At 41.1% G+C, this 144179-nt stretch overlaps 4 protein-coding genes and 1 pseudogene across 9 annotated transcripts; 4 read left to right on the forward strand and 1 right to left on the reverse strand.

Moving 5' to 3' along the window:
* The first annotated feature begins 761 nt into the window (after nucleotides 1-761).
* LOC101323187 (uncharacterized) lies at nucleotides 762-34179 on the forward strand. Of its 2 annotated transcripts, XR_012331060.1 has the most exons (5): nucleotides 762-916; nucleotides 9583-9709; nucleotides 9914-9974; nucleotides 10365-12740; nucleotides 34060-34179. XR_012331060.1 is itself a non-coding variant. In XM_019930787.3 (4 exons), the coding sequence occupies exons 1-4, from the start codon at nucleotides 914-916 to the stop codon at nucleotides 12337-12339; spliced, it is 2166 nt and encodes a 721-aa protein (XP_019786346.2). In that variant the 5' UTR covers nucleotides 762-913; the 3' UTR covers nucleotides 12340-12977. The 2 variants fall into 2 exon arrangements, 1 of the variants encoding a protein (XP_019786346.2); XM_019930787.3 differs by lacking the exon at nucleotides 34060-34179 and having other exon boundaries at nucleotides 10365-12977.
* On the reverse strand, nucleotides 29809-29902 carry LOC117311999 (U6 spliceosomal RNA; annotated as a pseudogene).
* Nucleotides 32253-38769, forward strand: LOC109549241 (uncharacterized). Its single transcript, XM_033854079.2, is given in 4 exon segments — nucleotides 32253-33697; nucleotides 34060-34186; nucleotides 34402-34462; nucleotides 36304-38769. Coding segments are annotated over 4 exon segments (1794 nt in total). The 5' UTR covers nucleotides 32253-33655; the 3' UTR covers nucleotides 37868-38769.
* Nucleotides 34429-76064, forward strand: LOC101322171 (uncharacterized). 5 transcript variants are annotated; one of them, XM_073803145.1, is made up of 5 exons: nucleotides 39387-39505; nucleotides 41183-41258; nucleotides 68474-68600; nucleotides 68805-68865; nucleotides 69272-76064. In XM_073803145.1, exons 2-5 carry the CDS (start codon nucleotides 41208-41210, stop codon nucleotides 71256-71258), a joined length of 2226 nt encoding a protein of 741 aa, XP_073659246.1. In that variant the 5' UTR covers nucleotides 39387-39505; nucleotides 41183-41207; the 3' UTR covers nucleotides 71259-76064. The 5 variants fall into 5 exon arrangements, with proteins under 5 accessions (XP_073659248.1, XP_073659246.1, XP_073659245.1 ...); XM_073803147.1 differs by lacking the exons at nucleotides 39387-39505; nucleotides 41183-41258 and adding an exon at nucleotides 34429-34462; XM_073803144.1 differs by lacking the exon at nucleotides 39387-39505 and having other exon boundaries at nucleotides 41062-41258.
* A 30402-nt stretch (nucleotides 76065-106466) lies between these two features.
* On the forward strand, nucleotides 106467-121084 carry LOC109547097 (uncharacterized). The gene is given in 5 exon segments (XM_073801966.1): nucleotides 106467-106664; nucleotides 117363-117487; nucleotides 118417-118484; nucleotides 119084-119419; nucleotides 119422-121084. Coding segments are annotated over 5 exon segments (1020 nt in total). The 3' UTR covers nucleotides 119715-121084.
* The last annotated feature ends 23095 nt before the right edge of the window (nucleotides 121085-144179 follow it).

The raw sequence follows: 144179 nt of genomic DNA on the forward strand, positions 1-144179 counted from the left end.
TTTAAGTACAATTTATAGTTTTTCTTCTGTCAGTGGAAATAGGAATACAATTGCCTTATATATATATATTATAGCTGTTGACATTTCAAGGTTTTCTAGGCACACAGGGAACACTGATCTAAAATAAATTTCCTTTCAGTGTAAAATGTACGCCTGAGAAGTTAATGCACACACCTCACAGCCTGTGGTTTGACTGAGATTTGTCCTGGCACCCAGCTGACTGATTCAGACCTCCTACCAGAGCCAAGTGCGCTGGGATTAGGTACCTTAAGTACTTAATGAGTGGGGATGGAAGGTTCAGCGCTGTCAAGGACCAAAGATGAAAATGGAGCCGGCCCTTTACTACAGATAATGAGTTCACATTTAAATGTCTGCGTTTCTTAACAAGAAGCACAGCTCCATGAATGGCCATACAGCCAGCCTTACACCAAGCCCTTGAGCCCTGGAGGACATAAAACCTTGTTCCAGGCAGGGCAGGCCTGAGCCATCCTCTTATCTGTACTAGCTCCGTCTTAAAATTGAGTCAGGAATCCCAGTGCACGAGGAGCTGCGAAAGACAGCAGAGACAATCCCGGGGCAGGAAAAATTTCTGTCACAAACCAAAAGTGCCAGGCCGGGACAGGTCCCATCCCAACCGCGGAAAGTGGTTCCGCTGACTCAGGCTTCCTCTCCCAGGCTGTCACTCAGGCATGAGGGGGTGGGGTACTGGGACCTGTCCAATCAGGAGGCCGGTGAGGCGGGTGGGCGGGGCGACGCGGCGCACCGGCGTGGACGTCGGTTCTTCCCACCGCGTTGGGCTGGCGGCTTACCCTTCAGGGTCTCTGGTAGAGCTTCCGTCTCTTCTGTTCCGCTCTGACCTGCTCTGGTGGTTGGAGTCGAGGGAAGGACGCAGGAAGACCTAGGAAACCTCGCAATGGTGAGTGTGCTGCCCCGGGGAGCGGAGGCGGGGCGGAGGGAGTGGTCGGAAGCGTCCGGAACCGGCATCTTCGCGGTCAACTCCGGAGTCTGCGGACACGAATCCACCGGGAGCGCCGCGCGGACCTCAGTCCCCTCCGATTTGCAACGTGGGGGCTGAGCCGGCAGCCGGGATCCGGTCCATGCGGGTGGCGTCTTCAGCCCGACCCCGGAGCCTCTCTGGGCAACTCTGCACCCGCAGCCCCGTGTCTCTTCCAGATTGTGCGTTGACCACGGGGAGGGTCATTAAGGGACCATTCTGTTTACTATAGTGGAGGGACCAACTATAATGTCCCTTGTCCTTTTAGTTTGAAAGGAGGTTTTCATTTTTTATGGATTACAAGTTTATATCCATTACTGTTTAAAGGATCAGATCTTGCAGTAGTTTCCTTTGTAGAAAACTCCAAAGGGAGGGAAGTATCTCAGGACTCCCTGCCCGCATATCCTCCTACACTCTTACACTGTTAACTCCAGCCACCCTCAGATAACTAGTTTTGATTACTACTTCATCATCCTTTTAGCGTTTCTTTATACACAAACAATCCAGTGCGAATGCCTGTTTTCCTTACAGTTTTTGTTCTTGGAATGATTACTTGGGATCCGCGTATTTGATGTTTCACTACTGAAAGTTAAGCCTCACCCCTCCCTTTTCCCCTAGTGCTTCTTACCTGGACGGGCTGGTAAGAAAGCCTGGAGGCTCCTGCCCTGTGAGCTGCTGTTTGCTGGGGTCTCCTCCTGTGCGCTGTGCTGCCCTGTATTGCATTGTTGACCCCACCAAGCCTGGGTTGTATTCACTTAGAACTCCGAGTTGGCAGTTTCTGTTAATCCCTTGTACCTTGGGAGCAGGAATATGAGAATGGGTCCCTCCTTCCAGTGGTCCTGCGTTGATGTCTGAGCTGGAACCTATCTGTGTTTAGCGTGAAGGTGTGACTGAAGCTGGGTTTGCCCAGACATTAGTGTTGAGGGAAGGACTGGGGGAGTAGGAGGATGATTATACCCTGTGAATGAGGTGAGCCCAAAAGACAGTCACTACTTAGAGAGCAATTACTTCAAAGAAAGTGAAAGAAAAGAGACAGGGAAAAGCAGCTAGTAGGTGGTGAGGTTCCAGAAGGCTCACCAAAACTTTTTAAATAACTTTTAAGAGAATGTTACCCCTTCATCTATTACAACAAGGCTCCTTACCCTCTGGGTTATGATGGACAACACCCACTGTCTCAGTTTGGCACAGCAAAGAGATTAGTTCAAACCCAACATAAGTGAGTTCCTTAAATTCTATAAAGCAATCAGTGTCATGAGGAGGCCTCTAACCTCGCTGTCAGTGATGGGAGGCTCTCTGGAGGAGGGCCTTAAGTTGTCCATAGGCTTCTGATGCAAGGCACTGCCCAGGTCCCATCTTAATATGCCATTAAAGCTGTAATTGTCTCCACGTACTGGGATCTCTTAAAAATAGAGGGCTCCACTGAGGTGCCTGTTATGGCTTTGGTACTGGAAAGAGCATCCCAGTCAGCTCAGACTGACTACTCACACCTACTTGTTATATAATGGAGCTAAACCTTGGCCCTCTGGCTTATGCCTCCTGGTGGAGAGATGACATTTCTTTCTACAGTCCTTTGAAACATGCTGTGGTGGTGGAGGAGCCATTGTCTCCAACACCTTGTTTCCCTGGGTAGTTGCTTGGGATTAACTGAATGCACAGGTCTGGGGAAGTGCATAGACTAAGGATGACAGTACACCCTGAGGTATTGTCAGGGTGTATTGGAACTCGGTGGAGAGTTGCTGCCCTTCATCCCTCAATTGGGACAGCCTTGGTAGATAAGCACACCCATGGTTCACCACACCTAAGGAAAAATCAGAAAGTCCTCAGGGGTGAGCTGTACAGATCTGTCATCGTCTTCTTCTTCTTTTGGTGTAGACTTCAGCGTTTTTAGATCGGTTTTAGGTTTAGAGAAGAATTGAACAGAAATTATAGAGAGTTCTCACATAACCCTTCTCCATCCGTACAGTATTCACTGTTTTTTAAATCTTGTAGGACTGCTACATTTGTTAGAATTGCTGAACCAATACTGATGCATTAAAAGTGCACAGGTTGTATTAGTGTGGACCTTTTGTATTGTGTTATGTAATGTATGGATTTGACAAATACACAATATGTGTCCATCATTTATGCATATGTAGTGTAATTTTACTTACGTAAAAATACTCTGTGCTCAGCCTGTTGATTCATCTCTTTCTCTAATCCTCAATTCCTTTAAAACAAAAGCCAAAAATCTTCACAGCCAAAGATATTTTTATGGTCTCATGCTTTTGTTTTTTCCAGAACCTCGTATACTTGGCACCTACAGTATATAACCTTGTTAGATTGGCTTCTTTCACTTAGCAATATACTTTTAAGCTTCCTCCATGTATTTTCAAAGCTTGATACCTCATTTCTTTTTATCACCAAAGAGTATTTCATTGCACTGATCATTTATTTATTAGACTCTTGAAGTATATCTTGCTTAACTCTAACTCTTGCCAATTATGAATAAAACCTCTACAGATTTTTGTATACAGGTTTTCTGTGAACATAAGATTTCAATTCATTTGGACAAATAGCAAGGAGTGTAATTGCTGAATCTTACTATACATAATAAGAGTATATTTTTTGAAAGAAAGCTCCTGTCTTTCATTGTTAGGGTACCAATTTCCTTCCACCTCAGCAATGACTGAGGATTATCTTCCCATCTTCACCAATATTTGCCGTTCTGAGTATTTTGAATTATAACCATTTATAAGTGTGTCGTGATACCTCGTTGTTGTTTACTCAATTTCCCATTGACATTTGATGTGGAGTATGTTTTCATGTAGCATATTTCTTTTTGGTGTATCTTCTTTGGGGAGCTGTTTGTTCAGATCTTTTGCCCATTTTTAATTAGGTTGTTTTTCTTCTTACTGTTGAGCTTTAAGAGTTCTTTGCATCTGTTGGATACCAGTCATTTATCAGATAAATGTTTTGCAAAGATTTTCTCCTACTCTCTGACTTGTCTTTTCATTTTCTTAACACTTTTCTTTCTCAGAGCAGGAACGTTTTCATTTCAGTGAAGTGAAATTATACCTTTTTCTTTTACAGACCTTGCATTTGGTGTTATATTTCAAAATTCATCACTAAGCCCAGAGTCACCTACATTTCCTTCTGTATTATTTTCTAGGAGTTTATTACTTTTGCATTTCACATTGAGATCTATGATGTGTTTTGAGTTATTTTTTGTGAAATGTGTAAGGCCTGTGTCTACATTCATTGTTGTATGTCTGTGTGTGTGCATGTGTTTTACGTGGATATCCGTTATTTCCAGTGCTATTTGTTTAAAAGATTCCCTTTTCATTTGAATTTCCTTGCCATCTTTCTCCAAGTTCAGTTGAATGCATTTGTGTGGGTCTATAGGAAAGCAACTGATTAACCCTCAATCTCAGTCTCTTATTGATTCCAGGAGCTATCTCTTTCATTGTTTATTCTTTCAGATGTTTCACAGGGATAATCATGTTATACAAACAAATGTTATAGATTTAGCTACAGGATTCATGAAGATGTTCATTCTCAGGAGGTGAAAGTTCCCTCTGTTAGCAGTTTGTTTTCATAAATGGATGTTGGATTTTATCAAATTCTTTTTCATTTTCATTTCACCCTCTGTCCCTTTCTGATATTTGTACTTTTTCTCTTCCCTATTTTCTTAGTTATCTTGACTAGATATTTATTAATGTCATTAATCTTGGTAAAGAACTAGAGTTAGGGACTTCCCTGGTGGTCCAGTGGTTAAGGCTTCTCGCTCCCAATGCACGAGGCCTGGGTTCCATCCCTGGTCAGGGAACTAGATCCCACATGCATGCTGCAGCTAAGAGTCCGTATGCTGCAATGAAGACCCCATGAACCGCAACTAAGACTGGGTGCAGCCAAATAAATAAATAAATATTTTTTTTAAAAAAAGAACAAGAGTAAAAATTTTTTTTCTCCATCGATATCCCACAGTTACCTTTTTTCTAATTTTTATTATTTCTTTTATTCTGTTTACTTTGCGTTTCATATGCTCTTCTTTTTATCGTTTCCTAAGGTACATGCTTTTACGTTATTGTTTACACATCTTGGTGTTTTTCCAGTGTATTTGTTTTATGGCATAAATTTCCCTCTAGGCACTTCTTCTGCTGCATCCCACATCCTTTGACACATTATGTTTTCATTTCATTTAGTTCAAAATAAATTTTATATTTCTTGAGACTTCTTTGATCTTCTGTATTATTTCTAAGGGTGTTGTTGAATCTCCAGGCATTGAGAGGTTCTCCAACTCTTGCTGTTATTGATATCTAGATTAATTGCCTTTGAGGTCTAAGAGCATAGTTTGTATGATTTTTCTTCTTTCAGATTTGTTAAGGTATGTTACATATCCCCGAATGTGTTCTGTCTTAGTGAATGTTCCATGTGAAGTTGAGAAGAATGTGTATTCTGCCCTTGTTGCATAAAGCATTCCATAGGTTACAGTTAAGTTGAGTTGTTTCATGGTGCTTGTTCAGTTCAACTCTGTCCTTCCTGATTTTCTGCCTGCTGAAATTTATAGCTTGTGATAAGGGGGTGTTCATGTACAATTATAATAATGGATTCATGTATTCTTCCCTGCATTCTTCACGTCTTTCCTTAAGTACTTTGCCCTTTTGTTGCTATGTATGTACACATGAAGGATTGTTATACCTTCTTGGAGAATGGACCTTTTTGTCCCTATGTAAAGCCCCTTTTTATCGCTGAGTTTTCCTTGGGCTGAAATCTCCATTATCTGAAATTCATATACCAATGCTAGCCTTTTTTTTAAATTAGTTTTGGCATAGTGCATTTTTCTCCATCCCTTTACCTTTCATCTACCTGTGTCTCCATATTTAAAATGGGTTTTTTGCAGACAACATATAATTACAGTTTTTAAAATCTGATATTACTGTATTTGTCTTTCACTTGTATTGAGACCATTGATGATTGAAATGGTGATTAATACAGTTGGATTAATATCTACCGTACATTCTCCTGTTTCTATTTGTTGCCTTTGTTCTTTCTTTCATTTGCCTTCCCCCTTTTTTCTACCTTCTCTGGCTTTAACTGAGCATTTTACCTGATTGTTCATTTTAATCCTCTCTTAGCCTATCAGTTACACATTTAAAAAAAATATTTTTGGTGGTTGCCCTTGAGTTTTCAGTATATATTTAGAATTAGCCTACATCTTCTGTCAAGTAATACTATCTCTTCATTGGTTGTACAGGTATCTCATACCACACTATTCTCAATTCCCTCCTGTCTTACCTTACTTATCCACAAGGCTTTCATTACCAGTGTCATTGTTGTTAATATTATTTTACACAAAGTCTTATCTGTTATATATGATAATATTAACGATGTTTATTTATTCCCCTCCTAATCCACCTTCATCATTTGTATTCTTTCTTATGAATTTTGAACACTTGTTTCAAAGTAGATGTAGTAATGACAAATTCCCTCAATTTTTGTCTCAGAAAGTCCTCAGTTCTTCCTTGTTTTTTAAGGATAATTATCCTTGATGTAGTATTCTTAGAGTGGTTTTAATTTCAGAACTTTAAGCATTTCAATCCACTCTGTTCTTGCTTGTTTGTTTTCTGAAAAGGTGTCCAGTTTAATTCTAATTTCTCTATACCTGAGGTCTGTTTCCCCCTCTGGCTTCTTAAAATATGTTCTTTTTGCATTTGATTTTTCTCTAGTTAGAGTATATACTTTAGTCTTCTTTTTAGGTGTTTTCATGTTTAGTGTTCACTGAGATTCATGGATCTACAGTTGTTGTCTATCATTAATTTTAGAAAAATCTCAGTGATTGTTACTTACATCTTCTGTTTCTTTCTGTCTCTCTTTTCCTTCAGTTATTTTCATTATATGTGTTTTTAATCTTCTGTTAGAAAAAGTTATGCTAGGATTTATGGATAGTGTGTTCTATCTGTTTTGTTCCTTTTGTCTTTGCATTACACTCTGGTGAAACATTTTTTTTCAGTACAGCGCTTAAGAACAGAATATTTGTGGCATATTTTCAAACGTCTTTATTTTCTCTTTCCCAGTTCCAGAGACACCAGTTTGTCTTTTGAAGGCATTTGTCTCATGGCTCTAGGAAGACTTTCAAATGTTTTCATTCTCTTCTAGTAAGATTGAAAATCACAACTTTTAGGTTCATAAATTCCAGAACGTAAGTTGGCCAGGCAGCAGCTAGCGTGGCTGCTCAGGAAACATTAGGTCCTGCAACTGCAGAATGGAGACCTTATGTTGTTTTGGAGGAAACCACCGATGAAACCTTTACATATTTTATAATCATGGACAAATTCACCATCAACCCATAGGAACTTAAGTGAACTCACTCGCAATCTGTAGCTCTTAACCTTTTCCTCAAGGGAACAGGGTTTGATCAGAAGGAGCTATTCTGGCTATTATCTCCGTATGTATTCTACAGTTTGGCTGGAACAATCCCTGAGGCACATGAGTGGAGGGATTTTGTGGTCTAAGTTGTTATTCCTTTTTCCTCAGGTCTGAGCTCTAAGTTTAGAATAACTTTCTAGCTGCATGAAATTATACATAGAGAGAAGGGAAGAACACAGTCTGTGATCATTATTACACAACTTAAAAGCAGTGCTTCCCCACAAGAAGATTTACATTCAGTCAGGTGCATCTAATTACTTCTAAAGGGCTGGAAGACTTTGGAACAGTGGGGCCAGCTGGGCTTTGGTAAAAGTTTGATTTCTACAGGCCCCCTGGACTCTCATGTTTGGTGATAGGACTAGGAGGAAAAGCTTCCAGTTCTCCTCAGGAGACTCATTCATTGAAAACTCATGCAGATTTGACCCTCTACCTCATGGAGTGCTATAAATGGTGGATAATAAGGGAGAAGATGAGTATGAGATTAGATCACTCCCTAACACCATACACAAAAATAAGCTCAACATGGATTAAAGACCTAAATTTAAGGCCAGAAACTATCAAACTCTTAGAGGAAAACATAGGCAGAACACTCTATGACATAAATCACAGCAAGATCCTTTTTGACCCACCTCCTAGAGAAATGGAAATAAAAACAAAAATAAACAAATGGGACCTAATGAAACTTCAAAGCTTTTGTACAGCAAAGGAAACCATAAACAAGACCAAAAGACAACCCTCAGAATGGGAGAAAATATTTGCAAATGAAGCAACTGACAAAGGATTAATCTCCAAAATTTATAAGCAGCTCATGCAGCTCAATAACAAAAAAACAAACAACCCAATCCAAAAATGGGCAGAAGACCTATATAGACATTTCTCCAAAGAAGATATACAGACTGCCAACAAACACATGAAAGAATGCTCAACATCATTATTCATTAGAGAAATGCAACTCAAAACTACAATGAGATATCATCTCACACCAGTCAGAATGGCCATCATCAAAAAATCTAGAAACAATAAATGCTGGAGAGGGTGTGGAGAAAAGGGAACCCTCTTGCACTGCTGGTGAGAATGTGAATTGGTACAGCCACTATGGAGAGCAGTATGGAGGTTCCTTAAAAAACTACAAATAGAGCTACCATACGACCCAGCAATCCCACTACTGGGCATATACCCTGAGAAAACCATAATTCAAAAAGAGTCATGTACCAAAATGCTCATTGCAGCTCTATTTACAATAGCCTGGAGATGGAAACAACCTAAGTGTCCATCATCAGATGAATGGATAAAGAAGATGTGGCATATATATACAATGGAATATTACTCAGCCATAAAAAGAAACGAAATTGAGCTATTTGTAATGATGTGGATAGACCTAGAGTCTGTCATACAGAGTGAAGTAAGTCAGAAAGAGAAAGACAAATACCGTATGCTAACACATATATATGGAATTTAAGGAAAAAATATGTCATGAAGAACCTAGGGGTAAGACAGGAATAAAGACACAGACCTACTAGAGAAAGGACTTGAGGATATGGGGAGGGGGAAGGGTAAGCTGTGACAAAGCAAGAGAGAGGCATGGACATATATACACTACTAAATGTAAGGTAGATAGCTAGTGGGAAGCAGCCGCATAGCACAGGGAGATCAGCTCGGTGCTTTGTGACTGCCTGGAGGGGTGGGATAAGGAGGGTGGGAGGGAAGGAGACACAAGAGGGAAGAGATATGGGAGCATATATATATATATATAACTGATTTACTTTGTTATAAAGCAGAAACTAACACACCATTGTAAAGCAATTATACTCTAATAAAGATGTAAAAAAAAAATAAGGGAGAAGATGAAAGAATTTTGTCACACGAAATCAATGTCTTTAAAATGATATTTGTTTCACTTGTATAGCATTTCTGTTGTTTCCCAGCAATCTCTGGGCTCTACCATTAATGAGGTATAAGTTATCATGTGATCACAGAAATAATGTGTAAATAATTTCCGTATGTTCATGATGCCATTAAATTTATGAGGAAGCATGGAGAGAATAAGTTTTTCTCATGATCAAGTCATAGAATAACTCTTTGGAAACAACAGGTTCATAAGTAACCTTACTATAAATGGAATATAGATGCCTAGTGCTGTCAGTCTCATGCATCTTACTGTACACATATTTTGGGTGTTTTAGGACTCATTGGCTATTGAGGATGTGGTTGTGAACTTCACCCTGGAGGAGTGGGCTTTGCTGGATCCTTCACAAAAGAAACTCTACAGAGATGTGATGCAGGAAATCTTCTGGAACCTGGCCTCAGTAGGTAAGGATGGTGACGTTCTTTCACCTAGTCAGTTAGAGAACAAATGCTTTGTGCTACTTGACATTGTTCTAAGATGTGGAATTGGGGAAGGGAGGATATTGGGATATCAGCTGGGCTTGGTCACCCTAAACAATGGATATAGAATCAAATAATTCTTATTAATTTCTAATATTTTGGAATAATTTTTCTGGGTCTGCCTTTTAGGAAAAACATGGGAATATCATGACATTGGAGATCAGTACAAAAACCAGGGGGGAAACCTAAGGTAAGTCACACTCGCAATACAAAGCATTGTCTCAAGTGAGAATCCTGGTAAATTATGAAATTTTTAAAACAAGCAAACAAAACAAATAGCCCCTTCTTCAAATTTAGTTCTTCTTAGAAAATTTCTACCAAAAACATTTTCTTAAATGTGACATAAATGTTAGGTGTTTGCAAAATAGATCACTTGCAAATATTATAAATAAACCCTATATTTGAATATCACTTTTAATAGTAGGAAGGGTGAAGTCCCATTGCAGTACATTCAGTATATTCAATTTCTAACAATTCACACAAGGTGGAAAACCTATACTATTCCTATAAATCATAATAAATACAAGAAATATAAGATCAATAAAGAAATCATTAGAAATGTGCTTTTCATTTTTCCCAGAAGTCCTATGGTAGAGAGACTCTTTGAACGTAAAGACAATAGTTCCTGTGGAGAACACTTCAGCCTTATTCCATCTCTCAGTCTGAAGAAGAAAACTACTGGACTAAAACCATGTGAGTGCAGTGCATGTGGAAAAGTCTTCATGGATCGTTCATCCCTTACTAGACACATGAAATGTCACATTGAACGTGAACCGGGAAAGTTTCAAAAATACAGTGACAAGCTATATAAATGTAAGCACTGTGGTAAAGCCTTTAATCATTTCACTTCCTTCCTAATGCACAAAAGAAGTCACACTGGAGAGAAACTGTATGAATGTAAAATATGTTCTAAAGCATTGAGTACTCTCAGTTGTCTTCGAAAACATGAAAGAACTCATACTGGAGAAAAACCCTGTAAGTGTAAGGCATGTGGGAAAGCCTTCACATGGCTCATAACCTTTCAAAAACACATGATAACACACAGTGGAGATGGACCTTATAAATGTAAAGAATGTGAGAAGGTATTTGTTAATCCCAGTTCTCTTAAAATACATGAAAGGAGTCACACTGGGGAGAAACCCTATCAATGTAAACAATGTGGCAAAGCCTTCAGTTATTACTGTTCCTTACGAGTACATGGAAGAACTCACACTGGAGAGAAACCCTATGAATGTAAACAGTGTGGAAAAGCCTTTAGTTGTCATGAAAGCATTCAAACACATGAAAGAATTCACACAGGAGAGAAACCGTATCAATGTAAACACTGTGAGAAAGCCTACAGATACCACAGTTCTCTTCGAACCCATGAAAGGAGTCACACTGGAGAGAAACCTTACCAGTGTAAACAGTGTGGAAAAGCCTTTCGATGTAAACAAACCTTTCGAGCACATGAAAGGAGTCACGGAGGAGAGAAACCCTATGAATGTAAGCAGTGTGGTAAAGGCTTCAGTTATTTCAGTTCCTTCCGAATACACAAATGGCATCACACTGGAGAGAAACCGTATGTGTGTAAAACATGTTCTAAAGCATTGAGTAGTGCCACTTCTCTTCGAAATCATGCAAGAACCCACACTGATGAAAAGCCCTATGGGTGTAAGGAATGTGGGAAAGCCTACACCTGGCACAAAACCTTCCAATATCACATGATAACACATACTAGAGATGGACCTTATAAATGTGAAGAGTGTGAGAAAGTATTCCTTAATCCTAGTTCTCTAAAAATACATGAGAAGAGTCACACTGGGGAGAAACCCTATCAATGTAAACAATGTGGTAAAAGTTTTAGTTCTCAAAAAGGTTTCCAAATGCATGAAAGAACCCATACTGGAGAAAAACCCTATGAGTGTAAAATATGTGGGAAAACCTATACATGGTACAAAACCTTCCAATATCACATGATAACACACACTAGAGATGGACCTTATAAATGTAAAGAATGTGAGAAAGTGTTCATTAATCCCAGTTCTCTTAAAATCCATGAATGGAGTCACACTGGAGAGAAACCCTATCAATGTAAACAATGTGGTTTAAGTTTTAGTTCTCAAAAAGGTTTACAAAATCATGGAAGAAATCACACTGGAGAAAAACCCTATGAATGTAAGGAATATGGGAAAGCATTGTTTGTTACCAGTTCTTCTCAAAGACATGAAAAGACTCACACTAGAGAGAAACGGTATGTGTGTAAAACATGTTCTAAAGCATTTAGTACTCACAGTTCTCTTCAAAATCATGCAAGAACCCACATTGGAGAAAACCCTTATGAATGTAAAATATGTGGGAAAACGTTCAGTTCCACCTATGTTCAAGTGCATGAAAGAACTCACACTGGAGAGAAACCCTATCAATGTCAGGAATGTGGGAAAGCCTACATTTCTCTGTCAAGCATTCGACGGCACATGAGACTGCACACTGGAGAGAAACCATATAAATGTGAAGAATGTGGGAAAGCCTTCCTTTATCACAGTAATTTACGAAGGCATGAAAAGGTTCACTAGATAAAACATCTTGTTTGTAAACAGCTTGGGAAACACTTCAGTTGGCCCACATCCTTAGACGTGAAAACTCCTATGAAGAGGTATAAATGTAACATGAGATAACTTGATGGAAAGTAATCCATGCCTAATGTTCCAGAAAACCTTCAGTATGAAAGAGTTGTTTTAAAAGTTTTTAAATATGCTGTGTTTAGCAAGGATCTTTCTTAAAGTGTATCCTTGGACATAGGATCTCTACGAATTTCAAAAATAAATATTAATGTGAGTTCTGTAAGTTGTCTTTCAACAGTAGTACATAAGGTTCAAAGGTAGTGATTTTGAGTTTAATCAGATGGTTTTTTTCTCTTTCTGTTTTGAAGTCTGTTGGATCCATGGATGAATTAAAATGTATTTCTAATATGCAGGTAGGCTTAAATTTTTATAATATTCTGTTCATTCTCTGTTAAAGGGTCATTGAAAATGGCAGTTTGGTATTTGTTGGGATTTTTCTACTGGCCTTGGGTCGCAGTTCCTGTATACCCCTAATCTATTATATATATTGCACCTTTTTTACTGAGAAAGATCCTTTTTGGGGGGTGGTGGGTATAGGAGCCTTTTTCAGTTTCCCATTCTATTAAAGGCTTGGAATAAATTTTTATGTATGGGAAGGTTGTCAAAGAGTATACTTTTACGTAAATTATGATTTTCCTCTTTGCTTTTCGTCTTTCCTTCTGACTGGTAGTTGGTGAATAGAATTTGAATTAAGAAGAGAGACTTATGGGACTTCCCTGGTGGTCCAGTGGTTAAGACTCTGTGCTCCCAATGAAGAGGGCCCAGGTTCAATCCCTGGTCAGGGAACTAGGTCCCGTGTGCTGCAACTAAGACCCAGCACAGCCAAATGAATAAATAAATACTGAAGATAAGGGGAGGGGGCTTCCCTAGTGGCACAGTGGTTGAGAATCCGCCTGCCAATGCAGGGGACATGGGTTCAATCCCTGGTCCGGGAAGATCCCATATGCTGTGTAGCAACTAAGCCTGTGTGCTACTAAGCCTGCATGCTAGAGCCCATGAGTCACAACTACTGGGCCCATGTGCTGCAACTACTGAAGCCCGCACACCTAGAGCCCATGCTCTGCAACAAGAGAAGCCACCACAATGAGAAGCCCGCGCACCACAACGAAGAGTAGCCCCTGCTTGCTGCAACTAGAGAAAGCCTGTGCGCAGCAACGAAGACCCAACCAAGCCAAAAATAAACAAAACTAAAATTAAATTTAAAAAAAAGAAGAGAGACTTGTGATAGGACAAAAAATCTATAGAGTTGGAGCTAACATTGCCTGTGAGTAATGTTAGGAGCTAGATTTACCAGAATTCATCTCCTTTGTGACTCTGTGTTAGAAGTCCTCAGTTGCATTACCTGAGTTGGATTGAAAGGCAGATGCAAAGAGGGTATTATTCAGATTTTGGAGCCACCACACTGGGAAAGAGACAGATGAATAGGAGGTTTGAGGACAATGTCTTGCAGCTTATTTCCCAGATTCTGTGTCCCTGTAGTTAAGAGTATCTCCAACACCACCAACAAATATTTGATTTCCATTTTATTAGACGTCTAGTTTTCCCCTGATGTCTTGACTAGTTCCACATCAAAATCCATCAGAGTTTGAATTTTTCTGTAAGGCCTCATGTCCACTTGGAAAGTAATTCATGTTTCATCATTGGGAGTATTGTCTGATTACCACCTTCTGTAGCTTATATCTTTATAATGTCTAATTTGTATAGGAAACACCTTATGCCATTAATAGTGTCAGTGAGTATGTTTTCCTGATTCACCATGACATTCAGAAGGGTGCAGCCAAAGAGGTCAACATGGGGGTTTGTTTCTCTGCTGCACTGGGTAGTGTCTGCCTTGACCCATTGTTTCCATGTGAGAATAAGCTCCTTCCTCATATCAGGAATACTGTGGTTCTGAAACCTAATGGTGTATCCCAAGTGGGATCTACCTGGAGACATCCTCGTTTGTATAAATCACATCATTTCCTCCCATCACCATCTGTAGACTATTTCCAGCTCTCAAGCCTACTCTGTGCCTGCTTATGTGGAAACATCTTTAGAAATCCATGTATATCCCACTCTGGAAAATTTCCTGAGGCAACGCCAGTGACTGTGAGTTGAGAGGGTAATAGAAACAGTTGGCAGAACCTATGTTATGGGCACATTCCATCGGCCACAGTAATCCTGGCTGTCTCATATTTGTAAAATATGTTTGCTTGCTTGTTCACACAGTACTTCAGTTTTTACTGAGTTTGAATGGGGAATCATACACTCTGGAATTTGTCTACGTAACGGTTACTCCATTATTGTCTCCCTCCCCACACCCATTTACCATAAAGGCTTTAGCAGCCTCTGTTTATGCATCCAGGTGTCTCTAAACCACCCATGGTGGACACAAGTTATCCAAGGCATTCTTGTACCAGAAACTATTCTCAGCTGTTAACTGCACACAATTAGAACAGCTCTGCTGGCAGCTGACAGAGTTGTTCTGTAAATGGAGGCCCTCCCATGGCCAGAGTTGAGCCTCCACAGCCAATTTCCCATTTTGCCTTGGGTCATGAATGTAGGACCCCTCAGTTTTGCAAACCAGAGTCTTCCTCGTTAAAAAGACATTGGTACTTGCAGCATAAAGCAAAAATTGGCCCCTCTGTCACATCCCACTTGCTGAAGGAACTGTGTTCCCCCCCAGTTAATGTCTTTTGTTCTAGAGTAGGTCCCTTCTTTCTGGACACATGGCCACTGAGGAGTCACTTGGGATCCCAGGAGAGACCAGGGAGTCCACATACTTTATATACAGTGTGCTGCCACCACACCTGATGGGGTCCACTGGGGAGATGCTGTGTTCTGTCCCTAAATCAAACAGGCCATCTGAGATGAGAGATTGGACCCAAGCATTAGATGGATTAGTCAAATTCCAGGCAATCGTGCTAGCAATAGAGAATTCCCCAGCCAAGAATGGAACTCATCTGTACATTGTTACAGATCCTTTGGCCACTGCCAATGATCTAGGTGCCTCAAGCACCAATCACAGCTCCTTATCCAAAGTTACCCCCTTTGGCATTAAGAAGTCTGAGAGTAACGCCTCACAATATCCAAGTCCAAATCAATGACAGTCCTTACTCTGTGCATATATTAAACCTCAGTCTGCAGAGGCTGTGTTCAGAGTGATAAATTGACTTCTGGGCACACTCTCACCTGGGATCTGTTGGTATTAACCTTGGTCCTGTGAGTCCCCACAATCTGTAACCACTTAGAGGCCTCTAACCTCAATGTTAGGCAATATTCATGGGACATCCCTTCTCTGCCATGGCTGCCTTAGTGACTGACCAAGGCATCTGATGTGAACAAACACACCATTGGTAGTAAACTCAATAGACATAGTTTCCTGACCAAGGAAGGGGTCCCTACAGCTGATGGCAAACAGACTTTGTAGGGCCCTTCACCCCCTCTACTGGCTACTTGCTATGCTCTAAACTTGGTAGATACTTATATACAAAAATTACTTATCCTATCACACATAACCCTTCTGAAACCAAAATGCAATCACTCACCAACACACAGTAGAAATTATTGATATCCACTCAATTCTGAAAAACCAGGCTGTTGAAAAAGGCGTTCACTGGCAGTCTCAGGACCCCAGTCTACAACCCTCATAGGATGTTCTAATGGCTTACTTAAAGCTTGCTTTCTTCTATACATACGTCTTCCTGCTGTTCAGGGCATTATTCAGATTTAATCCACAGTCTTTGAGGCCAGTTACTTTGTTCTGGTCATCAGGCTTACTGTTATCTTACGAGTAGAGCCTTTCTATACTGGACATTCTGTCAGTGACATTTCTGGTCACTCCTACAGGTCTTTGGTTTATTGTCATAGTAGATCCTGGCCACCACATGTATATCCCACTCCCAGTTCTTCCTCCTAACATCATCCATAGACTGGGTAACCTACATGTCAGTATTTCATTTGGGACACCCTCCTTCAAACCCCTCTGGCCCATCCAACACAAATGTGCTCTTTTCCTACAGTTTACAATCACAGACTCATCGTCGTTAGAGCCCCTGGCACTGACCTGGGCACACATAACGTCATTCAACAAACATATCATTAATGCCAATCAAGAAATGTCAAAAACTTTCAAAATACATATAGTAGTCAGCTAATGCCTCAGGTGTTTTCCATGAAGAACAACTCTCTAGTGGACATGGTAGCTGATGACCACCTGGCTTTGCACTATTTATGAGCCAGGGAGGGAGAGTTCTGTTCCCCTAGGAGGGCTGCTTGCTGCATGTGGGTGGAATACACTGGCAAAGTGCCACCAGTAACACAAATGAGACAGCAAATTAAAATAAACAACAACAACGTTATTGAAATATTTGAACAGAATTCCAGAACCATACTGACACACTTTCCTGGATCCCTCAAAATACCCGGGGATGACAGGATTCCAATGTTGTTTCGAAGCTTCATCATCTTAATTATGTCGCTTGTGTCACATGGCTTTTCAATTAATATTCAAATTCATTTCAATGAGATGTGGCAGCATTCAGTCTGTAAACTTAAGGAGTGAAAGAACTGACCTCATTTTTGATATCTGACTCTTAAGGCTTCGGGTATCTGCTCACCTGTCTGGCCTACAGAGCATAACTAAGTTAGGAAGGGTGACACCTGCTCCTTTTCTTTTTGTGTCAGCAGGTGGGAGGGTCAAAACTTGAAAACCTGCAGCCTCCACTTATACACACATTAAATAGCCAAGCCATTCTTTACACAAGGCACCTCAAGTAGCTTACCCTTGCCCGACTCTCCTTAGAAAGTACCTTTGAGTAATAAGCATCTTTCTATTTTTTTAAATAAATTTATTTATTTTTGGCTGCATTGGGTCTTCATTGCGGCGCACAGGCTTTCTCTAGTTGCAGCAAACGGGGCTAGTCTTCTTTGAGGTGAGCGGGCTGCTCCTTGCAGTGGCTTCTCTTGTTGCGGAGCACGGGCTCTAGGTGTGCGGGCTTCAGTAGTTGTGGCATGCAGGCTCAGTAGTTGTGGCTCATAGGCTCTAGAGCGCAGTCTCAGCTGTTGTAGCACATGGGCTTAGTTGCTCCGTGACATGTGGGATCTTCCTGGACCAGGGCTTGAACCCATGTCCCCTGCATTGGCAGGCGGATTCTTAACCACTGCGCCACCAGGGAAGTCCAACATCTTTCTTTTGATGCACTTGAGAACATCAGTGTTCACATCTGATCCCATTTTGGGTAAGGTGTTAATTCTGTCCCCAAAGGGCAATGATAAAACAGAAGGTAACGCATGGAAAATGTCTTTAGGGTGACAAACATGTATTCAGGGTAAGCTATTTTAGAACATAAGGAAAGATATTCAAATACAGAGATCCAAATATGATCACAGAAGGAAAACTTTGAAACCACCTACATGGTCACTAGCAGAGGAATGAATAAGTGAAATGATAAACAGTCTTATAAAGGAAAAATACAGAACAGCACAACTGAATGGATGGTTTCTGCTCGGATATGTAAAGAGTTCTGAGAGATCATTGTTATCTTCACAACAAGAAAGAAAAACTAAACAACCTGAAAGGCAACACCTGTTCTTAGATTCATGAAAGATTTGAGTACATGGCAATCAATGCTCCCCAAATCAGAGACAGATAAATAGAACTGTCAGTTACCTGGAGGTGAAGCAACTGGAGCTAGTAACCTCTAGGAACATTTAAACTGGTAACTTGAATTTGCTGGAGACACAGATTGGACTACCTTGAGATTTAAAACATTTAGGGAGTCCAGTCTGAGGGAACCCCCCAAATTTATGAATTTTTCCTACAGGAGCCCAACCAGTTCTCCTCATGAGTGATGGAAAAACACTGCCTCATGCTTCATGCACGAATCAGGAAAACAATTTTGATAAGCATACAAAGCATTCTGTTCCCTGTAACTCAGGCTCTCAAAGAAAATTAACTTGCCAAAACCTTATCTGAAATGGGGCAGAGCAGTCAGACAGCTCCCTGACCCTTCAGGTTTTCTCTGTGTCAAAAGGGAAGGAATGAATACTAAGAACCTGTTCCGAGGCTCATAGTCCAGGGATTCTGTCCTGCCAAAACATTACAGGTTCAATCATAAGAGAACATTTTCCCACACCAGTACCTTCCTACCATATCAACAGGGCTCAGTATAAAAGGAGTGGATTAAAACAGAGTTTTAAGACACAGACTATTTAACATTGAGTTTCTAGGGATACCCAAACACAGCAGGGGAGATGAATACAAGGAGACTTTTATGCAGCATAAGTTATAGTAAAAGGGAAACTTATAAACACCTATATTAAGAAAGAAAGCTATCAAATTAACAACGTAAATTTACACCTCAAAAACTAGAAAAAGAACAAGCTAAACCTAAAGTATAGAATGAGTACTTTTCAAACTACAAAACATGATGAAAAGAAATTAAGACAAGTGTAAATAGGAAACATTCCAATTTCATGGTTCAGAAGAGTTAACACTGCTGAACTGGCACTACTTCACAAAATGATCTGCAGATTCCATGTAATACCTATTATAATGCCAGCTATAATCTTTGTAAGAAAGATTGGCAAGTTGTTTCATAATTTTATATGAGTGGGGAAGACGCAGGGATGGATGGAAGGCTCAATCCTGTCAAAGGACAAATATTAAAATGGAGCCAGACTATTACAGATGGCGGGGTCACCTTAAGTGTCTTTGTTTCTAAACAAGGGTCACAATTTAGAATGGTCTGACAGACTTAAGCCAAGACCCTGACCCATATAGGACGTAAGACCCTATTGTTTCAGTGTCGCCTGATATGGGCCATCTTCCAGTGCTGTACTTACTTTATTCGTTTGGGAATTTAATCAGCATTTCCCTGTACCCCCGCGTTCATAAAGAACTGGGCGAAAACAACACAGGCCGCCCGAAGCCGGAAAGAAGTTCCGTTTAAATGCAAACATCCTTTGCCGGATCAGGTCGCCGCCCACCCGCAGAGTCTGGTTCCGCAGACATGCATCTTCCTGCCCCGCTGTCACTCAAGCGTGGGGGGCGAGGCCTCTCAAACTGTCCAATCAAGAACCCCGCTGGGGAAAGTGGGTGGGGACATGCACTGCATTGGCGCAGACATCCCTAACTCGCCCCTAATCGTCTCTGTGGCTTTGCCGCAGTGTCCCTCACGCTGTGCTTTGCAGCGGTCGTGGGAGTCATAGGAGGGACTCAGGGAAACCTAGAAATGGTAAGTGCGCTGCCCAGCGATGTGGAGATGCGGTGCAGGGTCTGGTCGGAACCGGCCCTGGCAGGACCCGGGTCTGACCGCGGTCAACTCTGGGGTATGCGGACCCGAGCCGCGTGTGTCTCCGCTCGGACCTCAGTCCCCTCGGTCTGGCAGCGTGGGGGCGGGGCCGGCAGCCGGAACCCCGGGCGTCCTGTCCCGTCACTGCGCGCGGCGACTTGGGCCCTGACCCCGGAGCCTCTCTGGGCAGCTCTGCGCCCGCAGTTTGTCGTCTCCCCGAGACTGTGCGGTGACCACAGGGAGGGTCATCAGGGAACAGTTGTGATTGGGTCTCCGGGGATCGTGCGTGGGAGGAGCTGTGCTCTATGGAGTCCACAGTCTCTCCTTTCACGTCAGCGGGACTCGTTTTCTTCTGAGTTTTACGAGTGTTGTGGTTTTTAGAGCAGGGTTTCAAATTCACAGCTCTTGTTTCCCCAGCCTAGCTCTGGCAATAAATACCTCCTCCCATTCCCAAAGCCAGCTTCGCTTTTCCGATTCACAGCATCACTATCAACTATTTGTCCTCTGTGGTGCATTTCAAAGCGACCGAATATTTTAACTGTTTATCCTTTTCCCACAGAGCCATGGATGGCCCTTAAAGATTTATTTTTTTTATCTGTGGATGTTTTACATGTGAAGAAAGACGAATAACCACACGGAACCATGTTCATTGTATGAAAACCTTGTGCCTCTCCCCCAGAATCCTTACAGGACACATACATCCTATGGGAAGGCTTTTGGGTGGAGTTTATTTTTGTGGAAACTGTCAGCACTGCCTCTCCCTGGGTTTGTAACTTTAAAGAGATTTACTCACTTAGTCTGCATTTTTCAATAAAGGAAAAACGTATTTAATCAATAGAGCTATAAGGACAGTATAAAATAGTTCCAAACAGGCAAGAAAGAGGTGACTCTGAGAGAAGATAAAATATTCTTGTATTACATTACATTTGTTAAGAGTTTTGGTTCCACTCTTTCTTTCCCTGAACGTGTGTAGTAAGTTTCTGAGGTCTGTGTTTACTTTTGGATATTTTCAAATGAAATTGCAGGGCTTAGACCAAAAGTGTTCAAGTATAGTTAATTACTTACAAATGAATTTCTTGCCATGGAAATAATAATTAACTGACATCTTTTATTCTGGATGGAATAGATATTTGGGGTTTTCTGCTTGAACTACTAAAGTGCCTTAGCATTTTCTTTCCTCCTTCCCACATAAACACTGGATTTAAATTATTCTGCTGTATTGTTCAAAAACTGGCTTTGTGTCATTTAAAATCTCAGGGATCCAAAGCAAGTCCAGGGAGAGTAGAGGCCTGTGGTCAGTGAGCCTCACTAAGGCCCCCTTGAGGTTGGAAAGGGAAGTACTGCGAAATCTAGTTGGTTCTTCCTGGGAAGCCTTACCCTTTCAGGTGTCCTCCCTGTTCACATCCACCACAGAAGGAAACTTTATAGTGAGAGAAGATGCAGAGCTTTGGAAAGCTGGCGGTGCACCTGCACGTGGGGGTGGGGATGATGCCTTTTTTAGGTTGTAGTTGTAGTTCCGTAGGCCTAGCCACTTTTAGACAGAGAGTTTGAGTTTTGCATCCACAGTGTACGTGCAGTTAGTGTAATTTGTACACACTGAGAGTCTGTGAAGATCAGGTGTTCTGTCTCATGGACAGAAGGTTTATGAATTGGGGAGTTCCTTTGGGTCAGAGCCTTAAACTGAATCAGCCTGAGAGTTTCCTGACTTGTGACAAGAGAAGCCTGGAGGAGGGAGTGCTTCCATGCTTACAGGAGAGGGGAGGACATGTAGAGCTCCCAGAGATGATTCGTGTGGCTGCTAACCTGTCCCTACCCTCCTTCACCAGGGACTGACCCACTCTAGGGGTTCCATCTCAACCTGGAGTGTTTAGACACCAAGTCTGGAATATGTTCAACTTTATGAAAATGGGGTTTTCTTCTGAATTTGAGGGAAGCAGCCTGCTTATCTGTTTTGATTTCAGTATTTGGATTCTTTTATCCAAAATACTGCAGCCCTTTAACTCTAGTTTGCACCAGCACTTGGGATTTTAAAATGTAAGTTGATCGAGAGATACGATGTAAGGCAAGAAAATTGTGGAGCCAAATAGGATTTTTATTCCATTTAGGCAAGAGAACCTCAAGATGTGAGATGGGCATATTTAAGTTCTCAGGTGCTTTTTTCATTTTTAGATCAGTGTATGTGCCTGTCCCTAGAGAAATTTGACATTTAAAAGCTATTATACTATTCCTAAGGTAAATGAGTTCCTATTTTAATGAATGTGAGGAAAAAAACAATTGAATTTCTATTTTCATCGATATGAGGAAAATCCTCAAAGCCTCTGTAAATATTTGAAATTCTTAGTTTACTTCAGCTCTTACTTTGCAAGTCCTAGTGTATTAGAGTATGCCATTCGTTCCTGAAAACATCACCAGTGTGAAATATAGTGGAAGGACAAACTGTAAGGCCCCTAGTCCTTTTTGTTAGAAAGGGATTTGTAAATTATTTACAGTCTGCAGTCTTATACACCTTACTGTTTAAAGGATTAAGTCTTGGTGTGGTTTCCTATGTAGAAAAGTTAAAATTAAATTAATTTTTAAATGTAAAAGTTAATATAAAATAATTATTAAGCATAGCAAAATATGGCGTATAAAATTTTTTCTCCTTCTTTTAAATAAATAATTCATGGGAAGGTTAAAAAAATCCCTAAGATAGGAAACTAACTTAAGGCAACTCCCTGCCCACACATCCCACTCCACTTCTGTGCAAAGAACCAGTTTTGATTACTTCCATCGTCCTGCTATTGTTTCTTTATATAAAACCAAGTCATGTGAATGCACATTTTTCTTCTGTTTGTTCTTGGGTGGGGTGGTGGGGATCCACATATTTGATGTTTGACTACTGAAAACTTAAGCCTCACCCCTCCCTTTTCCCCTAGCGCTTCTTACCTGGGCAGGCTGATAAGAAAGCCTGGAAGCTCCTGCTCCATGAGCTGCTATTTGTTGGGGTCTCCTCCTGTGCGCTCTCCTGCCCCGTGTGGCACTGTTGATCCCAGCAACGCTGGGTTCTATATACAGAGGATTCTGAATTGGCAGTTTCTGTAATTCTTTGTCCTTTGGGAGCAGGAGTATGGGAATGGGGCCCTCCTTAGAGTGTTTCTGGGTGGATGTCTTGGGTGTAACCCATCTATGTGTTTGGAGTGAAGATGTGTCTGAGGCTGGTGTCTCCCCAACTTTAGGAGGGGTTTAGTGTTACCAAGTTCAAGCTCATACTGCTCACTGTGTCACCCAAAAACTGGGTTCACCTCTTGGTGGGTGTTGAGCCAATAGACACAACCAAGCCAAAGATCGGGAGAAGGAAGGATTTATTATTACTTGCAGCAAGTAAGGAGAACACTGGGGATATTTCCCAAAGCATTGTCACCCTGAACAACAAAATTGGGGAAGTTTAAAGCTAAGGGTACATGCATATTCATGAAGGGGATTTAGCAGAGGAGAATTCAGCATAAAATTGGGGCAAAGGTCGACAGAGTCCAAGCTTTGGTTTGTGAAGTCAGGAGGGTCAACATCATCATTCTGTCCTCCACCCGGGTGGGGGCCTTCGTTCCTGCAGAACTCAAAGATATATTATTTTGTATATATATCTATATCCCTTGAGGAGGAACTAGGACTCTGCTGTATCACTGCACTATTGTTTGACTACTTTTTCTCTGTTCTTTCATTCCTTTGTTCCTTAAGCTCATTGATTACTGAGACCTGTTCAAGGGCAAGCATTGTGGCCAGGCTTAGATCACAAAATGGCTTAGGCCAGAAATGGCTTCTCTTATGTCAAGAAAGCCAGGGTTCTTTTTTCCTGAGGTTCCCCTAACTTACCTGCTTACAGCTGCATGACAGGCCAATAAAATGAGACATGAGGTGTTGGGGCAAGAAGTAGTGACTTTATTCTGAAAGTCAGCAAACCGAGAAGGTGGACTAACTTCCTAAAGAACCATCTTAATTCAGAAAAGAATTTAGGTTTCTTTTATGCTAGGAGGAGAAGTGAGAGGGCAGTTTTTCATCTTCTTGTGGCATTTTCCCAGGAGGCAGGAGGTCCCAGCTCCTAAGTCACCCTTATCTGTAGATACCATCTAGCCCTGGAAAACAGCTAGTCAAAAGTGCTGTTATTCTTAGGAATTAGGGTTTGGTTAATGATTATCATGCTATAGGGGATGAAGTTTAGGAGGACAAAGTAAAATACTTTAGTGCATTCTGTGAAGTTAGTACAGCTTAATCAGGTCAGTTAATAAAATATAGAAGGCCTGAGAATTCTCTGGTGGTCCAGTGGTTAGGACTTGGTGCTTTCACTGCTGTGGCCCAGGTTCAGCCCCTGGTCGGGAAGCTAAGATACCGCAAGCTGACTGGCTTGGCAAAGGGTGGGGGGGAATATATATATATATATATATATATATACACACACACACATACACACGCACACATACACACGTGTGTGTGTGTGTGTGTGTGTGTAAAAGGACTTTTGTAACAAGGCAAGAGAGCAAATAGCCCCTGTTACATTAGGGTGTTATGAATACTATTATACCCCGTGAATGAGGTGAGCCTAGGGATTACTTCTTAAAGAGCAGTTATTTCAAAGAGAAAGAAAGAGAAGAGAAGGAAGGGAGCCAGTAGTTGGTGGACTGAGTATACTCTCCAAATACCAGAGGGCTCATCGGCAGCACCTCTGCTGCAGCTGCTTCTCCCTCTACTGCAACAAAGATCCTGACCCTCTGAGTTATTAGGGACGACACCATAACCTCACTGTGACACAGCAAAGGAATTAGCTTTAACTGATTTAAGCTTGGGTTACTTAAACTATATGTCATGGAGGAAGAGACATGATACATCTTCACCTGGTTATCCTCAGGGAACCTCAGCATCCTTGCCATTTCACAGTCTCTGCAGGTAGGATCTGCACTGCGTGCACTTTGCTCCAGGAACACAGGTATGACATCACACTAATGACGTCCTCCTCTGAGGATATTCGTTTCACACTCATTCAGAACTAGTATTGGAATGGGAGCTCATACGAGATGGATGGGCCATTGACCCATGCATAAGATAAGACCCTCATGCCTTGGTCAAGTTCCTGAAAATTCTTTGATAATCAGATGGCTGCTCCCTCTCTGACACTGTGAAGAAATGGTTACATAGTCTTTTTCAGTACCCACAAGATCTGCTGGGTCCTTTTGGTGTTGGGAGGCAACGTTTTCCTTGTTTACTAATTTTACTTGAGCCCATATTTGCTATTGCTTGGAAATTTGCCCACCTTGAGGTCACCCCTACCACAGAAGGCTCTAGACTGTGTTTAAATTGCCGTACAACAGCCATACATAACACTAACTTGTGTTAGAGTCCTCTTAGCCTCCTTCACTGTAGAGTTTTCAGTGACTTTTCATACCTCCTAGAGTTACCCACGATGGCCTTAAATTGTCCATAGGCTTCTGATGCAAGAAACTGCCCTGTGCCTCACACTGTTTGCCATTAGAGCTGCAGTGACTGTCACACACTAAGCTCTCTTGAAAATAAAGGGTCTCGGGGCTTCCCTGGTGGCGCAGTGGTTAAGAATCTGCCTGCCAATGCAAGGGACACAGGTTCAAGCCCTGGCCTGGGAAGATCCCACATGCCGCAGAGTAACTAAGCCCGTGTGCCACAACTACTGAGCGTGCGCTCTAGAGCCCGCGAGCCACAACTACTGAAGCCCGTGCGCCTAGAGCCCGTGCTCCCAACAAGAGAAGCCAGCGCGATGAGAAGCCCGTGCACCACAACGAAGAGTAGCCCCCGCTCGCTGCAACCAGAGAAAGCCTGCGCACAGCAATGAAGACCCAACGCAGCCAAAAAGAAAAAAAAGAAAAGAAAAGAAAGGGTCTCATAAGCACTGAGCTTGTGACCCTCTGCTGAGCTGCCCATTGTGCCTTTGACCCTAGAACTAGCACCCCATCGGGTTGGCATGCCTACCAGCACCACTGTGTGCAATGATGGAGCAAAACCTGTCCTGGTTTATGCCTCCTGCAGGAGGGTGGCCTGTTCTCTCTTCAGTCCATTAAAGGATGCTGTGGTCTTGGAAGAGGTCACTACTCCCCCAGATGGAGACTTCCCTCGGGAGTTTCTTGGGATTAACTGAATGCATAGCTCTGGGGTGTGCATAGACATTAAGGATGACAATATGCATTTGTGCATGATGAGCTCAGTGGAGAGTTGCTGCTCTTCATCCCTTGTGATATCCCTGATAAATGACCAAACCACACAACTAACCAAACATCAGAGAGTCATCTTGATACTGGCCAAAAATTGGCCCCATCTGCATGTATTCACAGCCTTTTGGACGATGTCCAAGAATTGCCCCTTTGTATTAAAAGAAATGTTGGGATCTCTTGATTTAGAGATACCCAAAATAGAAAATCTGTACATATACTAGGTCCACAATATAGGGACTCACCAGGACATTCTTATCCATGTTGGAGTCCCAGACATGACTGGTAGTAACCGTGGCACTTCTCAGAAAATACAGTGCTGCTCTCCAACATGACATTCAGTTGAAGTTTCACTTCCGTTAACAGGTCTCAGGCTCATGGAGCACCATACTGGCTTATTGAAATAAGTTCAAATCAGTTGTATGAAAGGTGTCCCGTTTTGGTCATCAGTCATCAGGGGTGAATTGCAATGAGTCTGTCTTCGACTTTTTTTTTTTTTCTAATTCACTTCAGTTTTCTTTTGGAGCAATTTTAGGCTTACAGAAAAAGAAAAATAGAGAGTACAGAGAGTTCCCACATAACCACTCTGCATCCACACAGTTTACACTATTTTTAAATCTTGTGTGTGGAACATTTAAAATTGTTCAGTGAATGTTGATACATTAAAGTATACAGTTTACAGTAGCATTGACTCCTTGTGTTAAAAGATCTATAGATCCTGGCAAATGTTTAATGACATATATCCTTCATTTCATTTCTGTATCCTATAGCGTAGTTTCATTTCCCTAAAAATCCTATATGGCCAACCTATTCATTCATTCTTCCCTTGAACCCTCAAATCCTTCACAATCAGAGATTTTTTTCTTGGCTCATAGTTTTGTCTTTTCCAGATTGTCACATACTTGGAATCATACAGTGTGTATCTTTGTGAGATTAGCTTCTTTCACTTAGCAGTATACTTTTTTTTTTTTTTAATTCGGCTGCACGGCATGGGGAATCATACTTCCCCGACCAGGGATCGAACCCATGCCCCCTGCATTGGGAGCATGGAGTCTTAACCACTGGACCACCAGGGAAGTCCCTTTTGGGTTCCTCCATGTGTTTTCATGGCTTGATACCTTATTTCCTTTGGTATCCTTCAACCTTGCTCTGCTCTTATTAATTTCAAGAGTAATCTCTGTTGTAGATTCTTTCAGATCTTTTACATAGACAATCATGTCATATAGAACAGACAGTTTTATTTCTTGCTTCCCAATCTGTATATCTTTTATTTCCTTTTCTTTTCTTACTGCATTGACTAGGGCTTCTAGTACAATATGTTTTATTTTTTTCTTTGTGTGTGTGTGTGTGTGTGTGTTGTTTGTAGTACAGTGTTGAATAGGAGTGGTGAGAGGGATCTTCTTGCTCTGTTCCATTCCTGTCTTACCAGTAAAGCATCTAGTTTCCCACCACTAAGTATGATGTTAGCTCCAGGTGTCATGTAAATGTTCTTTCTCAAAAAGAGAGAGTTCCCCTCTATTATTAGTTTGTCATCATAAATGGATATTGGATGGTGTCAAGTCCTTTTTCATGTTCATTTCCCCCTTCTTTCATTTCTGTTATGAGTAATTTCTGTCTTCCCTCCTTTCTCTGTTATGTTGACTAGATACTTATCACTTTTATTAAATTGATCTCATCAAAGGACGGCTTTTGGTGTTGAAAAGAGAAGAGTGTTTTTTTCCAATATATTTTAAATAATTTCAGATTTTTTGCTCCTTTAAATATTTCCACATTCTTTGATCTTCCAATCAAGCTTATCCTCAAAAGCACCACCAACTGTTTAATTTCTGTTTCCTGAGAGGTTTAGTTTTCCACTAATGGCTTCACAAGATCCACATCAAAACTCCACCAGCTTTCCATTTTCCATTACCACCAGTTCTTCATCTTTGCCATTATTTGGTGTTCTGAAGGCTTGTAATTTTAGCCATTGTAGGAAGTGTCGGGTGATATCTCATTCTTTTATTTTCAGTTTCCTGGTAATATATTAAGAATTTTTTCATGTGCTCATTTACCATCTGTATGTCGTCAATAAAATGTGTGTTCAGATCTTTTGCTCATTTTTAAGGTTGTTTTCTTTTTGTTCAGTTTTAAGAGTCCTTTGGATGTTTTGGATACCAGCGCTTTATCATATAGATGATTTCCAAGGATTTTCTGCCGGTCTGTGGCTTGTGTTTTCATTCTCTTAGCACTGTGTTTCACTGAGCAGGAGTTTCTTGTTTTAATGAAGTCAAAGTTATTTTTATCTTTTGGATCTTGCATTTGCTTTTGTATCTAAAAATTAATCACCAAAACCAAGGTCACCTAGATTTTCTCATATGTTATCTTTTTGGAATGTTGTAGCTTTACATTTTATACTAACTACTCTGACCCATTTTGGATTAATTTTTATGAAAGGTTTGTGTTGTTTTTTTTTTATTATTTATTATTATTATTATTTTTTTTTATTTATTTGCGGTACGCGGGTCTCTCACTGTTGTGGCCTCTCCCATTGCGGAGCACAGGCTCCGGACGCGCAGGCTCAGCGGCCATGGCTCATGGTCCCAGCCACTCCGCGGCATGTGGGATCTTCCCGGACCGGGGCACGAACCCGTGTCCCCTGCATCGGCAGGCGGACTCTCAACCACTGCGCCACCAGGGAAGCCCAATTTTTATGAAAGGTTTTAAATCTCTGTCTAGATTCATTTCTTCATTCTGCATGTGGATATCCAATTTTTCCAGCATTATTTGTTGAAAAGACTAAATTTTTTCTAAATTAAATATTGCCTTTGGTCCTTCGTCAAAGTTGAGTTCAGTATTATGTGTGGATCTGTAGGAAAGCACTTGACTTGTGCATGTTAACGTTTTAATCTTCAACCTTCCTCTACTCTCTTAGTAGTTCAAGGTCTTTTTTTTTTTTTTTTTTTTTTTGCTCTTGGAATTCTTTGAGGTTTTCTCCAAAGACAGTCTTGTCATATGCCAGCCAAGGCAGTTTTATTTCTTCTCATTTTTTATCCTTTTTATTTACTTTTCCTGTCTGATTGCATTAGCTAAAAATTCCAGTATAAGATTGATAAAGGAATGGTGAGAGGGGACATCCTTGCCTTCTTCTTGATGTTACCGGAAAGCATCTAGGTCTTTCTGTATAGTCCATTTATATTAAACAAGAGGCCAGTTGATGTAGAAGTAGATGTGGGCAGAGGGGAAGCATTCTCTAGGACACTGATTTGATCTCAATCTTTTAGTGATCCTGTATCTCTGGGTTTGACTTTCTGTGATACAATGAGAAAGACGTTTGGTCTTTGTCCCGCATTCCTAGCAAAAACTTTTGAAGTCCTTGGAATGACTTGAGTAATAAGGGTGATAGAGTGTCTTTTGTTTTAAGTAAATTATGAAACCTGATGGTGTGTCAAGGAAATCTATGATTTGTAGACGGCTGGGTAGAAACGTTGGTAACCAAAGCACGCCATTTGTGTCTGGCATCTGAAGTAGAGGCATTGTCTAGTACTGAGCGCTTAAATCTATAGAGTGTAACATATGTGATTTAGTGTTAGAATTGAACTGTTGGACATCTATTTGGTGACAGAGAGTTGGAGAAGTGGCATTGGGACACCACATATTTGTTGTTAGGAAGGGAAAAAAACACTTTTATCCTCAGAGGTGCCCCCACCTTTGAGAGCAGAAAATGCTAAAAGAGACTCACGTTGGCTATTTCCCTACAGCCACAGGTCAGTTAGGCTCTAGCAAAATCCCAGTTAGTTGCGCGCTTGTGAAATAGATTGTTTTCAGGACAGGCTTGTTAAAAAGAAGAAACTATTCTGGGTATATTTTTATTTATTTATTTATTTTTATTTGTTTATTTTTACAGTTGATTTACAGTATTATATTAGTTTCAGGTGTACAGCACAGTGATTCAGTATTTTTATAAAAATATGGAACACTTCATTAATTTGCATGTCATCCTGCTGATCTTCTCTGTATTGTTCCAGTTTTATTTAAAAATTTTTATTGGAGTACAGTTGATTTACAATGTTGTTTTAGTTTCAGGTGTCTGGGTATACTTTTTTGTTTCTATTTCTAATTTGGAGACAGCAGTTTACCCTGTGACCTCAGTTCTCTGGTGGAAGAGTTGTTGCTTTTAAGTTTCTTGGCTTTTTTTCTTCTGAGGACTAGAAGGTACCAGAAGCTGACTTCCAAGCTCCTTAGATACCAGACCATAGATAAGAAGTCTCTGACTCCTTTTTTTGATGTTTGACTGCTAACAGCTTTAAACCTTACTTCCTCTTTCTTTCATCTACTTGTGCCCACATCTGTACATGGTGATAAGAAAGCCTCAGTCTCCCTTCCTTTGATTCTGGCAAGTGATTGAATCCACAGAAGGCCTTGCTCGTGTACTTGAATTCTCACCCTATACCATCCCCTAAGCTCAATAAAAAACCCAGGCCAGGCTCCTTTCCTTCTTTCCTTGATGTCTCAAGGCATTTTTCACCTTCTTCAGAGGCTTCCTTTCCTTTTCTCAAACACTTCCATTATAGAAGTAAGAAACCCTTTTCATGCTCTTTACGTGTGTATGTGTTATCATCAGTGCAGACATCTGAACTAAATCTCGGGCGAGGCTTCATCTGTCTTTGCAGGAGACCATAACAGTTACAGAATAGGTAACATGCTGCACTTTTTGCAGTACTCTTTGTTTTACTGTTTTATTGATAAAACCTTCAGATCTGTTGATATTAGTGTATGCCACCCTTGTATATTTCTCCAAGTGCAACTATGCAATAAATTCTGTGGACATTGTTGGGAATTGCTGGGCTGTAAATAGTGATCAAGTTCATATTCACAGGAAATAGCAATGGAGTATATCACTTGGCCATTCCATTCCTCCATTTGTGCATAATTTAATGATTTTTTCCCCCAATGGTCTTCAACACTTGGGATTTTCTTTTTCTTCTTCTTTTTTTTTTTTCTTGGCTGCTTTGGGTCTTCGTTGCTGCGCGCGGGCTTTCTGTAGTTGTGGCAAGTGGGGGCTACTCTTCGTTGCAGTGCGCAGGCTTCTCATTGCAGTGGCTTCTCTTGTGGAGCATGGGCTCTAGGGCACGCAGGCTTCAGTAGTTGTGGCATGCAGGCTCAGTAGTTGTGGAGCACAGGCTTAGTTGCTCCGTGGCATGTGGGATCTTCCCAGACCAGGGATTGAACCTGTTCCCCTGCACTGGCAGGCAGATTCTTAACCACTGCACCACCAGGGAAGTCCCAACACTTGAGATTATTAAATTGACTAAGTTTTGTTCTAATCACTGTGAAATGGGATTTACTGGACATATTAGTGTCCTATTACCCAGTTGCCAAGGTGATAGACATTTTTTCATATATTATCCTTTTCATATCTGTTAAATATGTTTTGCTTCTTTTTCCATTTTAAAATTGTCTCTGTTCATTTTAACTCTACAAAGTAGCCCTTTTCTATTTTTATATCTGTGTGCATTGCAGATATTTTCCTTTTTATGTAATTTTTTTTTTTTTTTTTTTTTTTTTTTTTTTTTGGGTACACGGGCCTCTCACTGTTGTGGCCTCTCCCGTTGTGGAGCACAGGCTCCGGATGCACAGGCTCAGCGGCCATGGCTCACGGGCCCAGCCGCTCCACGCCATGTGGGATATTTCTGGACCAGGGCACGAACCCGTGTCCCCTGCATCAGCAGGCGGACTCTCAACCACTGCGCCACCAGGGAAGCCCTATGTATCTTTTAACTACCTTAATTTTAATACATTTGAATTTGTCTTTGTCTTTATAGATCATTCTTTTGCTTATATGAGATACTCTTTCTATTCTTCTATCAATAAAACATTTACCTGTGACTTTTAAAAGTGGCCTAGTTTTATCTTTCACATTTAAATCTACAATGAGGAGGCCATTGTCTATGGAATGAAGGGAAATATGCTGCATTTTTCCAACTGGATAATAGTTTGTCCCTTATGTAGTCAAGTGTTCATGATATTTGCCACTACTCTCCTATTCTGTCCTTGAACAACTTTCCATATTAAATGCTGGTCTATGGAAGACACTTTTCCTTTCCTTTGTTCTGTTTGTTTTTCTTTCTGCTAATACCTGTATCCTCTGAATTACCATAGAGGTGTGTTAGGTAGACTGCCATGTTTTTCCATAGAAGACTTTGTCCATTTTTGGACATTCCTTCTTTGTATTAGGTTTGGAGGAGTAGCTTTTATCGAGTCCTAAAAACTGTTTTAGGTATTTGCAAAACTTAATAAATGTATCATTTGGGAGAGATGACATCTGGGCGACGCTGAATTCTTTCTAAGAACACATGCCATCATTTTACTTACTTCAGTCTACTTTAACATTACCCAATAATTTAAAAAAATTTTTTTACATGAGGATCATTAAATATTTTGTATTAGTCTTGTTTAGTATTGAATTAAATTTGGTGTGGAGGAAACCAGAAGGAAGCTCTCAAATGTTGTCTCTTGGTGTTACCACGTAGGATGGGCTCAGTTCTCCAAGTAACAGATTAGAGACTCAGTGACCATAGTTGTTTAGGGAGGTGGGTGCTGATCAGGTAGGCACCTTCTGCTGAACATGACACAAAATTACCACTCTCCAAAGGAAAACAGGAGTTTACCATATACACTTTAGGCTCACTGAGGCACTTTTATCTGTAAGGTTGGTCAGCTTACTCCCAAAAATCACAGATCCCAGATACTAGTGAAAGATGAAATTTGTGGGCAAGCATTTCTAAGGCTAAGCATTCTTGGGCCTGCTAATGTTCACTGTCTTTTGCACACTAGGTAGTTGGATTTTGTTATGAGCAAGTGCTGTTGTTCCAGTGAAGAAAGAGTAATTAGGGCTGCCCTAGGCTGCTCCTCTTACTCCCTGGACCCACAACAAGAGAGATGTTCCTTCATTGATGTTGCTCTACCAAACAAGCTAATTCTAGCATCAGAATTGATGGATGGGAGCCTTTTTTCTGTTCCCTTCACATGGACGTCAACGGGTAATTGGTCTCTTTCAGGGACCAGCATTTAGGAAATTATGCCACTGGGGAATTCCTATACCTAGGATGGGCTGTCATGCTGCTGTGCCCCACCTGGGAGCTCAGAAATGAGAGAAAGTGGGAGGACAGCCTCTAGAGTGGCTGGTCAGGTATCACTCGCTGATATAAGAGAAAAGGGTTTTGTGTTTTTTTTTGAGAAAGCACTGTTGAACTCTTTATGTATTTTTATAATTTGTGCAAATTCACCATGAAACCACTGAAGCTTTAATGAAGCCCTTGCAAACTTTGTCTTAACCTGTTCCCCAAGGTCATCAAGGCCCAGATTATAGTTGTATGATTCTGCCAAAATGAGGTCTTCTGTGATCTTATCATCTCAGTATGGGTGTTCTAAAAATTGTTCAGAAGCCATCCCAAGGCACATGAATGTAGGGATTTTGTGGAGGTGTGAGTTGTCCTGTTTTCCTCCTCATGTCTCGGCTCTGACTCTGAATAACTTCCTAGCCCCATGAAATGAGACAGAGAAAGGAAAGCAAAACTGAGTATGTGATAAATATTATATAAATTTTAATTTATACTCCTCCACAAGAATATTTTCATTCACCCGCCTGGATCTGACTACTTCTGTTAGCCTGGAGTACTTCAGGACAATATGACTAGCTGGATCTTGTTACAGGTTGGATTTCCACAGGACTTTTGGCCTCGTGTCTGATGATGAGAATAGAAAGAAAACCTTCCAGTTCTTCACTGTGTTGTTATTTGTTAAAACCTCATGCAGATGGGAACCTGTGCTCGTATAGTGCTGCACGATATGGTGGGTACTAAAGAGGGAATGAGAAAGTTTTTATCAGAATGAACCAGTGTGCTTAAAATGGATTATTTCTTTCATCTGTATAGCAAGTTTCTCTTATTTCTCCAAGGTGCTCTATGTCTTGACAGAGAGGAATAAAGACTTGAAGTGATCACAGTACAAATGTAGCAGTAAATTCCTTGTGTTCATGATGCTCTTGAATTCATGAGGGAGTGTCACCATAGAGTAAGAGTTCTAATGACAAAGTTATAGAATAAATGTTTGGAGACCGCAGAGTCATATGTGAACTTCCTATGAATTGAGTATAGATTGCTGGTGCTCTTCATTCTGTCCATTCTCTCACATACGTATTTGGGATGTTTTAGGATTCAGTGACCTTTGAGGATGTGAGTGTGAAGTTCACCACAGAGGAGTGGGCTCTGCTGGATCTATCCCAGAAGAAACTCTACAGAGATGTGATGCAGGAAACCTTTAAGAACTTGACCTCAATAGGTAAGGATGATGACATTCTTACTTAATTACTTAGTCAATTAGAGAACCAGTGTTGCTTGCTTTTCAACATTTTCAAGAGGTGAAACGTGGAAAGGGACTACATTAGTAAATAAACCAGGCATGGTCATAGTTCATCATGGACCTGTCATGTAACAACTTTTCTCTGATATTTTATAACTTATAATGATTTTTGTTGTTGTTGGTCTGCATTTTAGGAGAAAAATGGGAAGACCCTGATACTGAAGATCAGTATGAACATCATGGGACAAATCTAAGGTGAGTTATACTCACACGAGAAAGCAATGTCCCATGACAGAATGTTAGTATGCCATGATATTTTTTGTTTTATTCAAGTACAGTTGATTTACAATGTTGTGTTAGTTTCAGGTGTACAGCAAAGTGATTCAGTTATACGTATATATATATCCATTCTCTTTCCAATTCTTTTCCATTATAGGGTATTCCAAGATATTGAATATAGTTCCCTGTGCTATACAGCAAGTCTTTGTTGTTTATCTGTTTTATATAGAGTAGTGTGTATCTGTTAATCTCAAATTCCCAATTTATCCCTCCCCCACCCTTTCCCCTTTGGTAACCATAGTTTGTTTTCTATGTCTGTGAGTCTATTTCTGTTTTATAAATAAGTTCATTTGTATCATTTTTTTGGATTCCACGTGTAAGTGATACCACATTTTCTTTATCCATTCATCCGTGATGGACATTTAGGTTACTTCCATGTCTTGGGTGTTGTAAATAGTGCTGCTATGAATACTGGGTGCATGTTTCTTTTCGAATTAGAGTTTTTGTCTTTTCCAGATATATGCCCAGGAGTGGGATTGCTGGATCATATGGTAATTCTATTCTTACTTTTTTATGGAACCTCCATACTGTTCTCCAGAGTGGCTGCACCAATTAACATTCCTACCAGCAGTGTAGGAGGGTTCCCTTTTCTCCACACCCCCTCCAGCATTTGTAGACTTTTTAATATGGCCATTCTGGCCGGTGTGAGGTGATACCTCGTAGTTTTGATTTGCATTTCTCTGATAATTAGTGGTGTGGAGCATCTTCTCATGTGCCTGTTGGCCATCTGTGTGTCTTCTTTGGAGAAATGTCTGTTTCAGTCTTCTGCCCATTTTTTGATTGGGTCCTTTGGTGTTTTGATATTGAGCTGTATGAGCTATTTGTATATTTTGGAAATTAATCCCTTGTCAGTTGCATCGTTTGCAGATACTCTCTCCTATTCAGTAGGTTGTCTTTTCATTTTGTTTATGGTTTCCTTTGCTGTGCAAAAGCTTTTAAATTTCATTAGATTCCATTTGTTTATTTTTGCTTTTGTTTCCATTACTCTAGGAGACAGATCCAAAAAAAATATTGCTGCGATTTATGTCAAAGAGTGTTCTGCCTATGTTTTTCTCTAGGAGTTTTATAGTATCCAGTCTTACATTTAGGTCTTTAATCCATTTTGAGTTTATTTTTGTATATGGTGTTAGAGAATGTTCTAGTTTCATTCTTTTACATGTGGCTGTCCAGTTTTCCCAGCACCACATGTTGAAGACACTGTCTTTTCTCTATTGTATATTCTTGCCTTTTTTGTCATAGATTAATTGACCATAAGTGCATGAGTTTATTTCTGGGCTTTCTATCCTTTTCCATTGATCTATGGTCTGCTTTTGTGCTAGCACCATACTGTTTTGATTACTGTGGCTTTGTAGTATAGTCTGAAGTCAGGGAGCCTGATTCCTCTAGCTTCTTTCTTCTCTCTCAAGATTGTTTATGCCATGACATTGTAAAACAAAGAAATAAAATAAATCATTCCAGCCTTAAAATTAATGAATCTTAGAATTTTTGCATCAAACCTTTTTTCTCAAATGTGTCCTAAATGTTGAGTGTTTGAAAAATAGTACACTTGGAATCAGTATTCAGAATCACCATTTATGAATATTACTGTTTTGATAATTGCTATGATTATCTTGCAGAACTTTAGTAAATTCACTTTCAATCAGAATGTGCAGAAAATGTGCACTTTCCTTTAAAATGGTAAAATTTTCATTGTCATAACTATTACTAAATATAATTAATAAACAATTCATTAATAATATCCTTCTTATTTTTTACAGCAGTCATATGGTAGAGAGACTCTGTAAAAATAATGAAGGTAGTCAGTATGGGGAAACATTTAGCCAAATTTCAAATCATAATCAGAAAAAGAAAACTGGAATAAAACTATGTGAATTCAGTGTATGTGGACGAATCTTCATGCGTCATTCATCCTTTAATAGGCACATGACATCTCGCACTACACCCAAACCACGTGAGTATCAGGAATATGAGGAGAAGCCATATAAATGCAAGGAATGTGGGAAAGCCTTCAAGCATCGTCAGTCCAGACATACCCATGAGAAGATTCACACTGGGGAGAAACCCTATGATTGTAAGAAATGTGGGAAGGCCTTCAAGCTTCGCCAGTCTATTCAAAGGCATGAAAGGATTCACACTGGAGAGAAACCCTATGAGTGTAAAAGATGTGGAAAAGCCTTCAGATATCACCACAACTTTCAAAAACATGAACGAACTCATACTGGAGAGAAACCCTATAGATGTAAGCACTGTGGTAAAGCTCTCAGTTCTCTCAGATACTGTCGAATTCATGAAATAACGCACACTGGAGAGAAACCTTATAAATGTAAGCAATGTGGTAAAGCTTTCAATTGTCCCAGTTACTTTATAAAACATGAGAGAACTCATAGTGGATTGAAACCATATGAATGCAAGCAGTGTGGTAAAACCTTCAGTTGTGCCAGTTACATTCGAAGACATGAAAGGACACATACTGGAGAAAAGCCCTACGAATGTAAAAAATGTGGTAAAACCTTTAGTTGTTCAAGTTCCTTTCGAAAACATGAGAGAACTCATACTGGAGAGAAACCCTATGAATGTAAGCAATGTGGTAAAGCCTTCAGTTATTCCAGATCCTTTCGAAGTCATGAAAGGAGACACAGTGGAGAAAAGCCCTATACGTGTAAAAATTGTGGTAAAGCTTTCAGTTGTCCAAATTCCTGTTGAAAACATGAGAGGACTCATTCTGGACAGAAACCCTATGTATGTAAGGAATGTGGGAAAACCTTCAGTTATCTTGCCAAATTTCAAAGACACATGATGAAGCATACTGGAGATGGACCTTATAAATGTAAAGACTGTGGGAAAGTCTTTGATTGTCCCAATTACTTTCGTTGTCATGAAAGGACTCACAGTGGAGAAAAGCCATATAAGTGTAAGGAATGTGGTAAGGCCTTCAGTTTTCTATGTTGTCGTCAAATACATGAAAAAAGTCATACTGGGGAGAGGCCCTATGAATGTAAGCAATGTGGTAAAGCCTTCACTTATCTCAGTTCCATTCGAAAACACGAAAGAACTCATACTGGAGAGAAACCCTATGAATGTAAGGAATGTGGAAAGGCCTTTATTTATCCCTCAAATGTTCAAAGACACATGATAATGCATACTGGTGATGGACCTTGCAAATGTAAGGATTGTGGGAAAGCCTTTGATTGTCCCAGTTCTTTACAAGCACATAAAAACACTCACACTGGAGAGAAACCCTATCAATGTAAAACTTGTAGTAAAGCCTTCAGTTGTCCCAGTTCTTTTCAAAGCCATGAAAAAACTCATAATGGAGAATAGCACTATGAATGTAAGGAATGTGTGAAAGCCTTTATTTTTCCCAGTTCATTCCAAATACATAAAAGAGCTCACACTGGAGAGAAACCGTATTTTTGCAAACAGTATGGCAAAGCTTTCAGCACTCTCTGTTATATTCAGATACATGAAAGAACTCGTACTAGACAGAAACTGAATGTAAGGAATGTGGGGAAGCCTTCATGTATCACACGTTTCCAAGGACACATGAGAGTGCACACTGGAGAGAAACAGTATATATGTAAGGAATGTGGGAAAGCCTTCAGTCCCATTTCCTTGGAAAGCCACGAAAGAACTTGCACTGGAGAGAATTGTATTGAATGTAAACTATGTAGGAAAACCTTCACTTGCCCCACATCCTTACAAAACTATGTGAAAATGTACATGCGGGGCTTCCCTGGTGGCGCAGTGGTTGAGAGTCCGCCTGCCTATGCAGGGGACACAGGTTCATGCCCCGGTGCGGGAAGATCCCACATGCCGCGGAGCAGCTGGGCCTGTGAGCCATGGCCACTGAGCCTGCGCATCTGGAGCCTGTGCTCCTCAACGGGAGAGGCCACAACAGTGAGAGGCCCGCGTACCACCAAAAAAAAAAAAAATGTACACGCGTTAGAAACTTTGTAACTGAAAAATTAGGGAAACTTTTCAATTTTAACAAATATTTTCAAAGTCATATGAAAACTGCACTGAAGAGAAATTATCTCCATGTAAGTACTATGGGTACGCTGTCTGAAAATTCACAACATGAAAGAAATGTTATAAATTTTATTTGTAATTGACTCATTCTTAAAGTGATTCTCTCTAGTATGGATTTCTAATTAGTTTTCAAAGTACACATTGAAGTGAGATAATTTTGTAGATACTCATTAAGCAAGAGTTCCTTAAAAATTAATAGGTAGTCTTTTCTTTTAGTTATTTAGTAATTTTTTGTGTGTCTATTTTGAAGTCTATTGGAACCATGAATTGAAGTTTATTTCTAGTATGCAAGTAGGTTTAATTTTTACCTAATTTTGTAAGTTATATGTAAGGAAAAGAACATTGAAAAATGCCGGTTTGGTTTTTTTTTCCTGCTGGCTTCCTGTGGCAAGTACTGGATATGCCTTATTCATTTTATATATATATATATGTATATATATATATATTCCACCTTATTTAGCAGAAAACTAACTTTTTATTGCTTAAAGATCCTTATTCTATTTTCCATGGAATATATAATTGCTATATACTTGTAAGTATGCAAAGTTTATCATAGTGCAGTCTCTTGTGAATTATCTTCATCTTTTGTCCTTTACACTTTGTCATTTCTTTTGGTTGGGATTTGGACTATGGAATTTACATTAAGAAGAGAGACGGGGCTTCCCTGGTGGCACAGTGGTTGAGAGTCCACCTGCCGATGCAGGGGACACGGGTTCGTGCCCCGGTCTGGGAGGATCTCACATGCCGCGGAGCGGCTAGGCCCGTGAGCCATGGCCGCTGAGCCTGCGCGTCCGGAGTCTGTGCTCCACAACGGGAGAGGCCACAACAATGAGAGGCCCGCATACTGAAAAAAAAAAAAAAAAGAAGAGAGACGTGTGAAAGGACAAAAAAATTTAGATTTGGCAATGTCCCTGATCCTGTTACATTAATGTGAGTAACATGAACTACATTTTCTAGAATGTGTTGCCTTATGATCCCATGTGAGAAGTCACCAAAGCCTAACTTACATGAAACTTGGAATGCAGAGATGAAGTATGATTTAGTCAGGTTTTGAAGTCACCTGTATGGAAGGAGACAGAAGCATAGGGCCTTTGTAGACACTTGCTTCCAGCCCGTTTTCCACATTATTTTCCCTATCAGTCAAGTATATCCTCAAAACCACCGTAGACTGCTTGACTTCCACTTGATCTGAGCTGTAGGCTTCTACAGTTGTCCCCAAATTCAACATTAAAGATCCAATACAGTTTGGATTTTCCTGCAAGCTCTCATGTGTCCACCTTGTAAGAAATTTAGACTGTCATGGTTAAGAATATTCTCTGAAGCACTGAGTGCCCTGTTCTCTAGATCTTATTTGTATAAGGTCTAATTTGTAAGCACCTTGTTCTGTTTATACTGCTCCTGACTATGTGCTCCCCATTCCACTATGACAGTTACAGTGGTACAGTCCAAAAGAACTACATGAGAGTTTGTTCCTCTACTGCACTGTGCAGTGACTGCTCTGATGCAGTCCTTCTGTGTAGCATCAGCACCTTCCTCATATCCGGCAGGTTCTGTGTGTTTCCTGTTATTCATAGCTGAGTGTAATCCCTAATATGTCTTCAGTCATGTTTTATTGTATTTAATTTAAAGTGTGGGGCTTCCCTGGTGGCACAGTGGTTGGGAGTCTGCCTGCTGATGTGGGGGACGCGGGTTCGTGCCCTGGTCCATGGGGATCCCATGTACCACGGGGTGGCTGGGCCCGTGGGCCATGGCTGCTGGGCCTGCGCATCTGGAGCCTGTGTTCTGCGGCGGGAGAGGCCACAACAGTGAGAGGCCTGCATACTGAAAAAAAAAAAAAAAAAAAAAAGTGTACATTTTCATGTCAGGACTCAGCCCACCCACCAGCAGTGTTGCCAGTCATCTCCACAATTTAAAATCTCATGGGTGCAAATTAGACACTGATGTCAAGGAGAAAGGGTTCAGTTAAGAAGGTGGAACCACCATGGGAGGAATCAATGAGGTCTAGGGGAGTATGATTCCACAACTGGAGAAATTATAAAAATATCTAGCAAAATCGATTTTATTTTTTATTTATTTATTTAATTTATTTACTTTTGGCTGTGTTGGGTCTTGGTTGCTGCACACGGGCTTTCCCTAGTTGCGGCAAGTGGGGCTACTCTTGGTTGAGGTGCACAGGCTTCTCATTGTGGTGGCTTCTCTTGTGGAGCACGGGCTCTAGGCGCACGGGCTTCAGTAGTTGTGGCACGCAGGTTCAGTAGTTATGGCTCACGGGCTCTAGAGCGCAGGCTCAGTAGTTGTGGTGCACAGGCTTAGTTGCTCCGCAGCATGTGGGATCTTCTCAGACCAGGGCTTGAACCCATGTCCCCTGCATTGGCAGGGGATTCGTAACCACTGCCCCACCAGGGAAGCCCCCAAAATAGACTTTAAAGCAAAAAATATATAATTAGAGATAATGAGGAAAATTATATCATGCCTAAGGAGTCAAAGTTTATAGTTTGCATCTAAAATAGTACATAGAAATGTTTCTATTTGCCATTAATGCCTATGTTAACAAGAGATCGCAAATCAATAACCTAACCTTTTACCTTCTTGACCTGAAACAAATAGACTACAAGATACTACTCTAGCCAAGATGAGTTTATTCAGGATCAGCGGAGCACTGCAACTCGTGGTCTGCAACATGGTGAGTCACATTGCAGGTTCCTGCACAGCAAGGGAAGGTGAACGCTTGTGTAGAGCAGAAAAGAAAGTTGGAAGGGCTGTAATAAACAGAGCATCAGTGACTTTTCATTGGCTGAGTCCTTGCCAGGAAAGAAGAGGTATCTTTCTTCTTTCCTGTTGGGGTCTACTGTCATTGCAGGATGTGAGAGCTCCCCCTTGTGGTCTTCCCACTCTATTTGAGGTTTCTGTGTATTCATTTTTTCCATTTTCCCCTTTTGATGAAAATCTTTCTCTGAAAGCATCGTTGATCAAGAGTCAGGTTTTCTATATAGTTTCAGCAGCTTTTTTCCCTCAATGTCAGGGTTTCCTGGGTTTAGTATCTCATGTCAAAGGGAAAGTGACCAGATACTAAGATCACATTTGAGTAACAAGAAAGGGTAAGAGAGAGAACCTTCAGGCACTTTTTATCTAGTCCATATGTTATTAAGATAATAAGCATTGGCTATCATCTGAAGAGTTATGTCATCATCAAGGGTTTGGCAACAAACTTCCAGCAGACTTGGTCCTGATATCTTGGGAAAGCTGTCTCATCAAATCTTGTCTGCTTCAATTCTGGGAGATCTTTACTTGCAGGTCACCAGATGATGTGCAGCTCCAGTCAGGGTTTGATGTTTTCTTTAGGTGTGTCATAGATGTGTCACATGAATCCAAGAGTCCATTCCTTGGAATCTGATGGCACAAGGGTTGGTCAGCAGTACTTGATAGGGGTATTTCCAATGAGCTTGAAGAGAGTTCTTCTGGAGGTGTATTTTTGAATAAATGAAATCTCCAGGTTGCAAGATGTGATACTTAAAGGTCTTTGTTTCCCAAGGGTACACTGTGAAAAGACTCTTCTACCAAAACATGATTACTTTTCATAGAAAAAATTAGGCCTTTGCAATGTTGGAGCATCTCCCCTTTTATGAGTTGTGGGTCAAAAGAAGCAGTAGGTCAAGTGCGTTGGGTGTTCTGTGACTGTCTCAAAGGGTGAGAGTTTATGAGTTCCAAAAGGGGTGGGTCTGAGATTTAGAAGAACTAACGGCAGTGCGTTTGGTCAAGGTATTTGTAGGACCTCAACAAATTCTGCCAATTGAGTCTTAATACCATTAGTGTGTTTGACTAAACCAGACGATTGAAGGTGGTAAGCACAGTGACAGTGTTGCCTGTCAAACAGCAGAGACTTGTCAAAGCACCTAACCAGTAAAGTGGGTTCTTCAATCACTGTGAAATTTGAGGAGTTCCCCTGGTAAGGATAATCTTTTCCAAAAGGATTTTAGCCACAGTAGAGGCAGTAGCATGTCTGTAAGGGAAGGCTTCAGTCCAGTATGAAAACATAACAGACCATGTCTTAAACATATTTATATCCATTAGACAGGAAGTTGCATGAAATCTATTTGCTGGCCTCAAATGGTTCATTAGGCAGTTTTATTTATTTTTATTTTTTAATAAATTTATTTATTTATTTATTTTTGGCTGCATTGGGTCTTCGTTGCTGCACGTGGGCTTTCTCTAGTTGTGGTGAGCCGGGGCTACTATTCATTGCAGTGCACGGGCTTCTCATTGCAGTGGCTTCTCTTGTTGCGGAGCACGGGCTCTAGGCACGTGGGCTTCAGTAGTTGTGGCACTCGGGCTCAGTACTTGTGGCTCGTGGGCTCTAGAGCACAGGCTCAGTAGTTGTGGCAAATGGGCTTAGTTGCTCCGCAGCATGTGGAATCTTCCCGGACCAGGGCTTGAACCCGTGTCCCCTGCATTGGCAGGTGAATTCTTAACCACTACGCCACCAGGGAAATCCCTATTATGCAATTTTAAATGTTTATTGGCGAAACAGACAGGCTTCACTGGGCTATGCTTTGGACAAGTGGGACAAGTGAGGTAGGCACTTTTTGTGGACTTGTTAATGCTTCCCCACCAATGTTGAGTGATGAAGGATATCATTTGGTCAGTTGACCAATGGTTTAATGCATGGATAGTGGTAAGGAGTGGGAATTTTAGAATCTCTGGTAGGAATGGATTGGTATTTGGTCCAAACAAGAGCTTTCTCTTTTTATCAAACCAAAAGTTGTTGAATTTCCAATCTTGTTTTTCCTTTTCTGAGACCAATTGTTGGGCTTGTCTAGCCAGTTTTTCTAAATTATTTGGGCAAATATCCCTTTGGTCTATGACAGACATTTGGCTGCTCTAGATCCCTTTAAGGGCAGCATTCCTTGCAGAAATATCAGCAAGGTGATTTTCCCTAGCTTCAGAGAGTCAAATTTAAAATGCCTTTGGGGAATTCCCTGGCGTGTTTAGGACTCCACGCTTCCACTGCTGGGGGGCATGGGTTCAATCTCTGTTCAGGGAACTAAGATCCTACAAGCCGTGCATCACAGCCAAGAAAAAAAAAAAAACCCTCAGAATCTTAATAGCTAATGTGGAAGGGGAATTATTGCATTCAGTAATTCCTGAACATAGAGGCCATTTTTAACTTTATTTCCATCGGAAGTAAGGAAGACACGTTGCTTCCACAGCATTGCAAAATCACAAGCTACTGTGAAAGTGTATCTATTATCAGTACCAACACTGGCAGTTTTGTCCTTGGCTAATGTACAAGCCTGTGTAAGAGCACGTAATTCATTCAGCCTGTTGGGTCAAAGCAGCCATAGGTAAAGATGCTGCCTCAACAACATCAAAAGGAGTTGTAATAGCATACCCAGCACAGTATTTGTCATTGTCACCTTTTCAATAAGAACCATCAGTGAAGGCTTCCCTGGTGGCGCAGTGGTTGAGAGTCCGCCTGCCGATGCAGGGGAAACGGGTTCATGCCCTGGTCCGGGAAGATCCCACATGCCGCGGAGCGGCTGGGCCGGTGAGCCTTGGCCACTGGGCCTGCACGTCCAGAGCCTGTGCTCCGCAACAGGAGAGGCCACAACAGTGAGAGGCCCGCTTACCGCAAAAAAAAAAAAAAAAAAAACCATCAGTGAACCATGAGAAGTCAACATTACCCAATGGAATTTCCTGCACATCATTACAAGTCAGGAGGTGGTCCGTCAGTGTTAAAACAGTTGTGAGTACTTCATCAGTGATGGAAGGGAGAAGAGTAGCAGAGTTAAAAGTTATTACAGTGTAAAAGAGTTATGTGAGGGGCAGTTAACAAGGGACTTCAGAGGAAGTGAGGCGGCTGCCTGAGAAATGTTGAGTGTGATGAAAATTTAGGAGAGCTTCAAATGCATGAGGTACAAAAATGGCTAAAGGGGATCCCACAATGATTTTATGCATGGCCATAACCAAAAGGGCAGTGGCCATAATGGCTCTAAGCTGAGGCAGGGGTGTGTCCCCATGCCACAGGGTCCAGTTGGCTGGCTATAAAACCCTATGCTATGGGTGGATGGTGGTACATGTTTTGGGGTGAGTTCCCCAAGGGCATTCCATTCCTTTTCATATACCAAAAGGATGAAGGGAATCTGATAATTGGAATGCCAAGGGTAGGTGGGTTCATTAAACACCTCTTTTCTTTGCAATTCTTTTCTTTTTTGTTCTTTTTAGCTGCGCCACATGGCATGTGGGATCTTAGTTTCCCAACCAGGGATTGAACCTCTGCCCCCTGCATTGGAAGCACAGAGTCTTAACCACTGGACCGCCAGGGAAGTCCCCATCAAACCCTTCTTTAAGGCCTTGAAAGCTTTGTTGTCCGGTTCTTCCCATAAAATTGGGTCAGGGTTGTTACTGTTGAGTAAAACATACAGAGATTTAGCCATAAGAGAGAAATTTGGAATCCAGTTTTGGCAGTGACCCACTAGCCTGAGAAAACCTCACCATTGGTGCTTACTTTGGGAACCATGAAACTTAGGAAACTATGAAGTCTATCTGGATCTATGTGTCACCCATGTTCTGATATCAGATGCCCTAAATATTGAACCTGGGTTCGGGCAAACTGCAATTTTTCTTTGGCGACCTTATGTTCCTTTAAGGCTAAAAGCTTTAGGAGGTGGCTGCTATCTTCCTGTGAGGAGGCCTGAGAAGGAGAGCAAAGAGGCAAGTCATTCACATACTGCCTCTAGTGAAGGATTCTCTAAGGGCACTAACTGGAGTGCCACTTGTAATTGAAGAGAGTCTTTAGCCTTTTGTGGCAGGGTACCCATACAAGGTGGCAAACTTGCAAATAACAAAAAAAATGAGCTCAAGTAAAATTTATAAACACGGAATATGTTGCCTCCAGAACATCAAAAGAACCATGTAGATGTTGTAGGTGCTGTGGGGAACGATAGCCGTTTCTTCATGGTGTCAGGGAGGGAGCTGGCCTCAGCTTATCAAATAATTTCCAGAAATTTAACAGAGTTATCAGGGACTCACATTATATGCATGGCCTTGTCCCATCTGCTTTTTGTGAGCTTCTTTTTTCAATATTTGTGTGTCCTTAATGTCCTTAGAGGAGACGTCATTAATATAATGTTCTGCCTGTGTTCTTGGAGAAACCAGCATGCTGTTCAGATCTTGGCTGCAATGATTGTGTGGGAGGGCAAAGCTGTTAATGATCCATGAGGATAACCCAGTGAAGGTGTATCACACATCCCTTCAGCAGTGAAGGCCAAGTGCAGCTGAGAGGCTGTTGAACTAGGCACTGAACACAACAGACTTGGCCAAATCTGTGATATCAGAATATTTATCAATTGCTTATTAGATGGAGTCGGTAATTTCTATAATGTTGGAGACTAGGAATAGCGTTCTGTTTGGTACGACCACAGCCTTGAGGTTGCCTTAATTCACTGTAAGGTGTCATTCTTTCCTGGTTTAATGGGATAAACTGGGCTGTTAGAAGGAGGATGGAGAATAATTAACCCTTCACTAACTAGGTTTTATATACAGTTTTCAGTCCATCAAGGCCCTGTGTAATTTATGTTGGGCCATATTAACTAACTTATTTGGGGAGTAAGGTCTGTGAGGTCCAATTTTTCTTCTTTTTTTGTTTTGGCCGTGCCACGCAGCATGCAGAACTTCCCCACCTAGGGATCCAACCCATGCACTGGAAGTGCAGAGTCTTAACCACTGGAGCACCAGGGAAATCCAAGGCAATTTTTAAGTGGCAAAAACTTTAATTTTAATCTATGAATCATTGGTTCAGAGCTTCCCAGCTCGTTATGGGATATTTTAGGACAATGGGTGTTGTGACCATGGAGAATTTAGGCACAACCGTGGTTCTGATGGTTAAGGAGAAACATTGTCCTATTTGTCCTCTATATTCATTAGTGCTCCTAAGATTATCAGAGGTATCTTGCTTAAATTTAGTGAGAACTCAGGTAGATCTGTACTTTGAGACCTAGTATTTATTAACTGCTTGAAGGTATCTGAATTAGTACTTTATATCAGAGAGCAAAATTAATTCTGAACCTATGTTGTAGAGGCCCAAAAGCTAAGCAATGTACTTTCATCTGTTTTGTTGTATAAATTATTTTAGTATATTTTGGATTTCCAGTTGCATCAAATTGTGGACCTTTGTTTTAGTATTGTATCTATTATTTCCTTCCTCCTGATCTACTCTGTTTCGTGTCCTTCTTCACTGGATATACTTTGGGGAAGGGGTGTCTCTCTACCCTTGTATTTATAATATTTTTTCCTCTCAAGAGCCTCAAAACAGTGCCATCAAGGTTAGGAGTCTTCCCCATGACAACTGGTTGCATTATAGGGTTTAAGGAACCCAGGCTTAAGTCAGTTTTGAATTAATCCCTTGGCTGTGCCACAAGGATGCCATGGGTGTGCAGCAACAGAAGTCTTTAAGGGTCCTGGTGAGCCTTCTGGTATTAGGAATGTGAGCTCAGCCTGCAACCTAGTGGCTGCCTTTCCCCCTCTCCTCTTTTCTTTTCTTTCTTTTTTTTATTTTTATTTTTGGCTGCGTTGGGTCTTCGTTGCTGTGCGTGGGCTTTCTCCAGTTGCGGTGAGAGGGGGCTGCTCTTCCTTGCAGTGCACGGGCTTCTCATTGCAGTGGCTTCTCTTGTTGTGGAGCATGGGCTCTAGGTGCGTGGGCTTCAGTACTTGTGGCACACAGGCTCAGTAGTTGTGGCTCACGGGCTCTAGGAAGCAGGCTCAATAGTTTTGTTGCACGGGCTTAGTTGCTCCGTCGCACGTGAGATCTTCCCGGACCAAGGCTCGAACCCATGTCCCCTGTGTTGGCAGGTGGATTCTTAACCACTGTGCCACCAGGGAAGCCCTCCTTTTCTTCTTAAGTGACTGCTTTTTCAGGACTACCCCCTCACACAATGAGGCTACCTCTTTCACAGGGTGTAGTCCCTTTCTCCCAACCCCATCCCCATGGCATTTTGGGGTCAACCCAGCCTCTGTCACAGTTTCTCTATAACACACAGATAAATCCTGGCACAGACATCAACCCAGGACTACTTTAAGGAGAGCCCCAATCCCACACCCCTGCTCCCAAAGGCTTAGAAATTCTTGAAACTTTCAATTCTGGTCAGCCAACCATAGAACAGAGGCCTGGTGGGGTCAACAGTGCAAGGGCAGCACAGCTCACGGCACAAGCTCCCCAGCGCCCAGCAGCCCACAGCGCTGGCAACCATCAGGCAGCAGAGCAGGTGAGCAAGAGAAGACAGACCCACAGGTGGCGGTCATGTGTGGATATGCTGCTCACGATGACAGTTATTATTGTCACCTGCAGAGATGTGGTTTCCTTGTTGAGGCTGATGCCAAAGTGCCCCCCCCCACACACACACCAAGAAGGTAGGAAAAAGCTTCTGACTCAGGTCTTGGGGGAGGAGGGAGGGCTCCTCTCAAGCAGCTCTGAAATGGCTTCAGAAAGCAAGGTGAGGAGCCTGGCCTGGGTGTTCATTGTGGTTGGGCATGGGGCTAGGGCGAGAGTCCCTGCGCACTGGCAGGGCTTATCGTTGGAATCTCTTGCCTGCTCTAGAGGAGAGACCACCCAGGCTTCCTCTTCAGCTTGTCCAAGTAGGGGCACAAGGGGAAGAGGGTGGGGTAAGCCTTAAGGGGTGAGCAGTCAAACATCTAAAAATGTGGAGTCTTGACTGCTCACTGCACGGACAAACCTGGGTAAGATAAATATGCATTCGCAATTGCTTGGTTTAAAAGAAACACAGGATGCTCAAGAAATTTTCAAAACTGTATTTTGCGGTGACAGGAGGAAGAGCACTGGAGGGGACCAGGATATGTGGGTTAAGGTCTTAAGTTAGACTTTACTATCTTACAGATTTAATTAAACTCTGTATGTAAAACAGAAATTTATATAGACTATATTTTACTATTTACTAATCTTTTTCTTTTAAAGGTTTTTTTTTTTGTTTTTTTAATTTGGCTTCATTGGGTCTTTGTTGCTGCGCATGGGCTTTCTCTAGTTGTGGCGAGCAGGGGCTACTCTTCGTTGCGTTGCGCGGGCTTCTCATTGCGGTGGCTTTTCTTGTTGCGGAGCATGGGCTCTAGGTGCATGGGCTTCAGTAGTTGTGGCACGTGGGCTCAGTAGTTGTGGCTCGCGGGCTCTAGAGTGCAGGCTCAGTAGTTGTGGCGCACAGGCTTAGTTGCTCCGTGGCATATGGGATCTTCCCGGACCAGGGCTGGAACCCATGTCCCCTGCATTGGCGGGCGGACTCTTAACCACTGCGCCACCAGGGAAGCCCCCGTGACTTTCTTAACGTATACAAGTTACACTCTGAGTGCAGCTACACTGGATGCAAAACTCCAACCTTTTTCTACAAGAAGGCCCAAGGGAACTACAGCTAAAACCTCAGAAGGGGCACCTCCTGCCTTTCCATTCCTCTCTCACCCCCTAGCCCCCATCCCCGCAAGTGCATGTGCATCCCCAGTTTCCAGGGCTCTGTAGCTTCTCTCAGCCTAAAGGCTCCTTCCAGGGTGGGTGTGAGCAGGTAGGACACCTGCAGGGCGAGGCTCCCTGGGAGGAACCAACTAGGCCTTCAAGCAGTTCCCTTCGCATGCTCAAGGGGGCCTTAGCTTGAAGTCACTGGCCTCAGGGCCTCTACTCCCACTGGAGTTGCTAGGACCACCACTGCTATTTTAAATACACAAACCAAGTGAACAATCCAGCAAATTCACTCAAACCCAGTGTTTATGTGGAAAAGAGAAAAGAAAATTATAGGAATTTTGCTAGCTCAACAGGAAAACCCACAAGTATCTGTTGAATATTACATTCCATAAAAAGAAAAAAGTTAATTATTATTTCCATGGCAAAAAAAATTGTTTTGAATATAATCATACTTGAACACTTCTGGAGTGCAAGTCTAAGCCCTGGAAATCGATTTGAACTCACCTGAAATAAAAGAACACACCTGGGCTTCCCTGGTGGTGCGGTGGTTGAGAGTCCACCTGCCAATGCAGGGGACACAGGTTCATGCCCCAGTCTGGGAAGATCCCACATGCCACGGAGCGGCTGGGCCCGTGAGCCATGGCTGCTGAGCCTGTGCGTCCGGAGTCTGTGCTCCACAATGGGAGAGGCCACAACAGTGAGAGGCCCGCGTACGGCAAAAAAAAAAAAAAAAAAAAAAAAAAGAACACACCTCATGACTATTACTGCACACGATCTGGAAATGAAAAACAATTTTTAATACATAGAGTATTATATTGGAATATTTTTATTTCTTTCTGATATTTATCTCTTTATTGTATCTTAGATATAATTTCATACTGTGCTTCAAGTTTTATTGATTAAATAAAATGTATTAATTGAACACAGACTAACATCAAGTGAATACATCTTTTAAAGGTATTCCTTTGGGTTTGAGTAAAGGTCATCTGCACAACTGTATCTCATCATGCACTTTCCTATGAGTAGAGTGATATCTGTGCAAGTCCAATATGATTTCCTGGTTGAAACACCAAAAATAACTATGGATGTTTAGAGGGCAATTATCCAAGGAATAATTGAGGTGAGCTGCAGACAGAGGGTATCATTTTGAGTAATATCTGAATGTGGTGGCAAAGGAGGTATATTTCCTCAGAGCAGGAAATATTCTATGCCTTCTTTTTTTTTTTTTTAACTTTATTCTATAAATTTATTTATTTATTTATGGCTGTGTTGGGTCTTCGTTGCTGTGCGCAGGCTTTCTCTAGTTGTGGCGAGGCGGGGGCTACTCTTTGTTGTGGTGTGCGAGCTTCTCACTGCAGTGGCTTCTCTTGTTGCGGAGCACAGGCTCTAGACGCACGGTCTTCAGTATTTGTGGCTCACAGGCTCTAGAGCGCAGGCTCGGTAGTTGTGGCACACGGGCTTAGTTGCTCTGCGGCATGTAGGATCTTCCTGGACCAGAGCTTAAACCCATGTCCCCTGCATTGGCAGGCGGATTCTTAACCACTGCTCCATCAGGGAAGTCCCTATGCCTTCTTACAAGAGGAGCAGCTAGGAGGTTTATGCACAAAGCCCTGAAAGCTCATTTTTTCTGTTTTCAGGGATCATTTCCACGTTTACACTTTCAGCAGATGTTAGGGAAGATGGGGTAAAAGGTGACAGTTTGGGTTTCATTAAACAGCAAAATAAGTCCAAACTTGCTCCCCTCTTTTTTTTCAGTACTAATTTATGCTTTCTTAGCAGTGTTGACATGTGACTTTACAATTATTAGTATCTCGTTTGATCTCCTGTCCCCATCATTCCTGCCACATACAAATGAAGAAAGTTAAGCATTGGGTCTTACCTCAATTCCCATAGCTGATAACAGTGGAATCTCTCAGTTTTGAAGGCATAATGTGTGCCACTCTTCTGGGCAATGTCAAAAATTGCAAACTCAGAAGGACACTATAAGGTTTGTATAATTACGTACTTTTACAAATGCAGAATCAGAGTTTCCAGCAGGGAACATAAGACAACATGGTGTTACATATATATGACATTGTGGAAGAGACAAAGGTATAAGAAGCTAAAACAGATCAGTGATTAAGGGTAGGGAGTGTTCACTACAACCAGGCACCACTAGAGTGTTCCTTTGAGATGATGAAGTATACTCTATCTTGATGGTAGTATAACTATACATTTGTAAAATTTCACAACTACACTCCAAATAGTATGTGTATATACTAAAAAGTAATAGAAAGCAACAAAGTTGCTTTCACATGCTAGGAGAATGTTAAACTTTCCCAAACCTTGATTTTTACACGTGTAACCCTTCTTTCCACCTTTTGTGATCCTTCATAAGAAGAAATGGAAGGACTAGAATGGAGGAATGTCATGGGTCACAACAGGACTTTCTTGGTACCAAGTCTGACTTAGGAAAGAGGTACCTTCTAGGGCTACACCTGCTCTCGTTGCCATTCACATAACTGGTGAGAAAGTGATAGGGCTCTTGGAGTCCACTTTTGTGTTGACTCCAAGTTTTTTGGGTCATATCTTGGCAATGCTGTGGTCTGACACAAAGGTGCATGTCACAGACCTCCCCAATGGGATACAGCTGGGTGTATCCTAATCTAATCCTTGCACATCAACATCACGTGTTCCCAGAGAAGGTCTTGAGACCATTTCCAACTTATAAATTTCCCATCTCTAGTGTACTCTGTGACCGCTTGTTAGGAAACATGTTTAAATCAAACACTATCCCACTCTGGAAATTTTCTGTTGTGACCTCAGGTAACTGTGAGATGAAGCAGTGATGGAACCCAGAACCCATGTCATGAGTGCGAGGCTCAGGCCCCTCAGACATTTATTACCCGCTGTCTCATAAAGGTCAGCTGTGTACCAACAAGCACAGTTTCACAATACTTTCAAAACCACCAATAATGTCGAAAAGAGACACCCTGCCTTGTCCTAGCTATAGAGTCCCTCTGACAGACCCCACTGTTACCAAATCATCCTCCTTTTGTTCTAAAACCCTGCACGCTATGATTTCGGTGGCACATGTGCCTACCACCGGGAGGTCCCTCACCTCGGCAACCGCTTCCAGAGTTTGGCGCTCCCCTAACGAGGCTGGTGACAACTCTTTCCTGGTGCTGGAAAATCTCTGCAGATCTCCTGCCCCGTGGCCTGTGGGAAATGGTGATCTCAGCCAGACCCTCCGCCTCTGGGGCCCCTTTGCTTCCCAAAACTCTAGAATGCAACGCGCGACACCGTCTCCAAATAAGACGCGCGAAACGCCCGGGGTCCCTGAAGTGCGCAGGCGCAGGAGGTGGTGTCTCCTCCTTAATCGGAGGACAAGCTCCAGGTTTCTCAAGAGGCAGAAATGGGCGGAACCATGTCCCCACCTGCTCTTGCAACAGCTTTCAGTGCTTTCCAGGGTCCCAGAAAGTACTCTTTCTGTGGCTGGGAAACCTGGGGTCCGAGGTCTGGAGGCCGCCTCTCTCCCCGTCAGTGGAAGTCCAAGTAGGGGACAGCGATCAAGGGCTCGGTGTGGACAGCCTGTGAGGCGGACTGGAGCGACCTCAGTGCGCAGGTGAGACCTGGGGGGTGATGGATACCATACGGAGGAGACCTCCCAGAGGACATGGAGGCCAAGTGAGGACACAGAAACCTTTGTCGCCCTCACTGAGCTTCCAATGGGAAAATAAAGTGAGGAAGGGTCACATCGTGAGGGGTGCTTTTCTGAAAGTGATTATAGCAGCGTGAGTGGTTGGAACAGGATAACTCCTGGCATTGCAGACCCTGACCCTCACCTCTTCACGCTCCTGAGAATTTTTTCTTATATAAAATGGCGTAGGACTTCCCTGGTGGCACAGTGGTTAAGAATCCACCTGCCAACGCAGGGGACACGGGTTCCAGCCCTGGTCTGTGAAGATCCCACATGCCACAGAGCAAGTAAGCCCCTGCCCCACAACTACTGAGCCTGCGCTCTAGAGCCTGCGAGCCACAACTACTGAAGCCCGTGCGCCTAGAGTCCGTGATCCGCAACAAGAGAAGCCACTGCAGTGAGAAACCCGCGCACTGCAACAAAGAGTAACCCCTGCTCGCCACAACTAGAGAAAGCCCGCGAGCAGCAATGAAGACCCAACGCAGCCAAAATTAAATAAATAAAAATTTAAAAAAATTTTAAAAAGCTAAAAAAAGTAAAGTGTAGTATATTACACTTTGTAATGTAGTATATTACCTGTAAAATGTAGTGTATTACCTGTACATAGCATAGGTAGTATGTAGCATAGCATTATATGTAATTAGCTTATACTATATGAAAATAGAATATATTATATATAATTAGCATATACATAATTACTTTACAGTGTATAGTATTGTACTTTTACAGAATAGTACAGTTGACCCTCGCAAAACATGAGTTTGAACTGCGAGGGTCCACTTACATGCGGATTTTTTCAACATATATAGAGTCGGTCCTCTCTAGTCCCGTGTTTAGCGTTGGAGAATTTAGCCAAACTCATACTGAAATTTCCATTGGACGTTGGATGAATCTGTGGATGCAGAACCTGGGCATATAGAGGGCCTACTATGGGACTTGAGCAACGGTGGATTGTGGTATAGTCAGTGTCTCCTGGAACCAATCCCCCCTGGTTACCTAGGGGTGACTGTATTACAGTCTTATCAGTCTGTAGTATAGTATAATTTCCATGTCTGTCCACAAAAGCAATCAAATAAGTCACTCACATCCTCCCGTGAGAACACAGGGCACCTCACCCTCTTGACAGTGCAAAGTCTGCCTCCCTCACCCAGGTTGTTCTCTGGGTTCCTGAGTGCAACTGAGGTGTCAGTATGTGTTTCAGAAATTTGAACTAATTTACCAGCCTGAGGATTGCAATGAAGCACTGAAGTTTGATTTTTAGTAAGTGCAGAGATACGTGACCTTTGTGTTTGTGTGATTATGAGGCAAGATCATCCCAGAGTGCTTTATCCCGAAGAGATGCCCTTGGATAAGGAGTTGTTGTTGATGACAAATTGAAATTATAATGGAGTAATCACAATTCAGGCATACTAAAACGGAGTCAGATGGCCACTGCGGATTTAATCTCAGACATCTCTTTACCACTGAGAACTTGAACTTTCTTTGAACTGAACCAGACCCAGGGACCACCAGCCATATCCAGAACAACACCTGCCAGCTACAACCTTATTGTCTCAAGGTCTCCCCTGGTAACTATGCAACCATTTCACATCCCAAACCAATCCTTGCATAACAAGTACCCTCACTTTCTGTCAGCTCCAATTATAATTCTTGACAAACAATTTATATAACTGACCGTAGCTTTGCAGCTTTTTACCTTTATAAACCACCCCTATTCTGTAGTCTGGCAAAACACAATTCAAGTGCTTCTTGAATCCGTGTCTCCGGGGCTGCAGTCCTAACAAACCCCAAATAAATAGTTTTTAATTTCAATCAGATCTCCACTTAGAAAAATTTGGTTAACATTGTTCTTGGTACCAAGCACCTACACCATGATAATAGCCTAAAAGTCTGTAAAAATGTGCTGATGAGGTCAACTGTTGCCCAGGGCATCCTCTAGCATGATTGCCTGGAGATTAACTAATCCTGCTGCCCATTGGGTGCCATTGCAGACTAGGAGTGGCCTGGTTAGGGATTGTAGCAGCAACTCTCCAGTGTTCTTGCTCACATGTGCTGGTAGCACACCACCATTGATAGGAAAACATGTACAGGATTTATTTTATTTATCTATTTATTTATTTAGGATTTTTTTTCTCTATCTATCTATTTATTTATTTCTTGCTTGCTTGCTTGCTTGTGGAGCTGCTTGGCTTGAGGGATCTTAGTTCCCTGACCAGAGATTGAACCCAGGCCCTTGACAGTGAAAGCACAGAGTCCTAACCACTGGACCACCAGGGAGCTTCCAGGATTTATTTTAAATGAACAAGAAAGCAAGCATATTTCAAAATGTAAACCACATTGCCTTTGCATTTCAAGAGGAAGAAACAAAAATATATATAATTTAAATAATTTAAAAGAAACAATTTAAGCTTCTTTTTACGTAAGTGCTGAAAAGACTTATAAGCAACAACTCACATCATTATCTACAGGAGCATGGGGAATTTAGTCGCCAATGGTAGAAGACATGCCAGGAGTGAGTCTTCAGGCATACTTCTATGTCTCAGGCTGAGGTTTTGAAAGTTGATATACAAAATAAACAACTCATGCTAAACAAAAAAAAGTACCCATATTTTATTTTTAATACTTTATAGTCAAATGACTAATTTATTATTTTATTTTTATTTTTGGTAGTCATGAATTACCTGCTTAATTAAACATTTAAAAATTAAATGTAGGGACTTCCCTGGTGGCGCAGTGGCTAAGAATCTGCCTGCCAATGCAGGGGACACAGATTCAATCCCTGGTCTGGGTAGATCCCACATGCCTCGGAGCAACTAAGCCCACGGCTGCAACTACTGAAGCCTGCGCACCTAGAGCCCATGCTCCGCAACAAGAGAAGCCACCGCAATGAGAAACCCGCGCACTGCAACGAAGAGTAGCCCCCGCTCGCCGCAACTAGAGAGAAAGCCCACGTGCAGCAACAAAGACCCAATACAGCCAAAAGATGAATAAATTAAAAAATTAAAATTAAAAAAATAATAATTAAGTGTAAAAAGTCATACATAATAAACATTTCAAAGTGTGGAGAAAGTTAACCATTCTTCAGTACCCTCAGTCCTACTCAGTAGAGGTAACCATGATGGAAACATATATATATATATAACTGCAAATTGGAAATTTTCTTTTCCCTGACCAGTGATGGAACGCAGGACCTTGGCAGTGAAAACATGGAGTCCTAAACACTGGACCGCCAGGAATTCCCAGCAAATTGGAAATTTTTAACATAGCTACATCATTCTGCAGCACATATAGATCAGTGCTTATAGATTTACCCCATGCTTTCATTTTTCTTTTTCAGATTCTCTTCCATTCTGGCTTATTACAAGATATTGAATATAGTTCCCTGTGCTATACAGTGGGACCTTCTTGTTTATCTATTTTATATATAGTAAAAAAAAAAAAAAGTAAATTTTATAATATGTGTATATTACCACAATTAAATATAAAGTTTTTAAGCCAAGAGAGTGAAAGCACAGCCCACAGTATGGAAGAAAACTTTGCATATCATATATCTGATAGGGGACTTATATAGAAAAATATAAAGATTATTACTTAATAATAAAAGTCAAATAACTCAGTTTAAAAATGGCAAAGGATCTGCATACATATTTGTCCAAAAAAGATATACAAATGACCAGGAGCTATGAAAAAATGCTGCATATCATTAGTCATCAAAGAAATGCAAATCAAAACACTAATGAGGGACTTCCCTGGCGGTCCAGCAGTTAAGACTCTGCACTTCCACTGCAGGGAGCATGTTTAATCCCTGGTTGGGGAACTAAGATCCCACATGCTGCGTGGTATGGCCAAAAAAAAAAAAAAAAAAAAAAGGAAAAAAAAACCACTAATGAAATATCACTACATAGCCACTAGGATGGCTTGAATCAAAAAGCTAGAATCATAACAACTGTTGTTGAGGATATATGGAGAAACTGGAACCCTCATAACTGAGTGGTGCAAATAAAAATTGGTGCAGTCACTTTGGAAAACATTCTGGCTGTTCCTCAAATATTAAACCTAGAATTACCATATAATCCATCAATTTCTCTCTACCTATATGCCCAAGTGAAATAACAACACATGTTCAAACAAAAACTTGTACATGAATTTTTTTAACATGTTTATTGGAGTATAATTGCTTTACAATGTTGTGTTATTTTCTGCTGTATAACAAAGTGAATCAGCTATACGTATACATATATCCACATATCCCCTCCTTCTTGCGTCTCCCATGAATTTTATTTATTTTTTTAAAAATAAATTTATTTATTTATTTTTGGCTGTGTTGGGTCTTCATTGCTGTGCACGGACTTTCTCCAGTTGTGGTGAGCGGGGGGCTACTCTTCTTTGCGGTGTGCAGGCTTCTCATTGCAGTGGCTTCTCTTGTGTAGCATGGGCTGTAGGCACACAGGCTTCAGTAGTTGTGGCTCATGGGCTCTAGAGTGCAGACTCAGTAGTTGTGGCGCACGGGCTTAGTTGCTCTGTGGCATGTGGGATCTTCCTGGACCAGGGCTGGAACCCGTGTCCCCTGCATTGGCAGGCGGATTCTTAACCACTGCACCACCAGGGAAGTCCCTGTACATGAATTGTATAGCAGCATTATTCATAGTAGCCAAAGATAGAAAAATTCCAAATGTACATTAATGGATGAATAGATAAATGCAATGTGTTTTATTCATCCAGTGGAATATTTTTTGGCCGTAAACACAAATGAAGTGTTGATACATGCTACAACGTGGGAGTACCTTGAAAAAATCATGCTAAGTGAGTGAGGTCAATCACAAAGACCATATATTATATAATTCCATTCATTTGAAAGCCTTGAGTAGGGAAATCTATATAGATACAAAGAGTAGTGGTTGTCTAGGCATGGGGACTGGAGGAAGAAATTGGGAGTGAAAGCTAAAGAGCAGAGGAGTTTTTTTAAAAATCTTTTTAGTATCTTGTTTTTAATAACAAGGTGTTGGAGCTACAAGATTATATTTTGTCAACATAGGAATATTTTGTGCATCATTGAGAGTAAAGCATTCAACTCTCTGTGTAAAGTCTGTGGGCACCACAGATGTTAGCAGGTGAATTTTTAATGGTTTTTTGTTTTGTTTTGTTTGTTTGCTGAACAACTCCACACAAAAAATGAGTGCCTCATTAACATTTATTGTTTCTGCAAGGTCAAAAGGAGAGCAGTCAACTCTAATTATAGCTATTGTGGACTAGAAGTAATGTGTTACCAAGAACTAGTGTTCTCAATTATATTTTCATAGTTTTATTGAAAATTTAAAAAATACACATATCTCCAAAAGTATCAGATTTATAAAAATTTGAATGCAACCTTTAAAGAAAGATTCATTCATTTTAAAGAAAAGGTTTCATTCATTTTTTTAAAAAATGAGAATAGTTTTGTTTGTCATCAAAATGATTTTACTGTGATTATTGTTCATGTTACTATTGAATTAGATTAAAATATTTTGTAGTAGATTTCAGGGAATTCATTCTTTCTCATGAGAGTTTTTTGTGTGTCAGGAACTGGAAATCCACTTTTTAAATGTTTGGGAAATATGTGGTTTAGTGTAGTTACGTATAGGGGTCTCTTAGAGAATTCCTTAGAGATCCAAGAAGATAAACAACCAATGATTATAAGGACAAGAACTAAAAGATCTCTAGAGATGAGTTAATCCTATACTCTTCTTTACTCTTTCCTCTCCTTTTCCTCATTCCCATCAATTCCTTTTTCCTTTTCTTTCATATTGTCTTATCTCTTTTCTTGTCTTCCTCCCGCCTCTCCTTCTTCACAGAGGTTTTTTTTTTAATTAATTTATTTATTTTTGGCTGTGTTGGGTCTTCATTGCTGTACACGGACTTTCTCTAGTTGTGGTGAGTGGGGGCTACTCTTCGTTGCAGTGCGCAGGCTTCTCATTGCGGTGGCTTCTCTTGTTGGGAAGCACAGGCTGTAGGCGCGTTGGCTTCAGTAGTTGTGGCTCGTGGGCTCTAGAGCGTAGGTTCAGTAGTTGTGGCGCACAGGCTTAGTTGCTCCGCAGCATGTGGGATCTTCCTGGACCAGGGCTCGAACCTGTGTCCCCTGCATTGGCAGATGGATTCTTAACCACTGCGCCACCAGGGAAACCCTCTCTCTCCTTCTTAACTTCTATAATTCATACAAATGCAATCTCTTAACCCCAATCTGAATTCCCATAGCTTCATTTTGCACATGACACATAGTAGCTCCAGTCTGCATTCAGTTAACGCTTTGTTGCACACTTGTCACTATTCAAGGGTTTAGTATAAATCAATGAAGCAAGAATAGATTCCTTTATTCATGCATCTTATATTCCAATGAAGAGAGACAGGCAATAAACAATAAACAATGAAGAATAAATTACACACTACATAAGGAAATCGTGAGCATTATGAAAAATACTAGAGAAGACTAGGGTGAATCAGAAATGGGTTTGGCAGTGAGTTGCAATTTTAAGTCAAGTGATCAGGGAAATTATATCTGATTGTCAACTTTTTTTGTGTGTCCCTTGAGCCCAGTTTCCAGAGTGAAAATGTGATTGATTTAACTCAGGTTACTATAAATTTCCATTTTACACTCAGTTGAGTAGTTTATGTGGCATTTTCTAAGTAGTCATGCTCTTCTATAAATCTGTGATTATGATTTATTTACCATAAAAATACTAAACCAGAAATGTCCTAATAAAAGTATTCTTTTGGTGAGGACTCTTCTCTATCAAAGGTTATTAGTCTATTTACCAAGAGCTCAGTTTTCAGTATATTTACAAGGAGATTACACTTGGTCACCTGCATTCTTTTTTCCCCAGAGACCCTTCCTGTATATAAATCACTGGATAGATAGCTGTTTAATTTGTTCCCACTAGGGAATAGGAGAAGAGGAGTTTCTTTTTAAGGTGAGGAAAATGTTCAGAAATTGGCTGTAGTGGTGATTATTGAATCTACCTGTGAATATACTGATGCTATGAACAAGGGCTCATGTGCCCACAGCACAGAAAGCTCTGACAGTGGGTGTTTGCAGCAAAGTAAGGGTTTATTTGCAGGGTTCCAAGCAAGGGAGTGGGAGGCAAGTCTCAGATCCACTCCAGCTTGATCTTTGAGTTAAGGGTTTTTTTAAGGGGAAGAATAAAGAGGCTGGGATTAATCATCATCTCGTGACACTTCTGTGACATTTCTTAATGATAGCTTCAGGAGTCAGGATGTCTCTCCTTTATGATTCCCAGCCCAGGTGGTCCATGGCTTGGAGGTCTGTTAGCTTATCTTGCCCTGGAGAAACAACCTCTGTTTGTACGTTAATGATGATATCTGTAATAACAATTTTAGTACATTAACGATGTTATCTACAACAGCAATTTGACTGTAGTTGATTAGGTCAGAGGGGACAAGAAAGGGAATAAAGTTTTGGATAAAGAGATTAATCATAAACTCAGTAAGGGAACTTTGTTTTAGGGGAATTCGGTTTCACTGAAAACCAGTGAGTTTTAGACATTAAAGGGTCCATTGTATAGTATGTGTGTTGTATCTCAATAAAGCGTTCAAATAAGTGGATAAATGCGTTAAGGTTTTGCAATGCAAGCAATTCAGGCTCTTAGACATCTAAGAGTTTCCAGGTTATTTAACACATCCATCACCTCAAATTGTTATCGTGTGTGTGTGTGTGTGTGTGTGTGTGTGTGTGTGTTGAGAACTCTTAAGATCCACTCTCTTAGCAAATTTCATTTATACAATACAGTATAAGTATCTCAAATCATCGTATTGTCATCCTCAAATTAGACCATTTTATTAGTCAGTTATACCTCAAAGTAGAGCTTGGAGGGGTAAAAAGACTTTCCAGGTGCATCTCACATTTACATTACGGTTTGTTATTGTTGTTTTTGTTATTTTAGTGAAAATAGGAATTCAGTTGCCTTAGGGATGTTACAGCTTTTTACATTTCAAAATTCTCTAGGGACACAAGCTAACATTGATCTAAAATAAATTTCCTTCTAGTGTAAAATATGAATTTAATGAAAGCTGGTAGTTTAATGACACATCTCACACCGTCTGCTTAGAGAAGAGGCCCTTCCCCCAGCTAGGACTGTGGGGTTCAAACTCCCCACTAGAGCCAAACGCTCTGGGATTCTTCTCAAATGAGTGGGGGGTGGGGAAGAGATGGGTAGAAGTCTCAAGGCTGTCAAATTTCAAAGATTAAAACGGAGCCTGAGGGCTTCGCTCGTGGCGCAGTGGTTGACAGTCCACCTGCCGGTGCAGAGGACACGGTTTCGTGCCCCGGTCCGGGAGAATCCCACATGCCGCGGAGCGGCTGGGCCCGTGAGCCATGGCCGAGCCTGCGCGTCCGGAGCCTGTGCGCTGCAACGGGAGAGGCCATAACAGTGAGAAGCCCGCGTACCGCAAAAAAAAAAAAAAAAAAAAAAAAACGGAGGCTGACTCTTTATTACAGATAGTGATGTCACACTGAAGTGGCTACGTTTCTAAACAAAGGTCACAGTTCCAATTACACCAAGCCTTCTTGTTGCAGTTTGTCCTGGTCTGGGCGCCCTCTTGTCTATACTTGCTTCATCTTCAAACTGAATGAGGAATTCCCTGTGCACACCTGTGACCTCGCGTTCCGACCAAGCTGCGGGAAGACTACAGAGTCAGCCTTACGACAGGAATAAGCTCTGTTTAAATTCAAATATTCCCGCGGGAACAGGTCACCCACCATCGGCTGAAGCCTGTTCGCCTGATCCAAGCGTCCTCCCGCCCCGCTATCACTCAGGCACGAGGGGGCGAGGCCTTGGGAACTGCCCAATCAGGGAGGTCCCTGGGGCCTGTGGGTGGGGTGACGCCCCTCAACGGAAGGGCTGTAGCTAATCGCTCTGGCTTTGCTCCGGATGCTTATCTTCCCCTAGTGGTCTTCTTCCTCTGCCGCAGGTTGTGTTGTGCTGTGATCTATACGGGTCGTGGGAGTCGTAGGAAGGATTCGGGGAGACCCAGGAAACCTAGAAATGGTGAGTGTGCTTCCCTGGATGTGGAGACGGAGAGGAGGGGCTGGTGGGAACCGGCCGGAAGCGGCCGTGGCGGGACCCGGGCCTCCCCGCGGTCAACTTCGGAGTCCGCTGGCCCGAGTCCACCCGGGGCGCCGCTCGGACCTCAGTCCGCTCCGGCTCGCAGCGTGGGGGCGGGGCGGGGCCGGCAGCCGGGACCCCGGGCGTCCTGTCCCGTCCCTTGGTGCGCGGCGACGTCGGCCCTGACCCCGGAGCCTCTCTGCGCAGCTCTGCGCCCGCAGCCCCGCGTCTCCCCCAGGTTGTGCGGTGACCGCGGGAGGGTCGTTAGACTCGGGGTCAGGGCTATATGCGTGGGAGGAGCTGTGGTGTGTGAGGTCCCCATTCCCTCCTTTCTCCCCAGCGCGACACGTTTTCTCTTGAGTTTTTCAAATTTGATGGGAGCGGGGTCTCAAATCCACAGCCCTGTTTTACCAGCGTAGCTCTTCCTAGGGTTGGCGATAGATCCCTAAATTTACAAATCCCTTTCATATTCCCAAACGCCAGTTTCCTCTCTCTGATTCACAACATATTCTACTGTTTGTCCGCCGTGCTACATTTCAAATAGCCTCAATATTTTAATTGTTTATCCTTCTTAAGTAGAGCCACGGATGGGCTGATTTTGAAAGCTTTATTTTTTTGTGTGTATTTTACATGAAAGGAAAGCCGAGAATGACCGCCTGGAACTATGTTGTATGAAATCCTTGTGCCTCTCGTCACAGGATCTTTCCTGGGCCCAGACATCCTACGGAAAATCCTTTGGTTGGAGGTTCCTTTTTGAAACTTTCCTGGGTGATCTGTTCTGTCAGCCTTGCCCCTCCCTGCTTTTGTTGACCTGAGAAGATTTATTGCTTTATTTAAGTGTTCGTTTTCAGTAGGGGTAAATACATTTTTATTTAATCAATAGGCTCGAAAGATAGCATAAAACATTTCCAAAGAGGCAAAAAAAAGTGGTGAATTTCAGGGGTGAAAAGAAAGGTTCCAGTATTGCATTTCTCTTAAGATACTGGTTTCACTCCCTCTTACCCTGACTGTAGTTGTTTCAGAGGGCTGTTCATTACTTTTGGATGATTTCAAATGAAATTCCAGGGTTTAGACTTGCAAACCAGAAGTGTTCAAGTATGATTAATTAATTACAAGTCTTGCCATGAAATAATAATTAACTGACATCTTCTTTGCTGAAAGGAATATATATTTGGGATTTTCTGGTTGAACTAGTAAAGTACGTTCCAGTTTTCTTTCCTCCTTTCCACATAAACACTGAGTCTGAGTGAATTTGCTGGATTGGTCAGTGTGTTTGTGTCATTAAAATGTAATAGTGGTGCCAAGTAACTCCAGTGTTGAATATGGCCTGTGGTGGGTGAGCCAAACCAAGGCCCTCTCTGAGCGTGCACAGAGAGGTAGAAGCGAAGGCCAATTGGTTCTTCCTGGGGAACCTCTCCTTGTAGGTTTTCTCACCTGCTCACACCCACTACAGAAGGAGCCTTTATGCTGAGAGAAGGTGCAGAGCCCTGGAAAGATGGGGGTTCAAGTGCACCTGGGTAGGTGGAGGAGACACGGTGATTTCTTTCTGCAGTTGTAATAGTGGTTTCTTCAGGTGCAGATGTATGCCTAAGTGTTGCATCCATAATGTTGGCGCATTCAGTGTAATTTGTGCACAGGAAAGTCTATGGAGGTTGGTGTTCTGTCTCCTTGACAAAGGGTTTATGAATTTGGGAGTTCATTTGGGTGGGAACCTGCTGAGAAATTCCTCACTTGTGAGAATGGAAGCCTGGGAGAGGAAGGGCTCGCACGTGGCCAGGCAAGAGAAGAGTATGTGCAGCTGCCAGAGTTTATTTTGGGTCCCTACCCTTCTTCACCAGGGACTGACTCACTTCTAGGGGTTCTATCTCAGTTGGGAGTGTCTGCACCACAATTTTAAGAATGTATTTAACTTTCTGAATGTGGATTTTCGTTTTGAACGGTAGGGAAGCAGTGTGCTTATCTCAGCTGATTCAAATATTTGCTTTTCTTTCCTTTGGATTCCTTTATCTCTTGAATATTGTGGTCCTGTAATTCTTTTCCTTAGTAGTTCCCACATAACCCCTCTGCATCCACACAGTTTGCACTGTTTTATACATCTTGTATTACCACAGTACATTTATAACAATTACTGAACCAATAGTGATGCACTAAAGTCCACAGTTTTTATTATCAATGACTCTTTGTGTTATAGGATCTATGGGTTTTGGTAAATGTTTATTGAAACGTATCCATCATTTCTCTGTCCTGTAGAGTAGTATCAGTTCCTTCAAAGTCCCTTATGCTTCATCTATTCATTCATCTCTCCCTTCAACCCCCAAATCCTTCAGAACCAAAGATCTTTTTCTGGCTCATAATAATGTCTTTTCCGGAATGTCCAATACTTGGAATCTTGTGTTGCCTTGTCAGATTGGCTTCTTTCACTTAGCAATGTACTTTTAAGATTCCTTCATGTGTTTTCATGGCTTGATACCTCATTTCATTTTTTCACTGAACAATATTTCATCTTATTACAGTGGGAATGACACTGATTGTTTAGCCATTCGACTCTTGAAGGACATCATGCTTAACTCTAACTCTTGCCCATTATGAATAAAACACCTAGAAACATTCATGTGTAGGCTTGGTAGAGTCTAATTTAGGTCTCTACCAAGGAATGTGATTGCTGGATCTTACTATACGTATAAGAGTATATTAAGTATCGATGGAAAATTCTTATCTTCCAATGTAGGCATACCAAATTTCATTCCCACCACCAAGGAATGAGGATTACCAGCAGCTTCACATCTTCACTAATATCTGGTGTTCTGAGTGTTTTGAATTTAGCCATTTGATAAGTGTGTAGTGACATATCATTGTTGTTTTTTTTATAATTTCCCAAAGACATTTGTTGAGCATGTTTTCATATTGCTTATTTCCCATCTGTATATCTTGTTTGGTGTGGTGTCTATTCAGATCTTTTTCCCACTTTTAATTGAGTTGTTTGTCTTCTTACTGTTGAGTTTTAAGAATTATATATATATATATATATATATATATATATATATATATATTTTGTTTGGGGTTTTTTAAAAAATTATTTATTTATTTGGTTGCACTGGGTCTTAGTTGCAGCTCATGGGCTCCTTAGTTGTGGCACATGGGCTTCTTAGTTGTGGCTCCAGGACTTCTTAGTTGTGGCTCCAGGGCTCCTTAGTTGCGGTACACGGGCTCCTTAGTTGTGGCATGTGAACTCTTAATTATGGCATGCATTTGGAATCTAGTGCCCTGACCAGGGATCAAACTCGGGCCCCCTGCATTGGGAGCACAGAGTCTTATCCACTGCACCACTAGGGAAGTCCCCAAGAATTCTATGTATATTCTGGATACCAGTCATTTATCAGATATGTGTGTTACAAAGACATTCTCCTAGTCTGTGACTTGTCTTTTCATTCTCTTAACACTTTCCCAGCACAGGAATTTTCCTTTTAATAAAGTGAGACTTATCATTTTTTCCCTTCATGGTTTGTTTGTTTGTTTTTGGTGTTGTATCTAAGTATGATGTTAGCTGCAGGTGTCCTGTAGATATTTTTCTCAAGGACAGAGAGTTCCCTTCTATTATTAGTTTGTTACCATAAATGGATGTTGAATTGTATCAAATCTTTTTATGTTCATTTCCCCCTTCTTTCATTTCTGATATTATTTCTGTTTTGCCTTCTCTTCTCCGTTATCTTGACTAGACGTCAGTCAATTTTATTATAATTAATATTTTCTGCGGACCAGCTTTTGGTTTTGAAAAGTAGAAGAGTAGTTTTTTCTTTCAAAAATTTAAATATTTCACTCTGCTCTCTTCCTGCTTGCATGGTTTCTGAAAAGAAGTCTGATTTAATTCTAATCGTTTTTCTCTATAAGTAAGGTGGGTTTCCCCTCTGGCTTTTTTTCACTATATTCTCTTTCTCTTTGATTTTTCTCTAGTTAGAATATGATATACTTGGTATGCATTTTTTTTTTTTTTTTTTTTTTTTTTTTTGCGGTACACGGGCCTCTCACTGTTGTGGCCTCTCCCCTTGCGGAGCACAGGCTCTGGACGCGCAGACTCCGGACGTGCAGGCTCAGAGGCCATGGCTCACAGGCCTAGCCGCTCCACAGCATGTGGGATCTTCCTGGACCGGGGCACGAACCCGTGTCCACTGCATCGGCAGGCGGACTCTCAACCACTGCACCACTAGGGAAGCCTTGGTATGCATTTTTGACGTTTAGTGTTCTTTAAGCTTTTTGGATCTACAGCATGCCATTTATGATTAATTTTAGGAAAATCTCAATAATTATTACTTCATTTTTTCTGTTCCTTTCTGTGTATCTTTTTTTTTCCAGATATTCCCATTTTGTGTATTTTAAACCTGTCATTGTACAGTTCATGGATATTGTGTTCTATTTTGTTTGTTTTGTTTTTGTTTTTTTGGCTTTGTGTTAGCCTCTGGTGAAATATATTGTTTTCAGTACAGGCCTTGTTAAGAACAGAGTATTTGGTATTTTTTATTATTATTACTTTTTTTGATGTGGACATTTTTTAAAGTCTTTATTGAATTTTGTTATGATATTATTTCTATTTTTATGTTTAGGTTTTTTGGCTGCGAGGCACATGGGATCTTAGCTCCCCAACCAGGGATCAAACCTGCACCCCCTACATTGGAAGGTGAAGTCTTAACCACTGGACCACCAGGGAAGTCCCTGGTGCTTATTTTTACATGCCATCTTTATTTCTTCTTTCCCAGTTTTAGAGAGAGTGTTTTGCCTGTGACCTCAATGCTCTGATGGGTCTAAGAAGACTTGTTCAAGTTTTTTTCATTTTTTTTCTTTGAGGCCAGGAATGATGACTTCTAAGTTTCTTAAATGCCAGATTAGAACCTGTAAGTCTCTGTCTTCAATTTTTGGTGATTGCTGACTGCTTTAAAACCTCATTCATCCTCTTTACACTTTTACCCACATCTATACAAAGTGATCAGAAAGCCTTAGTCCTTCTTCCATTGGCAGTGGCAAGAGATTCAATCCTCTTAAGATCCTGCTCTTGTGTGTGAACCCTCATCCTAACCCAGCCCCTAACTTCAGTTTTTAAAAAGTCCAATTACCTTTCCTTGCTTGTGAAGCCATTTCTTGAAAGCTCTGGAGAGGCCTGCCTTACTTTCCTCAGATACCTCAATTATTTAGGTAATAAAACCTTTCATACACTATTGGCAATGTGTGCTGTCATCAGCAAAGGGATTCCTATCCCCAGGGGTCAAGCTGTCATGTTCCTGTAAACCTTGTGGGAGCTTGGAAATTAGAGAAGTTGGCAGGGCAGCCTCTAGAGTGGCTGGTCAGGAAATAACTTCCTCCTGCAATTTGAAAATGGAGATTTTATGTTCTTTAGGAGGAAAGCACTGTTGAATCCTTTGTGTATTTCATACTTTTGGGCAGATTCACCATCAAACCCTTGTGATTTTCAGTGAATGCACTTGCCATCTACAACTCTTAATCTGTTCCTCAAGGTTAGAAAGGCACAGGGCACTGTGTTTTAGATCTGCCATAAAGAGCTATTCTGGCATATTGTCTCACTCTGTGTGCCTATGTATGCCTCTTAAGCAGCCCTGAGGCACATGACTATAGGAATTTTGTGGTCTGTGTTTTCATGCTGTCTTCCTACTGTCTGCGCCAATTAACTGTAGGCGCCAATTAACTTTCTAGTGCATCAGATCAAACAAAGAGAAAGGAAAAACTGAATCTGTGGTAAATATTGCACAAGTTAACAGCACTATTTCCCCACAAGAATATTTTTTTTTCTGTCATCTACATCTGACTACTTATAAAGGCCTGGATTACTTTACGGACAAATTGGCCAGCTGGATCCTATTAAAAGTTTTACAGTTTTCTTGGACTCTTGTTTGGTGATGGGAATAGAAGAAAAAGCTTCCAGTTCAGCACTATGTTCTTATTCATAAAAGTTTGTGCAGATTTGGCCCTCTGCCTCATAAGTGCTATAAATGGTATGTAAAAAGGAAGGAGATGAAAGAGTTTTTCCTCACAAGGCATTGATGGTCTTAAAATGGTAACATTCGTTTCATTTGTATATCATGTCTGTCATTTCCCAACATGTTCTGGACCCTGCTGTTAGTGAGAAATGAGATGTAATGTGATCAGAGTAAATATTTCCATGTTCATTATGCTGCTAAATTTGTGAGGAAGTAGAGACAGAGTAAGTTCCTGATGATCAAGTCATAGAATAAATGTTTGGATATGACAGGATCATACATAACCTTCATATAAATAGTGTATATGGCTTCCCTTGTGGCACAGCAGTTAAGAAACTGCCTGCCAATTCAGGGGACACGGGTTCGATCCCTGGCCCAGGAAGATCCCACGTGCCATGGAGCAACTAAGCCTGTGCGGCACAACTACTGAGCCTGCACTCTAGAGCCCGCGTGCCACGACTACTGAAGCCCACGCGCCTAGAGCCTGTGCTCTGCAACAAGAGAAGCCACCACAATGGGAAGCCTGCACGCTGCAATGAAGAGTAGCCCCTGCTTGCTGCAACTAGAGGAAGACCCAAAGCAGCCAAAAATAAACACAAAACAAAACAAAACAAAAATGGTGTATAGATTTCTAGTCCTGTCAGTGTCATTCATCCTACTATACACATATTTGGGATATTTTAGGACTCGGTAGCCTTTGAAGATGTGGCTGTGAATTTCACCCTGGAGGAGTGGGCTTTACTGAATCCTTCACAGAAGAAACTCTACAGAGATGTGATGCGGGAAACCTTCAGAAACCTGGCCTCAGTAGGTAAGGGTGACAGCTTTCCTTTACTTTGTCAATTAGGGAACAAATGTTTCTTGCTCATTGATGGTCTTCTAAGATGTCCTATGTGGAAGGGAGGATGTTGGTATATAAACTAGGCCTGGTCGCAACCAACAATGAATATAGAATCTAATGATTGTTCTATAATTTCTAATATTTTGAAATCGTTTTTCTGCATCTGCAATTTAGGGAAAAAATGGGAGGATCATGACATTGAAGATCAGTACAAAAACCAGGGGAGAAAACTAAGGTAAGTCACACTCACAACAGAAAGTAGTGCCTTATATGAGGGTCCTGGTACGTGATGAAATTTTAAAAGAAGGGACCTAAACACATAATGCCTGCTTGACATTTATTTATTCTCAGAAAAACTTTCCCCCAAATACTTTCTAATATGTGACATAGATATTTAGTGTTTGGAAAATAGTTCTCTTGGAAACAGTATTAACAAGCCCTGTATGTGAATATCAGTGTTTTGATAATTCCAAGAGTGAAGTCTTCTTGCAGGGCATTTCTTATATTCAATCAAAAACAATTCAGACAAGGGAGATAACCTACAGTTTTGCTATAGATCATAAAAATGTAGTTCAAATATCCTACTAATATTAAATTGTTGGTAAAGAAATCATTACTAACGTGATTCTCATTTTTTACAGAAGTCATGTTGTAGAGAGACTCTGTGAAAGTAAAGAGGGTAGTCAATGTGCAGGAAACTTCAGCCTTATTCCAAAACTCAGTCTGAAGAAGAAAACTACTGGAGTGAAACTACATGAATGCAGTGCATGTGGAAAAGTCTTTATGCATCATTCATCCCTTAATAGGCATATCAACCGTCATAGTGGGCACAAACTGTATGAGTATCAGAAATATGAAGAGAAGCCATATAAATGTAAGGAATGTGGTAAAGCCTTCAGTTATCTTCAGTGTTTTGAAAAACATGAAAGAAAACACAGTGGACAGGAGAACTATAAATGTAAGGAATGTGGGAAAGCTTTTCGTTTTCGCACATCCTTTCAAACACATAAAAGGATTCATACAGGAGAAAAGCCCTATGAATGTAAAGAATGTGGGAAATCCTTTATGTGGCTTACAACCTTTCAAAGACACATGATAACGCACACTGGAGATACTCCTTATAAATGTAAGGAATGTGGGAAACCCTTTAAGTGGCTCACAACCTTTCGGAGACACATGATAACACACACTGGAGATGCTCCTTATAAATGTAAGGAATGTGGGAAAGTCTTTACTTTTTTAAGTGCACTACAAATACATGAAAAAACCCACATGGGAGAGAAACCCTATCAATGTAAACAATGTGGAAAAGCCTTTAGATATCGTCGAACTTTTCAAACACATGAAAGGACTCACACAGGAGAGAAACCCTATGAATGTAAGCAATGTGGTAAAGCTTTTATTTCCCGTGTAGGATTACAAAACCATGAAAGAAATCACAATGGAAAGAAATTCTATGAATGTAAAAGATGTAGTAAAGCATTCAGTTATTCCAGTTCTCTTCGAAAACATGAAAGAAATCATACTGGAGAGAAACCCTATGAATGTAAGGATTGTGGAAAAGGTTTTATTTTTCTCTCAAGCCTTCGAGCACACATGATAAGTCACTCTGGAGATGGACCTTATAAATGTAAGGAATGTAAGAAAGCATTCATTACTCCCAGTTCATTTCAAATACATGTAAGGACTCACACAGGAGAGAAGCCTTATAAATGTAAACAATGTGGGAAAACTTTCAATTGGCCCACTTCCATTCGCAGACATGAAAAAAGTCATAGTGGAGAGAAACCCTATGAGTGTAGGCAATGTGGTAAAGCCTTCAGTTGTCCCAGATCCTTTCAAAGCCATGAAAGGAGACACAGTGGAGAAAAGCCTTATGAATGTAAAAAATGTGGTAAAGCCTTCAGTTGTCAAAATTCCTGTCAAAAACATGAAAGAAGTCATGGTGGAGAGAAACCTTATGAATGTAAAGAATGTGAGAAAGCCTTCAGTTCTCTCATCAAATTTCAAAGACACGTGATGAAGCACACTGGAGATGGACCTTATAAATGTAAGGAGTATGGGAAAGTCTTTGATTGTCCCAATTACTTTCAAAGTCATGAAAGGATTCACAGTGTAGAAAAGCCCTATGAATGTAAGGGATGTTGTAAAACCTTCAGTACTCCTAGGTCCCTTCGAAGACATGAAAGAACTCATACTGGAGAGAAACCTCATGCATGTAAGGAATGTGGTAAAGCCTTCAGTTATCCCAGTTTCCTTCAAAAACATGAAAGAAGTCATACTGGGGAGAAACCCTATCAATGTAAACAATGTGGTAAAGCCGTCAGTTATCTCAGTTCCCTTCGAAGTCATGAAAGGACTCATAGTGGAGAGAAACCTTATGAATGTAAGGAATGTGGGAAAGCATTCATTTTTCTCTCAAAATTTCATTTACACATGATAAAGCACACTGGAGTTGGATCTTATACATGTAAGAAATGTGGGAAACCCTTCGATTGTCCCAGTTCATTACAAAACCATGAAAGAACTCACACTGGAGAGAAACCGTATGAATGTAAGAATTGTAGTAAAGCCTTCAGTCATCTCCGTTCTTTACGAAACCATGAAAGAACTCATATTGGAGAGTAGCGCTTGGGAAAGCCTTCAGTTCTGTCACTAAAATTCCAAGACATGTGGTGAAGCACACTGGAGATGGACCTAATAGTGTAAGGAATGTGGGAAGGCCTTCGATTTTTTTCAGTTCATTATGAAATCATGAAAGAACACACTGGAGCGAAACCACACGAATGTGAAAATTATACGAAAGCCTTCGATTGTCCCAGTTCTGTTCAAAACCATGAAAATCCTCATAATGGAAAGTAGGCCTATGAATGTCAGGAATGTAGGAGAACCTTCAGTAGTCCCAGTTCATTTTGAATACAAAAAAAGAATTCACACTGGAGAGAAACCCTGTGAATGCAAAATGTATGGTAAAGCCCTCAACAATTCCTATTATGTTCAAATATGTGAAAGAACTCTTACCAGAAACTGAACGTAAGGAATATTGGAAAGCCTTTATCACACAACATTTTAAGGACACAAGACGGTGCACACCATGTAAGCATGAGGAATTGGGGAAGTTTTCAGTCCCATTTTCTTGGGAGAGAACTCACTCTAGAGAGAATTCTGTTAAATATAAACAATATATGAAAACCTTCATTTGCCCTACATCCTTACAAAACCATGTGAGAATGTACACTGGATAGATACCAAGTAACTGAAAAGTAAGACAAACTATTCAGTTGAAACACATATTTTTGTAGTCATGTGAAAACTGCACTGGAAAAAACTCATGTTAATGTAAGTAATATGGGTAAGCCTGGTACAAATTAATTCATGTAGAATACTCAAAGTTACAGTATGGAAGAAGTGTTATAAACTTTAAACATACATTGTTCTTATCAGTGGCACATTCTTAAAATTATTATCTGTAGTATGGAGTAGTACTTACTTCTGCAAGTAAATATTGAGGTAAGATAATTCTGTAGGTACTCTTTAGGCAATTGTTCCTAAGTTTAATAGGTAATTTTATCCTTTACTCAGTAAAATTTTTGTTTTTATTTTGAAGACTCTTTGATCCATGGGTGAATTGAAGTGCACTTCTAATATGTAAGTGGGGTTAATTTTTATATAATACTCTTCTGCAAATAAGAGAACACTGAAAAATGACACTTTGGTACTTGTTTGTTTATTGTACTGGCCTCCTGCGGCAAGTACTCAACATCCCTTATACATTATATACATATTCCACCTTTACTTCTTAAGAGAAAACTAACTTTTCATTGGCCTGAAGAGCTTTATTCCATTTCTTTGCTAACAATGAGTTGGCATATATTTGTAAGTATGCAAAGTTCATCATATACTCTCATGTGAATTATTGTTTTCATCTTTTGTCCTTTGTTACTTGTCATTCCTTCTGGCTGGGATTTGGGCTATGGAATTTGCATTAAGAGAGACCTGTGAGGGCTTCCCTGGTGGCGCAGTGGTTGAGGGTCCACCTGCCAATGCAGGGGACACAGGTTCGTGCCCCCGTCCAGGAGGGTCCCACATGCCACGGAGCGGCTGGGCCCATGAGCAATGGCCACTGGGCCTGCATGTTCGGGGCCTGTGCTCCGTGACGGGAGAGGCCACGGCAGTGAGAGGCCCACGTACTGAAAAAAAAAAAGAGAGAGAGACCTGTGAGAGGACAATAAAATTTAGAGTTGGAGATGACCCTTTTTGACTCTGTTACGTCAATGTGAGTAATGTTGTGAATTACATTTTCTAGACTCTGTTGCTTTTATGGCCCCATGTTAGAATTCACCAAAGCCTAATTTACAGGTAACTTGAAATGCAGATGTGAAATAGGATTAGGTAGATTTTGGAGCCACTTGTATGGAAAGAGACACACAAGAAGCATAGGGCCTTTGCAGACACTTGCTTCCAGCTCATTTTCCTCATTTTTTGCTCTGCCAGTCAGGAATATTCTCAAAACTGAAGAGAGTCCAAGACAGTGGAGTAGGAAGACACTGAGCTCACCTCCTCCCATGGGCACATCAAAATTACAACTGTTTCCCAAGCAACTATTGATGAGAAAGACCTGAACACTAGCAGAAAAGATCTTCTACAAGTAAAGATAGGAGGAAGGACCCACAATGAAACCAGTAGGAAGTGTGGAGAAATGTTACAGTCAAGACCCATTACCCACAAACAGGAGGATAATTACAATTGCAGAAGTTGTCCCAAGGAGCGAGGGTGTCCAAACCCCACATCTTGCTCCCCAGCCTAAGGGCCCTGCACTGGAAAGACAAGCCCCCAGAACATTTGGCTTTGAAGACCAGCAGGGCTTACTTTCAGGATAGTCAGAGGGCTGTAGGAAATAGAGACTCCACTCTTCAGGGATGCACATAACATCTCATGTGCTCCAAAATCCAGGGCAAAAGCAGTAATTTGAAAGGAGCCTAGGTTTGACCCACCTGCTGATCTTGGAGAGACTCCTAGAAAAGCAGGAGGCAACTGGTGTTTACTCTTGGGACATAGACACTGTGACAGCCCTTTTGGGGCTGTCCACAAGGATACTGGTTCTGACAAGTGTGGTTTTGGAATTGTCCTTCTAGCTTATTAGCACAAGAGACCTGCGCTACCCACCAGCCTGTTGGCACCAGTATTGGGATACCTCAGGCCAAGCAGCTAGCCAGGTGGGGATGCAGCTGGCCCACTCACCATATGGCCAGCTGCCTTAAGATACATTGAGACCCCAGTTGCCCTGGCACTGCCTCTGGGACCCCTGAGGCCCCACAGCCAGCTGTTGGGGCCCAACCCAATATACCAGTGGGCCTACACCAGGATCCAGCCCCATTCACCAGTGGGCCAGTACCAGCTTTGGGACACCCCAGACCTTGTAGCCGTCTGTGACAGAAATAAGCCCTGCTCACCAGTGGGCTGACACCAACTCTGAGACCCCCAGCTTACTGTAGCCAAAGACCTCAGGATCTGGCTCCACCCACCAGTGAGCTGGCATTAACCCCAGGACCCCCTGGGCCTCAGCCCCACCTACCAACTCTAAGACACCTTGGACCCTTCAGCCAGCCACCCTGGGATTTGGCCCCAGTCACCACCAGGCTGACAGTAGATTTGGGGGTCCCGAGCCCATGACCTCCCACCCTGGAAACTAGCTCCACCCACCAGTGGGCCAGCACTGGCCCTCAGACCCCCTGGGGCTCTATAGCCAGCCACCTCATGTCCTGACCCTACCTACCAACAGTCAGCAACCTCCCCACAAGGCAGGACCTGGCAACCAAGTGGACCAAGGGGCAGCCACACCTAGTCAGCCCACTGCACGAGAAGGACCCACGTAGGGGGCACACCTAGAGCATATACCTCTGGTGTCCAGAGGAGAGAGCACTGCTGGCACACATAGGACGTCTCCTACAAAAGGCCACTTCTGCAACGTCTGGAAACAAGCAATGTGCCAAATACATAGAAATTTAAAAAGCAAATTAGGCAAAGTGAGGTGACAGGAATATGTTCCAAACAAGGAACAAGATAAAACCCCAGAAGTAGAACTAAGGAAGCAGAAATAAGCAATCTGCTTGTTCAAGGTAATGATCATAAAGATGCTCAAAGAACTTGGGAGAAGAATGGGTGAACAGAGTGAGAAATTTGTCATTTTTAACAAAAATTTAAAAAATACAAAGAACCAAACAGTTGAAGAATACAATAAGTGATACTTTTAAATACACTAGAAAGAATCAGTAGTAGATTAGATGATACAGAGGAATGAATCAGCAACTGGAAGACAGAGTAGTGGAAATCACTCAATCTGAACAGAAAATAAGGAAAAAGAAGTTTTTTTAAATGACAGTTTGAGACTTCTGAGACAACAAGAAGCATACTAACATTCTCATTATAGGAGTCCCAGAAAGAAAGGAGAGAAAATGGACGGGAGACATATTTGAAGACATAATAGCCAAGAACTTCCGTAACCTGGTAAGGAAACAGACATCCAGGTTCAGGAATTACAGTCCCAAAAGGACCAATCTAATCCATATTAATTGTATATATTTATATTATAATATATCATGGAATATTACTCAACCATAAAAGAGAATGAAATTTTGCCATTTGCAACATTGTGCATGGGCCTAGAAGGTATTATCCTAAGTGAAATAAGTCTGACAGAGAAAGACAAATACTGTATAATTTCACTTACTTTTGGAATCTAAAAAACAAAACAAACGAACAAACATAGCAAAACAGAAACAGAGTTACAGATACTGTGTCAAACAGGTAGTTGGCAAAGGGAGAAGAGGTAGGGGAGGAAAGAAATAGGTGAGGGAGACGAAGAGGTGCAAACTTAGAGTTGCAAAATGAGTCACAGGTATGAAGTGTAAGGTGTGGGAAATATAGTCAATAATTATATCTTTGTATGGTGAGAGATTGTAACTAAACTTATATTAGTGATCATATTGAAATGTATAGGAATATCGAAACACCATGTTGTGTAACAGGAACTAATAGTGTTGTAGGTCATTTATATTTCAAAAACAAACTCATAAAGAGATCAGATTTCTGATTACCAGAGGCAGGGTGTGGGGGGAAGGGGAAATTGAAGGAAGACAGTCAAAAGGTACACACTTTGTTATAAAATAATTAGTACTAGGGATGTAATGTACAACATGAGAAAGTTGTTAAAGAGAGTAAATCCTAAGAGTTCTCATCAAAAGGAAAATAATTTTTTCTATTTCTTTAAAATTTTGTATCTATATGAAGTGAAGGATGTTCACTAACCTTATTGTGATAATCCTTTCACGATGTATATAAGTTAAATCATACTGTACACTTTAAATTTATACACTGCTGTATGTCAATTATTTCTCAATAAAACTGGAAAAAAAGAGAATATCCTCAAAACCACCACAGACAGTTTGACTTCCATTTGATCAGAGCTGTAGGCTTCCACAGCGTTTTCCAAAGTTCAACATGGAAGATTCAGCACAGTTTGGATTTTCCTGCAAGCCCACTGTGTCCGTCTGGCAGGAAATTTAGACTGTCGTGGTTGAGAATATCCTCTGAACACTGTTCTCTAGACTGTATTCATATAAGCTCTAATTTGTAATAACACCTTGGTCTGTTAATAACTGCTGTTGACTTTGTGCTCCTGATTCCCCTTTGTGTTGCAGTCCAAAAGAACTGCCTGTGAGTTTGTTCCTGTTCTTCACTGTGCAGTGACTGCTCAGACCCAGTCCTTCCATGTAGAATCAGCACCTTCCTCATATCAGGCAGATTCTCAGTGTTTCCTTTTACTCACATCTGAGTGTAATCCCTGAATATGTTTTCAGTTCTCTTTGATTGTATATGATTCAAAGCATGTGCATTAATTTCTGTAATGAGTGCTTTTGTAGCTTTTTCTTAGAAATATTTATTAGAAACAAGCACTCATCTGCTAGGAAATAACTGTGTTTTTCATTTCCTGAGAGGGTATATTAAATATCCCGTTGTAATTATGGAATTTCAGATCAACTTGTAATTTTCTCCACCTAATCATTATACATTGAGTCAATATTATTGTGCATACAAGGGCAGGTATTTTTACCTCAGGCACTTTTTATTTTTTATTCTTTTATACTTATAATTTCTGTCATGAGACTAGTTTCTTATTCATTCATAACACCAAGCACTTAAATCATGGTGTTTTCTGTCCCGTTTTGCCAAGACCACCATGATCACGTCTGTTGTCAAGGAGAAGGAGGGGTGTAATGAGTTCTCATACTAGGAATGACCACAAAATGGGGGGTGTAACAGTAACTGTGCACTTGAGGACTTCCTATTGGATTTTGACTTGTGTCAGATGATTTGATTGCTATTCAAGGAAGCAAGGCATTATTCTACATTGGATGCTGTGAGGAAGTGAGCCAAATTCTGTCATTGGTAATCATAATAGTTATTATCTAACAAGGCAGAAAGAATGGCGTGATGCTGAAGTTAATTTTTTTTTTTTTCTTTTTTGCGGTACGCGGGCCTCTCACTGTTGTGGCCTCTCCCGTTGCGGAGCACAGGCTCTGGACGCACAGGCTCAGCGGCCATGGCTCACGGGCCCAGCCGCTCTGCAGCATGTGGTATCTTCCCGGAACAGGGCACGAACCCGTGTCCCCTGCATCGGCAGGCAGACTCTCAACCACTGTGCCACCAGGGAAGCCCTGAAGTTAATTTTTAAGAAGTACCCATCATTAGTGAGAAGAGGGGAATTTGGGTCATTTAAAATCTTTAGGGAATTCCCTGGCAGTCCAGTGGTTATGACTCCGCACTTTCACTGCAGAAGGCCCCGGTTCAGTCCCTGGTTGGGGAACTAAGATCCTGCAAGCTGCAACTAAGATTCTGTTTTTCTGGTGTGGCCAGAAAAAGCAAAAAACAAAACAAAAACTTTAGAATCTGTTCTCTTTTATTATTTATAGAGATACGGTTTTCATTTTGATCCATCATGGTCACAGAGTAGCTTTGTCTGATGATGGATGTGTGTCACATTTTTCTCTTCAACAGGATATATCTAGGCCTTGTGGGGAGTGTGAGGCCAGCTCCCAGTCATCTGAAACAGGTTTTGCCTTTCTTGTCTAAATACTGAAATATTTCCTGCAGTGTACTGGATGATTTTAAAAGAAGTACACACTTAAAATATATATTTGTAATGACAAACTCCTTAGCAAATTAGATTTTCTTTTGTTATTTCCGTTATGAGTCAAGTGAAGCTTACAAATTTTCAGAGAACACAAACCAAGCAAAGGAAAAAGTCAGGATACCTGGTCCAGTGAAACCTTCTTGCTCAGAGACTAATCTCTTGATGCTAATTTTTCAACATCCTCCTATGCCAGGCAGTGTAGACTGAAAACATATCCAGTTTAGCAAAAATTTTCCAGGCACTCTAGGCTCTGGATATGGAAGTATAAAAGAAGTTCTTGAACTTCTGGGTGCTTATATTTTTGTGGGAAAAGAGAGATGGTTAAATAAGAAACCTTTGCTTTTATAAAAGAATATAAGTGTGTGAAAGGAAAGGAAAGGATGACAGGTGAGATGATAGGGAAGGGAGGGTATGTTGTATATCTTTTTTATGGAGGGTAGTGGCCTCAGTGAGTGAGGATGTCACCACTGATCATTTTTCCACCATCTAACATCTTAAAATACTGAGGAACTGCTTGGATGTGGATGTAAACAATACTTCAGTCCTGCGTTCTTGGGATTAGCAGCAATGGGTGGTATAGACATGGTTCATCTTCATTTTAGCCATGGTTAAAAGTTTTAGTGCATGTGCTGTTTGATCATGGGTTTGGACATGGGTATCTGGGATGTGAGTTTCCCCTTTGCTTTTGGCTATCAGTTTTCATAGTATTTATGCTTCTGATTAGCATTTGAAGGGAATTGAAATTGCCTTTTGATTTGGCATTATCATTTTGCTGCTATTTAGACCGACGGACACAATTTGTACCCCATGAAACTTTCGAGTTCCTTTGGGTTTGAGTAAAGGTCATCTGCACAGCTGTAGCTCATCATTAGTTTTCCTATGAGTAGAGTGATATCTGTGCAAGTCCAATATGATTTCCTCCTTGAAACACCAAAAATAGCTATGGCTGTTTAGAGGGCAATTATCCAAGGAGTAAATGAGGTAAGCTGCAATCAGAGGTATCATTTTGAGTAATATCTGAATGGAGTGGGAAAAGAGGTATATTTGACGTCCTCAAACTAGGATATTTTCTATGCCTTCTTATAAGAGGAGTAGCTGGGAGGTTTATGCACAAAGCCCTCAAAGCTCATTTTTTTTTTCTGTTTTCAGGGATCATATCCGTGTTTACATTTTCACATGTTATGGAAGGTAGGGTAAAAGGTGACAGTTTGGTTTCATTAGACAGCGGTGGAAGTTCAAACTTGCTCCCCTTATTTTTCAGTACTAATTTATGCTTTCTTAGCAGTGTTGACATGTGACTTTACAATTATTAGTATCTCATTTGATCTGTCCCCATCATTCCTCCCACATACAAATGAAGAAAGTTAAGCATGGGGTCTTAACTTAATTCATATAGCTGATAACAATGAAATCTCTCAGTTTTGAAAGCATAATGTGTGCCACTCTTCTGGGCAATGCCAAAAATCGCAAACTCAGAAGAACACAGTTTGTATCAATATGCAGTTTTACAGATAACAGAGTCAAATTTTCCATTAAGACTCAAGGCAATATGCTGGTCAATTTGTATGACATTCTGGAAGAGGCAAAGGTATAGGAAGCTAAAACAGATCAGTGGTTAAGGGTGGGAAGGTTCAGTACAAACAGGAGAGTTCTTTTGGGGTGACAGTGTCCTCCATCTTGATGGTGGTATAACTATACATTTGTGAAAACTAACAACTACGCTTAACATAGTATATATATTGTTAGGAGGGGGAAATTTCTCCCTCTACCTGTGTTGAGTTCTTGTGGCTAAACTAATAATAAAATTGATAGCAGACAGATTAACATGAGAAAAGAAAACATTTTAATTCACACGCATGGAAGTCCCATAGAAATGGGACCTAAGAAGTAGCCAAAGCAGGCAGCTTTTATACTTTTTAGACAAAGAAATAATAAACTTGTGTGGAATTGACAGGACAAAGAAACTTAGGTTTTGGGTGCCCAATTAGTGAAGAATCTAAACAGAGTTTGGGCTTGGGGTAGGGAATTAAAGAAGTAACAGGGTTCATTTCTATAGGCTTCTTCACCAGAATTCTCTATCTTGGGTCATAAGGGTATCCTGCTACCTCCATATGCAAGCAGTAGACCCTTCACGTAAGAGATTTCTTTCCTGCTTTCAGGAAGAGTCAGAGTATCCCTCTTGCGTTATCCATTTCTTTTTTCTTTTTTTTAATTAATTTATTTTTTATTTCTGGCTGCGTTGGGTTTTCGTTGCTGTGGGGGGGGCTGGTTGTGCGCAAGCGGGGGCTACTCTTCGTTGTGGTGCGCAGGCTTCTCATTGTGGTGGCTTCTCGTTGCGGAGCACGGGCTCTAGGCCCGCAAGCTTCAGTAGTCGTGGCACGTGAGCTCAGTAGTTGTGGCTTGCGGGCTCTAGAGCGCAGGCTCAGTAGTTGTGGCACATGGGCTTAGTTGCTCCGCGGCATGCAGGATCTTCCCAGACCAGGGCTCTGAACCCGTGTCCCCAGCATTGGCGGGCAGATTCTTAACCACTGTGCCACCCGGGAGGCCCCTATCCATTTCTTAAGTAACTTTAATTCAAATTAGGACTTCCCTGGTGGTCCAGTGGTTAAGACTCCCTGCTCCCAATGCAGGGGGCACAGCTTCGATCCCTGGCTGGGGAAGATCTGCATGCTGCATGGTGTGGCCAAAAAAAAAAAAAAATCCAAATTAGTCAATATAAAATTGAGGCACATTTTGGCCCCAACAGTGTATACTACTTAATAACTAATAGAAAGCAACAAAAACGCTTTCACGTGCTAGGAGAATGTTAAACTCTCCGAAACCATGATTTTTACATGTTCCACAATTTCTTCTACCCTCTGGGATCGTTCTTCAGAAGAATGGAAGGACTAGGAAAGGAATGGGCCACAACAGGACTTTTCTTGGTACCAAATCTGATTTAGGAAAATCGCTCCAGGGCTACGTCTGCTCTCGCTGTCATTCACATAACTGGTGAGAAAGTAATAGAGCTCTCGGAGTCCACCTCTGAGTTGACTCCAGGTTTCTCGAGTCATATCTTGGCAATGCTGTGGCCTGACAGAAAGGTGCATGTAACAGACCTCCCCAAGTGGAATATGGCTGGGTGTGTCCTAATCTAATCCTTGGACATCAACATCACGTGTTCCCAGAGCTGGTCTTGAGACCATTTCCAGCTTATATTTCCCATCTCTAGCATACTCTGCACCTTCTTACCAGTAAACACGTTTAAATGCAACACTGTCTCACTCTGGCAGTTTTCTTTGTTGTAACTCCAGGTGACTGTGAGGTGAAGCAGTGACAAAACCCAGAACCCATGTCATGAAGCTCAGCGCCCTCAGACACAATATTCCCCGTTGTCACATAAACAACAGCGTTGCACCAACAAGCATGGTTCCACAATAGTCTCAAAACAATAATGTCATAAAGGGACACCCTGCCTTGTCCTAAGTCTAGTAATCACTCAGGCAGACCCCACTGTCAGCAAACCACCCTCCCTTTGTTCTCTGGCACATACTACCCCGTGCTTTCGGCAGCGTATGCACCGACCACGCGCGGCTTCCTCACCTCAGTGTCTGCCTCCACAGAGAGTTGGCTCTCTGCTGCTGAGGCTGGTGTCTACCCTTTCCTGGTGCAGGAAAATCTCTGCAGAACTCCTGACCCGTGGCCTGTGGGAAATGGTGATCTCAGCCAGACCCTCCGCCTCTGGGGCCCCTTTGCTTCCCAGAACTCTAGAATGCAACGCGACACTGTCTCCAAATAAGATGCGCGAAACGCCCGGGATCCCTGAAGTGCACAGGCGCAGGAGGTGGTGCCTCCTCCTTAATCGGAGGACAAGCTCCAGGTTTCTCAAGAGGCAGAAATGGGCGGAGCCATGTCCCCACCTGCTCTTGCAACAGCTTTCAGTGCTTTCCAGGGTCCCAGAAAGTGCTCTCTGTGTGGCTGGGAAACCTGGGGTCCGAGGTCTGGAGGCCGCCTCTCTCCCCATCAGTGGAAGTTCAAGTAGGGGACAGCGATCAAGGGCTCGGTGGGGACGGCCTGTGAGGCGGACCGGAGCGACCTCAGTGGGCAGGTGAGACCTGGGGGGTGATGGATACCGTATGGAGGAGACCTCTCAGAGGACAAGGACATGGAGGCCGAGTGAGAACACAGAAACCTTTGTCGCCCTCATGAGCTTCCAATGGGAAAATAAAGTGAGGAACGGTCACATTGTGACCGGTGCTTTTCTGGAAGTGATTATAGAAGCGTGGGTGCCCTACTAGTAGGTGGTGTGATGAACAAAGCCAAAGAAATATCCCTGTGTGCTTAAAAGCTGACATTCTAATAGAGAAGAAAGAAGATATCTAAGTAAAATTATAGCATATCTGATTGTAATTAGTCCTAAACAGAGAAAGAAAACTGGGGAGGAGTGCAGAGGGCTTGAGATCCATGTGTCTATGGGAGCATCTGTGTGTCTGAGCCATTGACTCTGAGGATTTTGGGTCTGTGTCTGCGTGTGTCCTCCTGTATGTGCCTTGACAACATCCGTATGATTTTGTGTGTCTGCCTGTGGAGTTATGTGTATATATCCTATGAAATCTGGAATGCTTTTATTTCATATTCTTGCCTAATTTCCCTGGTAGCACTTCCCTTACAATGTTAAATAGAACTGGTTAGAGCAGACATCTTTGTCTTGCTTCTGATCTTACGGAGAAGGTGTTCAGGCTCACTGTGAAGTATGTTGTTACCTCTGAGCTTTTTAATGATGCCTTTTTTCAGGTCGAGGAAATTCTCTTCTAGTCATAGTTTATTGCATTTTCCTCGTCAAGGGGTACTGAACTTTGTCAATAGCTTTTTGCATCTAATGAGATGATCATTTAGATTTTAACGTTTATTCTATTAATAGTTTATTAATTTTAGTAAATTTTAGGATTATTTGTTCTAGTTCTGTGAAAAATGTCATGGGTATTTTGATAGGGGTTGCATTAAATTTGTAGATTGCTTGCCATAATAGGAACATTTTAACTATATTAATTCTTCCAATCCTTGAACATGTGGTATCTTTCCATTTATTTGTATTGTCTTCAATTTCCTTCATCACTGTCTTATCATTTTCAGACTCTAGGTCTTTAACCTCCTTGGTTAAATTTATTCTCAAGTATTTTGTTCTTTTTGATGCAATTGTAAATGGTATTGTTTTCTTAAATTCTCTTTCTGATATTTCATTATTAGTGTATGGAAATGCAACAAATTTCTGTATATTAATCTTGAATCCTGCAACTTTACAAATTTATTTCTTAGTTTTAATAGATTTTGGTGGAGACTTTAGTGTATTCTAAGTAAAGTATCATTATCAGCAAATAGTAGCAGTTTTACTTCTTCCCTTTCAGTGTGGATGCCTTTTATTTCTTTTTCTTTTCTGACTTTCGTGGCAAGGACTTCCAGTACTATGTTGAATAAAAGTAGTGAGAGTGAGCATCCTTGTCTTGTTCCTGATCTTAGAGGAAAAGGTTTCAGCTTTTCACCACGGAGTTTGATATTAGCTGTGAGTTTGTCATAAATGGCCTTTATTATGTTGAGATATTTCCTTCTATACCAACTCTGGTAAAGTTTTTATCATGAATGGATGTTGAATTTTATTAAATGCTTTTTATGCTTCCATTGAGATGATCACATGATTTTTATCCTTCCTTTTGTTAATGTGGTGTATCAGACTGATTGATTTGCAGATATTGAACCATCCTTGCATCCCTGGAATAAATTGCATTTAATCATGGTGTTTGATCCTTTTTATACATTGTTAAATTCAGTTGCTAATATTATGTTGAGGATTTTTGTGTCTATATTCCTCAGTGATATTGACCTGTAAATTTTTTTGTAATGTCTTTTTCTGATTTTGGTGTCAGGATAATGGTGCCCTCACAGAATGAATTTGGGAGTGTTCCCACCTTTTCAATTTTTTGGAATAGTTTGAGAAGGATAGTTATTAGCTTTTCTTCATATGTTTGGTAGAATTTCCCTTTAAAGCTGCACAGTCCTGGACTTTGGTTTAGGAGAGTTTTTTAAATTACTAATTCAATTTCACAATTAGTGATCAGTCTGTTCAGATTGTCTGTTTCTTCCTGATTCAGTCTTGGAAGATTGTAAGTTTCTAGAAATTTATCCATTTCTTCTGTGTTGTCCAATTTTTTGACATATAACTGTTTGTAGTGTTCTCTTATGATATTTTTGTGTCTCTGTGATATCAGTTGTAATTTCTCTTCTTTTATTACTTAATTTTTAAAATAAATTTATTTATTTTTGGCTGTGTTGAGTCTTCGTTGCTGTGCATGACTTTCTCTAGTTGCGACGAGCGGGGGCTACTCTTCATTGTGGTGTGTGGGCTTCTCATTGTGGTAACTTCTATTGTTACAGTGCACAGGCTCTAGCCATGTGGGCTTCAGTAGTTGTGACACGTGGGCTCAGTAGTTGTGGCTCATGGGTTCTAGAATGCAGGCTCAGTAGTTGTAGTGCATGGGCTTAGTTGCTCAACGGCATGTGGGATCTTGCCAGACCAGGGATTGAACCTGTGTCCCCTGCATTGGCAGGCAGATTCTCTACCACTTCACCACCAGGAAAGCCCTATTACTTATTTTATTTGGGTCACCTTTCTTTTCTTCTTGATGAGCCTGGCTAAAGGCTTATCAATTTTGTTTATATTTTCAAAAAATCAACTCTTGCTTGATTTTTCTTTCTCTTGTTTTTTCTCTCTGTTTTATGTATTTCCTCTTTGATCTTTATCATTTCTCTCCTCCTGCTGACTTTGGGTTTTTTTTTTTCCTAATTCCTTTAGATGGTAGGTTAGGTTTTTTATTTGAGATTTTTCTTGTTTCTTGAGGTAAGCCTATATCACTATAAATTTCCCTCTTAAAACTCTTTTTGCTGCTCCCATAGATTTTGGAAAGTTGTCTTTTTTTTCTTTTCTTTTTTTTTTTTTTGTGCCACACCACATGGCTTGTGGGATCTTAATTCCCCAACCAGGGATAAAACCCGTGCCCCCTGCAGTGAAAGCGTGGAGTCCTAACCACTGGACCACCAGGGAATTCCCAAGTTGTCTTTTTATTTTCATTTGTCTTGAGGTATTTTCTGACTTCCTCTTTGATTTCTTCATTGATTCATTGTTTTTTTTAGTAGCATGTTGTTTAGTCTCCGTGTGTTTGTGTTTTTCCCATTTTTCTTCCTGTAATTTCTAGTTTCATACCATGTGGTCAGGAAAAAATGCTTGATATAATTTCTGTTCTCTTAAATTTGTTGAGATCTGTTTTGTGGCCTAGCATGTGATCTATCCTGGAGTACATTCCATGTGCACTTAAAAGAATGTGTATTCTGCTATTTTGAGATGTAGTGTCCTGTAGATATCTATTAAGTTCAATTGGTCTAATGTGTCATTTAAGACCACTGTTTCCATATTAATTTCCTCTCTGGAAGATCTGTCCATTGATGTAACTGGGATGTTAAAGTCCCCTACTATTATTGTATGACTGTAAATTTTTCCTTTTATGACTGTTGAGATTTGCTATATTTATTTAAGTGCTCCTATATTAGGTGCATATATGGTAACCAGTGTTATATCCTCTTCTTGTATCGAACCCTTTATCATTATATAATGCCTTCCTTTGTCTTTTGTTATAGACTTTGTTTTCAGGTATATTTTGTCTGATATGAGTATTGCTACCCCAGCTCTCTTGTTGTCTCCATTTGCATGAAATATCTTTCTGTCCCTTCACTTTCAGTCCTGTGTGTCTTTTGATCTTAAGTGAGTCTCTTGTAAGCATCATATAGATGGGTCTTGTTTTTTTATCCAATCAGATAACATGTCTTCTGACTGAAGCCTTAGTCCATTGACGTTTAAATCATTATTTTATTAAAATGATTATTGATTAGTATGTACTTATTGCCATTTGTTCCTTGTTTTCTGGTTGTTTTTGTAGTTCTTCTCTGTTCTTTTCTTTTTCTTTTGGTTTGATGATTTTCTTTAGTGGTATACTTGTGTTCCTTTCTCCTTAGCTTTTGTGTTTTGTAGATTTTGGGTTTGTGGTTACCATGGAGTTTATATATGTTGACTGCTAACTAGATCTACTTGTTTTAAACTGATAGTCATTTAAGTTCTTTTAATCTTCATACTAGCTTATTTAAGTGGTTGATCCACAGCCTTTACTGTATATTTGTTTTTACTGCAGAGATTTTTCCTTTTCTATGAATTCTTACTTCTTATATCGGCCTTCTCTTTTCCACTTAGAGGAGATCTTTTAACATTTCTTTTAGAATCAGTCTAATATTGATGAATCTTTTAGTTTTTTCTTGTCTGAGTTCTTTATCTCTCCTTTCATTTTGAATGATAATCTTGCTGGGTAGAGTATTCTAGGTTGTAGGTTTTTTCCTTTCAGTACTTTAAATGTATCTTGCTACTCCCTTCTAGCCTGCAAAGTTACTGAAGAAAAATCAGCTGATAGCATTGCAGGGGCTTCCTTTTATGTGACTCTTTGTTTCTCTCTCTCTCTCTCTCTCTCTCTCTCTCTCTCTCTGGCCATGCTGTGTGGCATGTAGGATCCTAGTTCCCTGACCAGGGTTTGCACCCACACCCCTTGCAGTGGAAGCATGGAGTCTTAACCACTGGACTTCCAGGGAAGTCCCCTCTTTGTTTTTCTCTTGCTGCCTTTAGAATTCTCTCTTTATCTTTAAATTTTGCCATTTTAATTATGATATGTCTTTGTGCGGGTCTGTTTGGGTTCAACTGATTTGAGACTCTTTGTGCTTCCTGTACCTAGGTATCTGTTTCCTTCTTCAGGTTCAGGATATTTTCAACCATAATTTTATCAAATACATATTTGGCCATTTTCTCCCTCTTTTCTCCTTCTGGGACTCTTATAATGCAAATTTTAGTATGCTTTTTTGTTGTCTCAGAGGTCCCTTTTACTGTTCTTATTTTTTTAATTTGTTTTTCTTTTTGCTGTTCTGGATTATTTCCATTATTCTATCTTCCAGATCCCTTATCCATTCTTCTGTATCACCTGGTCTGCTGTTAATTCCTTCTAGTGTATTTTTCATTTTGGTTATTGTATTCTTTGGCTCTGACTGCTTCTTTTTTATATTTTCTAGCTCCTTATTAAAATTGTCACTGTGTCCATCTGTCCATCTATTCTTTTTCCTTGTTCAGTTAGCATTCTTTTTTTTTTTTTTTTTTTGGTTGTGCTGGTTCTTATTTGTGGCAAGTGGGCTCCTTAGTTGTGGCTTACAGGCTCCTTAGTTGTGACGTGAGAACTCTTAGATGTGGCATGCATGTGGGGTCTAGTTCCCTGACCAGGGATTGAACCTGGGCCCCCTGCATTGGGAGCATGGGGTCTTATCCACTGTGCCACCAGGGAGGTCCCCAGTTAGCATTCTTATTACTAATGCTTTGAACTCTTTAACTGGTAAATTATTCATCTCTGTTTCATTAGTTGTTTTTTCAGGGGTTTCTTTTTTGTTGTTGTTCTTTTGTTTGAAACATATTTCTCTGTCTTTTCATTTTGCTTAACTTTCTCTGTCTCTATGATATTGGGTGAAACAGTTACTTATCCCAAGGTTAAATGTGTGTCTTGTGTGGGAAAGTCCCTATACATTCTTGTGTGCCCAGTGGCTTTGGTTTGAGAGCTGGACCTGAAGTGACCACTAGTTTTATCTCATCACGTCACCTCAGGGTGTGTTGGCAGCTATCACCTTGGTGGTCAATGGGGCTAGAGGCAGAGGGGCTGAAGCCAGAGCTGGGTGTGAGCCAGGGCTTCTCATATGCTGAGTAGACAATACTGCCCTATCAGGGTGGGATCACGTCCAAAGGTACTGGAGCAGAAACCCTCAGGGTCCAGTTCAAGTTGGTTCCATTCCCTCTAAGTGTGTGCTCTCCCCCCTCTCAGTATTGGCACTTTTGCCCCAAAGGGGAGCAGTGCTGGAGCAAAAATGGGGGAAAAAATAGGTAGTTTGGACTTCATCAAATCAATGACTTTTGGGGTTTGGCAAAGATGGCAGAGTAGGAAGACCCTGAATTCACCTCCTCCCATGGGCACACCAAAATTACAAGTATTTACAGAGAAACTATTGATGAGAACAACCTGAAGACTAGCAAAAAAGATCTTCTACAAACTAAAGATACAAAGAAGAAACCACAACACGTTGGGTAGGAAGAGCAGAGATGCAGTATAGTCAAGACCCATGCCCATAGATAGATGACTCACAAACATGAAGATAATTACAATTTCAGAGGTTCTTCCCAAGGAGCAAGGGTCCAATCCTCACATTGGGCTCCCCAGCCCGGGGATACTGCACCAGGTTGAAGAACCCCCAGAACATTTGTCTTTGAAAGTCATGGGGGCTTACTTTGGGGAGAGCTAGAGGGTTGTGGGAAAGAGAGACCAGTCTTAAAGGGCTTATACAAAATCTTACATGCTCCAAGACCCAGGGTAGACACAGTAATTTGAAAGGAACCTGGGTCAGACCCACTTACTGACATTGGAGAGTCTCCCAGAGAGGCAGGAGGCAATTGGGACTCATGCTGGGGACAAGGCGCTGGCAGCAGCCATTTTGGTGGGCTCATATTAGCATGACGACACTGGTGTTGGCGAACACCATTTTGGAATCCTCCCTCTAGCTTATTAGTGCCAGGACCTGGCCCCACATACCAGCTGGTTGGCACCAGTCCTAGCACACCCCAGGCCAAGCAGCTAGCCAAGCAGGGACACAGCCCCACTAACCAGCAGGCCAGGTGCTCTAAGACCCCCTGAACCTCCAGCTGCCCTGAGACCTGACCCTACCCACCAGAGGGTCCAAGACCCAATCTCATGCACCGGTGAACTGGAAATAGTACCAGGATTCCTACAGGCTCACAGCCAGAGATTTCTGGACCTGGCTCCACCCACCAATGGGCTGATACTAGCCCCAGGACCTGACTTCACACACTAGAGGGTGGGCACCAGCACTGAGAAACCCTGAGCCCTAGCCACACCCACCAATTGGCAGATACAAACCCCAGGACCACTGCAGCCAGCTGTGTGAAGACCTGGCCTACAATCAGCAGGCTAGTACCACTCTGGGTTTCCCTGGGCCATGGCCCCACTCACTGGAAGGCCAAGACCTTCTCTGGGACTCCCTGGACCACACAGCCAGCTGTTTCAGGAACCAGCACCAACCACTAGCAGGCTGACACCAGCCCCAGGACCCCTTCTCTGTGCCATAGTCCCATCCACCTTCAGGCTGACACTAGCTCCAAGAACACTGGCCCCGCAGCCAGGCACCCCAGGACATGACTCCACAAACCAGTGGGCCAGCACTAGCCCCCAGAACCCATGGGCTCCACAGCCAGTCTTGTCATGACCTGACCCTGCCCACCAATGGGCCAGGACCAAGACTCCCCTGGATGTGCCATGACCTGGCCTCAACCGTCAGCAGCTATCAACCTCTCTGCACAAGGCTTTCCTGGCAACCAACTAGACCATGGGCCAGCCATACCTACCAACACGCCCATAGTAGTCATCCAACTAAAACAGAAAGACCCACACAGCCCACATGGATAGCACCCCTAGAGCCTATAGCTCTAGTGACCAGAAGGGAGTGTGCTGCTGGGCAACACAGGATGTCTTCTACATAAGGCCACTTCTCCAAGATTGGGAAACATAAGCAACCTACCAAATTCATTGATATAAAAACAGTGAATTAAGCAAAATGCAGCAATGGAGGAAAATTTTCCAAATGAAGGAGCAAAATAAAACCCCAGAAGTAGAACTAAGTGAAGTTCATATAAGCAATCTACCTGATAAAAAGTTCAAGGTAATAATCATAATGGTGCTCAAAGAACTCCAGAGAAGAATGGGTGAACACAGTGAGAAGTTAGAATTTTCTAACAAAGGCAAAAAAATATAAAGAATCAAAAAGAGCTGAAAATACAATAACTGGAATAAAAAATACACTGGAAGGAAGGCACAGTAGTTTAGTTGATACAGAGGAACAGGTTAGCAAACTGGAAGAGAGAGCTGAACAGAAAAACAACAAAAAAATCTTTTAAAATAAGGACAGTATAAGATACAACATACAGCCTACTAATGTTCACATTATAGGGGTCCCAGAAGGAAAAGAGAGTGAAAGGGGGCAGAAATGTATTTAAAGACATAGTAGCTGAAAACATCCATAAACTGGGACAGGAAACAGACATACAGGTTCAAGAAGCACAGAGAGTCCCAAACAGGATTAACCTAAAAAGGATCACAAGACATATTGTAATTAAAATGGAAAAACTTAAAGAGAATATTAAAAACAGTAAGGGCAAAGCTCTAAATTGCATACAAGGCTATCAGCTGACTTTTCAGCAGAATCTCTGCAGGACAGAAGGGAGTGCCACAATATATTTAAGGTGCTGAAGAGAAAAATCTACAACCAAGAATACTCTACCTGGTAAGGCTTTCATTTAAATTTCATGAAGAGATCGAAAGTTTTGTAGAGAAGAAAAATCTAAAAGGGTTTAGCACCATGTTTTGCTGAAAGTTTTACTTTCATTTCAGGTTAATAGGATTCACTGGCAAATAACCACTCCACACTAAGTTAAGCAAAAATTTAAAGAGTTTATTGGATTAACACAAGAATACAGTATATCAATTAAGAAAAGAGTATTATAACTAATTAAGAAAGAATAATAGACGTTTATACATCACCAAATTGGTGAAGCACCTACATCCAGATCCAAGCAGCACTGGGAAGTCCCTGGAAGAGCAATCTGGAGTCCCATGTGGGAAAAAGCCCTAAGCAGTGTGTCTACCCCACAGGTGAGACTTCAGTTTGTTACTCAAAGGAGTCCCACTTCTGGCACCAGGCCCAGAGTGATAACAATCGGCCTACATGCAAATTTGCAGCTCTGGTTATTGTTATAAATGCCTTGGTCTTAACTCATAAAGTCTTGGAGTGTTCTCTGATCCCCTGGGGCTGGCCAGGCCCTCAGCGTTCAAGAAGCCTCCAGACTTACTCCCTATCTTATCTAATGATTTACAAGGTGTGCTGGCACCACCCCTGCTGGCCTGCATGTAGCTTGACACATAACCAGTTTTTAGGCTTGTTGCCCGGTCAGAGAGAGGTGTAGTGCCACCTCTGAAGCCTGAATAAGACTACTTTACTAGCTTCCCCAACACACCACCAAATCAACTTTACAAGAAATGTTAAAGGGACTTCTCTAGTGGAAAAGAAAACACCACAATTAGAAATATGAAAGTTACAAGAGGAAAAATCTCATTGGCAAAGGCAAATATACAGTAAAGATAATAGATGAACTACTTATAAAGCCAGTAGGAAGTGTAAAAGACAAAAGTAGTAAAATCATCTATATTCACAGTAAGTAGTTGAGGGATACACAAAACAAAAGATATAAAGTATGATGTCAAAAACAGTAAACATTGATGGGGGCAGTAAAAATGCAGGGTTGTTAAAATGCATTTGAACTTAAGAGATCAGCAACTTAAAATAGTCTTATATGGCTACATATAAACCACATGGCAACCACAAACCAAAAATCTATAATAGATACACACACAAAAAGGATAAAGGAATTCAAACATAACACTAAAGATAGTCATCAAAGCACAAGAGGAGAGAGCAAAGGAAGAAGCAAGGGACAAAAAAGAACTACAAAAAAATCCAAAAATAAATAACAAAATGGCAATAGGTACATACCTATCAATTACTTTAAATGTAAATGGACTAAATTCTCCAATAAAAAGACATAGAACGGGTGAATGGATACAAAAACAAGACCCATATATATGCTGCCTCGAAGGGACTCACGTCAGATCTAAATACACACATGAACTGAAAGTGAGGGGATGGAAAAGTATTACATGCAAATGGAAACAAACAAACAAAAAAGGGTAGCAATACTTAGACAAAATAGACGTGAAAACAAAGACTGGACAAAAGACAAAGAAAGACATTACATAACAATCAAGGGATCAATTCAAGAAGATATAACAATTGTAAATATATATGCACCTGACATAGAAGAACCTAAATATATTTTTTAAATATATTAACAGACATAAAAGGAGAAAGTGACAGAAACACAAACATAGTAGGAAACTTTAACACCCCACTTACATCAATGAACAGATCATCCAAAAAGAAAATCAAGGGACTTCCCTGGTGGTCCAGTGAGTAAGACTCCACATTCCCAATGCAGGGAGCCCAGGTTCGATCCCTGGGTGGGGAACTAGATCCCACATGCATGCCACAACTAAGACTTTGCACGTCACAACTAAGAAGACCGCATGCCACAACTAAGAAGTCCACATGCCGCAACTAAGAAGTCCTTGTGCCACAACTAAGAAGCCTTCATGCCACAACTAAAAAAAAAAATCCCACATGCTGTAACTAAAGATCCCGCATGCTGCAACAAAGATCCCATGTGCTGCAACTAAGACCCAGCACAGCCAAAATAAATATTTTTAAAAGAAAAAAAGAAAATCAATAAGGAAACATTGACCTTTAATGACACATTGGAGCAGGTGAACTTAATAGCTATATCTAGAACGTTCTATCCAAAAGCCACAGAATACACATTCCTTTCAAGTGCACATGGAACATTCTCCAGGACATATGACAGGCTAGGCCACAAAACAAGTCTCAGTAAATTTAACAAGACTGAGATCATAGCAAGCATCTTTTCCAACCACAAAGCTATGAGACTAGAGGGCTTCCCTGGTGGCACAGTGGTTGAGAGTCCGCCTGCCGATGGAGGGGACACGGGTTCGTGCCCCAGTCCGGGAAGATCCCACATGCCGCAGAGCGCTGGGCCCGTGAGCCATGGTCACTGAAGCTGCACGTCTAGAGCCTGTGCTCTGCAACGGGAGAGGCCACAACAGTGAGGGGCCCGTGTACCACAAAAAAAAAAAAAAAAAAAAAAAAAAAAAAAAAAAGCTATGAGACTAGAAATCAACTACAATTAAAATAATGCAAACAACACAAACATGTGGAGGCTAAAAAACATGTGGGTCACTGAATAAATCAAAGAGGGAAACAAAAAATACCTGTAGAGAAGTAAAAATGAAAACACAGAGATCCAAAATCTATGGGGTGCAGCAAAAGAAGTTCTGAGAGGGAAGTTTATAGTGATAGAGGCCTACCTCAGGAAACAAGAAAAATCTCAACTAAGCAACCTAACCTTACACCTAAAGGAACTAGAAAAAGAAGAACAAACAGAACCCAAAGTTAGTAAAAGGAAAAGAATCATAAAGACCAGAGCAGAAATAAATGAAATAGAGACTAAAATAGCAATAGAAAAGATCAATGAAACTAAGAGCTGGTTTCTTGAAAAGATAAAAAGTTAATAAACCTTTAGGAAGACTCATAAAGAAAAAAAGAGTGGGACTTCCCTCGTGGCACAGTGGTTAAGAATCCACCTGCCAATGCAGGGGACACGGGTTCAATCCCTGGTCCAGGAAGATCCCACATGCCATGGAGCAACTAAGCCCATGCACCACAACTACTGAGCCTGCTCTCTAGATCCCCTGAGCCACAACTGCTGAACCCACATGCCACAACTACTGAGCCCATGTGCCACAGCTATTGAAGTCTGAATGCCCTAGAGCCTGTGCACCACAACTACTGAGCTCATGTGCCACAACTACTGAGACTGAGTGCCACAACTACTGAAGCCTGCATGCCTAGAGTCCATACTCTGCAACAAGAAAAGCCACTACAATGAGAAGCCTGTGCACCACAACGAAGAGTAGCACCCAATTGCCACAACTAGAGAAAGCACGTGTGCAACAATGAAGACCCAACACAGCCAAAAATAAATTTAAAAAAAGAAAGAAAAGAAAAAGAGAGGGCTCAAATCAATAAAATCAGAAATGAAAAAGAAGTTATAACCAACACCACAGAAAAAAAAGGAAGTATCCTAAGAGATTACTATGAACAATTATAAGCTAATTTTTATAAGAAATGGACAAATTCCTAGAAATGTACATTCTCCCAAGACTGAATCAAGAATGTATGAACGGACCCATTACCAGTAAAAAAATTGAATCAGTGATTTTTAAAAATCCCAACAAACAAAAATCCAGGACCAGGGCTTCCCTGGTGGTGCAGTGGTTAAGAATCTGCCTGCCAATGCAGGGGACACGGGTTCAAGCCCTGGTCCGGAAGATCCCACATGCCACAAAGCAGCTAGGCCCGTGAGCCACAACTACTGAGCCTGCACATCTGGAGCCTGTGCTCTGCAATGGGAGAGGCCACGACAGTGATTGGCCCACGCATCACGATGAAGAGTGGCCCCCACTTGCCGCAACTGGAGAAAGCCCTCGCACAGAAACAAAGACCCAACACAGCCAAAAATAAATAAATTAGTTAATTAATTTAAAAAAATCCAGGACCAGACAGCTTCACAGGTGAAGAGTTAATACCTAACCTTCTTAAACTATTTCTAAAAATTTCAGAAGAATGAATGCTTCCAAACTCATTCTATGGGACCAGCACCACCCTGATACCAAAACCAGATCAAAGATATCACAAAAAAGAAAATTACATGCCAATATCATTGAGGAACACAGATGCAAAAATCCTCAATAAAATATTAGCAAACAGTATTCAACAATACATTAAAAAGATAATATACCATGATCAAGTGAGATTTATCCCAGGGATTCAAGGATGGTTCAATATCATAAATCAATCAATGTGATGCACCACATTAACAAATTGAAGAATAAAAACCATATGATCATCTCATCAAATGCAGAAAAGGCTTTTGACAAAATTCAACATCCATTTATGATAGAAACTCTCTGCAAAGGAGGTATAGATGGAACATACCTCAACATAATAGAGGCCATATATGACAAGCCCAGAGCTAATATTAAATACTTAACAGTGAAAAGCTGAAAGTTTCCTCTAAGATCAAGAACAGAAAGATGCCCACTCTCACCACTTTTATTCAACATAGTATTGGAAGTTCTGGCCACATCAGACAGGAAAAAGAAACAAAAGGAATCCAAACTGGAAAGGAAGAAATAAAACTGTCCCTGTTTGCAGATGACATAATACTACACATAGGAAACCCTAGTGATACCACCAAAAAACTACTAGAACTCATCAATAAATGCATACATTTGCAGGCTACAAAATTAATATACAGAAATCTGTTGCACTTCTATGCACTAACAACAAAGTATCCAAAAGAGAATTTAAGAAAACAATCCCGGAACTTCCGGGAAGATGGCAGAAGAGTAAGACGCGGAGATCACCTTCCTCTCCACAGATACACCAGAAATACATCTACGCGTGGAGCAACTCCTACAAAACACCTACTGAACGCTGGCAGAGGACCTCAGACCTCCCAAAAGGCAAGGAACCCCCCACGTACCTGGTTAGGGCAAAAGAAAAAACTAAACAGAGACAAAAGGATAGGGACGGGTCCTGCACCAGCGGGAGAGAGCTGTGAAGGAGGAAAAGTGTCCACACACTAGGAAGCCCCTTCGCGGGTGGAGACTTCGGGAGGCGGAGTGGGGGAGCTTGGGAGCCGCGGAGGAGAGCACAGCAACAGGGGTGCGGAGGGCAAAGCGGACAGATTCCAGCGCAGAGGATCGGGCCGACCGGCACTCACCAGCCGAGAAGCTTGTCTGCTCGCCCGCCGGGGCGGCCGGGACTGGGAGCTGAGGCTCCGGCTTTTGTCGGAGCGCCGGGAGAGGACTGAGGTTGGCGGCGTGAACACAGCCTGCAGGGCGTTGGTGCGCCGCGGCTGGCCGGGAGAGAGTCCGGGGAGGGGTCTGGACCTGCCGAAGAGGCAAGAGACTTTTACGTCCCTCTTTGTTTCCTGGTGCACGAGGAGAGGGGATTAAGAACGCTGCTTGAGAGAGCTCCAGGGACGGGCGCGAGCCGCGGCTAAGAGTGCGGAGCCCAGAGACGGACATGGGACGCTAAGGCCGCTGCTGCCGCCGCCAGGAGGCCTGTGTGCGAACACAGGTCACTAGCCACACGCCCTTCCGGGGAGCCGGTGCAGCCCGCCACTGCCAGGGTCCCGGGATCCAGGGACGGCTCCCCGAGAGAGCGCACGGCGCGCCTCAGGCTGCAGCATCACGCCGGCCTCTGCCGCGGCAGGCCCGCCCCGCACTCCGTGACCCTCCCTACCCCCCGGCCTGGGTGAGCCAGAGCCTCCGAAGCAGCGGCTCCTTTAACCTCGTCCTGTCTGAGCAAATAACAGACGCCCTCCGGCGACCTACACGCACAGGCGGGGCCAAATCCAAAGCTGAGCCCCTGGGAACTGTCAGAACAAAGAAGAGAAAGGGAAATCTCTCCCAGCAGCCTCAGAAGCAGCGGATTAAAGCTCCACAATCAACTTGATATACCCTGCATCTGTGGAATACCTGAATAGACAACGAATCATCCCAAATTAAGGAGCCCTGTGGATGAAAGGCTCTTGGTGCTGCAGCCAGGACTCAGTGCTGTGCCTCTGAGGTGGGAGAGCCAACTTCAGGACACTGGTCCACAAGAGGCCTCCCAGCTGCACATAATATCAAACAAAAATCTCCGAGAGATCTCCATCTCAACGCCAGCACCCAGCTTCACTCAACGACCAGCAAGCTACAGTGCTGGACATCCTATGCCAAACAACTAGCAAGACAGGAACACAACCCCGCCCATTAGCAGAGAGGCTGCCCAAAATCATAGTAAGTCTACAGACACCCCAAAACACACCACCAGACGTGGACCTGCCCACCAGAAAGACAAGATCCAGCCTCATCCACCAGAACACAGGCACTAGTACCCTCCACCAGGAAGCCTACACAACCCACTGAACCAACCTTAGCCACTGGGGACAGACACAAAAAACAACAGGAACTACGAACCTTCAGCCTGCAAAAAAGGAGACCCCAAACACAGTAAGATAAGCAAAATGAGAAGACAGAAAAACACAGAGCAGATGAAGGAGCAAGATAAAAACCCACCAGACCTAACAAATGAAGAGGAAATAGGCAGTCTACCTGAAAAAGAATTCAGAATAATGATAGTAAGGTTGATCCGAAATCTTGGAGATAGAATGGACAATAGAATGGACAAATTGCAAGAATCAGTTAACAAGGACCTAGAAGAACTAAAGATGAAGCAAGCAACGATGAACAACACAATAAATGAAATTAAAAGTACTCTAGATGGGATCAATAGCAGAATAACTGAGGCAGAAGAACGGATAAGTGACCTGGAAGATAAAATAGTGGAAATAACTACTGCAGAGCAGAATAAAGAAAAAAGAATGAAAAGAACTGAGGACAGCCTCAGAGACCTCTGGGACAACATTAAACGCACCAACATTCGAATTATAGGGGTTCCAGAAGAAGAAGAGAAAAAGAAAGGGACTGAGAAAATATTTGAAGAGATTATAGTTGAAAACTTCCCTAATATGGGAAAAGAAATCGTTAATCAAGTCCAGGAAGCACAGAGAGTCCCATACAGGATAAATCCAAGGAGAAATACGCCAAGACACATATTAATCAAATTGTCAAAAATTAAATACAAAGAAAACATATTAAAAGCAGCAAGGGAAAAACAACAAATAACACACAAGGGACTCCCCATAAGGTTAACAGCTGATCTTTCAGCAGAAACTCTGCAAGCCAGAAGGGAGTGGCAGGACATATTGAAAGTGTTGAAGGAGAAAAACCTGCAACCAAGATTACTCTACCCAGCAAGGATCTCATTCAGATTTGATGGAGAAATTAAAACCTTTACAGACAAGCAAAAGCTGAGAGAGTTCAGCACCACCAAACCAGCTCTACAACAACTGCTAAAGGAACTTCTCTAGGCAAGAAACACAAAAGAAGGAAAGGACCTACAATAACGAACCCAAAACAATTAAGAAAATGGGAATAGGAACACACATATCAATAATTACCTTAAATGTAAATGGACTAAATGCTCCCACCAAAAGACACAGATTGGCTGAATGGATACAAAAACAAGACCCATATATTTGCTGTCTACAAGAGACCCACTTCAGACCTAGAGACACATACAGACTGAAAGTAAGGGGATGGAAAAAGGTATTTCATGCAAATGGAAACCAAAAGAAAGCTGGAGTAGCAATTCTCATATCAGACAAAATAGACTTTAAAACAAAGACTATTAGAAGAGACAAAGAAGGACACTACATAATGATCAAGGGATCGATCCAAGAAGAAGATATAACAATTGTAAATATTTATGCACCCAACATAGGTGCACCTCAATACATAAGGCAAATACTGACAACCATAAAAGGGGAAATCGACAGTAACACATTCATAGTAGGGGACTTTAACACCCCACTTTCACCAATGGACAGATCATCCAAAATGAAAATAAATAAGGAAACACAAGCTTTAAATGATACATTAAACGAGATGGAGTTAATTGATATTTATAGGACATTCCATCCAAAAACAACAGAATACACATTTTTCTCAAGTGCTCATGGAACATTCTCCAGGATAGATCATATCTTGGGTCACAAATCAAGCCTTGGTAAGTTTAAGAAAATTGAAATTGTATCAAGTATCTTTTCTGACCACAACGCCATGAGACTAGATATCAATTACAGGAAAAGATCTGTAAAAAATACAAACACATGGAGGCTAAACAATACACTACTTAATAATGAAGTGATCACTGAAGAAATCAAAGAGGAAATCAAAAAATACCTAGAAACAAATGACAATGGAGACACAACGACCCAAAACCTGTGGGATGCAGCAAAAGCAGTTCTAAGGGGGAAGTTTATAGCAATACAAGCCCACCTTAAGAAGCAGGAAACATCTCGAATAAACAACCTAACCTTGCACCTCAAGCAATTAGAGAAAGAAGAACAAAAAAACCCCAAAGCTAGCAGAAGGAAAGAAATCATAAAAATCAGATCAGAAATAAATGAAAAAGAAATGAAGGAAACAATAGCAAAGATCAATAAAACTAAAAGCTGGTTCTTTGAGAAGATAAACAAAATAGATAAACCACTAGCCAGACTCATTAAGAAAAAAAGGGAGAAGACTCAAATCAATAGAATTAGAAATGAAAAAGGAGAGGTAACAACTGACACTGCAGAAATAAAAGAGATCATGAGAGATTACTACAAGCAACTCTATGCCAATAAAATGGACAATCTGGAAGAAATGGACAAATTCTTAGAAATGCACAACCTGCCAAGACTGAATCAGGAAGAAATAGAAAATATGAACAGACCAATCACAAGCACTGAAATTGAAACTGTGATTAAAAATCTTCCAACAAAGAAAAGCCCAGGACCAGATGGCTTCACAGGCGAATTCTATCAAACATTTAGAGAAGAGCTAACACCTATCCTTCTCAAACTCTTCCAAAATATAGCAGAGGGAGGAACACTCCCAAACTCCTTCTACGAGGCCACCATCACCTTGATACCAAAACCAGACAAGGATGTCACAAAGAAAGAAAACTACAGGCCAATATCACTGATGAACATAGATGCAAAAATCCTCAACAAAATACTAGCAAACAGAATCCAACAGCACATTAAAAGGATCATACACCATGATCAAGTGGGGTTTATTCCAGGAATGCAAGGATTCTTCAATATACGCAAATCTATCAATGTGATAAACCATATTAACAAACTGAAGGAGAAAAACCATATGATCATCTCAATAGATGCAGAGAAAGCTTTTGACAAAATTCAACACCCATTTATGATAAAAACCCTGCAGAAAGTAGGCATAGAGGGAACTTTCCTCAACATAATAAAGGCCATATATGACAAGCCCACAGCAAACATCATCCTCAATGGTGAAAAACTGAAAGCATTTCCACTAAGATCAGGAACAAGGCAAGGTTGCCCACTCTCACCACTCTTATTCAACATAGTTTTGGAAGTTTTAGCCACAGCAATCAGAGAAGAAAAGGAAATAAAAGGAATCCAAATCGGAAAAGAAGAAGTAAAGCTGTCACTGTTTGCAGATGACATGATCCTATACATAGAGAACCCTAAAGATGCTACCAGAAAACTACTAGAGCTAATCAATGAATTTGGTAAAGTGGCAGGATACAAAATTAATGCACAGAAATCTCTGGCATTCCTATATACTAATGACGAAAAAGCTGAAAGTGAAATCAAGAAAACACTCCCATTTACCATTGCAACAAAAAGAATAAAATATCTAGGAATAAACCTACCTAAGGAGACAAAAGATCTGTATGCAGAAAATTATAAGACACTGATGAAAGAAATTAAAGATGATACAAATAGATGGAGACATATACCATGTTCTTGGATTGGAAGAATCAACATTGTGAAAATGACTCTACTACCGAAAGCAATCTATAGATTCAATGCAATCCCTATCAAACTACCACTGGCATTTTTCACAGAACTAGAACAAAAAATTTTGCAATTTGTATGGAAACACAAAAGACCCCGAATAGCCAAAGCAATCTTGAGAACGAAAGAAGGAACTGGAGGAATCAGGCTCCCAGACTTCAGACTATACTACAAAGCTACAGTTATCAAAACGGTATGGTACTGGCACAAAAACAGAAAGATAGATCAATGGAACAGGATAGAAAGCCCAGAGATAAACCCACGCACATATGGTCAACTTATCTTTGACAAAGGAGGCAGAAATGTACCGTGGAGAAAGGACAGCCTATTCAATAAGTGGTGCTGGGAAAACTGGACAGCTACATGTAAAAGTATGAAGTTAGATCACTCCCTAACACCATACACAAAAATAAGCTCAAAATGGATTAAAGACCTAAATGTAAGGCCAGAAACTATCAAACTCTTAGAGGAAAACATAGGCAGAACACTCTATGACATAAATCACAGCAAGATTCTTTCTGACCCACCTCCTAGAGTAATGGAAATAAAAACAAGAGTAAACAAATGGGACCTAATGAAACTTAAAAGCTTTTGCGCAGCAAAGGAAACCATGAAGAAGACCAAAAGACAACCCTCAGAATGGGAGAAAATATTTGCAAATGAAGCAACTGACAAAGGATTGATCTCCAAAATTTATAAGCAGCTCATGCAGCTTAATAACAAAAAAACAAACAACCCAATCCAAAAATGGGCAGAAGACCTAAATAGACATTTCTCCAAAGAAGATATACAGAGTGCCAACAAACACATGAAAGAATGCTCAACATCACTAATCATGAGAGAAATGCAAATCAAAACTACAATGAGATATCATCTCACACCAGTCAGAATGGCCATCATCAAAAAATCTAGAAACAATAAATGCTGGAGAGGGTGTGGAGAAAAGGGAACCCTCTTACACTGTTGGTGGGAATGTAAATTGATACAGCCACTGTGGAGAACAGTATGGAGGTTCCTTAAAAAGCTACAAATAGAACTACCATATGACCCAGCAATCCCACTACTGGGCATATACCCTGAGAAAACCATAATTCAAAAAGAGTCATGTACCAAAATGTTCATTGCAGCTCTATTTACAATAGCCCAGAGATGGAAACAACCTAAGTGTCCATCATCGGATGAATGGATAAAGAAGATGTGGCACATATATACAATGGAATATTACTCAGCCATAAAAAGAGACGAAATTGAGCTATTTGTAATGAGGTGGATAGACCTAGAGTCTGTCATACAGAGTGAAGTAAGTCAGAAAGAGAGAGACAAATACCGTATGCTAACACATATATATGGAATTTAAAAAAAAAAAAATGTCATGAAAAACCTAGGGGTGAAACAGGAATAAAGACACAGACTTACTAGAGAATGGACTTGAGGCTATGGGGAGGGGGAAGTGTAAACGGTGACAAAGCGATAAAGAGGCATGGACATATATACACTACCAAACGTAAGGTAGATAGCTAGTGGGAAGCAGCCGCATAGCACAGGGAGATCAGCTCGGTGCTTTGTGACCGCCTGGAGGGGTGGGATAGGGAGGGTGGGAGGGAGGGAGACGCAAGCGGGAAGAGATATGGGAACATATGTGTATATATAACTGATTCATTTTGTTGTGAAGCTGAAACTAACATACCATTGTAAAGCAATTATACTCCAATAAAGATGTTAAAAAAAAAATAAAATAAAATAAAAAAATAAAATAGGATGGTAAAAAAAAAAAAAAGAATAACTCTTTCACCTGCTTTTGACCAGATCCCTCATTTTATCTACAGACATGTCAACTTAAATACCCATGACCTCAGCAGGTAAAGATGTAAGGGTTGCTCACTAAAACAGATGATATTTTAGAGTCAAGTTCATATTACTGTCCTCTAGTTGCAGGTTCCTAGATCAGACTTCTCTATCTCTTGGAATTCAAATTTTACTATCTTGATCACAACTGTCAGTCTAACTTTCACCTCTTTACTTATCTACCTGGATTTTTGCCATCCCAATTCTTCCTGAACTTGGTAATTAAATAATCCTCAAGTCTTATTTTCCCTGTCTAGGATCTGTTCTCCTAAAAGTATTCCAGTATACCATCTAGTCCTGGCTTCCATGTCATGAAGACTGCCTCATTGCACCCATATAACTATTGCTTAGTAATTCAAACAAGTATTTACTGAGTACCTACTATGTGCCATACATTGTTGTGGAGCTGAAACATGGCAATGAATAACAGATCAACTTCTAGCTCTCAAAGAACTTAAATTATCGTGGGATGGCTGGTCAGGTCAAATGCCCTGTTTAAACATGTATATACCATTTAACACTGGAGAAAGCAACTAAAAAACAATTTGCAAGACTTGAAATGCAAGCCTTCTGGATAAAGTATGGAAAATAGTCATTAATTTTCAGATTATTCCAAAATAACCTCTGCGAAAAAAAAAAAAAAAAAAAAAAAAATAAAACAATCCCACTTACAACTGAATCAAAAAGAATAAAATACCTCGGAATAAATCTAACTAAGGAGGAAAAGCCCTGACTCAGATCTATAAGACACTGATGAAAGAAACTGAAGATATACTGTGCTCATGGAATGGAAAAATTAACAGTGTTTAAATGACCATACCACTGAAGGCATTCTACAGATTCAATGTAATTCCGATCAAAATACCAATGACATTTTTTCACAGAACTAGAACAAATGATTCTAAAATTTGTATAGAAACACAAAAGATCCTGAAGAGCCAAAACAATCTTAAAAAAAAAGAACAAAGCTGGAGGTATTATGCTTCTTGATTTCAACTTATACTATAAAGCTACAGTAATCAAAACAGTATGGTACTGCCAGAAAAACGGAAACATAGATCAATGGGTCAGAATAGATAGCCCAGAGGTGGACCTATGCTTACATAGGCAAATAAGCTATGACAAAGGAGGAAAGAATATATAATAGGGGAATAAAATGGTGTTGGGGAAACTGGACAGCTACATGCAAAAAGAATCATAGTGGACTACTTTCTCATACCATATACAAAGATAAACTCAGAATGGATTAGAGACTTAAATGTAAGACCTGAAATGATGAAACTTCTAGAAGAAAATATAGTCATTCTGACCTTTTACATTGGTCTCAGCAATATTTTTTTTGGATACATCTCCTCTGGCAAGGAAAACAAAAGCAAAAATAATCATATAGGACCACATCAAACTAAAAAGCTTTTGCACAGTGAAGGAAACTATCCACTAAACATAAAGGCCGCCTACAGAATGAGAGAGGATATTCGCACATGATATGTTCAATAAGGGATTGATATCCAGAATATAAAAATAAATCAATCAACTCAACATAAAAAAAAGTTAAAAAGTGGGCAGACGATCTGAATAGACATTTTTCCAAAGAAGACATACACATGGCCGACAGGCACATGAAAAGATGCTCCACATCACTAATCATCATGGAAATGCAAATCAAAACCACAATGAGATATCACCACACACCTTTCAGAATGACCATTTTCAAAACGACAAATAACAAGTGTTGGTGATGACATGGAGAAAACGGAACTGTTGTGTGCTGTTGGTGGGAGTGTAAATTGGTGTAGCTGCTATGGAAAACAGTATGAAGATTCCTCAAAAAATTAAAAATAGAATTACCATACAATGCAGCAATTCCATTCCTGGGTATTTATCCAAAGAAAGTGAAAATACTAATTCAAAAAGATATTTGCACCCATATGTTCATTGCAGCATTATTTACAATAGCCAATATATGAAAGCAACCTAAGTACTTATCAATAGATTAATGGATAAAGAAGACTGTATATATATGTAAAATGAAATAATACTCAGCCAAAAAGGGAATTAAATCTTGTCATTTGAGACAACATGGATGGACCTAGAGGGTATTATGCTAAGTGAAATTAGTCAGACACAGAAAGACAAATACTGATTTCACTTATATGTGAAATCTAAAAAACAAATGAACAAACATAACTAAACAAAAACAGAGTCATAGATACAGGTACTAACAGGTGATTGCCAGAGGGGAGGGAAGTGAGGGGAGGAGAGAAATAGGTGAGGGAGATTAAGAGGTACAAACTTTAAGTTACAAAATAAATATCACTGGTATAGGGACTTCCCTGGCGGTCCAGTGGTTGGGACTTCACCTTCCAATGCAGGGGGTGCAGTTTCGATCCCTGATCAGGGAGCTAGGATCCCACATACCTTTCAGCCAAGAAAACAAAACATAAAACAGAAGCAGTATTGTAACAAATTCAATAAAGACTTTAAAAAAAAAAAATGGTCCACATCACAAAAGAAAAATCTTTAAAAAAAGAGAGAGGGGAGATAATTTAAAAAATAGTAATAATAAATGTCACTGGTATGAAATGTACAGCCAATAATTATGTAAAATCTTTGCATGGCGACAGTTGATAATTAGACTTACAGTGATCCTTTTGAAGTGTATAGAAATATCTATCAGTATGTTGCATAACAGGAACTAACATAGTGTTGTAGGTAAATTATACTTCAAAAACAAACAAACACAGAAAAACAGATCAGATTTGTGGTTACCATAGGTGGGGGATGCAGGGGTGTAGGGATGGGGGAGGCATCATTGGACGAAGGTAGTCAAAAGGTACAAACTTCCAGTTATAAGTAATTACTAGGAATGTAATATACAATAGATAAATATATGATATATATGATGAAAGTTGTTAAGAGGGTAAATCCAAGAGTTCTCATCACAAAGAAAAAAATTTATTTCTTTAATTTTGTATCTACATGTAATGATTGATGTTTACCTAACTTATTGTGATAATCGATTCAAGATGAATGTAAGTCAAATCATGCTGTACACCTTAAACTTACACAGTGGTGTATATCAATTATATCTCAATGAAACTGGAAGAAAAAAATTAATGACTTTTGTGCTTCAAAGATAACCATCCAGAAAGTGAAAACACCCTTCAGAACCCTTGTGCACTGTTATTGGGAATATAAAATCTTGTTGATGGTATGAAAAACAAGGCGATTCCTCAAAAAATTTCAACTGAGTTACCATCTGGCAAATTTACTTCAGGGAATTGAAATAGAATTGAAAGCAGTGACTCGAATTGAAAGATACATATCCAATTGTGTTCATGTCAGCATTATGCCCAATAACCAAAAGGTGGAGGTAACTCAAGCATCCATCAATGGTTGAATGGATCAAAGAAATGAGGCACATACACACATCAGAGTGTTGTTAGGCTTTTAAAAGAAAGCAAATCTGACACCTGCTGCAACATGGATGAACCTTGAGGACATTATGCTAATTGTAATCAGCCTGTCAAAAAAGTTGAAACAGTATGATTCCACTTGTATGAGTTACCTGGCATAGTCAAATTCATAAAGACATAAAGTAGAATGGCTTTTGGCCAGGGGCTGGGTGACAGGGAGAATGAGGAGTTGTTGTCTAGTGGGTATGGAGTTGTGGTTTTGGAAGACGAAAATAGTTCCGGAGGTTGGTTTCACAATGTTAATGTATTTCACAATGTTTACCCATATACTTTAAAAATAATGACAATGTAAATTTTTATTGCATGTATATTACCACAATCAAAAGTAGCCCAGACCAGATAAAAGTTCGGTTTAAAATCAAATGTACCCGCACTTCCCTGGTGGTCCAATGGTTAAGAATCCACCTTCCAATGCAGAGGACGCGGGTTCCATCCCTGGTCCGGGAACTAAGATCCCACATGCCGCGTGGCAACTGAGCCTGCATGCCATAGCTAGAGAGCCCGTGCTTCAACTACAGAGCCCAGACGCTCTGGAGCCCCCGCACCACAACTAGAGAGAAGCCCGCACGCTGCAACACAGAGCCCACGCAGCTGCAATGAAAGAGCCCACATGCCACAACGGAAGATCCCGCATGCGGCAATTAAGACCCCAGGCAGCCAAATAAATAAATTAAAAAAAAAATCAAATGTGCCAGATGGAGACAGGCTCTCCCCACAGGCCACAGAGAATTCTGCAGAGCAAAGCTTTCTCCAAGGGGTGCAGCATACGTCTATCCAATCATGGGCGCCGGTGGGCCAGGTGAGTGGTGCTACACAGCTTCCCGACTTGGTTTTATCCACTCGCTTTGGCCCACCCCAGGGTCGACTCTTCTGTGCCCTTTACCGTTGCTAGTTCCTTTGCCACAGTCTCTGTCGCGCTGTGATCTGCACTGGTCGTTAGGAGGGACCCAGGAAACCTAGAAATGGTGAGTGTGCTGCCCCTTGGCGTGCGGAGACGGAGAGGAGAGGCTGGTTGGAACCGGCCGTGGCAGGACCCGGGCCTCCCCGCGGTCAACTCCCGAGTCTGCGGATCGAGTCCACCCCTGCGGCGCCGCTCAGACCTCATTCCCTCCGGCTCGCAGCGTGGGGGCGGGGCCGGTAGCGGGGCCTCCGCGCATCCTGTGGGTTCCCAGCCTCTCCTTTTTGACACAGGGGGACCACTTTCCTCCTGAGTTTTCCAACTGTTTGGGAAGCAAGATTTCAAATCCACGATGCTGTCCCCCCAGAGTAGCTGGCAACAAATGCCTAAATTTCCAGATCGCTCCCCGCATTCCCAAAACACTCTTCCCCACACTGACTCACAACAGCATTACCAACTGTCCATTTTCGGGGTTCATTTCAAAGAGGTCCAGTATTTTAACTGTATATCCTTTAACACTGAGCCATGGTTGGCTTTTTTTTTTTTTTTTTTTTTTTTTTTTTTTGTCTGTGGGTATTTTACGTGAGAGGAAAGCAGAGAATAACCACCTGGAATTTGTTGTATGAAATCTTTTCTCCAAATTTATTTTCTAGGGACAAACATCCTATGGGAAATACTTTGATGAGGTTCTTCTTTGGAACTTTCCTGGGCGAACTGTCCTGTAAGAACTACCCCCTCTGAGTTTGTCACCTTGAAAAGATTTATTCACTTATTTAAGTCTCTCTTTCAATAGAGGTGAAATGTATCTAATTTATAGAGCTTGAAAGACAATGTAAGAGATTTTCGAAGAGGCAAGAAAGAGGTGAATTTAAGCCAAAAGAAAATATCCCAGGATTACATTCCATTTGTTAAGAATTGTGGTTTCACTAAAGTGGGAAGGGGGAGAGTCTTTGCCTCCACTGCCCCACCTTTACCCTCCCCTTAAACCCTCTGCCTTTTGAAAGCAGATCATTTTCACTGAGATGTTGGACACTACAGGTGTCTGTCCCTGGGCCAGCAGGGACCTCTGAAGCCTTCTTCATGGCCTGGCTTTTTTTTTTTCATCCTGTAGTTTTTCTAATGGATATTCAGGATTTTTGTAATCTCATAGCTATCCAAGCTCCACTTGTAAATTTTAAGAACTTTAATTGAAAGTTAAATTGAAGTTGCTGTTTGTAGACACTTAACACCCATGAAACCCCAGACATCATGACAAATCCTTGAGTGTTGTCTTAGGAAAATGATGTTGGTCATCACAGCTTCAGCATCTCTTGTTTTTTGATGCTCATCTCCCCCTGCTGATCTCAGAGTTTCCTGGCTTTGCCTTCCCCCCCCCCCTCACCCCTTTGCTGTCCGGTGTAGCGATTTGGTGAGAGAAATTTCTGCCTACTCCTCCACCCCTATCCCCACCCCCTACACTACATATGAGTTTCAGGTTTTAATATTGCAATAAAAGCGCTTTATGCTTTCTTTTCTCAAAAAAGGAAAGGATTGTGGTTTCACTTTTTTCTTCCCCTGAGAATGGGTAGTAAGTTTCTGAGGTGCGTACTTTATTTTTGGATGATTTCAATAGGAACTCCAGGACTTAGACTTGAAAATCAGAAGTGTTCAAGTGTGGTTAATTATTTACAAAACAGTGTATTACCATGAAAATGATAATTAACTGACATCTTCTTTTACAAATAAATAGATATTTGGAGTTTTCTGGTTGAACTAGTAAACGTGCCTTATGATTTTCTTCCTTCCTTTCTGCAAAAATACTGGGTTTGAATGATTTTGCTGAATTGTTCAAACACTGGGTTTGTGTCGTTTAAAATGTAAAAGTAGGTCCCAAACAACTCCAGTGGGGTGTAGAGGACTGTGGTCAGCGACCCAAGTTAATGCCTCCTTAAGTCTGCAAAGGGAAGTACTTGAAGGTCCAGTTGGTTCTTCTTGGGGAGCCTACCTCCTACCTGGTCGCACCCACCATGGAAGGAGTGAAACTACAGAGCCCTGGAAATCTGGGAAAGCAAGTGCACATGGGGGCGAGGGGGTTGTAGTTGTGGTTTCCTTAGACCTAGACATTTTTAGACATTATTTTTTTGAGTGTCGCATCCATAATGTCGGTGCATTCAGTGTAATTTGTGCACAGGGTAGTCTGTGGAGGTTGGTGTTCTGTCTCCTTGTCAAAGTGTTTAGGAATTTGGGAGTTCATTTGGGTTGGAACCTGCTGAGAAATCCTCACTTGTGAGAATGGAAGCCTGGGGGAGGAAGGGCTTGCATACCGCCAGGCAAGAGAAGAGTATGTACTGCTGCCAGTTTTATTTTTGGGTCCCTACCCTTCTTCACCAGGGACAGACTCACTTCTAGGGGTTCTATCTCAGTCAGGAGTGTCTGGACCACAATTTTAAGAACATGTTTAACTTTCTGAATGTGGGTTTTTGTTTTGAACTGTAGGGAAGTGGTGTGCTTATCTCAGCTGATTCAAATATTTGCTTTCTTTCCTTTGGATTCCTTTATCTATTGAATATTGTGTTCCTGTAATTCTTCTTTTCCTTAGTAGAAAAATAACCCCTCTGCATCCACACAGTTTGCACTACTTTTTGCATCTTGTATTACTACAGTACATTTGTTACAATTACTGAACCCATATTCGTGTGTTAAAGTCCACAGTTTACATTACTCTTGACTATTTGTGTTATATGCTCTCTGGGGTTGCAAACGTTTAATGACATATATCCATCATTTCTGTAGTATATAGAGTAGTTTCATTTACGTCAAATCCCTTAAGCTCCACCTGTTGGTTCATCCGTTCCTCCCTCCAACCCCCAAGTCCTTATCAACCAAAGATCTTTTTACTAGCTTGTAATTTTGTCTTTTTCAGAATGTCTTACATTTGAAATCATACAGTATATAGCCTTGTCAGATTGTCTTCCTTCACTTCCTTCACACAATATGCTTTTGTGTTTCCTCCATGTGTTTTCATGGCTTGATACCTCATTTCTTTTTTTTTTAACTGAACAATATTTTATCGTATGGATATGCCACTGATTGTTTATCCATTCGACTCTTGAAGAATATCTTGCTTACCTCTAACTCTTGCAATTATGAATATAAAGTACATACAAACATTCATATGCAGGTTTTTTGTGAATATAAGGTTTCAGCTCATTTAGGTCAATACCAAGGTGTGATTGCTGGATCTTACTATATAAGAGTATTATTAGTTTTGACATAAAATTCCTAAATTCAAACGTAGGCATACCAAATTCTGTTCCCACCAGCAGTGAATGAGAATTACCTGCAGCTTCACGTCTTGGCTGTATCTGGTGTTCTGAGTCTTTTCATTTTAGCCATGTATAAGTGTGTAGGGACATCTCTTTCTCTCTCTTTTTTGGTAATTCTCCAAGAACATATGTTGAGCATGTTTTCATACTGCTTATTTCCCATTTGTGTATTTTCTTTAGTGAGGTGTCTGTTCTGATCTTTAGCCCATTTTTAACTGGGTTGTTGGTATTTTTACTGTTGAGTTTGAGTTCTTTGTATATTTTGGATACCAGTCATTTATCAGATATTTACAAAGATTTTAGCCTTGTCTGTGACCTGTCTTAACACTTTCCCAGGACACAAGTTTTTCATATTAAAGAAGTATAACTTTTTTTCTTTGTGGACTTTTTGTTTTTTTGGTGTTGTATCTGAAAAGTCATCACTACAGACAAGGTCACCTAGATTTTCTCTTATGTTATATCTAGGATTTTTTACTTTTGCATTTCACATTTAGATCTCTGATCTATTTTGAGTTAATTTTTGTGAAAAGCTTGTGTTTACCTTCCTTTTGTATGTACATATGTGTGTGTGTGTGTGCTTTGTATGTGGCTATCTGTTATTTCCATAACTATTTTTTTAAGTTTTCTTGTGTCCGTTGAATTGCCTTTACTTCTTTGTCAAAGATCAGTTGAATACATTTTTTGTGTGTTTACAGGAAAGCAATTGATATTTATATTCTGCAGCCTTGCTGTACACTTTTATTAATTCCCAGAGTCTGTTTGTTGTGGATGCTATCAGATGTTTTACATAGAAAATCATGTCATATAGAACAAAGACAGTCTTATTTCTTGCTTACCAGTCTATGTACCTTTTATTTTCTTTTCATGTCTTACTGCATTGGCCAGAGCTTCCAGTACAATGTTGGATAGATGCTTCCTTGCCCTGTTCTTATATTCCCCGTGAAGCATCCAGTTTCTTACCATTAAGTACAATATTAACTACAAGTGTTGTGTAGATTTTTTTTTTAAGAACAGAGAATTCCCTTCTATTATTAGTTTATTATCATAGTGGATGTTAGATTGTATCAAATCTTTTTTCATTTTTTATTTCCCTCTCCTTTCATTTTTGATATTAATAATTTCTGTCTTCCCTCTTTGCCTGGTAATCTTGACTAGATGTTTATCAATTTTATTAAATTAATCTTTCAAAGAACCAGCTTTTGGTTTTGTTAATTTTCTCTATTGCTTTCCCATAATTACACTGATTCCTCTTTTAACTTTAAATGTTTCTTTTCTTCTGCTTACTCCCATTTTAATTTGCTGTTATTTTTATTGCTTCCTCAGTTAGATGCTTACGTTATTGAATATAGATCTTTGGATTTTTCTAGTGTAGCCTAGAAACTTCTCGTGTAGCCTAGAAACTTGATAGCCTAAACTTCCCTCTTTACATTAGTTATGCTGCATCCCACAGCCTTTAATAAGGTGTATTTTCATTTCCTTTAGTCACAAAATAGTCTCTCTTGAGACTTCTTCTGTGATTCCACGTATTATTAGAATTCTGTTATTGAATTGCCATGTATATTAGGGGTTTCCGGCTATCTTCCTGTCATTTATCTCTAGAATATGTCAATGTGGACTGAGAGCATATTTCATATGGTTTCTTTTCTTTCAGTTTATTAAGGTGTGTTCTGTGTTACAAAATGTAGTCTGTCTTGGTGAACGTTCCATGTGAACTTATAAAGAATGTATATTCTGCTGTTATTGCCTTAAGTATTCCATAGATCACAGTTAAATCTAGTTGTTTTATTGTGCTGATCAGTTTAACTGTCCTGATTTTCTCCTGTTGGAAATTATAATTTATGGTAAGGGGGCATTGAAGTCTTCCACTATAGTAGTGGATTCATCTGTTTCTCCTTGCATTCTATCAGCTCCTTTCTCCTTGCATTCTAATGCCCCTCTGTTGTTATGCATGTACACATGAAGGATTGCTATGCCTTCATGGAGAATGGGCCCCTTTGTCTTTATGTAATGCCCTCTTCATCTGTGAGTTTTCCTTGGTCTGAAATCTGCATTGCCTGAAATTCATACGCCTACACCAGCTTTCCTTCATTAGTGTTGGCGTGGGACATTTTTCTCCATTCCTTTACCTTTCATCTGAGTCTTTATATATTTAAAGTGGGTTGCTTGGGCTTCCCTGGTGGCGCAGTGGTTAAGAATCCCCCTGCCAATAAAGAGGACACGGGTTCGAGCCCTGGTCCAGGAAGATCCCACATGCTGCAGAGCAATTAAGCCCGTGCACCACAACTACTGAGCCTGCGCTCTAGAGCCTGTGAGCCACAACTACTAAGCCCACATGCCACAATTACTGAAGCCTGCGCACCTAGAGCCCACACACTGCAAGGAAGAGTGGCCCCTGCTCACCACAACTAGAGAAAGCCCGCACACAGCAATGAAGACCCAATGCAGCCAAAAATAAAAAATTAATAAATTAATAAATAAATAAAATTAAGTGGGTTTCTTTTTTTTTAATATTTATTTGGCTGCGCCTGGTCTTAGTTACGGCACATGGGATCTTCATTGCAGCATGCGGGATCTTTAGTTGTGGGATGTGGGGTCTTTAGTTGCAACATGTGAGAGTTTTTAATTGCAGCATGCCAAATCTTTTAGTTGCAGCATGTGGAACCTTTAGTTGTGGCCTGCAAACTCTTAGTTGCAGCATGTTGGATCTAGTTCCCTGACCAGGGATCGAACCCGGACCCCCTGCATTGTGAGCATGGAGTCTTAGTCACTGGACCATGAGGGAAATCCCTAAAGTGGGTTTCTTATAGGCAACATATAACTGTGATTTTTTATATCTGATATTACTGCATCTGTCTTTCAACTGTATTGAGAGCATTGATGATTAAAGTTGTTGATCAGGTCAGATGAATATTAACCACACCTGTTACTGTTTTCTCTTTCTTGCCCTTGTTTTTGTTTGTTTGTTCATTTAATTTTTATTTATTTTTGGCTGTGTTGGGTCTTCTGCACACGGGCTTTCTCTAGTTGTGGCGAGTAGGGGCTACTCTTCGTTGCGGTGCACAGGCTCCTCATTGCAGTGGCTTCTCTTGTTGTGGAGCACCGGCTTTAGGCATGCAGGCTTCAGTAGTTTTGGCACACAGGCTCAGCAGTTGTGGCCTGCAGGCTCTAGAGCACAGGCTTAGTTGCTCCATGGCATGTGGGATCTTCCCGGACCAGGGCTCAAACCCGTGTCCCCTGCATTGGCAGGTGGATTCTTAACCACTGCGCTACCAGGGAAGTCCCTGTTTTTTGTTTCTGTCTTCCACCTTTTTCCTGCCTTCTCTGGCTTTAATTGAGCAATTTACATGATTCATTTTTTTTATCTGCTCTTAACATATCAATAACACATTTTTTAAAAATATTTTTTGTGGTTGCCTTTGAGTTTGCAGTGTACATTTACAACTAAGCCACATTCTCTGTCAAGTATAGGCATACCTCATTTTACTGTGCTTTGCTTTATTACACTTTGCAGATATTGCATTTGTAGCAACTCTGGCAGGCAAGCTATTGGCACCATTTTTCTAACAGCATTATCTTTTTCTTTTTCTTTTTTTTTATTTTTGGCTGTGTTGGGTCTTCGTTTCTGTGCGAGGGATTTCTCTAGTTGTGGCAAGCAGGGGCCACTCTTCATCGCAGTGCACGGGCCTCTCACTATCGCGGCCTCTCTTGTTGTGGAGCACAGGCTCCAGACGCACGGGCTCAGTAGTTGTGGCTCATGGGCATAGTTGCTCCGCAGCATGTGGGATCTTCCCAGACCAGGGCTCGAACCCATGTCCCCTGCATTAGCAGGCAGATTCTCAACCACTGCGCCACCAGGGAAGCCCTAACACCATTATATTTTAATTAAGGTATGTTCATTTTTTCTAGGCATAATGTTATTGCAACTTAACAGATTACAGTATAGTTTTTCATTTGTTCGTTTGTTTGGCTACACCACGCAGCTTGTGGGATCTTAGTTACCCGACTAGGGATTAAACCTGGGCCCTTGGCAGTGAAAGCACCAAGTCCTAACTACTGGACAACAGGGAATTCCCTACAGTATAGTGTTTATATAACTTTTATATGCACTGGGAAACCAAAAAATTCATGTTAATGACTTCACTGCAATATTCATTTTACCACGGTGGTCTGGAACCACGCCCAAAATAACTTCAAGGTGTGTCTGTACCATTATACCATTTCACTGGTTGTACAGGTAGCTCATACCACATTGTTCCCAATTCCCCCTCTCCTGTCCCTTGTCATATTGCTGTCATTTATTTCACTTATCTATAAGCTTATTATTACCAAATACATTGTTGCTAATATTATTTTAAACAAAGTACCATCTGTTACATTAATGACAGTAAACCTCAAAGATACTTTACCATCCTTTATTCCTTTTATAATCCTCCACTGTTGTCATTTACATTTTTTCTGATGAATTTTTGAACATTCATTCAAAGTAGGTGTACTAATGACAAATTCCCTCAATTTTTGTCTCAGAAGGTCCTTATTTTTCTTTTAAAAATATTTATTTACTTGGCTGCGTCGGTTCTTATTTGCGGCACATGGGATCTTCATTGCAGCATACAGGATCTTTAGTTGCGGCATGCAGGATCTTTAGTTGCAGCATACAAACTCTTAGTTGCAGCATGTGGGATCTAGTTCCCTGACCAGGGATTGAACCCAAACCCCCTGCATTGGGAGCATGGAGTCTTAGCCACTGGACCACCAGGGAAGTCCCCCTTATTTCTTCTTTATTTTTGAAGAATGATTTTGCTTGACACAATTCTACGAGAGTGGGCTTCCCTGGTGGTGCAGTGGTTGAGAATCCACCTGCCAATGCAGCGGACATGGGTTTGAGCCCTGGTCCAGGAAGATCCCACATGCCATGGAACAACTAAGCCAGTGTGCCACAGCTACTGAGCCTGCGCTCTAGAGCCTGCGAGCCACAGCTACTGAGTCTGCGTGCCACAACTACTGAAGCCCATGCACCTAGAGCTGTGCTCCGCAACAAGAGAAGCCACCACAATGAGAAGCCCGCGCACCGCAACGAAGAGTAGCCCCCGCTTGCCGGAACTAGAGAAAGCCCGCGCACAGCAATGAAGACCCAACAGGGCCAGAAATTAATTAATTAATTTTTAAAAGTTCTAGGAGAGTGTTTTTTTTAATTTCAAAACTTTAAATATTTTGTGCCATTCTGTTCTTGTTTGCACAACGTCTGAAAAGAAGTCTGATTAATTAAAATTTTTGTTTCTCTGAACCTAAGAAGTGTTTTCCCCTCTGGCTTCTTTCAATACATCCTTTTTGTCTTTGATTTTTCACTAGTTTGAATATGATATATAGTCGTCCCTTGGTGCCCTTGAGGGATTGGTTCCAGAATCTGCCACGGATACTGAAATCCATGAATGCTCAAGTCCCATAGTTGGCCTTCCGTATTCATGGGATGCACATCCATAAGTATGGAGGGCTGACTGTATATTTATTGAAAAAATATACATATAGGTGGACCCATACAGTTCATACCCATGTTGTTCAAGGGTCTACTGTACTTGGGTGTGCACTTCTGATGTTTTCATATTTAGTGTTTCTGTATCTACAGTTTGCAGTCTGTCATTAGTTTTAGGAAATTTTGGTGGTGTTGTTTTTTTCTGGGTTAATTAATTAATTAATTAATTAATTTTTTGGCTGCGTTGGGTCTTTGTTGCTGAGTTCGAGCTTTCTCTAGTTGCGGGGAGTGGGGGCTACTCTTCGTTGCAGTGCACGGACTTCTCATTGTGGTGGCTTCTCTTGTGGAGCACGGGCTCTAGGCCCCCGGGCTTCAGTAGTTATGGCACGCAGTCTCAGTAGTTGTGGTTCACGGGCTCTAGAGCACAGGCTCAGTAGTTGTGGCACACTGGCTTAGTTGTTCCATTGCATGTGGGATCTTCCCGGACCAGGGCTCAAACCCATGTCCCCTGCACTGGCAGGCAGTTTCTTAACCACTGCACCAACAGGGAAGTCCAAAATTTTGGTGTTTATTAATTCACTTATTTTTTCTGTTTCTTTCCGTTTTTTCCTTCAGGTATTAGCATTATGTGTATTTTAAGCATTCTGTTCAAGAACATTATCCTGGGGTTCATGGATGTTGTATTCTGTCTTTTTTGGGGTTTTTTTTTTGTCTTTGTATTAGATTGTGGCCTAGTAAATAAATAGACTTTTTTGTCAGTATAGGCTTTATTAGGAACAATATTTGGGCACATTTCAAAATTCCATCTTCCTTTTCTCTTTCCCAATTTTGGAGACACTGGCTTGCCCTTTGACCTCAATGCACACATGGATCTAAGAAGGGTTGTTCATTTCAAGGTCTTTCATTTTCTTCTAGTGAGACCGAGAATGACATATTCTAAGTTCCCTAAATTCCAGACTGGAAGTTAGCAGGGCACCATCAATATTGGCTGGTTGGGAATAGCTTCTTCCTGAAATTGGAGGATGGAGATTTTATATTCTTTTGGAGGAAAGCACTGCTGACATTTTTACATATTTTATAATCGTGGGCTAATTTACAATCAAGCCATTGTGGACTTCAGTGAACTTGCAATCTACAGCTCTTAACCTGTTCCTCAAGTGCAACAAGGACCAGGGTGCACCATTCAGGATTGACTGGAAAGAGACCTTTTGGTACATCATCTCATTAGCTGTTCTAAAAAATGCCTGGAAGCAGCCCCGAGGCACATGAGTTTAGGGATTCTTTCATTCTAAGTTGTCATGCCTCTTCCTCATGTCTGAGCTCTAAGTTTCAAATAATGTTTTAACCTATCAAATCAGGGGAAAAAGTGAAGAATTGTGTCTGTGACAAATATTACACAAGTTAAAAGCAACACTTCCGCACAGGAATATTTACATTCAGGCAGCTGTTTCTGATTACTTCTAATGGCCTGGATGACTTTAGGACAGTGTGACCAGCCGGGCTTTTTTACAAGTTTGATTTCTACAGGCCTCCTGGACTCACATGTTGGGTCATGGGACTAGAAGAAAAAGCTTCCAGTTCTTCACTGTGTTTTTATTTATTGAAACCTCATGCAGATTTGACCCTTTGCCTAATGGAGTGCTGTGAATGGTGGGGTGGTAAGGAAGAAGATGAAAGAATCTTTCTCACAAGGAATTAGTGGTCTTAAAGTGATAATATTTGTTTCATTCCTATAGCATTTCCCAACCATTTCCCAACATGCTGCGCACCATGCTGTTAGAGAGAAATGAGATGTTAGAGAGAAAAAATGTGATCACAGTAAAAATGTGTAAATAATTTGCATGTGCTCATGATGCCATTAAACTCTAAAAAGGAGTGGGACTTCCCTATTGGTCCAGTGGTTAGGACCCTGTGCTTCCACTGCAGGTGGCCTGGGTTTGATCCCTGGTCGGGGAACCAAGATCCTGCATGCTGCACAGCATGGCGGGAAAAAAAAACCCAAAAAACTTATGAAGGAGTAAGTGTGGACAGAGAGTAAGATTTTGATGATCATAGTTAGATAAAAGTCATAGATAAATGTTTGGAGAAGACAGACTCACACATAACCCTCCTATAGATGGAGTATAGATGTCTAGTGCTGTCAGTGTCATGCATCTGACTGTACATTTATTTGGGATATTTTTAGGACTCAGTAGCTTTTGAGGATGTGGCTGTGAACTTCACCCTGAAAGAGTGGGCTTTACTGGATCCTTCACAGAAGAAACTACAGAGATGTGATGCTGGAAATCTTCTGGAACCTGGCCTCAATAGGTAAGGATGACAACATTCCTTCACTTTGTCAGTTTGAGAATGAGTTTTCTTGCCCACCGACGTTGTTCCAAGATGTGGAACGTGGAAAAGGAAGAATGTTGGTAAGTAAACTAGACATGGTCACAGCTCTAGGCATGGACCTAGACTCTAATAGTTTTTCTGTAACTTCTAATACTTTGGAATTATTTTTCTGGGTCTACATTTTAGGGAAAACATGGGAAGATCATGTCATTGAAGATGAGTACAAAAACCAGGAGAGAAAACTAAGCTGAGTTGCACTCACAATGAGAAGCAGTATCTCATGTGAGCATCCTAGTACGTTATGATATTTTTTAAAAAAGTAAACACAGAAACTAACACACGATTGTAAAGCAATTATACTCCAATAAAGATGTTAAATAAATAAATAAATAGAAGCAAACAACAAATAATCCCTGCTTTAAATGTATTTATTAGAAATTTTTCAAAAACAAAAACAAAAGAAAGAAAAAATTTCCCCAAAATACTGTCTGAAATGTGACATAGTCATTGAGTGTTTGCAAAATATTTCTCTTGGAAACAGTATTAGTAAACCCTACCTATGAATGTTACCGTTTAAATAGTCTCAAGGGTGAAGTTCTCTTGCAGAGCATTCAGTATATTCAATTTCAAACAATTCAGGCAAGGGAGAAACTCTACACTATCCCTATAAATCATAATAAATATAATAAGTATAAAATCATTAATAAAGAAATAATTAACAGTGTGCTTCTCATTATTTACAGAAGTCATATGGTTGAGGCACTCTGTGAAAATAAAGAGGGTAGTCCATGTGGAGAAAACTTCAGCCTTATTCCAAATCTCAGTCTGAACAAGAAAACTACTGGAGTAAAACCACATGAATGTGGTGCATGTGAAAAAATCTTTACATGTCATTCATCCCTTAATAGACATATGAGGTGGCACACTGAACACAAACCATATGAGTATCAGAAATATGGAGAGAAGACATATAAATGTAAGGCATGTGGGAAAGCCTTTAGTTATCTGCAGTGTTTTAAAAAACATGAAAAATCACAATGGAGAGAAAACGTATAAATGTAAAGACTGTGGGAAAGCTTTTACTATGTGTCTCAAAACCCTTCGAAGATACATGATAACGCATACTGGAGATGCTCCTTATAAATGTAAGGAATGTTGGAAAGCCCTCAGTTGTTCCAGTTACACTTTTTTTTTTTTTTTTTTTTTTTTTTTTTTTTGTGCGGTATGCGGGTCCCTCACTGCTGTGGCCTCTCCCGCTGCGGAGCACAGGCTCCGGACGCGCAGGCTCAGCGGCCATGGCTCACAGGCCCAGCCACTCCGCAGCACGTGGGATCCTCCCGGGCCGAGGCATGAACCCGTGTCCCCTGCATCGGCAGGCGGACTCTCAACCACTGCGCCACCAGGGAAGCCCTCCAGTTACACTTTGAGTGCATGAAAGAACTCACACTGAAGAGAAATCCTATCATTGTAAACACTCTGGAAGAGCTTATAGATATCAAACACATGACAGAACTGGCACAGTAGAGCAGTTCTATGAATGTAAGCAATGTAGTAAGGCTTATATTTCCCTTTGAGGTTTAAAAATACATGAAAGAAATCATACTGGAGAGAAACCCTACAAATATAACGAATGTGGTAAAGCTTTCAATTCTCATCTAGGTTTCAAAATACATGAAAGAAATCACAGTGGCGAGAAACCATATGAATGTAAAAAATGTACCAAAGCATTCAGCTGCCCCAGTTCTCTTCAAAGACATGGAAGAATTCATACTGGAGAGAAACCCTATCAATGTAAGGCATGTGGGAAAGCCTACAGATACCAGAGTTCCTTACATACACACAAGAGGACTCACAAAGGAGAGAAACCCTATGAATGTAAGCAGTGTGGGAAAGCCTTTCTCTTTCTAGCTTCTGAGCACACATGATCATTCACAGTGGAGATGGACCTTATAAATGTAAGGAATGTGAGAAAACATTCTTTTCTCCCAGTTCATTTCAAATACATGAAAGGAGACACACTGGAGGGAAACCCTATGAATGTAAAATATGTGGTAAAGGCTTCAGTTGTTCCAGTTATGTGCAAGTACATGAAAGAATTCATACTGGAGAGAAACCCTTTACTTTATTTATTTATTTTTTAAAACATTTTTATTCTTTTATTTTTGACTGCATTGGGTCTTTGTTACTGCACGTGGGCTTTCTCTAGTTGTGGCGAGCGAGGGCTACTCTTCGTTGCAGTGCACGGGTTTCTCATTGCAGTGGCTTCTCTTGTTGCAGAGCATGGGCTCTAGGTGTGTGGGCTTCAGTAGTTGTGGCTCGTGGGCTCTAGAGTGCAGGTTCAGTAGCTGTGTCACACAGGCTTAGTTGCTCCGCAGCAGGTGGGATCTTCCTGGACCAAGGCTCAAACCCGTGTCCCCTGCATTGGCAGGTGGATTCTTAACCACTGTGCCAACAGGGAAGTCCTGAAAGAAACCCTTTAAATGTGATAAATGTGGGAAAGCCTTCATTTATCACACAAACTTTCAAAGACATATGAGACTTCACACCGGAGAGAAACCATACAGATGTGAAGAATGTGGGAAAGACTAGTGGTCCCAGTTCATCCCAAAGGCATGAAAGGAGTCACTGGATACTCTTGAATGTAAACAACGTGGGAAAGACTTCATTTGACCCCATCCCTACATGTTAAAACTCTCATGGAAAAGAAAAAAAAATGTGGGTAACATTAGAAAACTTGCTGGAAATTAATCTATGTATAAAGCATAAGAAAAATTTCAATATGAAAGAATTATAAAAATTTAAATATGTTTGCTAAGCCTCTTTCTTAAAGGACATCATTGGACTGTGGATTTTTACCAATTATTGTTTTTATTATTTTATTTTTATTGAAGTATAGTTGCTGTACAATATTATACGTTACAGGCATACAATATAGTTATTCACAATTCTTAAAGGTTATACTTCATTTGTAGTTACTATAAAATATTGACTGTATTCCTTGTTTGTACCATATATCCTTGTAGCTTATTTTATACCTGCCTACCAATTACTTTTAGAAATGGTGATTGAGGTGAGGTAATTCTGTGAGTTGCCTTTCAATAGTAATACATAAGATTAATAGGTAGTTCTTTTTTGTTAAATGAGTTAATGATATTTTCTCTTTGTATTTTGAAGCCTCTTGAACTGATGGGTAAATTGAAGTGTATTTCCAATATGCAGTTAGGTTTAATTTTTTAATAACATTTTATTTGTTCTGTGTTAAGTGGCCACTGAAAAATGACAGTGTGGTATTTGTTGGGATTTTCCTACTGGCCTTGTGAAAGTTCCTTGATGTCTCTAGTTTATTAGGTATAGTCTACCTTTCTTACTGAAAAACTCCTTTTTTAGGGTGACAGGTATAAGAGTCTTTTTCCATTTTCCATACTAGTAAACAGTTGAATAAATATTTATGTATGCCTCATTTATGAAAGAATATAGTTTCCTGTGAATTATTATTTTCATATTTGGGCCTTTGCTTTATATCTTTCCTTCTGACTATAATTTGGTGAATAGACTTTGAATTAAGAAGAGTAGCCTGTGGGAATTCCCTGGTGCTCCAGTGGTTAGGACTCGGCACTTTCACTGAGTGAACCCAGGCATGGTCCTGGGTTCAATCCCTGGTCAGGGAACTAAGATCCCACAAGCCATGCAGCATGGCAAAGAAAAAAAAAGAAGAGGGCCTGTGATGGGACAAAGAATCTGGAGTTGGAGATATCCAGAGTAATTTAAGGAACTAGATTTTCCAGAATCCATCCTCTTAATGGTTCCTTGTCAGAATTTCCCAATAGCCTTACCTATGTGAGATTTGAAAGGCAGAAGCAAAGAAGGCATTACTCAGACTTTGTAGCCAGCAGAGGGAGAGCAGATACATAGGAGCTTTGAGAAAGCAATCTTCTAGCCCATTTTCCAGATTCTTTTTCCTTCCAGTGAAGAGTGTACTCAAAACGATGACCAGCTATTTCATTTCCATTTTCGTAGAGGTGTAGCTTTCCACTGATGTCTTCACTAGTTCCACCTCAAAGATTCATGAGAGTTTGGATTTTTTTTGTAAGGCCTCATGTATCTACCAGGAAACTAATTCAGGCTTTCATGGTTGGGAGTATTTACCCTGTCCTCTAGACTATGTCTGTGGAAAGTCTAACTTGTATAGGAAACACCTTATGTTGTTAACAGTGCTAGTGAGTATATTTTCCTGATTCACCATGACATTCACAATGGTGCAGCCAAAAAGAGCAACATGGGAGTTTGTTTCTCTGCTGCATTGTGCAGTGGCTGCCTTGACTCAGTCCTTCAGTGTGAGAATAAGCATCTTTCTCATATGGAGAAGACTGGGTGTTTTCTGTTACTTATAGCTAAATATAATCCCTCAGTATGTTTTCAGTTGTGTTTGATTGTATGTGATTAAGAGTATGTACATTTTTTTGTCGAACAAATGCCAAACATATGTAAAATGAGATATATTAATATATCCTCTCAGGAAATGAAACTTTTCTAAACCATAATATGCTAACAAATTTTCATTTCCTGAGAGGATATATTAATATATCTCATTTTAATTATAGGTTTTCAAATGATCTTTGCAGTTTTCTTCATTTAATCATTATACATTGAGTCAATATTATTGTTTACATATAAGTTCAGGTATTTTTTCCCTCAGGCAAATTTTATTTTTTATTCTTTTCTAGTTAATTTTATCATGAAACTAATTTCTCATTCATTCTTAATACCAAAAACATAGATCATGGTTTTTTTCGGTATCATCCTTCCATTGATCCTCAGAATCATACTTAAAGTCAAAGAGGCGGGTGTAATGAATTCTAATAAGCAGAATGACCACAAGTACACGTGACTGCGGGGTGTAACATAAAAGGTTGCTAGGAGTTTTGAAGGATTTTGGCTCATATTGGATGATTCGATTGCTATTCAAGGTACCAAGATGTTTTTGTGTACTGAGTGCTATGAGGAGGTAAACTTATTTTGTCATTGGTAATTGTAAACCTTTCTAGAAGACAAAAACAATGTAGTGGAACTAAACTTAATTCATGAGAAGTCCTAATTAGTCATATTAGTAAGAAGAGGGATATATTGGTCATTTCTATAATTTGGAATTGTCACTTTTATCATTTTTAGAGACATGGTTACAAAACACCCTTATTCTTGTCTTGATTTGTCATGGTCACTGTGTACCTTATCTCTTCAACAGGATAAGACTGGGCCTTGCAGTGAATGCAGGCCAACTCCCGGTCCTATGGAACAGCTTCTGCCTTTCCTACTTGTTATCTAAATATTGATGTGTTTCCCACAGTGTATTACACACCATTTACTACAAAGCACCTCAGTTAAAACACATGAATTCACTTCTTAGTATACCACATAATATTTTTAATATCTCCTTTATGACTCAACTAAGATCTATAAGTTTAGTTAAATTGTGAGAGAACATAAACCTAGCAGGTGAGAAAGACAGGACCTCTGTTCCAATCGCGTCTTTCTTTCTCAGAGACTGTACTCTTTTTTTATTTTCATATACTAAGGAAATTTTACTTTTTGAATTTATTTTATTGAAGTATAGTTAATTTACAGTGTGTTAATTTCTGCTGTACAGGAAAGTTATTTGCATATATACATATATATGTATACACAAACATTCTTTTTCATATTCTTTTCCATTATAGTTTATCACAGGTTATTGAATATAGTTCCCTGTGCTATACAGTAGGTCCTTGTTGTTTATCTATTCTCTATATAATAGTTTGCATCTGCTAATCCCAAACACCAATCCTTCCCTTCTCACCGACCCCCTCCCCGTTGGCAACCACAAGTCTGTTCTCTGTATCTGTGAGTCTGTTTCTGTTTTGTAGATAAGTGCATTTGTCATATTTTAGATTCTACATATAAGTGATATCATATGGTATTTTTCTTTCAGAGACTATACTTTTGATGCTAATGTTTCAACATCCCTCATTGCCCTGCAGTTTAGAGTCAAGGTACCTCATTTAGCATAGATAATCAAGGCACTGTATGATTTGGTTATAGCTGTGTTAGACAAACAACTTCTTGCAGTCCTGTCGCTTATATTTTTGTGGGAAAAGAGGGTTGGTTAACAAATGGTAAAGCTTTGGTTTATAAGATGGAAATAAGGGCTTTGAAGGAAAGTGAAAAATGACATGTGGTATAAAAGGCTGAGGTGTATACATATCTCTTCTATCCTGGTATGGGGCTCAGTGAATGAAGATGTCATTACTAATCACTTATGTTTCTGCCGTGTAATACATATTAAACACTCTTCAGGAACTGCTTGAGTGTGGAAGTAGAGGGAGCAACATAGAACATCCTGCTTTCCTTGACTAACATAAAGATTCCCCATAAAGATAAAGATATGGATGTGGTTCATTTTCATTTTTGCCGTCATTACAAATTTTGTTTGTATAATATGTGGTCATGAGTGTGGACATTGTTATCTGGGACTGGAGACTTCCTGTTGATTTGGGCACAGATACTTCCACCATTCAGTCTAGGTTAGGGTTAGGGTTAGGGTTGTGTTTAATATCATTTGAGAGGACTTTCACTTTTATATAAATATTCAAAATATTGTACTATTTGGCATTTTCCTTTTACTGCTGTACAGACTAACACAGTGTATACCCCGTTAAGCTGTGGAGTTCTTCTCAATTGGAGAAAGAGTTATATATATCTGCACCATTGTAGCCCATCCTGAGTTTATTCTATGAGTAGGTTTCCACTGTACTTCTCAGTGGAAACACCAAAAAGAGCTGTGCTTCTTTAGAGGAAATCATTCAAGGTATAATTGAGATGACCTGCAGAGAGAGAGAGCATGTCATTTTAAGCAATACCCTAAATGAGTCTAAAAGGAGAAGTGGGAAATTTTCAATGTCTTTCCATCGCACGGGTGGCTCGGGTTCTTTTGTTTCAGTGATCCACAATCCATAGCCCGTTTTGCTACTCACAGGTGGGAAACAACAGTAACAGCTTTGAAGTTTAAAACAGTGAAGGAAATTCAACCTTTTCCTTTTTTTAAAAAAATGTTACCTTATGTATTGAAGGGGTTTCATTAAAATGGGTACCACAAGAGTGTTCTTTCTGGGGTGATGGATATTTTCCATCTTTTGATGACAGTATTACTATACATTTGTGAAAACTCAACAAGTATACTTAAAATTATATAACAAACGTTTTCATATGCTAGGAGAATGTTAAACTCTCCTGAACTGTGATTATGTGTTCAACTCTTTTTTTCCACCACTGTGGGATCTTGCTTAGGAAGAAAGGACATGAGCCACAAGAGGCCTTTCTTACAACCCTGCCTTAATTGAAAAAACACCCTCTAGGGCTACACCTGCCGTCGCCTCATGCATATAACTAGGAGTGAAGTGGGAGGGTTCCCAGATCTCTTTTGAGTTTAAATCGGGTTCCTCGGACAGATCTATTGAAATACTGTGGTTCTGAAACAGAAAGGTGTATCCCAAGTGGGATCTTCCTGGGGACATCCTCATTTGTGTGCATCAGCATCATTTCCTTCATGGCCATCCAGAGACCCTTTCCCCCTCTCAAGCCTACTCTGTGCTTACTTACGTGGAAACATCTTTAGAAATTCACACACGTCTCACTGTGGAATATTCTTCTGAGGCAACACCAGGGAGCTGTGAGTTGCAAGGGTGACAGAAGCAATTGGCAGAACCCATGTCACAGGCACATTCCATCAGCCACTGAGACCACAGGCATCACATGTTTACCAGATCTGCTTGCTTACTTATTCGTACAACACTAAAAAGTAACTGGCCTCGAAGTGGGAAACAAGCAGCTGTAGTATTTTTCAAAATAACGCTCAACATTATCTCCCCACATTGCTTTATTATAGAGGCGTTAGCAGCCTACTATTATGCATCCAAGAGTCTTTAAACATTCCATGGTGGACATAAGTTACCTAAGGCATTCTTATGCCAGAAACTATTCTTAGCTGTTACTGCGCACAAATACAGACCCCACTGCCGGCAGCTGAGAGTCTTTGTGTAATGGAGGACCTCCCAGGGCCTGAGCTGATGATCGCTTAAAGTCAGCTTCCCGTTGGGCATTGGGTCATAAATGCAGGGCCCCTCAGGCTTTCTAACCAGAGGCCTTCTCTTTGAACCTATATTGGTATTTACAGAATAGAGCCAAACATGGTGCTGCTGGCATATCCCATCCAGAGGAGGAAGTGTGTTGCCCTGTTCTCTGATGGATGCCATCTGTTTTGAAGTAGGTCACTTCTTTTCTAGACACATTGGCCATTGGGCGAGTCACTTGGGATCACATTAGTGACCAGGTAGCTCACATACTTTATCTAGAGTGTGCCGTCACCACACCTGACGGGGTCCACTGCAGAGATGCTGCATTTTGTCTCTAGGCCAAATAGGCCATCCTAGACGGAAGACTGGACCCAGGCATCAGATGGATTAGTCAAACTCCAGGCAATCATGCTAGCAGTAGAGGATTCCCTTGCCAAGAATCAAACTCATCTGCACATTGTTACAGATCCTTTGGCCATTGCCCATGATCCACCTGTTTGATTACACCAATAACAACTCCTTATCCAAGGTTTCCCCCTTTGGCATAAAGAACTCTGAGATTAACTTGCCTCACAAAATCCATGTACAAATCAGTGGCATCCTTGCTCTTCACATATTAAACCCTAATCTGAAGAGGCTCATTTCACTGTTCAGGGTAATAAATTTACTCAACTTTAAGACCACATACTTGTGCCTGAGCTCTAATGGTATTACATTTGACCTGTGAGTAAATGGTCATCTATAACCATTTAGTGGCCTCTAATCTTTTTTTTGTTTCAGCTGCGTTGCACAGCATGCGAGATCTTAGTTCCCCAACCAGGTATCAAACCCGTGCCCCCTGCAGTGGAAGTGCACAGTCTTAACCACTGGATCACCAGGGAAGTTCCAAGCGGCCTCTAATCTAAAGGTTAGCCAAATTCAAGGGACTTCCCTCCTCAACCACAGCTAACTTAGTGACTGACCAATGCACCTGAGGTGGAAAAACATACCACTGGTAATATAACTGATGGACTTACTTTCAGAGCAAGGAAGGGGTTCCTACAGCTTTTGACAAACAGACTTGATAAGGCCCCTCATGCTCTCTGTTGGCTACTTGTTATGGTCTCACCATGACCCAAGATACAAGGAGCCACCAAGAAATTATTGATATTATCAACTGAATTCTGGGACTACACAACACTGGGCTCTTGAAAAAGACATTCAGAGGACCTCCCCTAATGACCTCAGGTTATAACACTCATAGTGGCCTAATGGCTTACTTATACCTTGCTTTCTTCTTTTTCTTTTTTTTTTTTTCTGCCACACTGTGGGATCTCAGCTCCCCGACCAGGGATTGAACCCGTGCCCCCTGCAGTGGAAGCATGGAGTCCTAACCACTGGACCGCCATGAAGTCCCACCTTTCTTTCCTTCTTTTTTAATTTTTGGCTGCGTTTGTTCTTCTTTGCCGCGCGTGGGCTTTCTAGTTGCGGCGAGCAGGGGCTACTCTTTGTTGCGGTGCACAGGCTTCTCATTGCAGTGGCTCTCTTGTTGCAGAGCACGGGCTCTAGGCGTGCGGGCTCAGTAATTGTGGCACACGGACTCAGTAGTTGTGGCTCGTGGGCTCTAGAGCACAGGCTCAGTAGTTGCGGTGCACGGGCTTAGTTGCTCCGCAGCATGTGGGATCTTCCCAGACCAGGGCTCAAACCCATGTCCCCTGCATTGGCAGGCGGATTCTTAACCACTGTGCCACCAGGGAAGCCCCCACCTTGCTTTCTTATAGATAGGTCTTCCTCCTGTTGGAGCCATTAATTAGATTCAATCACCAGTCTTTGGAGCCTATTACTTTGTTCTGGTCATCAGGCTTACGGGCACCTTATAAGTAGAAGCCCTTCTATACTAGCCATTTCTATCAGAATGGTCACCTCTACAGGTCTTTGGTTTATTGTCATAGTGCACTCTGGACACCACTGTTATATCCAACTCCCTGGTCCCCCTCCTACCATCACCCGTAGTCTGTGCAACCTGTGTGTCAATATTTCATTTTGGGCACCCTCCTTCAAAACCCTCCTGGCCCACCCAACACAAATGTGCCGTTTTTCTACCATTTGCACTCACATGCTCATTATCATAGGAGACACAGACACCGAACTGTGCACACATGATGTCATTCAACGAGCACATCATTAATGCCAATCATGAAATGTCCAAGACACTCAAAATACATGTAGCAGACAGCTAATGTCTTAGATGTTTTCCATGAAGAACAACTCCCTGGCAGCCATGGTAGCTGATGTTCACTTGGCTTTGGACTATTTATTAGCCAGCCAGGGAGAGTTCTCTTCCTGTAAAAGAGCTGTTTGCTGCACGTGGGTAGGCTACACTGTCAAGGTGCCACCTATTACACAACAAATGAGACAACAAATTAAAAAATAACATTTTGAAAACATATGAACAGAATTCTGGGGTCCTACTGACACATCCCTGTATCTCTACTACACCCTGCGATGACTAGACTCAATTTTTTTTTTTTTGAGGGTTCGTCATCTTTTTTTTTTTTTTCTAGCCGCGCCACACGGCTTGTGGGATCTTAGTTCCCCAACCAGGAATCAAACCCAGGCTCTCAGCATTGAGAGCACAGAGACCAAACCACTGGACCACCAGGGAATTCCCGAGGCTTTGTCATCTTAATTGTAATATGTTCTTGTGCCTTACACATGGCTTTTCAATTAATATTCTAATTTATTTAAGTGAGATGTTTCATCATTCAGTCAATAAACCTCAGGAGTGAACTTTAATAAAAGACATTGGCCTCAACTTGATATTGGAGTCTTAATTGCTTCAGATACCTGCTCACCCTGCCTGGCTCACAGTGAGCTAAATATTTACAAAGGTTGACACATGAGCCTTTTATTTTTGTGGCAGCCAGTAGGCGGGCCAAACATTGAAAACCTGCAGCTTCTACCCCTACACGCATTAAAGGGCCAGCCCATTCTCCTTTGCACAAGCCATCTGCACCCACTTACCCTTGCCCTACTCTCCTTTGAAAGTACTCGAGTAATAAACCTTTTTCTGTTTTCTGATGAATGTGACAACATTACTATGGACAACAGATCCCAGTTCAGGTAGGGTGTTAATCCTGCCCCCAAATACTGCAGTGGTAACACAGAAAGTAACCAATGGATAATGTCTTTTGGGTGACAAACAGGTGTTTAGTGTAGGGAATTTTTATAAGATGAGGAGAGAAACCCAAATAGAAAGATCCCAATGATATTGTTTTCTCATTGGTCACAAAAGAAAAACTTTGAAACCAACCGCATGGTCACTAGCAGTAGAATCAATAAGTGAAAATGATTTAGTCTCAAAAGGGAAAAGTATAGAGCAACAGAGGTGAGTAGATGGATTCTGTTCATGCTTCTCCTTTTTAGAACAAAAAAGTACTGAACAAACCAGAAATCCACACCCCTTCTTAGATCCATAAGATTTTTTTTTTTTTTTTGGCCATGCCGCATGGCATGTGTTAGTTCCCTGACAGGGATCGAACTCATGCCCCCAGCTGTGGAAGCATGGAGTCCTAACCACCGGACCACCAGGGAATTCCCTCCATAAGATACTTGAGGTTATATGGTAAACCAGTGCCCCCCAAATGAGAGTTGGTTGAGTATAGAGAATTACTGAAAGCGGAAGCCACTGGAGCCAGCAACTTCTAGGAAGTCATAAAGTTTAACAGAAGAATTGCTGGATACACAGTACAGACTAGCTTGAGAGTTAAAAGCTCTAAGAGGAGCCAGTCTTCTGGAGCCCCCCAAAATTCATTAGTTTTTCCTACAGGAGCCCAAGCAAGTTCTCAGTGGGAAGATTGGGAAAAATGGACTCACGCTTCATGCAGGAAATGGGGGGAAAACGTTTTGATACACACACAAAGCATTCTGTTCTCTGTAACTGAGGTCATCCCTCAAGAAAAACTAATTTGCCGAAGTCTTATCTGACGAGGGAAGGGCAGCCAGACCACTTCCTGACCCTTCAGGTTTCTGATCTAACAAAAGGTGAGGAATAAAAGCCAGGAACCTCTCTGACATACATAGTCCAGGGATTCTCTCCCCGCAAAACATAACAGGTTTAATCATAACATGAGAACATTTTCCCATCACACACCTGACCACCATATCAACAGGGTTCCAGTATAAAAAGAGTGGATTAAAACAAATACCAGACACAGACTCTACCTATAAATGAATTTCTAGGGATACCCAAACACAGTAGCAGGGAAAAATACAAGGATACTAGGGGATATTGAAGCCCCTGACACTTAACCACTACAGCAAATATTAAACATAGTCTAATTCTGCACTTCCCTGGTGGCCTAGTGGTTAGAACTCGGTGCTGTCACTGCTGTGGCCTGGATTCAATCCCTGGTTGGGGAACATCCTGCAAACAAACACACAAGCAAAAACACAAAACAGTCTAATTCGTAGTCAAGGAAACATGAAACATCACACTAAAGGCCTATTTACCTCAGCTCTTATTGTGAAAACTCATAATATTTGGAATTTATTTTTGGCTGTGCTGGGTCTTCTTTGCTGCACACAGGCTTTCTTTAGCTGCGGCGAGCGGGGGCTACTCTTCGTTGCGGTGCGCGGGCTTCTTATTGCTGTGGCTTCTCTTGTTGTGGAGCACAGGCTCTAGGCACGCAGGCTTCAGTAGCTGTGGCTCGCGGGCTCTAGAGCACAGGCTCAGTAGCTGTGGCTGTCCCCTGCATTGGCAGGAGGATTCTTAACCATTGTGCCACCAGGGAAGTCCTGGAATTTATATAACATATGTGCTTCCTGGTTTCATTTCTTGGCTAAAATTGTTTTGGTTTAATTTTTCCATAAGCAAGCATTTTGAATATTTTCCATAGTCTCGTGGTCCCTGGTCAGGTATTAGCCAACGGGAATTTCAAGCAGAAAACAGGTAAATGTTGGATTTGAGAGCAGGAGAGATAGATATCTTTCCATGTACATGCACATTTGAAGACAACATGAAATAGTTTTTTTTTTACTTGGAGTATAATTGCTTTACAATGTTGTGTTAACTTCTGCTGTACAATGAAGTGAATCAGCTATATGGATACCTATATCCCCTCCTTCTTGGACCTCCCTCCCCACCCCCATCCCACCCATCTAGGTCATCACGGGGCACGGAGCTGAGCTTCCTGTGCTTTATAGCTTGTTCCCACTAGCTATCTATTTTATTCATAGTAGTGTATATATGTCCATCCTAATCTCCCAATGCATCCCACCCTCCCCTTCCCCACCGTGTCCACATGTCCGTTCTCTATGTCTACGTCTCTATTCCTGCCCTCAAATAGGTTCATCTGTACCATTGTTCTAGATTCTACATATATGCGTTAATATGAGATATTTGTTTTTCTCTTTCTGGCTTACTTCACTCTGTATGACAGACTCTCCGTCCATCCACATCTCTACAAATGACCCAATTTTGTTCCTTTTTATGGCTGAGTAATTGAATAAAAAATAGGTTTCTTTATGCTTCAAACACTGTAAAGAGATAAACTGCAAAAACAATAAACATGGGGCTCCCCTGGTGGCACAGTGGCTGGGAGTCTGCCTGCCGCTGCAGGGGACACGGGTTCGTGCCCCGGCCTGAGAAGATCCCATGTGCCGCAGAGTGGCTGGGCCCGTGGGCCATGGCCGCTGAGCCTGCGCGTCTGGAGCCTGTGCTCCGCAACGGGAGAGGCCACAACAGTGAGAGGCCCGCGTACTGCAAAAAAAAAAAAAAAAAAGAAAAAAGAATGAAACAGATCTCACTAGTCTACTAGACCCCAAGTTCAAAAAGGAGTTAATAAAAATGCTAAAGGAATTAAGAAAGATTACTTATAGAAATGCAGATAACTGTAGCAAGGAACTAGAAACTGTAAAGAGGAAACAGTCAAAATTAGACAACTCAATTGCTGAGATAAAAACCAATCTGGAAGCAATGAATAGCAGAGTAAATAACACAGTAGAACGAATAAGTGATCTGGAAGATGGAATAATGGAAATCACTCAATCGTAACAGCAGACAGAAAGACAAATGTTAAAAAATGAAAGCAACATATGAGATCTATGGGATAATATAAAGCATGCCGACCTGTGCATCATAGGGGTTCCAGAAGAAAGAGAGAGCGGGGATTGAAAAATGTATTTGAAGAAATTATGGCTGCAAACTTCGCAAACCTAAAGAAGGAAATAGATGTCCAGGTATAGGAAGCACAGAGGGTCCTAAACAAGATGAACCCAAACAGACCCATACCAAGACATATCATAATTAAAATGGCAAAAGTTAAAGATAGAGGATTCTAAAGGCAGCAAGAGAAAAACAAAGAGTCAGTTACAAGGGACCCTGCATAAGGCTATCAGTTGATTTCTCTGCAGACACTTTGCAGTCCAGGAAGGAGTGGCATGATATATTCAAAAGCCTGAAAAGGAAAAACCTGTAACGTAGGATACTCTACCCAGCAAGATTACCATTTAGAATAGAAGGAGAAATAAAGAATTTCTTAGACAAGCAAAAACTAAAAGAATACAGCAACACTAAACCTAACCTAAAAGAAATATTGAAAGGTCTTTTCTAAATAGAAAAGTAGCATGAATCTATAGGAAAGGGAAAATCACCATAGGAAAGGCAAATATACAAAGGGATTGAAGATCATTCAATAAGCCAGTACGTAGATTAAAAAACAATCAAAAAACTTTTGTAAAAGCAATGATAACTACAATCAACAGCAAAAGGGTAAACATGAAGATGTAAAATAGGACATCAAAATCACAAAATGTGGAGGAGGGCAGTAAAAAATGCATTAATAGATCTTTTAGAATATGTTTGACTTTATACGACAGTCTAAAGCAAGTAGATATAGTTATGTGTGTCCTGTGGCTACTGCTGGCTCACTGATGGGTAGAGCCAGGTCCCAGGATCTCTGGTTGCAGGGCCCTGGGGATCCTAGAGCTGGTGTTGGCCCACTGGTAGGCAGGACCAGTTGGTGGCACAGCTGGCTGCAGTGTCTGGGGTTTCCCAAAGCTTGTGTCAGCCAGCTTGTGGTGGGACCAGGTCCCTGGGCGGGTGGCTTAGGGACCTGAGGTGTCTCAGAGCTGGTGCTGGCCTGCCGGTGGGTGGGCTGGGCCCTGCTACAGCATGTTGTAGGACTATGGTAGTTCTGTGCTAGTGTCTACCCGCCGGTGGGCAGGGTTAGTGCCCAGGAGATCCTGGGGCTGGTGCCCATCCACTGGGGGGGTGAAATCAGGTCCTAGGGCTGGTGCTGGACCACTGGCAGGCAGAGCTCATCCTGGAGTCTCTGGCTGAAGGGTCCAGGGGTCCCAGAGCTGGTGTCAGCCTATTGGTGGGTAGGGCCAAGGCCCAAGGGTTTCTGGGGCCAGTGCTGGCTCACTGGTGGGTAGAGCCCTATCCTGGGAATTCTGCCTGCAGAGCTCTGAGGGTCCTGGAGCTGGTGTTAGCCTGCTGATGGGCAGCGCTGGTTCCTCACACAGCTGGCTGCAGGGCTCAGGGTGCTCCAAAGCTTGTGTCAGCCTGCTGGTGGGTGGAACTGGATCCCGTGGCAGCTGGCTGAGGGGCCCAAAGTGGCTCAAAGCTGTTGTTGGCCTTCTGGTGGGCAGGGCCGGGGCCCAGGGAGTCCTGGGGCTGGTGCCAGCCTGCTAGTGAGTGGGCTGTGTCCTGCCACAGAAGGCTGCGGGGCTGCAGTGGTCTTGGGGCTGGTCATGAATGCAGGACCCTTCAGACTTTCCAACCAAAGGTCTCATCATTAAATATCCATTGGTGCGTACAGAATAGAGTCAAAAATGGCGCCTCTGGCATATCCCACCGAGACAAGAAAGTGTGTTCCCGTATTGTCTGATGCAATCCATTCTGGAAGAGGCCAACTTTCTAGGCACATTATCCACTTTGGGAGTCACTTGGGAGCAGATGAATGACCAGGAAGTTGATATTTTTTATGGACAATGTGCCATAACCAATTCTGATGGGTTCCATTGCAGAGATGCTGCATTCTGTCCCGAGATCAAACGGGCCATCCATGATTAAGACTGGACCCAGGCATGAGACTGGTCACAATCCAGGCAACTATGCTAGCAATAGATAAGTCGCTGCCCAAGAATCAATCTAACTCACCTGCACAGTGTTACAGATCACTTGGCCATTGCCCATGATCTACCTGTCTGGTCTCACCAATAAAAACAAAGTCGCCCCCTTTGGCATTAAGAACTCTGAGAATAATTTGCCTCACAATACCGAAGTACAAATCAAATGCCACTGCTTATACTGCACATATTAAACCTCAGTCTGCAGAGGCTCATATCATTACACCTGAGATCTGATGGTATTAACCTTGGCCCTGTGAGCCCCTGTAATCCATAACCATGTAGAGACTTCTAAAGTTTAAGCAAAATTCAAAGGACTTCCCTTGTGACCACCTGGAGGGGTGGGATAGGGAGGATGGGAGGGAGGGAGACGCAAGAGAGAAGAGAGATGGGAACATATGTATATGTATAGCTGATTCACTTTGTTATAAAGCAGAAACTAACACACCATTGTAAAGCAATTATACCCCAATAAAGATGTTAAAAAAAAAAACAAAAAACAAAAAAAGCAAAGGACTTCCCTTTTCTGCCATGGCTAACTTAGTGACCGACCAATGATACACTTGATGTGAACAAACACAACACTGATAATATAATCAAGGGACATAACTTTCCTGACCAAGGAAAGGGTCCCTACAGCTGATGGCAAACAGACTTTCTTTTTTTTTAAGGAAATGGAGATCCATTGTTTTTTTGTTTTGTTTTTATAAATTTATTTTATTTATTTACTTTTGGCTGCGTTGGGTCTTCATTGCTGCACGTGGGCTTTCTCTAGTTGCGGCGAGCGGGGGCTACTCTTCGTTGCGGTGCACAGGCTTCTCATTGCGGTGGCTTCTTGTTGCGGAGCACGGGCTCTAGGCGTGTGGGCTTCAGTAGTTGTGACGCGTGGGCTCAGTAGTTTTGGCTCACGGGCTCCAGAGGGCAGGCTCAGTAGTTGTGGCGCACAGGCTTAGTTGCTCCGCAGCTTGTGGGATCTTCCCGGACCAGGGCTCGAAACCATGTCCCCTGCATTGGCAGGCGGATTCTTAACCACTGCGCCACCAGGGAAGTCAGAAAGTCAAACAGACTTTCTAGGGCCCCTCACCCCCTCTACTGACTACTTGCTATGCTCTGACTGTGGTAGATACTTATATAGAGTAATTACTCTTTCTATCATACGTGAACCTACTGAAACCGAAATGAAATGACTCACCAAGACACTCTGTATATTATTGATATTATCAACTGAATTATGAAAAACAAAACACTGGGTTCTTGAAAAAGGCATTTGGTAGACCTTGTACCTCTCTTACAACCCTAGTATACAACCCTCATAGGTTATCTTAATGCCCACTTAAACCTTGCTTTCTTAGAGTTAGGTCTTCCTGCTGCTTGAGGCATTACTTGGATTCACTCCCCCAGTCTTTGGGACCAATAACTTGGTCTGATCATCAAACTTACTGGCACCTTATAAGTAGAGGCCTTTCTATACCAGACATTTCTGTCAGACTGGTCACTCATGCAGGTCTTCAGTTGATGGTCATGGTGCACCCTGGCCACCACTGTTTTATCTCACTCCCTGCTCTTCTTCCTAACATCACCTGTAATCTGTGTACCCTGCACGTCAGTATTTCATTTTGGGCACCCTCCTTCAAAATCCCTCCAGCTCATCCAACATGAATGTGCTGTTTTCCTACCATTTGCACTCAGGTGCTCGTTGTACTGAAAGGCACTGGCACTGACCTGGTCACACATGATATCATTCAACAAACACACCATTAATACCAATCGTGAAATGTCCAAAACACTCTAATTATAGGTGGCAGACAGCTAATACTTCAGATGTTTTCCTTGAAGGAAAACTCCTTGGCAGTCATGGTAGCTGATGACCACTTGGCTTTTGACTATTAGCCATCAGAGAGAGTTCTGTTCCCCTAAAAGCGTTATTGGCTGCATGTGGGTAGGCTCCACTAGCAAGGTGCCCCAGGAACACAACAAATGAGACAACAAATTAAGATAAGTAATTGCAAAACGAAGCAACTGACAAGAGGTTAATCTCTAAAATACACAAACAGCTCATGCAGCTCTATATCGAAAAAAAAAAAACAACCAAAAAATGGGCAGAAGATCTAAATCCAAAGAAGACATACAGATGGCCAAGAAGCACATGAAGAGATCCTCAACATCACTAATTATTAGAGAAATGCAAATCAAAACTACAATGAGGTATCACCTCACACCGGTCAGAACGGCCATCATCAAAAAGTCTACAAACAGTAAATGCTGGAGAGGGTGTGGAGAAAAGGGAACCGTCTTACACTGTTGGTGGGAATGTAAATTAGTACAACCACTATGGAGAACAGTATGGAGGTTCCTTAAAAAACTGAAAATAGAAGTACTGTATTATCCAGCAATCCCACTCCTGGGCATATATCCGGAGAAAACCGTACTTCAAAATGATATATGCACCCCAGTGTTCATTGCAGCACTATCTACAATAGCCAAGACACGGAAGCAACCTAGATGTCCATTGACAGAGGAATGGAAGAAGATGTGGTATATATATATATATATATATATATATATATATACACACAATGGAATATTAATCAGTCATAAAAAAAAATGAAATAATGCTATTTGAAGCAACATGGATTGACCTAGAGATTATCATACTAAGTGAAGTAAACCAGACAAAAACAAACATCATATGATATCGTTTATATGTGAAATCTTTAAAAAGTGATACAAATGAACTTATTTGCAAAACAGAAAGACTCACAGACTTTGAAAACAAATTTATGGTTACTAAAGTGGAAACGGGGGGGGAAGGGATAAATTAGGGGTTTGGGATTAACAAATACACACTACTATATATAAAATAATCAACAAGGACCTACTGTATAGCACAGGGAACTCTACTCAGTATTCTGTAATAGCTTATATGGGAAAATAATCTGAAAAATAATGGATATATGTATATGTATAAATGAATCACTTTGCTGATACCTGAAACTAACACAACATTGTAAATCAACTGTACGCTAATGTAAAATAAAAAAAATTTTTTAAAGGGCAAAAAACAAAATAAGTAATTACATTACTAAAATATTTGAACAAATTCTGGAAGTATACTGACACTTTCCTGGCTCTCTCCAACACCCTGGGATGACTGAATTCAAATATTTTCTTCAGGCATTGTCATCTGAATTATGTTGCTTGTGCTACATATTTCTGCAGCAAAGATGGGTCTATTTGGGATCAGCAGAGGACCACAATTCAGGGTCTGGAACTATGGCAAGCCATAGGCAAGTCCCCACACAGCAAGGACAGAACACTTTCAGAGAGAGGGAAAGGAAGATGGGAGGGCTGTAGGAAACAAAGAGTCCATGGCTTTTCATTGAATGAGTCCTTGCCAGGAACCAAGAGGAGTCTTTTTTTTTCCTGTTGGGCTTGGCTATGTCCTAGAGTGTGAGAACTCCCCCTTCTGGTCTCTCAACTCTATTTTAATTGTGGTTTCTATTTGTTAATTTTTTACAGAGATGTGTTGTCATTCAGTCAGTAAACCTAAGGAGTAAACATTAGAAAAGACACTGACTTCATTTTTCATATCTGACTCAATCTGCTTGAGACAACTGCTCACCCTGCCTGGCCCACAATGGGTAAACAAGTTAGGAAGGTTGACATATGCCCCTGTCTTTTTTGTGTCAGCAGGTAATATGATCCGAACTTGAAAACCCACAGCCTCTACCCCTGTACACATTAAAGGACCAACCCATTGCTCAAGCCACCTCAAACCACTTACCCTACATTCCTTAGAAACCACTTACCCTACATTCCTTAGAAAGTACCTTTGTGTAATAATTTTTTGCTCAAGCCACCTTTGCTCAAGCCACCTCAAACCACTTACCCTACATTCCTTAGAAAGTACCTTTGTGTAATAATTTTTTAAAACTTTGCTTGATGCATGTGGCGACAGCAGTCTTAACATCTGATTCATTTTAGGTAGGGGGTTGATCCTGCCTCCAAAGGGCAGTGATAAAAGAGAAAGTGGTTACAATGGAACATGTCTTTGGGGTTATAAACACACATTCAGGGTAGGGGATTTTTATAAGACGAGGAAAAGAAATCCAAATACAGATATCCACGTATGATAATGTTTTTAGATGCATTGGTCACAAAAGAAAACCTTTGAAGCTTCCTACGTGGTTCTGGCAGTAGAATGAATAAGTAAAAATGCTGTAGTCTCACAAGTGAGCAACACAAGTGAATGGATGGTTTCTGTTCCAATATATAAAAACTCAGAGCGATCATTCTTGTCTTCACAACAAGAAAATACCTGATGAACCTGAAAAGCAATACCTGTTCTTAGATTTAAGAGAGATTTGAGATTACATGGCATAACAGTGCTCCCAAAAATGAGAGACAGGTGAATACAGAGAATAACCACTTACCTGGAGGAGAAACAACTGGAGTCTACAAACTCTAGGAGCACAGAAACTGTTAACAATGAATTTACTGGAGACCCAGATTGGACTTGCTTGAGAGTTAAAAGCTTTAGTGAGTTCAGTCCTAAGGAACCCCACAAACTCATCAATTTTTTCCTGCAGGATCCGAAGCAGGTTCTCACCTTGAAGAATGGAAAAAAATGACCTCATTCTTCATGCAGAAAATGATAAACACACAAAGCGTTCTGTTCTCTGTAACTTAGACCATTCCTTAAAGAAAACTTATTTGCTAAAACCTTATCTTATTGGGGAAAGAGGATAACTCCCAGACCCTTCAAATTTCCTCTCTACAAAAGATGAGGAATAAATCTTTTGCTAAGAAACTGTTCTGAAGTTTATAGTCAAGGAATTTTGTCCCACCAAAACATTACAAGTTTAATCATAACATAAAAGAACGTTTTCCCACCCAAATACCTTCCCACCATATCAACGGGGCTCCAGTATAAAGAGTGAATTGAAACAGAGAGTTGCTAGACACAGGCTACTTCAGATAGGCTTTCTAGGGATACCCAAACAGGACACTCGTATGCAGTATAAGTAGTAGTAAAAAGGAAGTTCATAGTGATAAACATCTATATTAAGAAAGAAAGATATCAAATTAACAACCTAACACCTCAGGGAACTAGAAAAAGAACAACAAACTAAACTCAAAGTACAAAACAAATCCTCTGAAAACTACAAAACATGGTAAAAGAAATTAAGAAATGTATGAATAAATGGGAAAACTCCCAATTTCATGGTTCAGAAGACTTCACATTGTTGAATTGCTGCTACTCCACAAAATGATCTAGAGATTCAACACAATACCTATCATAATCCCAGCTGTAATCTTTATAGATATTGGCAAGCTGTTTCATAAATTTATGTGGAATTTCAAGGGAACTAGATTAGCCAGACCAATCTTGAGAAAGATAAACAGGAAATTCCCTGGTGGTCCGATGGTTAGGACTCCGAGATTCCATTGCCAAGGGCCTGGGTTCAATCCCTCATCAGGGAAATAAGATTCCGCAAGCTGCTCAGTGCGGCCTAAAAAAAAAAGAAAGAAAGAAAAACAAAGTAGTAGTATTAACATTTCCTGACATCAAGGTGTTACCGAGCCCAAGCTCTAGCTCTGCTCGCCGCACGACAGCCAATGAATCGGAGACGAGGTGTTGAGACAAGGAAAGCCGGCCGATGGAGAAGATGGCAGACCAAAGTCTCAATATAACCATTTTATTGGGGTTTGGATGCCAGTTTCTTTTATAACACAGAGAGGGGGTGGAGATGAGGAAGTAAAGTAAAAAGGCCATAAGTTTTGCAAATATCACCTGGAATGGCCAGCCTCGGAGGGGATGTGTTAATTTCTTCTTTCTTGTAGCCATCCACAGGTGGACAGGTTCCAGATGTTTCCCTGAACAAAGGCACTTTGGTTCAACATTCAGGCAGAGGGGCAGGGTTCCCCAAGGCAGGCCATTATGTATAGACAGTATCCTTTTAGTGAACAAAAGCAGAGGAAAACAAAGGTTAAAGTAAAAGAAATAGATCCCACGTGTAGTCAGATTTGGCTCTCCCCCGTTACAAAAGCATTATACTAAGCAAAAGTAATCAAGATAGTATGAAATTGACACAAGGCTAGACCATAAAGATTTATGGAACAGATTGAGAACTGAGAAATAAGCCCCTATATCTGTGGTCAACTGATCTTTGACAAAGGTACCAAAAATGGGGAAAGAATATTCTTTTCATAAATTGCTGCTGGGCCAACTAGACAGCCGTATGCAAAGAAAGAGGTTGTACCATTACATCATACCATAATCAATCATTTACCAAAAAAGATCAAAGGCCTAAACATAAAACAATATAATACCAATAAAGATGTTAAAAAATAAATATATAAAATACTTTGATAAAACATAGGGAACACTTTATGACCTTGGATTTGGCAAAATACTGTTAGATATGACACCAAGAGCAATAATATGTAGGAAATAGGAAATAGTAGGTAGGAATAGGAAAAATAGGTAAATTGGACTTCATCAAATTAATGACTTTTGTGCTTCAAAGGACACCATCAAGGAATTCCCTGGTCATCCAGTGGTTAGGACTCCGATCTTCCACTGCAGGGAGCACAGGTTTGATCCCTCGTTGGGGAACTAAGATCCGCATGCCGCTCGGCCAAAGAAAGAAAAAGGACACCAGAAAGTGAAAACATCCTTAGGAATCCGTGTGTGCTATTGCTAAGGCTATTAAATTGTGTCTCCAGGATGAAAAACAACACGGCAGTTCATCAAAAATTTGGAACTGAGTTACCGTTTGATCTAGCAACTCTTACTTCTGGGTAAGTACTCAAAAGAATTAAAAGCAGTAACTCAAAAAGATATATGTCCACTCGTGTGTCTATTAGCATTATTCACAATAGCCAAAAGGTGGAAGTAACCCAAATGTCCATCAACAGATGAATGGATCAAAAAAACTTGGCACTGGGGCTTCCCCGGTGGCACAGTGGTTAAGAATCCGCCTGCCAAATGCAGGGGACACGGGTTTGAGCCCTGGTCCAGGAAGATCCCACATGCCACGGAGCAACTAAGCCCGTGCGTCACAACTACTGAGCCTGCGCTCTGGAACCGACGAACCACAACTACTGAGCCCAAGTGCCACAGCTACTGCAGCCCGCATGCCTAGAGCCCATGCTCTGCAACAAGCGATGCCACCGCAGTGAGAAGCCCGCGCACCACAGTGAAGAACCAACACAGCCTAAAGAAAGTAAAATTTTTTAAAAATTAAAAAAAAACAACGTGGCACTTAACATTCCATGGAGTGTTACTTGGCTTTAAAAAGAAAGCAAATTCAGACGTGCTACAACATGGATGAACCTTACGAACATTATGCTAAGTGAAATCAGCCTGTCAAAAAAGGTTAAACCCTGTATGATTCCATTTGTATGAGGACCTAGAGTCGTCAGATTTATAGAAATAAAAAGAGTGGTTGTGGGCTTCCCTGGTGGCGCAGTGGTTGAGAGTCCGCCTGCCGATGCAGGGGACACGGGTTCGTGCCCCGGTCTGGGAGGATCCCACATGCCGCTGAGTGGCTGGGCCCGTGAGCCACGGCCGCTACCAGGGGCTCGGGTAACGGGATAATGAAGAGGGTTTTTTTCTAATGGGAAAAGAGTTTCAGTTTTGCAAGATGAAAATAGTTGGAGATTAGTTTCACAATGTCAATTTACTTCCCACCACTGAACTGTACAGTTTTAAAATGTTGAAAATGTAAACTTTATGGCATGTGTACATTACCAGAATTAAAAGCAAAAATTTTAAAGCAGGAGAATGGAAACAACCCACAGAATGGAGGAAAAGTCTGCAAGTCATATATCTGATAAGAAACTTGTCTCGAAAATATCTAAATACCTCTTATAACTTAATTATAAAAAGTCAAATGAGTCAATTTAAAAGTGGCAAAGGATTGAATACACACATTTTTCCAAGGAGGATATACAGATGGCCCAGAGTATATGAAAAGGTGCTGGACATCATTAGTTATCAAGGAAACGAAAATCAAAACCCCAGGGAGATACCACTTCAAAACCACTAGGGGGCTTCCCTGTTGGCACAGTGGTTGAGAACCCACCTGCCAATGCAGGAGACACGGGCTCGAGCCCCGGTCCGGGAACATCCCACATGCCATGGAACAACTAAGCCCGCGCGCCACAAATACTGAAGCCCGTGCACCTAGAGCCCGTGCACCTAGAGCCTGTGCTCCACAACAAGAGAAGCCACCGCAATGAGAAGCCGGCGCGCCGCAACTAGAGAAAGCCCGCGTGCAGCAACGAAGACCCAACGCAGCCAAAAATAAATAAATTTATTAAAAACAAACCAAAAAAACCCACTAGGATGGCTGGAATCAAAAAGTGAGATAACAAATTTCAGGTTTATGGGGGGAAATTTGACCCTGATAAACTGATGGTGTGAATATAAACTGGTGTAGCCACTCTGTAAAGCAGTCTTGGAGTTCCTCAAATATTAAACCTAGCATTATCATATGATCCATTAGTTCCTCTCCTAGGTATATGCCCAAGAAAAATACATGTTGGAACAAAAACTTGTACATGAAATTTATAGCAATGTTATTCATAGTAGCCAGAAGGTGAAAACATACCAAATATCCAAAACATGTTTTATCCATCCAATGGAATATATTTCAGCCACAAAAATGAATGAACAATTGATACCTGCTACAACACGGTTGTCCCTTTTAAAAAAATTATGCTACATCAATGAAGTCAGTCACAAAAACCCTAGATACTAGGATTCTTTTCATATGAAAACCCTGAAAAGGGAAATTTATAGAGACAGAACGTAAATTAGGCGTTGCCTAAGGCTGGGGTTTGGAGGAGGAAGATGGGACAATTGGGGGTGACAGATAAAGGGGAGACAGTTTTCTTTTTGATGTGACCCAAATGTTCAAAAATTGTGGTGATGATTGCATTTATCTGTAAATATACCAAAAACCACTGAATTATACACTTTAAAGTGGTGCAGTGTATAGTATGTACATTATATCATAATAAAGCTGTTGAAATAAGTAAATAAATGCATTAAGCACTTTGCAATGCAAGAGTTTTGTAATCCAGTCTCTTCAGCATCTTGGAGTTTCCAGGTTAACACGTCCATCACCTCACATTGTTTGTGTGTATATGTGGTGAGAATTCTTAATCCACTGTCTTAACAAATGTACAATATAGTATATGTAGATCAGAAAATCATCACATTGTAATCTTTAAATATAGACAATTTTATTAATCAATTATACCTCAACAAATCTGGGGGCGGGGGAAGAGGTTCTAGGTGCATCTCAAATTTACATAACGCTTTATTGTTTTCTTATATTAGTGAAATAGAAATCAGTTGTCTTAGGGATATTATAGTCACTTACATTTCAAGTTCTCTAGGGACAAAGGCAAAAACTAATCTAAAATAAATTTCCTTACCTGAGAATTTAATGAATACATCTCACACCCTATGCTTAGACTGAAAAGAGTCCTTGAGCCCAACTGGGACTGTAGGGTTCAAACTTCCCACCAGAGCCAAGTGCTTGGGATTCCGTCTCTTAAGTACCAAATGAGTGGGGTTGGACCACGGATGGATGGACGAAGGCTCAGCGCTGTCAAGGATCAAAGATTAAAATGGATGGAATTCCCTGGCGGTCCAGTGGTTAGGACTCCATACTTTCACTGCCGAGGGTGCAGGTTCAATCCCTGGTCAGGGAACTAAGATCCCGCAAGCTGCGCAGTGCAGCCAAATTTTAAAAAAATAAAAAATAACTTAAAACTGAAGATTAAGATGAAGCCAGATTCTTTATTACAGATGGTGAGGTCACATTTCAGTTTCTGAAAAAGGGTCACAGTTCCATGAGTGGCCTCCCAGCCTTACACCAAACCCTTGAGAAATAAAATACTGCCTGCCTGCCATGTCAGTAAACAAAGGATGTTACATTTATCAGCAACTGCAGTGAGCCGGGGAGCCTTGCGGGAACTCAGGAAGGAAACAAAGAATACCTGCCATCTAGCAGCCATCAGACTGCAGCCACTCCCAACAGTGGTGAGCCCTGAAGAAACTCAGGATGTGAAAACGTAGGATACTGTAGCTGAGGTTCACATCAAAGGAATGATTTCAGTGAGTTCACACTCTTGCATCTTCCCATAGATAGAAAAGTGCTAAATTCCTTAACTTGAGATATCTAGTTTTCTTTTATTAACAGTAATCTTTTGTTCCTACTACCTGCCCTTTGTTGCAAAACTCCTATATATCCTAGCTACCCCCTCACCTCCTCAGAGCAATCTTCTCAGGGTTGCTTAAAATGCTGCCTCCCAGGCTTGAAGTCCTCAGTATGTCTGCCGAATAAAACATAACTCTCAACTTTTAGGTGGTGAATTTTTTTTTGGTCGACACCCTTGGCCCCTAGAGAACACAAGACCCTCTTTTCCAGTGTGGC

The sequence above is a fragment of the Tursiops truncatus genome, chromosome 3 (assembly GCF_011762595.2).
Source record: "Tursiops truncatus isolate mTurTru1 chromosome 3, mTurTru1.mat.Y, whole genome shotgun sequence".
Lineage (NCBI taxonomy): Eukaryota > Metazoa > Chordata > Mammalia > Artiodactyla > Delphinidae > Tursiops > Tursiops truncatus.

Bases quoted from the DNA above. Each gene is read 5' to 3' on its own strand.
- LOC101322171 (XM_073803145.1), top strand. From the start codon at position 41,208: ATGAGTTTATTCAGGATCAGCGGAGCACTGCAACTCGTGGTCTGCAAC. The intron at 41,259-68,473 runs GTGAGTCACATT...GGGATATTTTAG, and splicing joins AACTCGTGGTCTGCAACATG to GACTCGGTAGCCTTTGAAGA. The intron at 68,866-69,271 runs GTAAGTCACACT...CATTTTTTACAG, and splicing joins AACCAGGGGAGAAAACTAAG to AAGTCATGTTGTAGAGAGAC.
- LOC101323187 (XM_019930787.3), top strand. The intron at 9,710-9,913 runs GTAAGGATGGTG...TCTGCCTTTTAG, and splicing joins CTGGAACCTGGCCTCAGTAG to GAAAAACATGGGAATATCAT. The intron at 9,975-10,364 runs GTAAGTCACACT...CATTTTTCCCAG, and splicing joins AACCAGGGGGGAAACCTAAG to AAGTCCTATGGTAGAGAGAC.